This window comes from Melanerpes formicivorus, unplaced genomic scaffold, assembly GCF_026170545.1.
Source record: "Melanerpes formicivorus ecotype bairdi unplaced genomic scaffold, bMelFor1.0.p_v2 SCAF_3, whole genome shotgun sequence".
Taxonomy (NCBI): Eukaryota; Metazoa; Chordata; class Aves; order Piciformes; family Picidae; genus Melanerpes; species Melanerpes formicivorus.
In genome coordinates this window covers 5,951,743-6,095,921 of record NW_027142355.1, presented here as the reverse complement: position 1 = coordinate 6,095,921, position 144,179 = coordinate 5,951,743, and the positions used below count along the sequence as shown (strand labels likewise).

At 38.3% G+C, this 144,179-nt stretch overlaps 1 protein-coding gene across 4 annotated transcripts; it reads left to right on the top strand.

Moving 5' to 3' along the window:
• Positions 1-53,850: 53,850 nt before the first annotated feature.
• POT1 (protection of telomeres 1) lies at positions 53,851-123,513 on the top strand. Of its 4 annotated transcripts, none has more exons than XM_068165586.1 (20): positions 53,851-53,934; positions 56,918-57,042; positions 60,510-60,582; positions 66,338-66,429; positions 72,564-72,674; positions 76,457-76,504; positions 77,682-77,796; positions 85,667-85,797; positions 92,066-92,356; positions 96,344-96,499; positions 101,791-101,951; positions 106,476-106,564; positions 107,422-107,466; positions 107,882-108,038; positions 110,884-111,089; positions 114,200-114,335; positions 116,169-116,263; positions 117,706-117,797; positions 120,613-120,718; positions 121,714-123,513. In XM_068165586.1, exons 2-20 carry the CDS (start codon positions 56,920-56,922, stop codon positions 121,824-121,826), a joined length of 2,340 nt encoding a protein of 779 aa, XP_068021687.1. In that variant the 5' UTR covers positions 53,851-53,934; positions 56,918-56,919; the 3' UTR covers positions 121,827-123,513. The 4 variants fall into 4 exon arrangements, with proteins under 4 accessions (XP_068021687.1, XP_068021679.1, XP_068021704.1 ...); XM_068165578.1 differs by having other exon boundaries at positions 53,869-53,934; positions 56,911-57,042; XM_068165603.1 differs by having other exon boundaries at positions 53,871-53,934; positions 56,941-57,042.
• Positions 123,514-144,179: the final 20,666 nt, after the last annotated feature.

Here is a 144,179-nt window from a genome sequence, read left to right as displayed (position 1 = left end):
CTTGCAAACTGTCAGTCATGCTGCAATGGGCACAGACATCATGAGTCACTCTTCCTTGAGCTCTAATCTCTGCTCATTATGACAAATGGACCTAAAAAATCAATTCAATTCTGACTCATCAAATCTTTTGGGAGTTAAATTTTAGGAAAAAAATTAAATAAGTATGTTGCCTGCTTAGGATACAGAAGAGAGGATGTAAAATTGTGAGTATATTTAAATGAAATGTCAAAGAGATGGCACCTGAATTAAAATGTAGGCTAACTCCCCAAAATTTAGAGCTTTTTATAGGTTAATCTTCTAGACTTCTGGCAGCCGAGCTTGTGTTCTTTGTAAGCTATCACAGGTTGCAAAACAACAGAGTGCATATCTCTTCTACAAGTTAGCAGAAGATACGTATACTATGAATGTCTTGAACTATAGTAAAAGGATCTGCAATCAATGACTTGATGTACAATTCCTTCCCAAAAGTGCTGTTATCTTCCTACATTCACTCTATTATTTTCCAAGATATACTAAAGAAAAATATTAGCTATCTTGTTTAATATCTATATATCTAGCTAGCTAGATACTTCCTTTGTCATTAGGGTTTGGGGCTTTTTTCATGGCAATAAGTAGCTATCTCACTGGTTTTCTTGGTCTGAAGCAGTCTGCTAAGACGGAGTGTATTGGTGAGAAACATTTGAGAGGAATTAATATGCTACATTTTAACAGATTTCTTTGCTTAATATTAGAATTTATTTTTTCTATACATGCCTCTGTTATAGAATAGAATAGAATAGAATAGAATAGAATAGAATAGAATAGAATAGAATAGAATAGAATAGAATAGAATAGAATAGAATAGAATAGACCAGGTTGGAAGAGACCTTCAAGATCATCGTGTCCAACCTGTCATCCAACACCACCTAATCAACTAACCCATGGCACCAAGCACCCCATCAAGTCTCCTCCTGAACACCTCCAATGATGGTGACTCCACCACCTCCCCGGGCAGCCCATTCCAGTGGGCAATCACTCTCTCTATGTAAAACTTCCTCCTGACCTCCAGCCTGAACCTCCCCTGGCGCAGCCTGAGACTGTGTCCTCTTGTTCTGGTGCTGGCTGCCTGGGAGAAGAGACCAGCCTCCGCCTGTCTACAACCTCCCTTCAGGTAGTTGTAGAGGGCAATGAGGTCAACCCTGAGCCTCCTCCTCTCCAGCCTAAACAATCCCAGCTCCCTCAGCCTCTCCTCACAGGGCTGTGCTCAAGGCCTCTCCCCAGCCTTGTTGCACCATACTCTGAAACAATTTCATCCACTTTTCTGGATAATCCACTCTGCTGCACTTTTTCTGTAAATAGGCTAAGGTAATTGTGAATTATATTATTTCCAGTGGAACTCTTTATCTCAACTCAGAGGGTTATTTTTCTGTTACTTTCCCATTTGTGTGCTGGCAGAGGGGTTTGTAAGAGTGGGCTGTGTTAACCTGGGACAGTCACTGATGTACCTGAAGAAAATGTTCTTAATGTGCTTTAAGTCCCTAGCCAAGTTTAATTCTATGTTCAATTTTGCCTTCCCAATCTGTTCTCTGGCTGCTTGGACAGTTTCTCTGTAGTCCTCCCACGTGACCTAGTGGTCCTCCCACATAATCTATGCATGCCTGCATCAGCAATGGGGTTGAACTAAGATGATCTCCTAATGTCCTTTCAAGGCCCTACCACTCTATGATTAAACTAATGAAAAAGCACCAGTTTCCATCCAAAAGTAAAACTGATAGGTCCAGTACCAAAAGCTACTTTTACATTCCCTCCTAATTTGACTAACTTGCGATTGCACTACATTGCTTCAAGCAACCAAAGCAAATGAAGACTCAACTAGTGAAATCTAGCAGCTACAGTGAGTGCAAGGGTGGGGTTTATTTTTATGAGGTAATAGTAGCATTCAGGAAGTGTGAGAGGTGCGTGAGAAGAATGTTATAACCATTGTAATTGCTAGGTGTAGTGCTGCAAACCGTGACAATAACCCCTTTATCTGTTAATCACCCAGCAAGATATTTCTATTTTGAGCAAAGTTAACAGAGTGAGTAGGAAAAAGTTCTACACTGTGTTTGCAATAGGGCTTAAAATATAAGAATTCTCGATTTTAACCTCCTCCGAGAAGGCCCTTCAGAAGATTGCAGGAAAATTTAACTATCTAGCAGAATAAGTTACATGGTTCTGCAATTGTGATAAGATTGATATAACAGTAAGACACTACAAGAGGATGTGTCAGCACAAACATGAAAGCCATAAGTGATAAAAGCCTCAAATAATAATATATGCACTCTCTTTGTCATCATTATACATCATCATTTGTGGATGGACGGCACCTGTATTCCTGCTGAATCCTCTGGCATGTGTCCATTAGGGCCATTTACTGTCAAGTGGGCATTCTCCTTTGTGGTAGATTTGATCCTTTCATTGCTACCCAGCAAAACCTACACAAAGATCCAAAGCCAATGCCAGTTTTGAAAACTGACTGTAAAAACAGTCCTAAAAAGAACGAAAATTTAAATCATGTCTTTGTTCTTTCTAAATTTATTTCAAAATTTGGAATGAAGTGTGGACTTTTTCAAAATGAGATCAGAAGACAGTAGCAATTAGAGCAAAGCTGAAACCCATAATCACAGCACAGCTTCAGGATAGAGGATGCATTTGGAAAATAGACGTGACTGCAGGAGAGTTTCCAGAATCTTTGTCTTGAATTGAGGTGCATAGCCACCTGCAAAATCAATGCAGAGCAAACAGTAGTGAAGCTATTCTTTCAAAGATCTAATTCACAGAGAACTACAGACCTGTCAGTCCGACCTCAGTTCCAGGGAAGGTCATGGAACAAATCATCTTGAGTGCCATTATGCAGCATGTGCAGGGCATCCAATAATCAAACCTGACTTCCTTCTTCAACCAGGTGACCCACTTCGCGAATGAGGGAAAGGTTGTGGATATTGTTTTCCTGGACTTTGGTAAAACCTTTGACACTGTCTTCCACAGCATCCTCATGGAGAAACTGGCTGCTCATGGCTTGGATGGGTGGATGCTTTACTGGATAAACCACTGGCTGGATGGCTGGGGTCAGTTTGAAGCAGAAAGCACAAACAATTAAAAAAAACAGTGCTCATCACTGCTGAGAAGCATTCAGTGTTCAGAGCTGACACAGAGGCTGGGTGAAGATCCAGTGGTCTGTATTGGGATGATGTCAAGGAGAAATGTGGATTTGGGCAAGGTGTGCTCCTGGTCTCTCCTTTTTTTCTGCTTATCGCAGCAGTTAACTTTTCCTCGCAGAAGCTGACTTTTGTGGCAGAAGGCATCAAGACTGCATCATGGAATGTTTGTGCAACTGAAGAGCCACTTAATAATTTGACAACAGTCCCACCCCTACACTGTACACAGTAATAGAAAACTGAAATATAGATGCTAGCCCATCTAGGACCCAACTTATGGATGAGAATTCAACACCAAAGCCCTAGGGACAGATTGAAGGTCTTTGACCTCTTCACCCATCCCAGAGGGTGAGTTGGCAAGTTTGTGGCCTCAGCTATGTCAAGTATATATTTTACCCTGGGTAATTATGCCTGTAATTGCAACTGTATTTTCCTAGAGCTATATAGTGATTTCTGGAGCTTAATGCTTATCACCAGCAATCTTAAGGAATCTTTATACATTGCAAGTTTAAACAAACCATGTTGTTTTTGCATCTGACTGCTCCCTTTGAAGGCAAACAGACCTATAGCAAGACTAGGCTGTTAGTGTGTCTGATGTTGGACCTACAGCAACACATCTCAACTGCCATACCTATTAAGAGATAAGCCCAGCCACACCTAGCCACTCTAATCTCTGAGGACTGACTGGAATACAAGGGGATTCATCTCTTAGTAAATTTACCCTTCACTTCATGAAACATAACCAGTCTTGTTTAGTATCTTTATCACTGACCTGGATGAGGGGATTGAGTGCACCCTAAATAAATTTGCAGAGGCACCAAATTGGGGGGGTGTATTGATATGCTTGAAGGTAGGAAGGCTCTGCAAAGGGATCTCAAGAGGCTGGGGTCAGTTATATGAGGTTTAACAAGGCCACACCAACTGCAGGCAACACATGAATAGAATAGAATAGAATAGAATAGAATAGAATAGAATAGAATAGAATAGAATAGAATAGAATAGAATAGAATAGAATAGAATAGAATAGACCAGACCAGACCAGGTTGGAAAAGACCTTCAAGATCATCGAGTCCAACCCATCACCCAACACCATCTAATCAATTAAACCATGGCACCAAGTGTTTCATCCAGTCTCTTCTTAAACACCTCTAGTGATGGTGACTCCACCACCTCCCTGGGCAGGTCATTCCAATGGCCAATCACTCTCTCAGTGAAGAACTCTTTCCTAACATCCAACCTAAACCTCCCCTGGCACAACACTATAGGATTTGGAATCAGTCACCAGAAAGCTGCCCCCAGAAAAGGATCTGGGGGTGCTGGGTGACAGCCAGCTGAACATGAGCCAGCAATGTGCTCAGGCAGCCAAGGAAGGCAGCTTCATTCTGGCTTGTATCAAGAATATTGTGGCCAGCAGGAGTAAGCACTGGTGAAGCCACAACTCATATATTGTGTTCAGTTTTGTGCCACTCACTTCAAGAAGGACATTGAGTTGCTGGAGTGTGTCCAGAGAAGGGTAACAAAGCTGGTGAATGGTCTAAAGAACAAGTCTTATAAGGAGTGGCTGAAGGAACTGGGGTTGTTTAGTCTGGAGAAGAGGAGGCTGAAAGGACACCTTACTGCTCTCTACAACTACCTGAAAGGAGGTTATAGTGAGGAGGGTGTTGGTCACTTCTCTCTAGTACCAAGTGACAGAACAAGAGGAAATGGCCTCAAACTGTGCCGGGGAGGTTTAGATTGGATGTTAGGAAAAATTTCATTACTGAAAGAGTGGTCAGGCATTGGAATAGCCTGGCCAGGGAGGCAGTGGAGACACCGTTCCTGTAGGTGCTCAAAAAACATTTAGACATAGCATTTAGGGACATGGTTCAATGTCCATGGTGGAGTCAGGTCGATGGTTGGTCTCAAATGAACTTAGAGTCTTCTCCAACTAAAACAGTTCTGTGATTCCTTTCTGAACATGCCCAACTTTAATGTAAGTGCCATTTTTTTCTTGTTCAGTATCTTGAGAGGGAGCAAAGGTACAAATGTATCATATGTGAACTTCCAGCCTGTGCTCCTAATGTATAGTACAGCTGTGAGAATATCTAACAAATTAATTTGGTATTTTGTTAATCTCCACTAAAAGTAAATATTTCTCTGCATCAGGAGAAGAGTGGTAAAGGCACACACACACATGGGATCATGCATGGAGTTTCAGTCTTGAAATTCAAGCCTAAAGTGGCTTTCAGTGCAATCCAGGCTGATTGACAAATTCAGTGAGAGCTATTGACAGACTGAGCACATTAAGCTGATTAATTTTCATACAGACAAAAGATATTTTCTTAAAATAGGGTAAAAAGATGATCCTGTCATACCAAGCAAACTTTGGAGATCTACATTTCTTCAAGCACTGTGTCAGTGTGAGAATTCTTCAACACGCTATTCATCCATCCTCAATAACACAATGATGAACTACATAAAGTAGTATAGTCTGTATTTTATGATTCTTCCATCTGGGCTTGAAAAGTTAATTCAGTTTTAACTGGAAAATTAAGAGAGTGCTGGACACAAAATAATAACATTTTTTTCCCCCAACACTTTCCAAAGAATATAGCTGTCTCCCTAAAATCTGAACTCCATGCTCTGATTCTGTTCCAGTCACAGCTTACACTAAAGGTATGTAAATCAATGATATGCCTAGAGACTTGACCTTTTCTTCATAAACTCTGTTAATAAGATTTCCAGATTCATTCTGCCTAACTTTACCCGTCTTTAAAGTTAGGTGTCCAGTCTAACCTCATTATCTGTCTTTCCTCTGTGGTCAATGCCGCAGCAGAGACAGACATACCTTCACAGGCACATTTATCTCACAATCCACAGTTGCCTGTCTGAGGTGGCTTATGTCAGCAGAAGTGAAGGCCACCTGCTTAGCAGTTGACAGAAATGTCAGTGAAGCACGTTTGGTCTGACAGCCATGCAGCTCTGCAGAGCCCAGTCACACTGCTTTCCGCTCCAGCCTTACACCACCGAAACTGGGAGCACAGAAAAACCGATTTGGAGTCAATTTTTACTTACTTTACAGCTCCATATATCCCAGCTAAATGGTAAGTTCTGGCCTATTCAGGAATGTCTGGAATGTTTAAAAGATGGAGGAAGAGGAGAGTTTAAAATACAAGGTTAAAACTAAGAAAATCTAAAAATACAGTTAATGTATTAAGCTGATTTTCAGATTTACAGCAGCAGACAATAATCTTTACCAAGCCTTAGTAAAGCCCAAATGGAAACAATTTGTAATATTTCTCAAATTTTTCATATGCAATTTTTTTTTTCCAGCATTTCTTTTTTCAATGCCAGCATCATGGTTTATTAAAAGAGCTCCATCTTCTGGCGGCTGATGAAGAACAGATCCTTCATAGACACAGACGGAAGGCTTAAAATCACTTGCAGAATTTAATGAAAAATTGATCCTGAGTAACCAACGTCTGCAGTTGCATTCCGCCGAGACTTTGTGACATTTTTGTTTTAGAGCAATTTGTTACTTGTTAACCTTGATTTCTAACCTTTTGTCAGGAATCTTAGTGCCTATTGAACTAAAATAAAAGGATGACAATTAGAACAATCATGAAGAAGGAAGTAAACAACATGCTTTGTGTCAGGTCAGGCTCGTGGTTGTGGTCTTAAAGAAAAAATAAAGGGGGGGAGGAGGGATGTGCTAGAAAAGTACTAACGATTTTGTTCAGCTTTTGGAAAGAGCAGAATAAATGTGAGAGGTACATTCTTCCATATTTTTTTCTGCTTGCTTTCACAGTATCTCCATATTTTAAAAAGACAGTGAATGCCAAAGAAGAAAGACAACATCCTGCATTTTACCATTTTTAGCATGTCTCACCCTTGATTTTATTACTAAGGTGTTTAGCCTCACTTGTTTTGCTTTTTTTAAGGGGCAGTGTCAGAGGAAATGTAAGTTGCATACCCAGGCTCTTCTCCCATGTTCTGACAATAATGGCACATTTCCTTGGTGTTACAGCATCACAAATCTGAGGAGAAAGAAATTTAGGAAACTCATCAATGATATTTAGCATATTTATAAACAGAATGGTAAGACTCTGCTGTATTAACAGATGAAGGTTTGTCATACTGAAGACTTCACATAAAGAATAACTGAAATGGAGACTAGAATACCAGCTTCCATTTCTTTTAAATTAGCCCTGTGTGAAAAGATCATCTCAAAACAGAAAGAATAATGGTTGCAGAATCAGTTCCTCAGAGACTTCTGAAACACTGATCTTGCATAATGACTTTCAAATGAAAGGTTAAATATTTTAAAGCTTAAAATGTAGTATCAGGGATATGCAAAAGCAAGCAATGAAGTAGGAATGCCTTTTGGTTTATGGACATTTCATCATCAGTAATTAATTACACATTCTGACCAATAGTATGAAAAGTGTATCTCAGTGAAACAGTTATTGAATATTCTCTATGTAATAATATTAGAAAAACATTAAGGGGAAAAATGTAATGTATATAATACATCAAATTTTGTTTAGATTTTCCTTAAATTTATATTAATTTGTCTTTGAAGTTGCACTTACTAGATTTACTTTAAAAAATCAGCAATTTCTCTATGACACCTCTAATATCATATTTATATATATTACTTTATCATAGATAAACTGGCTGTAAACAAAACCAGGATGGAATTCTGAGGAAGGTGTGTTATTGTTTTTTAAATCCAAGCAATAAAGTCCTTGAGTTGGTGCTGTGGTTAAAATATCTCGGTATTCCTAACAGCTTTATGATTATATTTGCAGATGCACATGCAGGTAAAGAAAGTTATTTAAAGTAGTCTTGGTGAAGCTGCATTAGGTTTAGGATAAAGCATACTGCTAAGCAGTGTTCTTCTTCTACACAGTTTGTGTAATATCCATCCAAAGAACTGCGACATCTGAAGGCCCCATAGTTTTTCTGCACAGGTTATCTGTTCATGGCTTGACCCAAAGCATGCATGCAAAATGTGACATGTTATTACTCAAACCTGAAGGAACTGATCATAGTAGATGGCCTGAAAATACAGACTTTTTTTGAATTGTCAATAATCAAGGTACATGCTTGTCACTATTATTATCCTGTATAGAGCTTTACTGAATACATCTATAATATTCATTAAAATCTCCCTAAGATTGAAGGACCTCTCATCATCCTGGATTTAAGTGAGAATATTGGAGAAATCAGAAGCAATACAATTCTGACCTCAATTTGTTTTGAGATTGCGGCTGCCTTCAGAAGACCCCATTTATTCTCATCAGTTATCTTCCCTCAGTGCTCAGTTTAAGTCCATTTCTAGATATAGTGTGTCTTGCAGAAAAGACAAAAAAAAAAAAAAGTGGTAAAGGTGCAATTTATTCATTGTAACATTCTTTAGTATCTAGTTATCCATTCTTCTCACTCTTGGCGCTGAAAGTTTTCTTCTCTTTTCACCCACCAGTGAGCTTCATGAAAATGAATTTGAGTAAAATTGACTTGGTTATTCCTGTGTACATCAAAGATGGAGAGAAAAAAATATGCATTCTTTTGTGTTTTTACAGGCTTTAAGGCAAAATAAGTGTGTTTAAAGGAAAAGTATATTATGTAGGGGTATTTCTGCCAGACACTGGCCATGTTATTTTCCAAAACAAATTTGGATTCGTATCAGGAGGTTTTGAATGTCTGAAAACTGAGTATCAGTGAAGTATGTAATCATCTGGAAAATAGTGGTGTAATGAAGAAAAGACTTATTGTTCTAATAAAACCTTAGGCCTAGTGTACATAACCCACATAAAAAAGATCACATTCAGGAAAACGAGATTCCAGTTTTGTCTCTGTTGGGTGATCACAGGCATATATTTAATTTCCCCTACTTCAGTTTCTCCCCTCTGAAAAATGGTGACAACATACTTTCCCCCTCTAAAGAGAGTTTTGCTTTATGAAAACATGTTAGAATATATCACTGCTTCAATGGAAAACAAAATCTTCAGGAAACACATCAGAGAGTTCATCCTGACTCTGTGACTAGAATATTTTGCAGATCCTCTGAAATCTATCTATCATTCATTACTTGAAGCTCCTCTACTGTAGAATTTCTATCTGATATTCTCCATCCTGTTTTCATTGTCCTGGACAAAGGTGTTCTCTCACATGATTTGAACATGAACATGACTTCAACTATGGAGTCACCGGGTCAGGAGTGGTCTGCTTTGTATTAATTGCAGTTTTTTAAAAAATGGATCACAATAAATAAATATCCCATGAAATTTCAAATCCTATTATTGTATATATGGTTAGAAGAGTGGGGGAGTTCATGTATTTGCATGGCTGAAGATAAGGAAAGATGACATGGCATACCATGTCATACTATGCCAAATGTATGAGGGACCTTGCCTCAGGGAAAATGATGTTGCTGCAACATGAAGAAGAAAGAGATAAAGATACAAAATTTTGTTGTAAATCACATTTCATTGGGTGTGCTTTTAACTATTATTTCAGAGACAGAGGGAACAGCAAGCTCTCAGTCTATTAAATACTTCCATTTTTCACACAAATTATCTCCATAAAATATTGTGCTGTGTCTCAACACCTCATGTCAGTTCTAAATTGTCTTTGCTTCTAAATTTCAAAATTATTGTGGATGAATGTAGTCACCTCATTTTTCCCATAATATAATTGTTTAATCCAATGCCTCCACTGATTTATCTTTATGGAGCTGTTAAGGTCACAGAATCACAGAATGTTAAGGGTTGGAAGGGACCTTGAAAGATCAGCTAGTCCAACACCCCCCCCCCCCCCCCCCCCCAGAGCAGGATAACCTATACCAGATCACACAGGAATGCACTCAGGTGGGTTTTGAATATCTCCAGAGAGGAAGATTCCACAACCCCCCTGGGCAGCCTGTTCCAGAGTTCTGTTATCCTCACAGTGAAAAAAATTTTTATGGAAGTTCCTTAGCCTCAGCTTCCACCAATTGTCTCTTGTGCTGTCATGGGGCATCACTGAGCCAAGCCTTACTCTTGGCACTCACCTTTTTCATATTTATAAATATTAATGAGGTCACCCCTTAGTCTCCTCTTCTCCAAGCTAAAGAGCCCCAGCTCCCTAAGTCTCTCCTTGTAAGGAAGATGTTCCACTCCGTCATTTTTGTGGCTATGCGCTGGACTTTCTCAAGCAGGTCCCTGTCCTTCTTGAACTGAGGAGCCCAGAGCTGGACACAATATCCCAGATGCAGCCTCACCAGGGCAGAGCTATTGCGATGCCAGGATAGAGGAGACCTCTCCTATGGCAGTCAAGTGAAGATGAAGTTCTGCTCCAGTGCTGTGCCTCAGTTAGAACCGGGGAACCACCAGCTCATCATGCACAGTTATTAAGCATCTGAGGTTATGTATCCTTCAGATATTATTAACACGGAATAGAAAATTATCTTATAGAATAAACAGGTTAAATTGGCAAACATAACTGTTTTTTAAAGATTCACACATAACAGGCTTCCCAGATTCTTCTGTGGGCCTTAGGCGTAACTCTGGCTACTTTAAAAGCGGGTATTGATTGTCCTCTGCAGCTGAAAGAAACAGTGGCATGAAGGATTAAAACTTGAGATTTTAGGAAACTACCGTATTTTGTAGAGTTGCAGTACCATGACTTCCTACAGTAGCAGACAACTTCAAATTTGTGTATCTCTTTGATTAAATCTATATGAAATCCTAGAGAGGAATTTATTTGGCCATGTTTTATGCTATTTCTCTGAAGTTTTCTACCATCATGTCATGTGTCCTTTTCTGATGGACTGCCAAGAGGATGTTTAGAGTTCTCAACAGTCAGCAGCAAAGCTGCAATAGAACAAGAAAACGGTAAAAAGGATGGAAAAGTTGCAAGTGAATAACTTGTGCATAGATGGAAGCTCCTCAAACAAATTGCACAATATATAAAACCTGCTCTGAGAAAATCATTCCAGCCAAAAAGAGAAATAAGCCATCAACCTGTATAGTCATTAAAGAGCAACATCTCTATGCACGTCTGGAATCATACATTTTGTTTCAGAAACAATATAACACAGACACCTACTGAAATCCAGCAGCACTTTACTATTATTTTTTTTTCTTCATTTTTATTACAGAAGCAGCACAATAAGGACAAACTAATCATAGAAGCTTCAGGGACTTATTTCACAGTCTATCAAGCAATTATATATTGAAGGTGATGAAATAATAGTATCTTTTATGTAACTTCCCGCCTAGGACCTGCAATAGAAGCCACTAGGACCTAGAAAATAAGAAGAAAATTAGGGAGAAAAATAATTATAAAAGGATAACCAAGACTACATTGCTCTAATGTTTGGGGCTTTTTCTTTACATTCTTAAAAGACTTTAACTTTTTGGAAAAAAGCAACAAAAGACATTCAGAAAGGGGGAATGTAGAGTAGGAGGGTTAGCATTTTTCTTAAACAGGAAAGACTCATAAAGGATTAAATCATATTAAAATATACATGTATCATATAACTTAACACATCCTAGGCTCCCATTCTCTTCCTATCCCTCTGACAGAGCGGCTGTATACTGTAGATAAACTGATTAGAAATACGCAGATGTTGCAAATAAAATATTGCGTATCTGAACAAAACAAACATAAGGCTGATGCCAAGAGAAAATATTAATTTGTCAGTAAATGTGTAATTGTAACTGGCCACAGATCTGGCAAGGACTCAAAATTATATTCACACAGAGGAATTCCATGCCAGCAAATAAAGAACATAAACTGAAGATAAATTGCACCCCATCAACAAGCTGGCCAACTGTGGCATCATCTTGTGCTCTCTGGCTAGCAGGAACTCAGGGCCAGACCGTAGATTTGTTCCATTTTTGACAATGACACATCCCTTGAAGAAGTCAGAAAGCAATCAATGAAACAATAAATAAATAAATGCACGTATCAGAGTTACAGTCAGAAAGCAAAGCTCTGTCATTTTGTTAAAAAGAGTAACTTTGCCCTGGATTTGTAAAATATGCTTAGCAGAAGATAAGACCTGCAGCTGTTTTACTCAGCCTTTACTGATCTTTACAGTGCTTTGAATACCAGTTTCTAGGAAAAAACGATATTACTTTTTCATAATGGTAAAATTGCAGCTACATGGCCTCCCATTGATTTCTGTACACAGGAGGCATAGAAAAGGATGCTACTGATGTCCAAATACTGACTTCTGCTATGGTGTAAGATTTCAAGCCCACAGGGACTGAGGGACCTCCTTTCAAAATCCAGGCATCACCCAGTAGGAACATAGCTGTTACCTTCACCTCAGAGGTCACAGAACAAGAGGCAAGTACATAATCAGCTCTTCTTCTTGAGAACAGAGTTTTGCAGGGAAAATTATATATAACTACAAGGATCGAAAGCTTCTCTTAAGTATAGCTGTTTTCCATTTACTCTCCTTCTCTATGGCTCACAGCAAGGTTAGCCCTAAAACCACACAGGTATTTTCTGCTTTGTTTGTGGCAGTCTAATCTATTTTTACCCATTGATATCTACTCATCTCTTTCTGTATGGGACTAAGATGGGTTTTGAGCCATGCACATCCATACTCATCACTTAACAACACAGAAGATTAACAAAAGAAAAATTAAAAAAAAAACATCAAAAGAGAAAAATCACAACTACCCACAGTAAAATACTGAGCTCTGGCACTATGGGAGTATTGTGTGCATTTCTGGGGGAAATGAAGTGTGATGTGGAGCCCTGCACTCCCTTCTAAATGTCTGTGGAATATTAGACTTAGGAAGACTGTGAAATGCTGAGGCACTCCTTACATAAATCTTACTTTCTCTAGCAGCAGTCTAGGAAGTTAGGGTTGAACTTTCTACCATACACTCTCACTACCAAAAGGAAGCTTCTGGATTTCTTTTTCACAGATAAATCTTCTGAAAGACCAGTAATCAATGTTCTCCCTTTAAAGTCTGATGAGTAATACATAGTACTAGAGTATGAGACACTCTGTTAACCTAGATAAGCAATGTAGTGTTAACCTCCCCTAATACTGTATTAGGAAAGCTATGCAGCAGAGTACCAGAGGACTTACCTCCTGCACTCAGTCTGCCTTGATGCAAACCTGTATTTTGATTAGTGAGAAACCACACTGTTTGAGTCAGATATGGAGAGTCCACTAATCCCCATGTTACTATTTTATCACATACAGTGTTGGTGTAGTTGCAAAACCTCAGGCATTGATGTCATAGCTTACATTTTCACGAGACCTAGCAATCACAACACTGGTCAGAAAATATAAAGTTCTGTGTACAGTATATCAATGCTATTTTTGTTTGGACACCTCTGCATGCATTATTTCTGGTTTGTGACTACACTGGTCACAGCAGAAAAGAGAGAAGCCACTTTGATGTGGCAGGACTCTAATACTTCCTATCAGATACACATACTTCTGTCTACTCTAACACACACTGAACACAGCTGAGCAGGACAGGAGACCTAGATGCTACGAGGAGGTATCAGAAGCCAAATTATCCTCACTCTGTACCAGCAGAGAATGCCCAGATGATTTCTCTACAGGTAAAATTAAAATGAGTCTATATAAATATTTAATACATTTTGCAGCACACTCAGACACAAGAAAAAGCAAATTTACAGTAAGTGTAACATGCCCCATGACAAATATTTGAGCTAAGACAGGTTAGGATTGAATTTGTCAGAAAAAAATATTTGATTACAGAAAAAAAAATAATAAATTCCATGACTGAAGTTGTTAATCCTGAAATTAAATTGTTGCAACTTGCATATTTCATTGTAGAGCTGAGGACAAAGTTGTAATTTACTTTCATGTTGAACTAACTCTAAATTTAGGGAAACATAGAAGATATTATTTCTTTCTTCACCACCAAACATTCAACTACAATACTCCATTAAAAGTAGCACAGCTTTCTGCAGTACCTGGGGGGAAAAAAGAAAGTTTCATGGCTATTATTACTCAACAAAAAGACCACTGTTTTCTTCTTTCTAAGCCCATGCTTAGATGTGCTAGCTTCATAGTGATTGCCATCCTTCAGTTCTTCTTTTCTTTTTTCCCTTCTTCTATTACCACTACATGTTTCAGAAGGCTGTTTTACATCCTGATAAATGAACCCAGTACAAGCAACTGTTCATCAGATTAACTCTTTTCAGTGCAAGGATGCGAAAGAAAATGGAGTAAAGATAGTAAGAATACTTGTTCTTAGCCGGAATTAATATGGAGGGCATCTTTAATGGCCTCCCCTTCCTTTAAGCCCCCTTTTATTACTTGTACTAGTGCTTTTATATTTTACTTTGAGAGAACTTGTATTCCTGGAAATAATCATGCAAAATATACTTACACTGATTTTTATGCATGAATTAGTATATTTATTTCAAATCCTTCTAGTATTCCCAGAGCCCCACCTCTGGATCCTGCAAGCATTCAGGCAGGTCTTGAGCCACAGTATAAAAGAAGGATCAAATTATCCACTGAAAAACGGTCCCTCTCCATAAAAATGAGACAATTTGCCCCAGTGAAGACATTACAACAATCTGCCCATCATACAGACTATAAATACAAGACTTACACTTTGAAAGAAGCAAGCTCCTGTGCCCTTTTTGCAACAGTTTTGCCCAGATACAAGCTTTCAATTCCAACCCTGAGAAGAAGAGGCGGCTTGGCAGATGGGTTGAACAAGGTCATCTTTGATCTCCTGCTAGGCTTGCTTCTATAGTGGCTTCAGAAGATCTGGGCCATTTTTTCCTGTCAGTATGGACAGCATCCTTTTTGTAGCACCTCTTTCCCTTCTGGGATTCATGAGCTGGCTTCTACTCACACCAGCCTGAGACTGTCTGAATATGGCTTGCAATTTTCTATATTTATAATACATGAAAATGTAAAAAGTCTAAGTTCTGTCCCTAAAATATTTTCTAGAAATAAATTTCTCACCCCCAGGCATCTCTGGTGTCCCCTGTTCTTCCTACATAATTCATCAATATCCTAACTTACTCATGTTTAACATATTCATTCATATAACAATCTTCCAATCTTCATTTAGGGTGCAAACAGCAGTTGTTGGTCTCAGTTTTTAAGCAGTCTCTGCTCTAAGCCCTTCTGATAGTTTTCTTTTTTGATATTGCACGGCTATCAGATTGTACAGTGATCCTTTAAAATGTCACAAGTTAATTAGGGTCAAATTTAAATGACAGAATACAGAAGAGCTCAATATTGATAAAATACTGCATGTGTCCAATGTACATTTTTTATTACCAAAATTAAAACTCAAGCAAATCAGATAAAAAACAGATGTAGCAGAAGAAAGGGTAATGTATTTGAACTAGAATAGGAAATGGGGTTTACTGATTTGCAATTAGCTAGAACCTACTGGAGCTTGCAGTCTATTCTACATCAATGTTTCAAACACAGCTGCCATTATTAATTTGATAGTAGTCTGATTTCACTTTTCACTGTGTCAGTCCTCTTGGTGACTGCTACTTTATATGAATTCAGTGCAAAATTGTGTGTCACTCTACTGTCTGTGCATAGCTGCTACATGCCAGTCCAAATACAGTTGTATTTCTGTGGCAGGTGAATAAAACCTATTTACATAAATCTCCATGGCTTTGCAATACCTAACCACTGCTTGAAAAGGTCCCTGAGATCATTGATTTGGAAAAAAAAGCCCTTCAGCAACTCAAGAATCATAATATACAATGTTCCTAATAATATCTTCAATTTAAAAGTCCCGTAGTACATTTTCTCTGAATAGACCTGCAAATAAGAAAATAAATAAGTTCTCATCATGTTTACTTTGTTTTTTAAAACATCTAGATCAGTCAATTCAGCCATCATAGTAAAATATATCAAGCCAACTCTAAACACTTTGTACTACTCCAGAACTCCATTATCTTCCACACAGAGCATTCAATCATCCTCAGAGCACAAATTCAGTTCCACATAATGTCAATCTGTTGCCAAGGTCAAAATAGGTCTTCAATTGGACAACATGTATTCTATATGAAGTCTACATATGGACTGTAGAAGCACTTAAGGATCACTGTATTGTGACTTTTGACAATCTGGAGGCAGGCCTTAATTGTATTTATTTAGTTATTTATATTTTTATTTTGCACTTTGAAACATCTCTGCATCTGGGACACCATAAAGTCCTAAATTATCACAGGTGAAGTACAAAGAAATCCAAGATTAGATTTTAACTTTAAAGCTTTGCTAGTCTCTAATGCTAGATCTCATAGCCCACTGCAATGGTTATGAATTTCTATAAGATTTCTGTAAGATTTCTACTAGGCTGATGGAGAAAGAGTGGAAGGAAAGAAGGGGGTGGGGTGGAATCGCACTTCTTGGGGACTATCAGAATCAGGTGCAGTATCATCAAAAGAAAATAACGCTGTGTACTCATAGAACTCCATGGAAGTAATCTAAGACACCAAGGTGTAATTTTGGCAACATTGTCAATATTGGCATTGTAACAGCTACAGACCAGACTGTGTTGTGGGAATCTTGAGCTGCTCTGCAAAATATTTCTCCAGTGTTTTTTGTTTTTTCCCCATCAAGTCCTCAGCTGCTCTTTCTGGGAAGCATATACAATTTCACCTTATGTTTTTCCAGATTCATCAACAGGATACTCATTTTATGTATTTCAAAAATCATGAACATCTGTCAAGCCATCTTTATTGAAAAAGAAGTTTGTTCCCAAAACTTGCAGTCCTGTGGTTTACTCTAGATGATTATGATTTGTATTTGAATGTCTCACATCATCAGAAACCCAATACAGGCCTTTATTAGCACATCTGTCATTTGTTACTATTTAATATCATAGTCCATGTCTTACTAAAGAAACTGGATATTTATATCCTTTTAAAGAAGCAAGCCATCAATGGAAATTAACTAAGGTTAGCAAGAATGTTTCTGGGAATTATCTTTGTGCTATAGGTGCTATCTGCAAATACAATCATGATTTAAATTATATTTTATTTTATTAAAGCACAATTCCTGTTACTTCTGTAGTCCTATTCTCCTTCCTAACCTTGCTAGTTTCTTCACTTTATTGTTTCTTTAATAGACATCAAATCCATGCTACAGTATTTTGGTCCAGCCAGTGTGCATCATACAATATGCTATTCCACAACTGATAGAATTCTTTTATTGAACTCTACCAGATGAATCAGGTTATTGAGGACACGGGATTGTTTTCATTGGGCAAATTCTCTCTGTGTAGATTTCTTTATGTGTGCCTATGAAAAGTAAATTTGTTGGGAGAAGGAGAAATATTAAGGTCAGATTATACAGTGCAACCACATAGCTCTACGCAGAAGAGGATGACATTCAGCAGTGTGTGTTTATGTTTGTTTACTTCTGGTTTTTTCTTAACTTTAACTTACTGGAATTGAATTACAACTGACCTTTCTCTAAGCTCTTTCTGACACTCCTCAGTATGAAATCCCTTGTATGTGTGTATATATATATATATATATATACAGATACATGTATGCATTTCAATTCTAATAACTAGAAGAAAAGGACAGAATTACAGTTACACAATTCCACTCCATGCGAATCATTTCAGTAATACAAAGAGTATATATCTTTTTCTTTTGCTTCTTCTTTTACGCCACTGGAATATGAAACAAGACTGAGGGAACACATTCCCACACTGCCATCCACTGATTAACTCATTAGGACAGTTATTAGCCAGACTCTATTTGCCACCCTTGTGGCACACTGCTGGGATAGCTGACAACCAAAAGAAGAATGATGGTAAGGGGTCAAATGTTGCTCTGCTACCCAGGAGGAACCCTCAAAATAACTCCACTGACATTGAAATCAAAGAGTAAGCATGTTGCCACAAAATTCCAACATGCAGCAGGACACAATGCAGTAATTGAGAAAAATACTTCTCTTCAGGAGATACATACTTAATGTTTATCCTACAATATTTAAGAAAACACTCTCATTTTCAGTCATTAGTTCTGCTCCAGTGCCTATTGAAGTCCATGACAGGAGTCCTACAAGACGCCAGACTGCATATTCCCTGTCATCTGTTATTGTATTGAAGAATTTCTCTCATTATTTCACGGTACTTCAGTCCTGGTTTTATATTCCCAGTTTTACTATGAAAGCTGAAATACAAACAAAATTGTTGTATAGTTGTTGTATAGAAGAAAGTGGGTCAAAAGAAGAAAGCTGCAGGACAGTCTGGATCAGTTACAGCAACATTGCTCTTAGAACTGATCTTTCCTGAAGTTCCTTCCTCTGTTCATTCATTTTGGGCACCATTTTAAACATGAAGAAATAGACAGGAAAGTTTTCTAAAAATCTTATTTATGGATTTTCTGTGTATATGATTGTGTCTCTACATTTTCTCTCTTCTAATTTTTAATTATTCAGCCTATCTGCTTAAATACATTGGTTTTGAACAGCAGCAAACCATCCCACTATTTTATCTTGCATTTCTAGTAGAGTTTTCTCTTTTTCATCTATAGTCTGTTTTCTTTCTATGCCAAGATTTATCTACAGTACTGCTTTCAGCTCATTACTGTGTGCAAACATCAACATCCCTGTGGGGCAGTGCTGTAATGAGGATCAAGAAATTCCACTTAAAAGATCAGGAAGGGGAGGAAAGCACCACATTTTACTTTTAAAGCTCCTCCTGTGCCAGTCAAAGAAAATCAAGCAATGTTACTTTATGTTCTAAAAATGTATAAAAATTAACCATAAGTAAAGCTTTTTTTTTTTTTTACAAAGGAATACCCAATGGATTTAATTATGAGGAAAGACTGTGACAATTATGGAATAAATATGACACTATGTTCCAAATATTTTGTGTGTTCTTCATTCACTAGAGATTGCTGAGCTGACCCCAATACAGCTGAGGTGTCAGAAAATTGATTTTTAATGTCATAATCACAGCAATTAGTACACAATGTCTGGATTCTGAGGCATCAGGCAGAGGCAGAAGACTCTGCAAAATATAATCCACTGAGGGAATAAAAATGAAACCCAAAACACCACCACGCCCCAGAAAAAATCAACCTAACCCAAACGCCAAAAAACCCAAACTCACCAAAACACAAACCAAACCAGAAAAAAAACCCAAACAACAAACAAAGAAAAAACAACAAACAAAACCCAAACCAATCAACAATTAAAAAAAACAAACCACACAACAACAACAAAAAACCCCAAACTATTCAGATAGAGTTAGAGCAATCCTGCAGACCTGATTCTACACATGCAGATGGATTGGTACCTCCAAGTTGGCTCAGCTTCATGACCTGCAGTGCAATTAGTAAACCCTGGGTGTGAAATCTAGCTTCAGTAAATCTTTGAAGAAGCAGTTGTCTAAATGTTGAATTACTTGATTAAAAACGCAGATTTGGAGGACAACACAAAAACTGTCTGCAGTGTTTCTCTGTGGGAAAACAAGAATCAGAGCAATGACCCAGGGTCCACTGAGCACTCTTCCTTTGGATTTGAGGTGCTAACAGGGGGTAAATGACTTGTTGCTGTCTCTTTGTTTAATCCTTTACTCCACCTGATGAGGTCAAGTTATTTTCAGTTAGAGGAAAAGGCAATTGCAAGACTAAATATAATATTTCCAAAATATCCCTTATTATCTGAATGAGGTAGCAGCTCCTAATGTTCTGAATTATATCATGACTCCTAATCCACATTCTCATTTTGAATAAAAGAACCCGTACACAACCAAGCACGTTTTATATGGGCATTTTAGTGCACTTCAGTTTAAAGGACATTGCAAGAGATGTAGACATACAAGACTATATTCTCTGCTCTATTCCATCTATCTTCTCAGTATCATGCGTATATATATGACTATATATAACCATCTCCTAATTTTTCTGCAGGCTACCTACTTTATGTGGAGAAATGTTGGAAAGCTACAATGCTAATGCAATTTCTGACTGCTTAGCATCTCTTAAGGCCTATTATCAACTAACAGATAATTCCAGATCCAATGTTAAACTATGTCATGCTACATTTGCTACAGAGCAGGCTCAGGAATCAGAGAGAGGAAATTGTATCCTTCAGTCTTCCAGTTTAATCTCCTTCTGTAAACAATGGAGAAAAACTATCAAAAGTTCTGAAACAAAATGGAATGTAATTAGATTTCTTTTCAGTTCTCTCTTTCAAAGCATTGCCACTCTTTCAGCTTCTCACTGGGAAAGGTCTGAGTGACATCATTTTACATCACATGGGGTATATTTTGCTGGCCTTTTTCTCCTGCAGTAGAAAGTGAGGATACAATGATCTCCATGGCTAAAATGTTACCTGCTTTGAAGTTAATGGGAGTGGACTTCATCCCCTGACTATAGTAATAGGAGCAGGCTACCAAGCATGTGCTAGTGCAGAAGTTCTGCATCTCTTCTCCATGATAAATAATTGCAATTTACAGTGGTTGCAGGTCTTACTTTCTATTTAAGACAGAACAGGATTTCATTTTCAGTGGCCAAAATACCCCACATGTTCATAAAATAATTTAAGTAAGGGTGTGTAGGGAACAAATATCTCAGGACAACATATATTTAAAGTAATTTTGGAAGGTCAGCTACTTAAGTTACAATTTCATACTCTCCCTTAGTTTACCCAAATATGAGCTTCAATCATTTAGTGGTATGATTTATTTAATGTAACTATGTGCCTAGTTTGAGCTTGTCATTTTCTTTAACCTGTGGAGAGAAAAGAGCACAAAATGAGAGAAATCAACTCCATTCTTTATTAGAAATTTGGTTTGGGAGGTAATGACCCACACTCTTAAAATACCTCAACTGACTAAAGAGTCATCTAGACAAGTTATGTAGGGTAAACATGCAATTTTCATATAACTAGAGTTAGGTGAAACATATCCTATTAAAGCATCAATGACCTTAGCTTCATAACTATATCCAGGCTAATGGAAAATGGTTATCTAGAAAATTTACATGCACAAACATGGTTTTAGTAAAAGTTTTCACTATCTGTCAAGGAAATATCAGGCTGCCTACTTTAATGCTAGCATCCAATTTGGAAGTGCACAGTCCTTCATCAACAATAGCCATTGCTTTGTGACTGTAGTCAAGTTCTAAAATAAATTCGGCTATAGAGTGAGGAACTCTACTAAACAACATCTCAGCTCTTGAAGGAGGGCAGGTGTCATATTTTATTCTTATAGGTGGACATTAATTATCTTTTTGTACCTTCTTTTTACAGTCATTATGAACAAAGGCTAAAATACTTGCTTCCAGAAATATAAACCAGGCAAAATTGAACTCTTAATTGCCCCTTTAGTTCACTTCAGTATTTGTTGAAGTACAAAGTACAATACAAATCTACTGACTGTCTACTAAAGAAAATTTATTTTTATATTAAGTTCTCCAGGAAATATACAGTAATTTCTAGCTCTAAATAAAATTCAGAGATTACTTTTTCAAGTGTCATATATTTCAGTATGCACGCAGTGGGTAGCAGGAGTTCAAGGTACTTTGTTCTTACTGCCAAACAGAGAACAAGCTTCTTACATTTTCTCTAACCTACTTTTATACAGAATATCCTATTAAATGGGACTAACACTATCTGAAGCATATTTACATTTGTACTAGAAGATTAAAGATGCAATTTGTAATCCAAAATATGGTTTTTTAATTATCTCATTTCCAAAATGATCCCAGAGATCATCATGATGCTATTTTTGTGCTAGTCCCTCTGTAAAATCATTTGCATTGCACTATGAGATTTTCTGCCAGAAAGGAAGGCAGCAGTTACCTCTTTACACATGACAGCCATGTGACAAACCTGCTTATTGGCTAGGAAATATGAAATGCTGTTGGTGGAGATGCCCCAGTCAACACAGTTCTGCAAAGATGATGATACATGATATGAATGTTTTCTTGCTGCCCACGACATAATTTAAGTTAGCTATTACCTTCCATGCCTCATCTACATACCTGTTCCAGCAGACAGGTAAGATCAAGTTATATTGATTCATGATCACAAATCTGGATATGCCCAGTTTGGATTTTAGAGTGTCAGAGTCAAGGCTACAGAATCATAGAATTGTTAGGGTTGCAAGGGACCTCAAGGATCATCTAGTTCCAGCCCCCCTGCAGAGCCCCTGTAGAAACAATAAAGAAAGAGAGGATCAAGAACTGCAGCTTTGAAATTCCTGGGATGAGATTTTGCAAAGAATGATGTTCTTTAATGTTTTGGAACTGCAAAAGAAAACTCCACACTAGTTAGAATGTTATTGTAAACTTTCGTGCCTACTTGCACACCGTGTGTAAAGGGCTTACTGCTGTGAGAGACTACACCAAAGGCTGAAATTATTTTCTTACTCTTTTAACCTGATGTACCTATTCAAATACTTACTGTATTAATTCCAGAAGACTGTAGACTCTCAGAAGAACACTCATGCATATTTCAAGCTTCACACTGTCAAGAGGTACTTCCTGTCTTCTGAAATTGTGTCTGCCCTGAGCTACAAAAGTGCAATTTCCATTTAGTTTGTCTCTGGCATGTCAAAAGGGTATAATACTATGCAGTGCAGACCGAGCATGCACCATATTTCACTTATTATGCCCTTTCATAGAAGTATCACACACAGTAAATGTTTTTCTATTGACTTGAGACACTGGGAGCAAAATAGGCGGCATAAAGACAGACAACAGCATGTGTGCATGCTGCTGAAGCTGAAAGAAGCTCCTTCAATCAGTCCTTTTATTTCCTGCTTATTATGCAAGGAGTAGACACACCAAACCAATGAGCACAGTGTGAATACTTTGTATTAATAGGTTTTCTGTAAAGCATACTTTCAAAAACATTAATTTGCTCAGATTATGTATGCATAGTGTAAATCATTTCACAAACTCAAATCCTGCAGAATATGACTCAAAATCTGTCACAGTTCATATTCACAACCATTTTAAGAGGGATACAACTCACACGAACAAAGTGATACCAACTTGAACTTAAACCTGTTGAGGAAAGAGAGGTCTTAATATGTTTTCTGTGGACACGGGACACCTTTTCATTCACAGTATCACAGTATAACTTAGGTTGGAAAGGACCTCGAGGGTCATTGAGTCCGACCTATCAACACAGACCCCATGGCTAGACCATGGCACCAAGTGCCACATCCAATCTCCTCTTGAACGCCTCCAGGGATGGTGACTCAATCACCTCCCTGGGCAGCCCGTTCCAATGACGAATGACTCGCTCGGTGAAGAACTTCCTCCTCACCTCGAGTCTAAACCTCCCCTGGTGCAGCTTGAGACTGTGTCCCCTTGTTCTGGTGCTGGTTGCCTGGGAGAAGGCCAACCCCTTCCTGGCTACAACTGCCTTTCATGTTAATGTTACCTCCTTGCCCTCTACAACTACCTTTCAGGTAGTTGTAGAGGGCAAGGAGGTAACATTAACATGAACAGAAAGATCTCCCCATGGCAATCCTTCTCTAAACCAGTCAGAGGAGACTCAGCACATTTCCTAAGTCTTTATAACAGCTAAAGTGTCCTGCAATTAGAACAATTCCACCATTTTTAATTGCTTTAGCAGAGGAGACTCTACTTACTATGTTACGGCACTAGAATTTGCTAAAAGCAATCTCTTATTTTTATCCATGTGATGCAGGTACCAATGAGTTTAATACAGATTACAGTTTAAAGGAGAGAAGCACGATTTTTTATTGTGTCTACATGCTGTATAAGTTTTAGTCCACGGACATGATGATTGCCTGAATATGAAAGGGTTTTGTCACTGTATCAGTTCGTGTACATTTGTAATGTGATGTGCACTGCAGTCTTTTGCAGCAAACAGAGAAATTCATCATTGTAAAACAACCTAAAAGAAAAGTTAAAGCTACAGCCTCTGGGGAAACATTGAGATATTTTCACTACGTGTCTTAATGTTAAAATAGATAAATATATTTAAAATAGCATTTATATTGGGTTTCAATAAATTTCTGTAAGCTTCACCTACTTTTTTAATGTAAAGGATAAAACACTATTTAGAACACATGAGTTCAGATGTGGATACAAAATATTATTAATATTTTAAATTATTTTATTATTCATATTATTTGGACATTCCTAAAAGATATTAAAGTGCTTACCAGTGCTACCAGTAAGAACAAGAACTCAGGCTTTGTTCCTTGGAGATCAAAAAAAACCCCACTTCTCATCTGTTTCCTGGTGATTTGTTTGTTCACATCTGACAGTATTGGCGACTTGTTTCACTTGAAGCTTAGGAATTTTGCAGAGGGGGACTATGCCTTGAAAGCCGAGAACATGTACAAACCTTTTGCATTTCACCACAGTTGATTGTAAGCTTGTCATTCCTAAATGACAGTTATTCTCATCTACAGAAAAGGTGAAGAAAAAAAAATTAAGAAAAAAAGGATTTAGGAAAAAAAAAAAAAAGCCACAAAAAAGAGCACTCCATAATGTACAAGAACCAAAAGGATGTCATATTGGACATCTGTGAACAGAAAGAAATCTGGATTGGGAAGAACACTGATACTGACACTTGGCAGAAGCAGATCTATGTGAGTGAAATTTTGTGTTTAAGAAATAATTTTTCAGCCTGATGCTGTAATGTTTCTAAAAGTACTTGCTAGGCGTGGCCAACGATATGCATTGGAGGTGAAGGGAATGAAGAGACCGGTAATTACAACAGGTGTCCTGGTTGTCACTGCAGTGAATGACTGCCAGTACTCCACAGGAAGGATGCATGGAGGATTACCCAGATCTGCAGAAGAGCCTTACACAACTGCAGGATAAAGAGGTCTTTTTTTCCCTAGAGAAATAAGGACAGGATAACGCAAAGGTGGTTTGATCATGTGATAGGTTAGGGATGTCTTAGCACTAGGAGAATTTATTTTAGGATTCACTCTCTCAACTGAAATCTATGTAAGTAGCTGGGAAAATACACAGATAGGTCAAACCTTCAATTGCTAAATTACTGAATAAAGTATTACTAAATTGTGCAGTGTCCATCCCTGATTTCAGTACAAAGGAAAAGGAATATCAGGCAAAGACGCAGGGAAAAGAAGGGCTGCGAGAGGAGGAAAATGGTAATATTTACATGGAAAAGATGCTAGGAGTACAATCACTGATAGAATGAAACCTAATATACTTGGAAAGTTTGGTGAGGGCAGTAAAAATCTCAGAAAGCCTGTGCAGCATTGCAAGCAACAAAACAGAAGAATCTAAATTAATGCCATAGGACATAAAAAACTTATCTTTTACAAGTGCCAGACAGGCAAGGATAATAAAACAGTTTCTGAAAGATATCTATTATTAAAGGTAGCTAGAAATAAAAGTGCTGAGGAAACACTAAGTAAATAATGTTACAGAGAGAAGTGATAGAGCAGATAAATCTCAGTCAAACACTGGAAAATAGTATGGAGAAACTAATTTCAAGGTCCAGAATAAACTTTTCAACTTTGTCTCAAATTAATTTACGTCATGCAGAAGATTGAAATAGTTGCGAGAACTCTTGCTGGAATCCAGATTTCTTATACTGTATTTGAGCACACAATTCTTTCTCATTCCCTTTTTTGGGCATTTGCTGTGCTCAAGGCTCTCCATCCACTGGTTAATCCCGGAATTCTGTCCATGATCTTTTGTGTTGGCTTCCTCAGACTGGAATACTTCTGTACGAAAGTAGAAGTCTAAGTTCACAAACCTGAAGAATTCTGAAGTTCAAAATATTGACATCTGATTAAATGACAAGTTCTGGGGAATGAGCTTTCTTAATTACTCTGTTGTACAATCCAGCAACATGTCCATATTCCATCACAAAACCTCTCCTGGGTACCAAACCAAAGCCTCTGAATTTTACGTGGCTGCAGCATTTTATAAAGAGTTAGTTGAGACGTTCAGTTTCACAAATCTCTTTTGATAACAGCACAGACATTTCTTGTAGGTTTAGGTCATCTTCTCTTCCCAGTAAGTATGAAAAAAGCCAGGATTCATTTTCTTCTCATTTAAACTTCCCTTAAGGCAACCTGCGCTTCTTGTGGAGAGGAAGAGTTGGAGGCAGAAGGAAGACAGAATAAATCAAATAAGTAGTAGCACATTTTATTAGATGGACAAATGCTAATGGAACATTTTATTTACTTTTCAAACCATAGAAAAGGAAGGCATACATCTATGAACATGATGCTCCTTTCTAAATTCATTTACAAGTGTGTCTATACAAATTCACAAATTTGTAAACAACCGCATCTTTACCTGAGGTGAAGCTAATAAATGTTTAATGTATTCTAAAGCAAAATAACCTTTTCAAGCCAGTGCCACAGCTGAGTCTAATGCTTGCTGACAGCTTCTATTTTGGCAATTATTTTTAAAGGTCTGTTTCTCTTCATTTTATTAGTGCATGATAAAGTTGAGCCCTAAGGCATCCAATTTCTGAGTTAAATGATGAAATACAGTAGTTACTGAAAAGAACTAAATTAAAAAGATAGAAATGATATTACGTTTGGGAAAAAAAAATGCAGTGGCTTTTTAGAAACTGGGGCTCTTACAAAGAGTAAGAGTATAAATTAAGTATAAGGTGAGAGTATTTTATTGATAGTCCATGTTTCATAGTCACTTTCTCTGCCTTTCAGTTGTACTATACGGTAAGCTACATGTTGTTACTGAATATAATAGAGAATATTAATCCCTCTGACTTTGTGCTGTTTAGAGTCAGTTCCTAACAGACTCAAAAGAAAAGGTATTGACAAAACTGCTGAGAAAGGCAGCAAACCAGCAACAGCTATGCTGAGGGCAAGAGGATGCAAGCTATCAATTAAAAGTCTTTTAGTTTTGGAGTTGCAGTGGAAACAGAAACATGAATAGAAAAGATGTCTGTCATTTGGAAACACACCTTTTACTCCAACAAAGAAGCAGAAAATATCTAATCTAAGCTCAAAGATGTGTTTCACTAGTTATCCAGACATTTCTAACACCAGGGGAAAGAGATTTAAAGTAGAACACCATTTCATGCTTATTTACATTTTATGGAGAAGCCTTGGGACTGAATGGTGTTTCATAATATAGGGATGTAAACAGAATTTAACCTATGCCTTTTTAGATACATAGACTATATTACAGTGACAATAGCAAACTAGCATTTAGTACACATAAAAATATTTTGAATTGTAGATGTGAGAAAGAGGGCTGGGACAGTGGCAATAACACTAGCTTAGGTAAGCTATTCAAAATAAATAGCATCTAGTAACAGCATTGCAGCCTGTACTATATGGCCCATGAGTCAAATAAAAACTGTGTTTAGGGAAAATAAGTTTATTGATTATCTTGGCCTTTACAGACAAGTATTATTATTTTTTTTTTGTTTTGGTCTACTGGAAATAATCACAAGCATAAGTATCTGACCATATGTAAATTCCTTCGCTGTCTATGGGTAGTCTAGTAATTTAGGCTCCTTTTAAAAAGCGTTGAAAAAATGGGAATTCTAGATTATGGTGTATTAGAGAAGGTATCTTAAAATAAATAAGGTGATTAATTCTTGTGTTTCCCTTTGATGGTAATGGGATACCTGCTGTGCATATGTATATTATAAATTTATCTAAAGAGAATGTGATGAATTCTAACTCCAAATACAACAGAAATTAGTGGTAAGTGCACATACATGTGGGTGAGAAAGCAAGAAATATAAAACATACCTATTTCAGAGAGCATACACTTTCACCACATGAACACTGGTTCCTGCTGAGTGACTGTTTTTCTGCAATTCCATTAGTATTAATGTAATTTTTTTAAACCTTCTGATACTTTGATGTCAATTTCTAACACTTCTTTTTCAAGTAAACAGAGGTTTAGCTTCCAAAATATGTGACTTGAATTAAGCCTTGCATTTTTTCAGTCATTAAAATAATTCAGCCATGGTCTGATATTCTGGTCTGAGCAGTATAAGCTCAGGTGTCTTTGCTACATCCCAGATTCTGCTTTGCAGAACTGAGGAAAATTTACCACTCAGAAACAATGCAGTGCTCTACACATTGTCCAGCAATGAAACTGTCATCAACAAGGACAGACTGCAAATGTACTTTAACAACAGCAACAAAACTGTTTGAAGAAGAAACAAGACTTGGCTTTGCAGTCATAGAATTATAATATAATTCATGTGCAAAAGGACCTTTGGACATCATCTAGTCCAGCCACCTCCTCCAAGCAGGTATGTATGTTCATTAGAAGACTCTAATTGCCCTGACTGCTCTGTGTCATTCTCTTTAATCTCTTTGCCCAAAGATCAGCTGCTTATGTCAAAGTCAGCATAGACATTGAAGTCTGTTACAGACTTCTGTGAAGACAATGAAGTTGTGAAAAAGAGAAGTGAGAAACCTTATCTAGATTTTAACTATGCACTCCATGTGTATTGGCTCCAAAGGTGCATTTAACCTCAAACCGTGCTTTTCCTGCTTCTTACAGCATGCCTTGCACCTTGCTGATCCCACCCTTGGCTTGACTTTCTGGTTTGACCTCAAACATGTTTTGACACAGACCTTTCATGATCACTCAATGAACCTGATTATGATCATTAGATGTAGTCTCCTTTTTTTTTTTCCCATGTGGTTTCTGTGTAACTCAGTCCCCCGACTGCAAGTGAATAATTTGTCTGCAAGAGGCAATTAGTGCACATTGCTTTTCATCCCATCAGTGGGCACCATTGAGAGAAGTCTGTCTGTCTTGTGTTCACTCCCACCAGGTATTTACAGACATTGATGACATTCTTCCTGTGATATCCCTTTTCCAGGCTAGTCCCAACTCTCTCAGCCTTCCCTCACATGAGAGACACTCCGGTTCCTTAACCATCATCACAGCCTTGTGCTGTATTTGTTCCAGTATGTCCATCTCTGCCTTATGCCGAGGAGCCAGAACTATACAGAGTACTCCAGGTGTGGTCTATTTAGTCCTCAGGAGGGAGAAAGGATCATCTCCCTTGTTCTGCTGGCAATAGTCTTCCTATCTGTATTGCATATAAATGCCAAGGTTTGGGGGAGAAGGCGGAGTAGCTGCAGAAAGAAACTGCTGTATATTGACCCAAATCTCCCACAATGCCCATTGCTTCATCAAAGGGACCAAGGGATGTGGAGGCTGGGAAAAGGGAAGGAGAGGTGAGTGGAGTAAAATTGAGCACAGAAAAGAGGGAGAAAACACATTTTCTTTATGTGTTTAAATGTTTGTCTTCTTTGCTTCCAGTACTGGTTGAGCTACTATTTAAAATTGAGTTAAATTTTCCAAGTCAAGTTTGTTTTGGCCATAAAAATAATGGGTGAGTAATTTACCTGTCTTTCCTTCAATTAATGAGTTTTCTTACTCTATTTTTCCCTATTTTCTCCCCTATATCACTCTGTGGGTATGGGAGGAATGAATGACCAACTTGGCTGCTAGCTAGGACTGATTCACTACACTATGTACTCCAGAATGCTGTTTGCCTTCTTTGCTACAAGACTGCACTGCTGGCTCATGGTCAGCTTATTCGCCAAGGCCCCAATGTCTTTCTCTGCAGAGATATATTCCAGTTGGCCAGACTCTGTTTGTACTAGTTGGTACATTAATTTACTCTTCTTCAGATGCAGGTCATTGCACTTGCCTTTGCTGAACTTCATGACAAATCACTCAGCCCAATTCTCCAGCAAGTCCTGGTCCCTCCAACTTGCAAATTCTGTCCCATCATCCAAGTCATTAATGAAGAAGTTAAAAATATTTGCCACAGTATCAGATCCCAAGGCACATCACTAATGACTTTCCTCCAAATGGACTTTGTGCCACTGATCACAACCCTGATGTGACCACAGATTCCCTGGGCCTGGCTGTTCAGCTAGGTTTCAATCCACCTCAGTATCTATGTAACCCATATTTTGACAGATAATTTATAAGGATGTTGTGAGGCAGTGTCAAAAGGCTTACCAAAGTCAAGATAAATAATAACCACTGTTCATCCCTCATCCACCAAGCTAGTCAACTCATTTTATAGAGATATCAGGTTGGTTATGCATGTTTTCCCTTTCATAAATCTATACTGACTACTCCTGATCACCTTTTAATACTTCACATTCTTGTGCTTTTAGTGACTTAGCAGTTGTGGCTGCAACTCATCAGGTGGCACAGATTTCAGTTTGTTTAAGTTCCCCCTGGTCCTCCTTCATCAAAGGTAATTACACCTTCCTCCAGAGTTTACTCCAGTCTCAGGGACACGTGATTCCTGAAGCCTGGTTTTACCAGTAAAGACCAAAGCAAAGAAGGCACTAAGTAAGTACCCTGGTCTTTTCCATGCCCTTTATCAGCAATTCCTCTTTGCTGTTCAGCACTGGAGCCAGGATTTCCCTAGTATTCCTTTAGCTGATGCATAATCCTTTTTATCATTTGTATTCCTTGCTAGATTCAAATCCAGGTCATCCTTGGCTTTCTTAACCCTATTCCTGCACAATCAGACAGCAAATTTAGCACAGCAGCCCACTCATGCTTCTCCCTGGCATTTAACTAACTCCCAAGATCAGAGCAGATTCCTCAGGTATTACCTGGTTGAGATTTTGCAGCCTCTCTGTACAACCTGTTTCAGGGCTTAACTGCTCTCACTCTGAAGACATTTTTGCACATCTCCAAGAAGAGGCTAGCTCCATCATCTCTAAACCCTGTGACAGTAAGGGGAGAGCCCCTTATCCTAAACAAATTCAGCTTTGCAGTTCCTTTACCTAAGTTACATGCTCCAGGCCTATTAAAACCTTAGTTGCTTTTCAGTAGACTCTCTCCAGTTTGTTGATTTTTTCTCTTGTACTAGAGTTCTCAGTGATGCCCAATGACAGGACAAGGGGCAATGGGTGGAAGCTGAGGCACAGGAATGTCCATGGAATCATAAGTAAAATTTTTTTCATTGTGAGGGTGACAACACTGGAACAGGCTGCCCAGGCGGATTGCAGAGTCTCCCTCTCTGGAGATATTCAAAACCTGCCTGGGTATGCATTCCAGTGTGATCTGGTGTAGGTGATCCTGCTCTGGCAATGGGGTTGGACTAGATGACCTTTCGAGATCCCTTCCAGCCCTTAACATTCTGTGATTCTGTGAAACTGGGCAATTACAACTGGTTAATAACAAAACATATAAAATCATGGTAATCTTCAGATTTTTCACTTCTTTGAGTAACTCTTTTAATTAAAGAAAACTTTGGACATTACTAAAGGATAAATTATGGTCACATATAAGAATAAAAAGTAAACATTCTAATTCTTCTAGTTTGCCATCTTCACAGGGCTGGGATGAGACGGATTAGGAAGGATAGTTAAGGGACAAAAGAAACAGGAAACTGAAACAAGAGTTTCAGGAAACTGAAATTTGTTAATTGAATCAGAACAAGGCTGAGATATTCTCCTTGTTCCAATATCCTCTCTCTCTCATTAGATTGAAATTGTTTTGCATTTGTTTCAATTATTCTTTCCAGCAACCAAGACTGCAGTGATTTGACTTTTTTGAGATGCTTCCAGTCAATGCTATGGGGTTGAGAGTCAGAGTTTTTATTTTGTTCAGCAAACCCCCCAATAATCTAGCACAGCCTTCTTTTAACATGATCCCTGTAAAAATCTGGACCAAGAATTTTAGGCTAATTGCTGAAACTCACAGAAAATAATCAGGAACAAATCAAAGGATAAACCCAAAACCTATGTAATTTATTCATATCAAAATGACCAAGAGTATTATCGTTAATGTTCTAAAATGTAAAAATAAAATTAACTTCATAAAAACATAAAAGTGTTATTTAAACATGTTTAAATCTTATGGGCTTTAATGTTTAAATAACATTTAGAGCTTTAGCTAGTCTTCATAAACTTGCTGATAGAAGCTTTAACATATTTTCTTTCTACATGTTACTACTACATTTCCAAATAGGAACTGCAGTATTTTATGGTGTAATAGGCAAAGACTACAATAAAATGGTTAAAGAATGGAGTTTTAAATGCTAATTTTGTATTCTCATGCTTTCTGTGAAGTGGGCCCCTATGTGCAATATGCTTATGATGAGAGAACTTTCTGACAACAAGAAAGATTTGCCTAGTTTTTGAAAGGTAATTAAGAAACAAAGCAACAATCGAACAACATTAGTATCATGCAGCATTTCCAGCTGAGAGTCTGTGGAGAGCTACTTCTCTCAAAATATTAATATTAGTCATGATTAATTACTTGCCCAAAAAGTCTGGGTAGAAGCATTGATTCACTTTAAAACTTATCAGTTTATTGTCTCTAAGGAGGATATTTAAGTCAACAGCAGACAGGAATGATGCTGAGATAGAAGGGATATTGAAGTATTTAAACCAAAAGGACTGAAAGACAAAAATAAAATCAAAGCAAAAGGATGATGTGCAAGATTTACATATTTGTTCTCATATTTCAACAAGGAAATGCAGCATAACATCTGTCTTAAAGTCTGCTTGCTTCTTCCACTAGCTTAGCCTGTTTGATTTTATCTTACAAATAGGTCTGTTGACGGATGATTCCATGCTTAGCTTTTACACTGAACAAATTATTTTCTTTGTCATGCTACAAAAATTGTTGCAGATAGACAATCTAGTTAAAGAATACACATTCTCATTCTCCCTTGTACTTATCCAAGTTCAGATTCTTCAGGTCCAGGGCAGATGTGGTGGTTTGGCCCTGGCCTGTAGGCTAGATGCTCACCAAAGCCGCTCTATCACTCCCCCCTCTTAAGTGAACAGGGGGAGAAGGGAAAAAAACCATAACAGAAGCCAGGAATAAGATAGAAGCAATTTTAATAACACTAATAAACAAAGAGCAATAGATTGCATGGAAGCAAAAAGCAGAGAGAGAGATGTTAGTCTCTACTGCCCATCAGCAGGACAGTGGTCGGTAGGGCTCTCTAAGCTTGGTGGTTACTTGGGAGGATCAATGCCATGGATGAATCCCCACACTTCCTTCTTTCACTTCATTCTTATACCTGAGCTGATGTCATATGGTATGGAATACCTCTTTGGCCAGTCTGAGTCAGCTGGCTGATTAACCATCCAGGCTGGCCATCTGCCCCGGCAGCTCATCTTACGGCACATTGGCACAGCCTGTCCCTGAGCCTTCAACAATTCTTCTTTGAAGTAGGTCCAGCACTCCTGGACCCCTTTATTATTAAGGGCTTTATGCCAAGGAACCCTCTGAATTAGTTCCTTGAGTAACCTGAAGTCTGCCCTCCAGAAGTCCAGAGTGGAGGTCTTCTTGCTACCCCTCTTAGCTTGACCAAAAACCGAGAATTCAATTATCTCGTGGTCACTGGACCCCAAACACCCTCCAACCACCACATTGCCCACCAGCCCTTCCCTGTTGGTGAAGAGGAGGTCAAGCATAGCCTTGCCCCTGGTAGGCTCTCGCAGCACCTGGGATAAGAAGCTGTCCTCCATGCATTCTAAGAACCTCCTAGACTGCCTCCTCTCTGCTGTGTTGAGTTCCCAGCAGATGTCAGGCAGGTTGAAGTTGCCCATGAGAACAAGGTCCGGAGATCTTGAGACAGCCTTAAGCTGCCTATAGAATGCTTCATCAACATCTTCCTCCTGGTTGGGTGGTCTATAACAGACTCCAACCAGGATGTCTGCCCTGCCGGTCTTCCCTCTAATTCTTACCCACAAGCATTCAACCCGATCGTCCCTAATCTCCGTCTCAATGGCATCTAGTGCCTGCCTCATGTACAGGGCCACCCCTCCACCCCTTCTTCCTTGCCTGTCTCTCCTGAAGAGCCCGTTGCCATCAATTGCAGTGCTCCAGTCATGTGAGTAGTCCCACCATGTCTCTGTGATGGCAACTACATCATAACTTTCCTGCTGCACCAAGGCTTCCAGCTCCTCTTGTTTGTTACCCATGCTTCGTGCATTAGTGTACATGCACTTCAGCTGGGCTGCTGGTTTCACCTCCGACTCTAGCTTGTCGCCCCCAGACTCTTGCCTGAGGGGACTAGTTTCAGCCCCTTCCCCCTTCGAAACTAGTTTAAAGCCCTGTCGATGAGACCTGCCAATTCCCTTCCCAGGATCTTTTTACCTTTGGGGAACAGGCCGTTCTCATATACTGTGACCTTTCCCCTTCTCTGGGACAGATGTACTCCATCTGTTGCCAGCTGGCCTGGTGCAGTAGAAAGTTTCCCAATATCAAAAAAACCAAAATTCTTTTGACTGCACCAGCCTTTAAGCCACTTGTTAACTATAGCTGCTGACCTGTTCCTTATGGTATTCCCTCCTGCAACTAAGGGTATTAATGAAAAAATTATTTGTGCACCTGACCCCTCAGCCATGTCTTAAGCCATGGGCTTAAATTGTTCCAGGGAAGGTTTAGATTTGATGTTAGAAAAAAATTCTCTGCTGAAAGAGTGGTGAGGTTTTGGAACAGGCTTCCCAGGGAGACGGTGAAATTGCCATCCCTGGAGGTGTTCGAGGAGTGTGTAGATGTGGCATTTCAGGATATAGTTTAGTAGTCATGATAGTTGGGTTACAGTTCGACTTGATCTTAAAGCTTTAATGATTCTATGAATAACAGGCCATTGGAACAGATTTCAGTAGGGTTTCCATCTTAAAATGAAATGGCAGATTTGGGATTTGGAGATATTCTGGTCTATATCCTTCACCCTGATGCTGTATACTGGGAACCCAGATGCATTAGGGATATGAGCAGATTTTACAGGGTGCTATAAACCACATAACCTGTTAAGTTCAGCTTTGCAAAACTGGAACAGCCGCTGAATTGCCAAAGCTCCCCAAGACTAAGCCACATTCTTTGTCAAAACTATTGCTGGGGAGCAGCAAGAGGCAGGCTGACAAATCACAGTTGAGGTTATGCACAGCATAGGCATCACCACATCCTCTTCATCAGGGTAGAAAACCACCCACAGTATTGGAGCAGGGTGAGCACAGCAGGGATGCCATCACAATGGGTCCCACCCACACTTGAGGCAAACCTGAGGTAAACATCCTGTCTAATAGCAGTCCAAGAAATCTAATGAGCACCTCAGTAAGTGGACAGAGCTGCACAGAGGCAGATGAGGTGAAAACTAGGGACTCAGACTTCAGTTGAAATGTGGCTTGGTGTCATGAACAAGTAGGTGATTGGGGGTCCCAGATGAGTCTTGTTAAGCTGTTTCACAAAGGGACTCAGGAGCCTCACAGGAGAGGGTTTTAGCAAGAGGAAAATGCTCTCAGCAGGGCCTCTAAGCTGTTCTCCTCCTTCTGTAGCAAAACATCCCAGTCTCATTAGAGTTAGAATTACCTTGGGTAACCAACTATGAAGGAAAAGTAAATGACTGTAGATAGACCCATTAAAAAAAAAAATTAAATAGATTCTTGTGGATAAGTACCATTCTAGAAAATAGAGCAGTGGTTGAACCTATTTATTATTTGGTAGACGGTGTTCTGAGTTTAAGGGAAGAATTAAAGCTGCTTATCACTTCTCCCATTTTCAGTACTGATCCTGATACCGTAAAACAAAACTGGTACTTGGATTATGATGCCAGCTGGTTCCTGGGAAGGTAAAAAACACACAAACCATAATTCACATTGTCCATCCTGCCATGATTAGTGTTAGTTAAAGTTAATTAATAAACTCCTAGAACTACAGATTAAAAAAGACCATCTTAGTCTCTGATTCTAACCCCTTGCTTTCTATTTGTCAGAAGCACAAAACAGCTGAAGTACAAAATAATATTATTTATAAATACATTGTGACCACGGCAGGCCCAGGGGCTGAGTGAAGATCATGTGGTTTGCACTGCCATGTCACCAGAAAAGAATGTAGAACCAGCGCAGGCCTGTTCTTCCACTCACCTACTGATCACCCACAAAATCAACTTACCTGTTTGTGCAAGTGGTAATGGCCACAGTCCCACACCCTGCACTCTGCAAGAGATATCAATATGACTGAATTCTTACCTAACGGAGGGATGAGAATTTGATGCCTAACATTAGGGACATATCAGCAGATTTCCCCTTGCTGCCCCCAGAACATTTGCCTTTTGGTAATATTTGCAACTTTGGCTACACCAAATGGGGTTTGTATGCATGTGATTGCAATTGTATTTTAGAGTATAGAATCATAGAATGGTTTGGGTTGGAATGGACCTCCAGAGGTCATCTAGTCCAGCCCCCCTGCAGTGAGCAGGGACATCCTCCACTAGGTCAGGGTACTCTGAGGCTTGTTGAGCTTGACCTTGAATGTCTCCAGGAATGGAGGCTTAACTACCTCCCTGAGCAACCTGTTCCAGTATCCCACCACCCTAACAGTAAGGAACTTGTACCTAACATTCAGTCTAAATCTACTCTTCTTTAATTTCAAACCTGTTCTGCTCTTTAATGTATTTATCACCAGAAATCTTAAAGACTATGTATATGTTGTATGTAAATAAATTACACTATTCATACACCCAGCTACTTCTGTTGAATGTGGCAAGCCCTACAGCAGTCAGGATGTTTGTGCATCAGTGTTAGGCCAATAATCATGCCTATAATTGGCATATTTATTAAGAATACATCCAGCTACCCCCAGCCCCTCTAACCCCTGAGTACTGGCTAGAACACACAGGCATTCATGTCTTACCAAATTTATCCTTCACTAAATCCACACTGTTCTATAGTATCATTAATAAAAGCCTAAGCTTGGTGTTTGAAGTAACTGGTGGTTTTGCTGTCACTGTTTTTTTGGGATTTTTAAGTGTTACTCCATGCTAATTCTTTGCATACTCTATAGTCATGATGTGCAACTGTCAACACTGGCAGGTCTTAAAATCAAGTGTTCCAGTATCAAGTTACTCATTTTATCAACAATAATTATCAATTCTTACTGAATCTGTGAATGGAAGAGTAAAGACTATAACACAACTGATAAATAAACAAGGTCCCAGCCTACAGGGCAGGGACAAAACATCAAATCATAACACTTTTCTCAGATATATCATTGAGCCTCTTTCAGAGGTGTTTATCAAAGAAGTTGAATAAATTATATGATCAAAATTAACAGCTTCACTAGACACCCATAGAGCAGTGAAGTGTTGGAGATAACTGTGGTAGAGGGAATCTCCACAAGACAGTTGAAGCTATATAATGAGATTATTCTGGTTTTCAGTTTTGCTTCTTTTACTTTTCCTTCCCCCAACTTCTCTCCAGTCTGTAAAGGAGCCACGCTAATACTTGTCCAATAATGGCATTAACATTTAAGAGAATGCTCTTTCCTCCAATTCTGACAGTTTTTTTCAACTATCTCACTATTGCCAATCTCTGTTTATCTTATGTTTCATTTATCCTGTGTTTCACTTATCCTTACATTACTGTAGCTACAAATGGTGAAAGAAGGTCATTAGAGCAGCCTCAGTATTGGTAAAACAGTTTGTGTGCTGGAGTAGTGGATTTGCTGTGTAAATTTGGATAACCTCGAGTCGACCTTACACGTACGAAAAGTTGAACTGATTCCTGGCTTACCAGGATCACATACACAGAAATATGTCTTTGAGAATATTTTGCCAAAACTACTGGGCTCGAAGAGCTACTCATTGGTCTTACCTTAGTGTCTGAGTATTATTTAATATAGCTATAGAGACTTTTTAAAAAGCAAACATCCCACAGAGAAGAAGATGAATTCTCTTATATTAAGATCTCTGAATTATTTGTTAGGTGTGCTTTATCTATGGAAATTTTTTAAGTATTATTTTACTTACATGTGATGCTGTTACCAATGTTTGTCCTTAATATCAGTCATTGTGAGGTGTTCTATGGACTTCACAACAATTAGTTATGTTAGTACCATTAAATGCATGTACCTATGACAACATAAGGTTTAAAAGAATGTAATACGTTAATTACTGTATGCCTTTAGGCACTTCTGCAGTTAATTGCATGTGCTTCTTGCATTTTATGATGTTTTGTTGCATATTGCAACAGGAAATTCCATTAACAATTTTTTTCCCCAAAGCTTCAATGTATGGTTTCTGGTGATTCACAAGGGACACAAATATTAAAGACGTAGGCAGTTGCAGAGAAAAGTTCGAACATCTGACATTTAACACTTAGGGCAACTTGAAGCAATACAGGAAACCTTAGGTTATTTTCTTGAGTGATATTTCAGCGACCTTCCTACGTATGAAAGACCCAATAGAGGGCCCAATATGCAGACCAGACCCATTTCATGGAGAGGTCAGCTGCCTCCCTGGTGCCCAAGTAAAAGACATTGTAGATAAAATTCCCAACCTCGTGAGTCCTTCAGACTACTATCCACTTCTGGTCTTCCAGCTGGGTAGTGACGATGTAACAATGAGAGGCTCACAATCTATTAAAAAAGACTTCAGAACCTTAGGGCAGCTGCTAAAGGGATCAGGAGCACAAGTTGTGTTCTCTGCTATCCGTCTAACGTCAGCAATGGATAAGGAAACACTGAGGAAGGGCCAACAGGTCAATTCATGGCTCAGGGGCTGGTGCCATTGACAGGGCTTTGGGTTCGCCAGGGCTTCACCACTCTCATGGTGAAGAACCTCCTCCTCACATCTAGCCTGAATCTCCCCACCTCCAGCTTCATTCCATTCCCCCTAGTCCTATCACTACCTGAGATCCTGAGAAGTCCCTCCCCAGCCTTCCTGTAGGCCCCCTTCAGATACTGGAAGGCCACAATTAGGTCACCTCGGAGACTTCTCTTCTCCAGACTGAACAGCCCCAACTCCTTCAGTCTGTCCTCGTAGGAGAGGTGCTCCAGCCCTCTGATCATCCTCGTGGCCCTTCTCTGGACATGTTCCAGCACCTCCACATCCCTCTTGTCATAGGGGCTCCAGAACTGGATGCAGTACTCCGTTTGGGGCCTGGAATGGGTTGTCCAGGGAGGTGGTCGAGGCCCCATCCCTGGAGGTGTTTAAGACCAGGCTAGATGAGGCTCTGGCCAGCCTGATCTAGTGTGGGGTGTCCCTGCCCATGGCAGGGGGGTTGGAACTAGATGATCCTTGTGGTCCCTTCCAACCCTGACTGATACTATGATATTATGATACTATGACCCAATTTATTTTTTCTGAATGCAGGTTTCAACAACTCTGGATTGTAAGAGACGAGAGGGAATTTTACAGAGATCAAGTGAAAATGAGGGGAAGAGATCAGACACCTGAGAATTATGTTAGTAAATTAAATTTACTAAGGGTATTCCTAGATCTTGAAACCAGCTATCACAGAAAAGCCTGTTTCTATGCTAGTAATTGCTGTTTTCCTGGGAAACAAGGTGGTTGCATGCAAACTATCTATTGGCATAGAAAGCTACTCACTGGAACTTTCCAATTCCAACAGCAAGCCCAGGAATTCTTTGGGTAAGTTGTGGCATGTGAGAAATCATGCCAGAAACACAAGGTAAAATGTTAAAAGCTTACTAGCATAGGCAACTCTCTTCCAAAGCTCAGAAACAGCATTAGGCATTGCATAAAAAGCTAGCAGTTTGTGTTCAGAATTAGGATTGAATGAGATACATACATATATATATATAAATCTAGATAAACACATAAAAAATAAATGCTGTAACAGCCATATAATGTGAACACAGCTCCTATTATACTCTCAAACACTATGTCTATTCACCATGATTCAATTTTACATCATGTCCTTACAGTGGGTTAATCTAATGCTATATTTACTTATTCACTATTGATCTCACACATTGCTCTTCTGCCCCAAGTTACAGCTAGTGGTTCCCTGGTAAGCATCTTCACTGAAACAACCCACAGAGTATAGCACAGTGTTCAAACACTAGATGTTTGAAGTGCATGTGTTCCTTTTGTCGTGTATTTTTTTGACATTGTTTATAGCTCTGCCATTCTCCAAGAAAATCTTCTAACCTGCTGTGTCACAATCACAAAGCACTTTCAAGCTGGTTCAACTGACCCTTCCACAGCACGAACAAGGCTGGAGCAGATGGAACTGATTATTAGTACTATTAATAGTGTTCATATTAAGTGTAATCTGTGATAAATATACAGCAACAGGGAGTATCTCATGTTTGAGTTAAACTCTGTTGGTGTAAAGTTAGCAGAAAAAAATGAATACAAGAAGCATGGCTGACTTAAACAAAACTCTTCCAATGCAGCTCTAACCAAATCCAAACTGTCTTGAACCATGCAGTTGCAGCAACTACTTGCAGCTGGCCTGTTCTATTATATTGTCTCTGTAAGGCATTTTGAGTACACAGATCATGACTTCTTGTAGAAGGCTACCAAAAACTCCTTCTTGGAAACAGAAAAAGAATGAATGCTGCTTCTGTTGACCAAAGCCAGCTATGATCATCTCCTGTAGCTTTTTTTCAGATGATTAACAGAGTGAATGCTGTTTCAAGGCAGAAGAATTTGTTGAAGGCTTTGTGAACTAACTCCTACAAAAATTGCAGGCTGGTACAAACATTGTGGACCCAAAGTCAAAAAATATCCTCCTAGCTCAAAGCATTTTTCATCTCAAGGACAGAACATCAGATTTGGGGAATTTACAAACCTGTCAGGTGAAACACGTCAAATCGATTTCCAGAAGAGTGTTTTCAGCAAGAGCAGTTTGATTTGTCAGATTTGGTAGTTCTCTCAGCTGACATAGAAAATGTCAGGTGTGGTAGCACAAATCAAACCACCTCAAGTAATGTTAGCATGCATGTAACAAGAACCAAAGGGTTTTGTTATTACCCTGGGCTCTCTGACATATAACTGCCACAGCAGAGCCAAGCATGCTGGTAAGTGCTGAGACTGTCAGGCAGAAGCAATTGTATAAAAGATTGAAAGTCACTTTTCTAGTCCTCCAAGGACTCTTGTGATTTTGTGAATATCATTTACATGTCTCTGCCCATACATTCAACTAATCTTGAGCCCGTACTTCTGCCAACAACTCAGAGTCCTGCTGCTTTGGCCAGCACTGAAAAGACCACTTACTGTCCTCTGAAGCAACACCATACATGTTGCTCTGCTAAGCAACAAATCTGCTTTATCTTTGTTCAGAGCCTCCTATTGTTATTTAGAAAAAGCCAAGACAATTTGCAAAAACCTGAGCTAATCTCTCCACTTCATGCAAGGCATTAAGTCAGTACAGAAAACAGTAAAAAACTGAATCAAAATTTCTACATCAAATCATGCAACGTGACTCTAAATAAGCTATGCCATTTGATAAAGTGCAATGATGTGAATGAAGCTTAATTCCAGCTTAGAACTCCATACAGTCAGGATGATTTTATATGTTTACAATTTTACTTTTCCTCTTCACTTTCTTCCCACCTAGTAATTTAAACTGTTATACTTCTTTTAACTTGTGGCATCTGGTAAAATATGGCAAAAGTAAATTTCACTAAAATAAATCACAGGTGTGAAAAGGAAATAGGACAGAGAACTACTAAGATTTACCTTTTCTTGTTTTACTGCCATATGTATTGCAATAGCTTAATGCCCTGCTCTTCTTCGCAATAGAGAAGTAAAAATAGCAAAAACTATTAGGTGAAAAACTTTGCAAACACATCTTCAAAAGGATGGCAATATTTGAGGAATGCAGGATTCAAGCTGTTTATCCAGCCAGTAAAATAAGTGGGCTTTTTGCTCATCCCAGAGACTATTGTTTTTAATTAACACAAAGAGCTTACAAATATGGACAAAATACTTCCTGAATGGAAGCACTAAGTTTTCCTAAACTAGTGAGATTCTGAAATAAATCTTTGCTGCATAGCAAATTCTCACATGTTGTTAGATAATTTTCAATTAAGCCCTCCTGCAACCTTCTGAGCTTTTTTCCCTTGTTGAGATTTAAAAATGTCTTACTGTAGTTCTAAATTAGTCACACTTCTAGCAATCACCAGGGGTTTCCTTGCAGGTCTCTCAGAATTGGTTGCTTCACTGAAATGTTGACTTTATGAACTGTGAAAAGATTGGAGAAACTGACAAATTCGTCAAGCCTGAACTGGAATGTAAAGACAGCTTGTTTGATGCAGTAATTCATGTGAAAGCTATTTCCAAGGAGCCTTTGACAAGCTGTCAGGACATTGGTTGGACAAGCACTGGGTAGCGCTACTCGGAAGTGAAACAGTGACAATGGTGAGGGAACTCGTGTCATTTCAACTCTGTATTCCACTTCTTGAGAACCAGTTGTCATATGATGGAAAATATCCCTCCTGTCAGATTGATTTTATGTGCTAGTGCTCTACAAGATGTCCACTTAAAAGGTGCATTCACAAAGTGCAACCTCTGGCACAAGAGCCTAAGTAAAGCAGGTTCCTCCTTTTCAGATGGTGGTAAGAGACAGGTTCTTCCACAGACTGCTTCAGAGATCACAGGTGAGGCTCCTTTCATGAATTCCCTCTAAAATGGCTTGTCTCCTGGGCTTTTGCCAGCATACTTCTCTGTATCGCTTGACAGGCTAGAGAAGTGGGCTGAGGAGAATATCATGAGATTCAACCCACCTGTATGTATTCATGTAAGGCCTGCTCTAGGTGATCCTGCTTTGGCGGCAGCATCATTGTACCTGATAAGCTCTGGAGGTACTTTCCAAGCCCTAACATTCTGGGATTCTGTAATAATGTAAAGTTCAAGGTCCTGTACCTAGGTCAGCGCAATCCCTGATATCAGTACAGGCTAGGGGATGATGAGATCGAGAGCAGCCCTGCAGAAAAGGACTTGGGGGTACCAGTGGATGAGAAGCTAGACATGAACCAACAATGCACACTTACATCCCAGAAAGCAAATCCCATCCTGGGTTGCCTTAAAAGAAGTGTGGCCAGCTGACTGAGAGGTGATTCTGCCATTCTATTCTGCCCTGATGAGACTTAACCTGGAGTACTGTGTTCTTCCCTGGGACCCCCAATGCAAGAAGGACATGGACTTGCTGGAGCGAGTCCAGAGGAGGGCCAGAGGGCTGGAGCACCTCTCCTGTGAGGACAGGCTGAGAGACTTGGGGCTGTGCAGCCTGGAGAAGAGAAGACTCTGGGGAGATCTTACAGCTTCATTTCAGTATCTCAAGGGGACCTACAGGAAGGCTGGGGAAGGACTGTTTAGAAATGCTTGTAGTGACGGGATGAGAGGCAATGGTTTTAAACTAGAACAAGGTAGATTTAGGAGGAAGTTCTTTACAACAAGAATGGTGAAATACTTGAACGGGTTGACCAGAGATGTGGTTAAGGCACCATCCCTGAAGACATTTAAGGTCAAACCTGATGGGACCCTGAGCAACCTGATGTAGTTGATGTCCCTGGTCACTGCTGGGGGGTTGGACAAGATGACCTTTGAGGGTGCCTTCCAGCCTGATGCATTTTGTTATTCTAATTCTTTGAGGTCTCACTAAAGGAGAGACCTTTACACCAACCATCACACACTCCTCCCAGCTCACCATCATCACCACTGAAAGTGCACTCTGTCCTGTTGTCCAGGCCATTAAGAAAGATGTCGGACCCAGTCTGAACTCCTGGGGCACAGCACTAAAAACTGTCCTCTAGCACAGCTTTGTCCTGATGATTGCAACTCTTTAAACACAACTCTTCAGCCAATCTTTAGTCCACTTCCATGTACACTGTACTTAATCAGCTTGTCTCTAATAGATGGCTTAAATACAAGAAATGGAATTGATTGCATCACTGAAGTTGAGATAAATTGCCCTCTCCTCATACTCCAAGTCCGGTATCTGTCTCAACATAAAGGGTTACTTAGTCTGTGGCTGGGTAGAGATCATGATCATGGGTTCTTAGGATTCCCTACCAGATGACATAGAGGTTTTATTCTATAGATTTCTCTACTTTATTATAATTACCACACGTACCACAAAAAAATAATCACTAGATAGTATACCTATGATTAATAGAGGGGACAAACCCCAACATCGATCAAGCTATTACAAATTATTATCAGCAATCAGTAATAGAGAACCAATCAATGGCATGGTACCATACAATTTCAGTAACCATCAGAAATAGCAACCAATAGTATAGCAACAATCAATACAGTAGCAGCAACCATTAATGGCAAGAACTAAGTAGGTGTATACTGCTACAGATTACCAGACACACCACTGGTGAAGCAAACATATCACCAATATACCTTTCATGTTCACAGATTCATGTTGTACAGATTTTCACTATGTTACAGATATCTGGAAAGACAGTAAGATGTTAAATGTAACTTTTGGGGTTTTTTATAGCCTTCTTTTTTTCTTGTCCTGTCACTTTTTAAATTTGTTTTCCATTTCAGCTCTTCATATTACCTTTCTCTGGTTTATACTGTCTAAATATGCCTATGACCATTAAATAATTCATATAAGGGTTGTTCATGACTTTCCATAAGTATCCATTAATTTCAGCAATGTCACTCTACATTAAGAGTCCACATCAATTCTCAGATGGCTACATGCAACACCACCCGATAAACCTTTTCAAAACAATTGGATTCCTGACAAAAATATAAGAAAGGAAGATTTTTAATATTCTGAGCAGTGTGTGATACTTTGTTTTGCAAGCAGATTTTCATTTCAATTATTATTAAGTTTCAAATGAGATTACACTTGTAAACATGCTGTCAATTAATAAATGTCTTACCAATATCTTGCCTATGAACTTCATGACTGTCATCTCTTTATCTTCCCACTTGGGAGAGGTGTCAAACTACAGCACCACTGCCCTAAGAAAACTGTAGAACCCCCCTCCATGGTGACCAGAGGTGCTGATCCATAGAATACAGAAACCTTCCTCTCCTTATTTTCTTCTTCTGATCCCTAATTTTGCAAAACTACTATGAAGAAGTGTAAAAGGGAAAACAGCACTTAATTGGTAGCAATGGCATTTTCAGAGTTTAAGAGAAGTAATTATCTTTAATCACTACTGCAGTTCTTTTTTTTCCTTTATTTTTTAAAAAAATCACCTCTGCTTGTGATTTTTGCTACTGTCATTTAGCCAAATGCATTAGCTGTTTGGTATTTGAATCCTCACGAATGGTTATTGGATATTTCTCCAATGAAGGTAATGACCTACACTGTTCATTATGATCCTTTTTTTAAAATCTTATCTGCCACGGTTCATGCCTTCTGGGTTTTTTTCCCTTTTGACTTTTTCTCACATGTGGAGACTGGCCGCTCTCAGACTAACAGGAAAATGGACAGATGACCCACTAAGAAATTGGACTGCTGACCTTGCCAATGCCTAATTTGTTGTTGTGCTATATCTATCTCTCATCAGGCTGACCTTACCTCACTAACCTTCCCTTGTCTTCCACTGGTTAAAAGCACTTGTCAGTGACTGTGGTTCCCTTCAGGACAGTCTGGTGTTAGTTTCTGGCAAAGCTCCTCCTTGCCACAGTAATAAAACCAATATATAAGAATAAAATTTGCATACCCTGAGAGAAATTTAGAGCTGGATGTCAATAGAAATGATAAATTATCTTTGTCAATGCATAGCAGTTATCTGTTGACTATCACATCAGACTAATCATTGTAAAATGCACACTTTCTGTATTATATGCTTAAATGAAAGCCATGAGGCAGGTTGAGAAGAAACAATGTACTCTCTACAGCTATAAATTATATGAACATTAATAACTACCTGCAAATAAACTGACCTTCTCCTCTAAGAAAAGATCATTTGTACAAGCAAGAGTTGCAGGCTCTAAATATGCTGTGCTATTATGCTCCTTCATGGTTGATTGCTTTCTTAAAGATAGAGAAATCAGGAACCCTTGTCTATACTCAGTGCAAATGCATCCAATGGCAATTTATCAAAATAATTAGACGCTTGGTTGAGCACCTAGTTTTAGTCAATTCAGTGGAACACACTTGTAATTATGATGTATCAGAAAGCACTGTTTACAACGTTCATTCCTTAGTGCTTCTTGGATTTTTATGAGTTATCTAAATGACAACAATTAGACCAATAACATTAAAACACACAAACCACAAAACTGAACTGAACTGTCGATATTAAAAAAAAAATAGCAAAGAACTAATGCCACATGGAAATTTGGCAATGAACAATCATGCAAGATTGTGTAAAACAAAACTAGATGACAACTTTTAGGCACATGTTAACAACCTCCAATAAAATACAATGAACATATACAAAGCTACAAAAATTCAACAGAATGTAAATATTTATTTCACAGTCTGCATATGAAGTCTTCCACCTCTGGCTAGTGATTACTTTGGACTCATGCAAACAGCTTAGAATAATGACATCTAACTGAGACTAATGCAGCTTTAAGAAGTGAATAAATTTAAAGTAAAAGTTTAATACCAAATTTTATAGAACCATACAAAAATAGAGTTGAAATGACCTTCAGAAGGTATCTTGTTTAGCCATGTGCTCTGAGACAGATAAGGTAGTTAAACAAAATATTAGCCTGATTATCAGAAAAAATCCATTCAGCAATACAGGTTTCAGAAAAAACAGTCCAAGTTTCAACATTATATTTCTTTTTTTTTTTCTTTCTATTGTTCCATTCTAGTAAGAATAATTCATTGCAGAATTTAAGCTTACTTCTACACAGCTACATGAGAAACATACCCTTGACTTTAGACTAAATAACCCAGGTCTTTCCATCCATCTTTGAAGGTTATGTTTCTTAAGCCTTTCATCATTCTTGTCGGTGTCCTTCAGAACCTCTCCAACTGACCTATATTTCTCTTGGAAGTTTTATGACTGAAACTGGACACATTACTTCAGCTTATCAGAGTTCCTGAACAGAAAGGTTATTTTATGTATCTTACAGGTTATTTATGCCATTTGTTCTTGCTCAGAACAGAATGACATGTCTGACTCAAAATCAGCTTGTGATTCATTCCATCTTTTCTCTTCAAAAAATAACATTTAGCCCATTGCTGTATTTATGCAGTTGAATATTTTTGCTTAAGTGCAGTATCCTTTGCTTGTCCCTGTTGACTGCATCTTATTTTAAAAAATAATTTTCTTCAATTTGACAAAATACTTTTGTAGAATAACAAAGAACCAACATTGTAGAACAACAAAGGACCAACATCGTCAGTATCCAATATAAGAGTCTTTCTTTAGATTACAATACCTCCCAGGTCTGCTATATTTTAAAGACAACAAAAACTCTGTTGCCAAGGCTCTAAGAGCCTATCAGCATATTCTCATAATTCTGGAGGACCTGAATATCTGTTATGACACTTTTATGGAAACTGAGCTGATGCAATACTTCTCAAGAGCTCAGCAGTCTGTTAAATAAGGTCTTACATCTTAAGAATCTATGCTGCGTGGATTTAACTCTCATGGAACTCCACAAGAATGTACTCCATCAAATAACCACATGGGGGCACTCAGAAAAATGTGGCCAGTAATAGATCACAAGCTCTCAAGTTAAACAAACTTTAGAAGTAAAGATGAGTGCAGAATCATCACAGAAATCTTTCTGTGCTTTCCTCCTACTCAGTTGCTGATGGAAAGTTCTTTTTCAGTCATGGTCAAAAAAACAAATATTCTGCCTTGGTTTGAATATTTTGGCTGCTTACAATTGTAAAACAAAAATTGTTTATGTTTACTATGTTTTAGAAAATGCTGTTTCTGTTTTTCTGCAATACAGAAGCTAAAGAAAAGTAGTAATCTAGCCCAAGAAAATAAAGAGATGAAAATGTTTGGAAGATTAAAGACAAACATCTACCAAGTTATTAAAGTTTTAAAATAAAGTGGTCTGGCATTCATAGTAGAACAACTTCTGTTCAGTCTTTCACTGAACACTAAAACTAATGAGTTATAGAGCACTGGATTCCCAATCCTTATCTTCAGGGCACTGAAAACCGTTTAGGGCCCTTTGAGTTAAAACCTGAATTAACGACCTCTTAGAAAACATTCAGGGTATCTCAGGACAGGGGGTGAAGTCATTCTATTTAAGTCACATGTATTTCCCCTCCTTTATTTACTTAGTTTTGATTTTCATTTAATTTTTCTACTACTGAAAGCCAAAAGAGATATATACTTTAAAAAAATAAACAAACAAACAAAACCCCCTGTAATGCAAAGTCAAAGAGGTAAACAAATGTAAACAATCAGGAAAGAATATAAATATATTCTGGATACTCCCCGTACAGTCCATGAAGACAGAATTATCAGAACTGAACCCTAAGAGCTAAAGAAGTTTCAAGAAAAAGAACAATTGTTTTTTGTGCTCTGGGGGGTATTTGATATACACCAGAACGTCTGGGGTTTACGCAAGTACCATTCATTTTTCACACTGAAGTTTTCTCCTGGCTTGGAGAATGCAATGACATCTTAGAAACTGGCAATAGTGAAAGCTAAGTAACTAAATAAGAACAGGCTTGCCAGTAATCTCTCTTTCCAAGTCTCCTCTCACTTCCTGACATATATTTTGGTTTCAGAGCAAGTATCTCACTATATTATAAGTTAACTCCAGTTCTAATTGTCTCAGTGTAATTAGAATATAAAAATTCCAGCACAGAAACTGGCTTTTTTGTTTCTTATCACATTGTTAAACATACAAGGATTCCATCTCATGATAGCATCTATAAATTTCCATAGGGATGCTTGTGATAATAACCATACAGGACTCTCATTCCTGAATTTCCCAAATAAACTGGTTCAAAATAATTCTATTTAAAAAGTCAGAAAGGTAATTCTCAGGTTTTATAAATACCATAGAAAAACAATTGCGTCATTTAATGAAGTAAAAGAGCAAGAAACATTTTACTATATTACAAGTAATAATTAGGTCTTATAGAAATAGTTCTATTTATCTGTGCTCACACAACTGCACCCTTTAATAAGTTCTTTTAATGAGTACCTTGAAAATACACTCCTAGGCTCCTGCACATTGCTATCTACAACCCAAGCACACTTAATAAAATTCACAGGATGCAATGAATAGACATACAAACAAGGGCTATTTCATCAGGTACAAGCACCTAAAAGATTAAACATTTCCATGATGTAATTTTGTTTTTAATTACATTGTATATATGTTGTTCTTTTCTTGCAGAAGTATCTTAAGATATTCCTGGTTTTATTCCTGTGTTTGCAACTAAAGATCCAGTTGGGGTTTCTTTTCGTTATCATACTCCCAGGATATGTCACACACATCAATGCCTTGGGAAATTATATAAATTAGATTTAGTTTTGCAGTAGCCTTCTTAGCCAGCATGAGTTTGCAAGTATAAGTCATGGAAGCACAAACTTCTACAGCTAGTCAGACAGCTGAGGTGTTAGAATAAATATTTCAACATTCTTAGAGCTAGAGAGTATTTAATTTACAATATAAACAAAACAAAACAAAACAAAACAAACACCTGCTATGCAAAGGTAACAAATCCATTATTGTTCATTTCTACAGAATACTTTTGTGTAGCTACCTCATCAGAAAACAAAATCCTGTTGTTGAGCAAATTAACTAACAACACAACCATGAACCAAGCATACTGAATGAGTGTAATAAATTTAGAAAAACATCCTTTTTTTAAAAAAGAAGCAAAATTCATACTAGTAAATAGAAATCTTATCTACTTCTCTGTGATGATTCGATGAATAGGACACTTTTGAAACCAATGGGAAGACTAACTTCAAACAATGAACTTTGGGTCAGGTTCCAAAATTTACACTGACAGTAATAATTTTATATTCTATTAACAGCTGTCTTATTAATGTTTAAAACTCCAGTAAGTCTTGAAGTAGCCAGGAGGCTCAAGAAGTATTTCTTTCTGAGTGATCCATGTATTACATATCACTCTTTTTTACAGGAAAATCTGGAGAATTTGACATATTTTAACACTGCTGAAACACTGAATTGCCACAAGCACAGATCTCTACATAATCACAATAGTAGAGACCTTCTTTACTCCCAATTCTTTTCCTTATCCCATAAATATAGAAAATTGTCTCCATCATAGAATCATCCACTACTCCATTAGTGAGTTATTAAAAGCTGGCTTCTTCTGGTCAGGGAGTCAGTCATTAATCTGTTCTGTGAGTGAACTACTTGAAATACCAGACATAGTCTGTGAAAGTTTTCCAATGTTGTCAAGTAACTTGTACAATCTATAACCTATATGAATTAGTCTAATAAAAGCTTTGTCCTCCTCTGCAAATATTGCTTCTTAAATTACCATAATGTACCCATTCAATACTTATTAAATGTATATTCTATTTATTTTTGCATTCAGATAAAACATATCCATGTAAGTGAGCTTCGATTACATACAACATTATTATAGTATAAACAATGAAGAAGTATTTCTTATAGTACTTCATACATAACGATTTCAAAAGACTCTAATTTCATCTTTGTATCTTGGGTTTGCTAGCAGTGATAACAAAACCTCATGGACCTGACTGTCCTTCATAGAAGAAAAATCATTTAAGCACAGGACTTTGCAGTGAGAAGCATGCTATATTAATATTTCTTATTGATTCATTGCACATGAGTTATGCTTATAAAGATGTAATTACTAAAAATGCATTTTTTTTAAATAATCTAGAAATTATTAAACATTTATACTCTCATAATTTTAGCCATTTTAATAAATTTCAATTTTAAACTTCTATTAGCTTATCTACTCTACCAAGCAACACATCATTTCAGATGTACTGCAAAGGATCTCTGCCTCCTGCCTGACTGAATTTGGCCTCTGTGCATAAAAGTCTACTAAAAATCCAAGTGCTGCTCATCAAGGCAAAGTTAGAGGAGTAGGGAAGAGCTGCCTTTAGCTGTGGAGGTATTTGGAAATAGTTTTACAATTGCTCTCCAAATTAAATGAAAGCTTGATCCTTTTTGAGAGATGCCTTATTGTCTGATGCCGAACCTGGAAAACAAGATCCTAATGGAGATAGCCTGCATTCCTACAGGACAATCCTCATGCTATTGGTTACTAAGATAGTGAAGGAAAATCAGGTTGAACAGCTAGAATTTTCAATATTGCTATGCACTTGACTGCTACTGAAACGTCTGTTTATCAAAACCCGTTTGAAAATCTTACCCAGTATTTTCAAATGGCTCCAAAAATTAGAAAGAAACATGAAGTTAAGGCTAGTGTTCCAAGCCCCTATTTAGTTTCCTGTCTCATTAAGAGAACAGGCTTCAGGAACACCTGTGATTAGGTATTTATGTGATTTAAGAGATAAAGCTTCTATTTCTGAGAGGTTTGAGTCAACGTCTTATGTTACATATATTTTTGATGACTAGGGGGATGTTTGGCATTGCTAAAGTGAATGAAAAATTTTCATTATTTGCAATAGGATCAGAACTTCAGTTGCTTTTGGAGCTTTAAATAATTTCTAAGCTGGTTAGGACTATGGGCAACTGTTACTTGTGGACCTTCTTTGAAATTCCTCCATTTCAAAACTGAAATTCAAGAAGTAAAGCTACTATGTTGTTATTTATTTATGTTGTTAATTATTTATGAACTTTCATTTAGTAGTGAAAGCTTTTTACATCGTTTATTGCAAGTCATACAGCAAACTAATGTTAAGACCAGAAGTCTGATTTTGGGGTTTATATTTGGTTTGTTTGAACAGAGAGTACCTCCTCACCAGAACATTATAGAAGGTGTCCTGATGTAATGTAATTCAATACAATGCTCACCTAATTTCTCATATTGAATATAATATAACACTGGCATAAACTGGGCAGTTTCTTAAAGAAAAATTAATAACTAAAGAGGAAAATGACTATCATTTCAAACAAACAAACAAAACCCCCAAAATACAAACAATCAAAAACAGCATTAAAAATTAAAGAAAACAGTATTTCAATCTAAATTTCTGTCAGACACAACAACTATTTTGGCAACACATAAAACTAGGACCTATATTCTTCTATCAAAATTCTCTATAAATACAGCTTTTCCTTTATTTTTCTCCTTCTATTATATATAGGACAGCGCATACAAAACTCAAATTCCTTGAGGTTTGAGATTACTTTATAAAAGAATTTAATAGCAAATTTAGAAAAGGCATCTGGAAACGGAAACAGCAAAGGCTGACAGAAGTAAAATGAGAAGATTAAGTAACCATTTAAATTACTCAAGGAGTGCAACTGCCTGTTTCCAAATTATTTTAATTTATCTATAATGTATAATCTTTCCATTATTTCACTTAATTGTTATTTTAATTGTTAAAATCTTTTATGCAGATGAAAAAAAAAAATACAGAAGAGTAGTACATCAGTGAGCTAAAGCAGAATTCCCTTAGCTTGCACTCTTTTAATTTTTCCATTTTATTTTTTCCACACAATGAAAAGGGCTTAAAAAATATTTCATTCCTTATTGTATCCTTCACCACTTGATTATCAACTCTTTTTGCTGGTAAATTTTCAATTGTGATTAAAACTGTTGTCTCGAAAATGTAGATTATAAAAAAAGAGGTCAAAATAGAGGACAACAATATTACATCACAAATGCTCAACTGACAAAAATTAATAGCCTGAAAATAAGATTGAATTCTGAAAACCTTTCAATGGAAAGGAAGGACATGGACAAGTGACACCAGTCTTCTGTCTACTCTGGTGTTGCCCCTACACATGGCTGTATTGTTAGGCGAGCATATTTAAATTCCCAGCTCCATCTTAACTCTGACTGTGGGCTATTTTTTCATGTCTATGTCCTGATATTTTTGCTTATAACCAAGTATACTACATTGATACCCAATGGGAGGTATAAAGTTTATTGAGAATACCGGGGATCAAAGAAACCTGCTCCAAGAAACGTTGTCAACAATGGAGTACAAAATGTAAATGTCAAGTGAATGTCCCTCCAGAGGTTTCCTGAACATGGATGTCAGTTCAAATTTTCAATTGAATTTTCAGTTTAACTAAAATATTTCAGAGAGTTAACCAAACAGTTAAAAATAGGGAGTAGGCTTTGATGGAAAAGATTTGAAGGCAGGGAAAGGAGAATTTTTTGTCAAGTCACTAGGGATGGGAAACAAGAACTTGAAAGCTGTCCCTGATACCCAGGACTGCACGAGGAAGTGGAAAGGCACAGGCTGGCAGCAGATGTATCTCTGAGGTACTGGAGAAAGCAAGCTGAAATCTCTGCTGGTGAGATGTTGAGCCCTCTGTGCTGTAATTTTGAAATGGCAAGCACTGCCAGTGGGATCATCTGTCAGCTTTCGGCATCCAGCAGGTCCGAGGGGGACCCTGTGTCTCTGGACAACCATGAACACGTTTTCAAAGCCAGGCGTAATGCTTCCTGGCGTTTAAGAACGACAATCACCAGCATGTAGCAGTTTTTCTCCTCTAATATTTTTTTAACTTTTTGCAAGTGGCAGCTTATAAAGGCCCCTGACCAGGGTCATGACACCCACATTTTACCGGCCACCCAACACCGGAGCGGCCCCTGCCAGCACTGGGAATCCCCGTCCATGGCGGCTGGGAGCCGTCGCTAGCTCGGATCTTCAAGTCGCCGGCAGCCCGAAGGCCGGGAGACGGCCGCCCTCAGGGCTGGCACAGCTCCTGTACAGACATGGCCGACAGCAGGCACCGCCAAACCAATGTGCAGCGCAGGGCCAGGCCAGCGGCTCCCGACCGAGGGGACACTCCGTACCCCCAGCCTCTCTCTCCGCCTCCATTGTCCCCTCCGCCAGCAGTGCTCGCTCCCGCCTCTCTCCGGCCTCTGCCTAATTGGCCGGTGGGAGATGAGCCCTCCCCCTACCCCTCTCAGTGCGCATGCTCTCTAGGCCGGCGGAGGCGGCCCCCTCCGCCGGTGCGCCTGCGTAGGCCGCTCGTGGGGCGGCGGGCGCAGCGGGCGAGTGGAAGTGGGGTTGGCCGCGGGTGGTTTTGCATCTCGCTCGGAGACAGGTACCGGCAGGCTTACGGCCCCCCTCCGCGACCTTTTGTACCTTCCCTAGGGTTATGGGGAACGGGCGGGCTGCTTATCTGTGGAAGGCGGGTGTCCAGCAGTCCGGAGATACCGCCGTCTCTGCCTGGCTTCTGGCCTGCCGCCATCCCAGCGGGGCAGGGTCTATCCTGTTGCTTTGTGCCGCCCTGGCACTTTACTAGGCTTTGCTTTCACGGTGAGACCTGCAGTTGCCTTGCACCAACCTTCCCTCCCTGAGGTACCCTGCACACGGTCTCTGGTTGAGTCCCTGCTTTGACAAGCACTGCTTTACGTATTGCAAGGCCTTCTTTCCCCTTTTCTTCTTTTCTTTTCTTTTCCTTTTTTTTTTTTTTTTTTTTTTTTCCCCCCTTTTATCTCCTTTCCTCCTTTCTTCCTGTGTTGGTACCGAATACATTGGGAAAAAAAGAGTTCGTTGTTAATATGCCAATGCATCCAAGCTCTTGGTTTTAAAGATCAGACCATCTTGCAATTGCTGAAGTGACGCTGAAGTTATTAGAGTTCACATCCTGGAAGGATCTGTTTTCTAGCCATATTTTCCCGAGGTCTGTTTTGCAGTAGGTGGCTGTTTCCTAAAACTGAATTATTGTTGAGATAAATAGTAGTGTAGGAATCCTTTTTTTTTTCTGCTACTATTTGATTATAGGCTCTTCTTCATGGTATCAGTCAGGTGCTTCTACCACCCTATTTGGCAGTGTGAAGCTCAAAAACCTTTAAAACTCACATAAAGCCACTGTTTGATTCTATAAGTACATAAGCCTTTGGGTATATACTTTGTCTTGAACACTGAAGTTGCCAGGCTCTTAAGCTTTTATCTAGGGTGTGCTGCACCTAAAAGGAAATGCTAATTGTTTTGTTTTCCATGTCAACTGAATTGTTTTCTGTTGTACTGTAGTTCAAGATGGTTTTTGTGGTTTTGGAACACATGTTAATATTCTGTAGGCAGTTCGGACAGAACTAGTGCATTGTAGTATGTTGTTCCACTGTCAGAAATTTTAGGTCTAGAAAATCAGCAGGTAGAACATCCAGGATAGTATAGAGGAACACATGAAATTTCTGTCCGTAGCCATTCCTCAGTGTTCATATAAAGCAACTGATACATACCACTTTCTCTTCTGAGGTGTTAATTCTGGGTTCTCATACAATGCATGTCCTTTCATATACTTCTTTGCTTGTTAAAATTACATTTTTTGTTCACTTTCTGCCTGTGTTTTTGGCACTTTCTGCTACTGGAAGAAAAGATGTTTCTGTTCACTGCTATTCTACTCTGCATGCATGTTGTGTGTCAGTCCTGTTCCAGGGAATATCTCATGGTCTGCCTACCTTTCTTGCAGCCTCTTGTGGTTGTTTTTTTTTTTAACCACCTATCATTGTGAATAGCTCTGTTTAGCCACTTACAGACTTTTTGAGAATCAGACTGGGTTAAAATGATCCTTGTCAGTGTTACCAAGTCAGCCTTTTGAGAATAACAATGATACTTCCCAAACTTATTTTCACTTTAGCTGCTGCCATTCAGGAGAGCTGTGGACAACAAGGAAGGCACTAAAAATATTTTCATGTTGATTCAGGAATCCAGTGCTGCATCAGTTTGCATTTGAAATTTACGTTTATAGCTTTTAGAGCTGGACACACTCAATTTTTTCTTTAATCACAGAGAACAGGAATGGGGGAGTTTCAGAGGTTAGAATATAAAATACATGACTCTAGTTTATTATTTGCAGAAATTAATATGTGAAAAAAAAAATCTGTTTTCTACTTGAACATTATTTACCTAAGCATCTTCAATTGTAAGAGTATACAATAAGTAAATAATATGGGCAGATTCCACAGCTTCAGATTAAATATGGCTCATTGTTGGAAATTCTCTTGTGTAAATTTGAAGGCACAGGTAAACTGTTGTTCCCATTGAACTAAATGGCAAAGGCTCTCTTTAAATCAAAGCAAGAGAGCTGTAGAGTTTGTAGGTAGGCATCAGAGAGAGATGAGTTTGTAAACCTCAGTTCCTGTCTTTAACAATGATGTTTAAGTTGTAACAAAATGATGTTTAAGTTGTAACAAAATGTATCTTGCTGTTACACATCTTTGCAGGGAAGAAATACCCGGAAAAATCTATTTAATCACACAAGTACCGTAATGGGGGAAAAAAGACAAAAAGTGAATAAGGTGTTAATCCATTATGTTGTACATCTCCCTAGCTCATTGTGCTGCTGGATGAAGATCAATATTGCTGATTAACTATGGAATTGACTATTTGGAGGTGAACTAGGTCACGTTCTCAGTCTGCTAGTGTGAACTGAAAAGCTTTGTAAGACTTCTAGTTGCTCTTTTCACCAGAGGCTTCAAATGCTCTATTGAGGACAGCCCACCACAATGGCACAGATAGAACTCTTGTCCAGTACTTCCTGCATCTCCCACATGAGGTTATGGCTGGACAGAAAATCGTCATAGATGTTGACACTTCACCCTTGATTAATGTGTGTGGCCATTCCTTCTTCCTGCCTCTCTCCCCTCTGGCCCCCCAAAAAAAGGATGCGATTATGTCTTTCTAGCATCTTGTTATGAAGGAGAATGATACTGAAATGCAATCAAATTGTCTTACAAGGAAACAGCTGAATGTAGAAACCCATACTGGGGAAGGAGTCATTCAAAGTCTCTGCTGGGTCTTTTTAGTGTGCATGAAATACTTACATAGTTTACATTACCCATTGCATTTATATATGAAGTAATACACTATTAATGAGCAAATCTTTGTCTCTTCCTGCCATTCTTGTTACTAAGAGATAAGGATAATGCCTCTATGATTTTCAGTATTGTATAAGTAAACTTTCTTATTATGAACTAGATAGATAAATGCTCCACTTCTGAACAAATTGCAATTTCTGTTAACTCTTAATTTGAACAAGATAACTACTTTCAAGAGCCTATAATTTTTTTTGGAGGAAACAGCTATGCCTGTTCTGTTGCTGAAGGTCGTTAATGGAATAGCTGAGACGCCACTGCCAAGCCATATTCAGAGGGAGGATTTGAATAATTTGCGAGAAGGTGTTGATTGTACCAACAAATACTTTCAGGTAACTTATCAATAAAAGAATTTTGGCTTACTTTGAAATAGCTCCTGGTGTAAGAGATTTTCATATTCCAGCACAATTGCTGACTTGATGCATCTGTATTTTTGTGTGCATCTGTTGCATACTTTAAAACAATACAAAATTATGACTCCATTCTACTTTATTACACGTTAATATTGACTTTGTTGGTTAACAGTTCTTAACTTCCTGTTACGTTGTTAGATTTAATTATTACAAGAGATTTTTCTTAGTCTAAAAAGTGTAGACCCACTTAAAAGTACATTAGTATGCAGAAGGCTTTGCTGAAAATGGATGGATTGGGGAAAGTTCAATGGTTATTTTGTTTTTAAAAAATAGTAATATGCACCATCACCCTGTTAAAAGGTCAGATTTCAGACTAACGACTTCTAAAGCAATTTTCCTTTCTTGTATGAAGCAATGCAATATCCAGTTTCATAGAAACAGGACTCTGTAGCAACTGCCTGCATCAAGCTGGAATTAGTTTTTTTATCATTGCCATGTATGCATTTATGTTTTACAGTAGTCCCACATACATTCCAGTTTGGAAGTACAGTTCTAGTGTACTGGCAAAATGCAGAAATATTTTTTTCATCTCTAACACTAGTCTGTAAAATGCAGTGTTAGTTCTTAAGGGTTTTCTAACCTGTTTAATTTTTTGGTGAATTGTTCTGAAAATCCTTTTAATAATCTCTGATGCTTAAGTGGCAAGAAGTCAACATCATCCCATATTTGCCTACAGTCTGATACCAAAAAAAAAAAAGGGGAGGGGAAAAAAAAGGTAAGCTAATTTTGTAGAAAATCGTAGGTGGCTTGAATTCTTAAAAAAAAATGTAAGCTGTACTGGCCTACTGCTTTTCTATATCCAAAAAATATTTTTCTTCCCCAGCTGTGTTCCAGCTGTGGTGCTTAACCGGCTCTCTGATTGAGTCCATTCACGAAAAACAAACTGGCAGAAGACTGTCCGTATTGATGCAAAGAGGGTAGTTTGCTGCTGCTGTCACTCTGGCCTGGTTCATGATGGTGTCAGAAAGAGATTGCCAGGAGTAGTGCAGTTAGGTAAAGTGAAGGAGCAAAACTGCCCCTTTTTTGGAGGTAGGCGGCAGTGGTGTGATAGGAGGTGATTTGATTGGAGTGATGCAGCTTCCCTTAGGTCTTCTAAAAGAACAAATGGAAACATCAATAACCAATGCTGCTAGTAAATCGGGCTTTTATTCCATAGGGTGTAGTTTTCTGTCCCATTCACCTGCAGGGCATATAGGCCTTCCTGCTTTTAAGTCTGTAAGCATCCCACATCACATGGATTTTCCCTTGTTCACAGAAGAAATACTGAAGCATACAAAAAGGGATTATAAATTAGAAAATGTTTCTGCCAAAATAAATGTTTTCATTAGGAAAGCAGAGGAATTATTACCAGACTGATTTAAAGCATACATGCTGTGTTCTTGCTGTTTGCTGAAAGAGTAAGCATGTAGACTCTTTCTCAAGCTTCTGCTTTATGTTAAGAGAACTTCATGCTGTGGCTGACATGGATTAGTAGGTGACTAAAACAGCTTGGCATAAAACCAGTGCAAGTGAAGAGCAGATAAGGCTGGTGTTAATGCACCATTACATATGTAGGAAAATCCAGTTCTGCAGGCTGAGCTTGAAGCAAACCTTAGAATGCACTGATGTTAGGTTATCTTAGGGGTGGCACAGCACATTGTCACTCTAGACCTGCCAAAATGGGGATCAGGTTCTTTGCAGAGAGAGGAAGGGAAGAGGAAGATTTTTATGAAATGTGTTCTGGAAAAAAGCAGCAAATACCATCCAGAATGCTTCTGCTTGGCTTGTGTGCCTCAGTCCTTTCATTCTTCTGAAACTTTTTTGTTTTCTGTCATTCCTCTGAACAATGCAAATTTTAACTTGTAATTGTGGGGATACAGTACAAGTGATGTGCATACATCCTCAGTCATGATGTCCATGAACTGAAATTGATGCCATCTCCCATTAATGAATCATCTTACAAATTTTGCTGTGGAAAGCTGAACTAAATCTGTAAATCTGCCGCCAAATCAGCTTTTGGAGCAGAAGGGAATGAAGCTATGTCATGAAGGAGATGGATTCACTAGAGGAATTGCACAGTGGTTTAGGGTGGGTCTAATGGTATATAAAATGGGGTTTGGAAGAAGTTCATCTATGGGTTCAATAAGCAGTGCAGGATTTGTGGAGGAAGATTGAGGAGGTCTTGCTAAGGCTGGTTTTGTTGAAGTTTGGAGCTGTCATGGATAGAGTCATGCAGTTGTAAGAGAGAAGCAACAATTTATTGATACAAAATAGTGAGTTAACATTGGTTTAACAAGATTTGGTGGCATGTTACACGTGAGTATTTACTGCGTAGAGGGCAGGGTCAGGTGCACCTGTCAGGGAGACCTTCCAATAAGTCATGAGATTCAGAAAGCTTCAATAAGTGTTACTAATATTTAAGTCAAGCTTTGCACTGAATGCAGGTACTGTAAAACTGTTACGATTTACCTGACTAGTCTCTTAATGTTGGTTTTGTGCATTTACGCATAGATTGCCTCTGCTGTCTCTTTAGAAGAAATCTTTTATTTCTTGAGCTGTTTGTGTAGTTCACTTAAGCTAGAGTCTGTTTTCAAATTATTGTGTTTTACATTATAAAAACAATTTCTGTGTTTTTACCCTTGAGATGGATACAGTGCTTTGCCCGTCATACCGTGGAAGAATGCATTTGACTGACATTTTTACTATAGTTGAAGGAGAACTTTTTTGATGAGTTACCGTATTTCTAACAAAACATGTTTGTTCCAAAGAGAAATTAATATAATTGAAGTTGTGGGTCTGTGATTTTTGCGTATTTGTAACTCACAATTCAATATAGAGTATTTTAACATAATTAATAGAACCTTTAAATCTTTTGTGTTGTATTATTGACAAATTAATAGGTCACTACATACTCAAAACTTTGTATTACTGTCCTCCCAGATGTATAGATAATTTTTTTCACAGATTACTATTTATCTTCATGTACATATTTTATCTCTGGACTATGATTTTGTTGTGATATTTATGTTGTAATGCTTTGCCCTTGGAGAAATTACTGTGTCTTTTAAAGATTTTGATCACTCTACCTTTTTAGCTGCTTTTCAGATTTTGTGCTATAACTGTAATTGCAATTGATGAGGTCCTTTCATAGCTACAATTTTGTTATTTAGTCTAAGCATATCATCTAATCACTATCTTCTAAGTGGTGTTGACATATAATATTTACTTCATTATATCCCAAGAATACTGCTTTTCAGTGATGTCTTCAGCAGTTTTTATTTGTTTTAAAGAATTCAGTTCTACCTTTTTTTAATCCTACAGATGTTTTAGATGTTACCAGTGTCTCAGTAACTTAGAGGAGTGTAGTCTTAGCTCACAATACTTAGTTTCTTTTTTTCACTTTCTAGGGAGCAGTTACGCTTTCCTACCCATTAACGAAACTTGCAGATGGGACAGACTTTTTCAAGATTGTTCTTCAAGGTACTACATTTAAGTATATATTTTAACTTTTGTTGTTGCTGTTGAACATCTCGACACTTTTTTTGACAGGCTGTTGTTACGTCACCAATACTTGTCTCTTATTCAAAGTACTCTTTAAAAGTGCACTTGCTCAAGAAAAATTATTTAAAATTTATGCCAGGTAAGTTACACATTACAATCTTACTATTTCAGTAGACTTCTTGTTGCAGAATCCTTCAGAACACAGTCCTGAAAATGTATTAGCTATGTGTCCAGATTTAACAGTGTATTTTTAAACTGCTTACCATAAAGAAGGACTAAGAAAAATATTTAATAGCTACCAGGTAATATACATGGTTTATACTGTGGTAATGGTGGCAGTGTGAGCAATCTGGCAGTGTAGGCCTAGAGCCTGTCATGGTGGTAGGCCGTGTCCAGCATGAGTGCAGAAGTGGCTAGCAGTGTAGCAGAATAGTGCTGTGCCTGTACTGTGTAACCAAAGCAGGACACTGGTAGCTATAAACACAGAGTTATCTTGGAATAACAGGACACACATGTGCATCAACAATCTCATGTGTTATTACTAGTTTAACCAATAATCAATAGCAGTACAGTGTGTGGTCACTCGTGAGGGACCAATGAAGCTATGCCAGCAATGCCCTCCGAGTTTATATAAGTTGTAAAGGTTTTCTTAATATGCACTTCTTCTGTGCACTTCTTACCAGCCTGTCAGCTCTACTGTCCGCTCTGTACTATGCTTGCATTATAATCGAACAACACTGAAGCAATAAAGGAACAATACTAGATCATACTGATCAGCTGTATTGATTCCAATCTCCATCGTCCATATTATACTATGTAAGTGCTCATTTACTGTAGGTCAGTATGTTGATTAGCAGCAAAATATTTGTATTTAACTTTGTTTAAGCAGTTAAAAAATTAAATTTCACATGATTATTCAGATATTTCAACGTGAGTAGACACATTAACACATCAAAAGACTTTAAGTTGTTCATCGTGTAATAAATGATAATAAAAAGTAATATGTCATTTTAAGTGCAAAGCTCATCACCCCCTCCAGCCATGAAGGAGACAGATGTCATTAGTCAGCAGTCTGTTGGATTCAAGGAATTTTCCATTTCTTTCGCTTTCCTTCTAAGCTCCTACCTTGCACTGGTTAGAGAATCATCATTTGTTTGCTTTGAACCTTCCTGATTCTATGATCCAACAGTCAGCTGGGTGATGCAGATCCTACCTGCTGATGCTGCTTGTGACTGGTGTTGGCTGAGATGAACAGAGCTGATGGGACCCAAGTCAGTTTTGCTGTTGGCTTCACAGTTTCCAAAGAGAGATTAAAAACTACCTTGAGCCTTGCTGATTTCACAGCTGTCCAGAGAGGCCTAGAGTTTCTGCTGTTTCTCCACAGCCTCAAAGAATGTTTGTGCAGAACAATATAATTGCTTCCATTCTCCTGGAAGGCAAACACATGTGTCTTAGGATGATAGTTTTACAATATGCTCTATGTTAAAACATAAAATGTGACTGTATAGGATATTGCCTGTACTGCTGTATGCTTAATTATCCAGTTGGAAAACTTTGTCATTTCTGGTTAATGTACACTGATGTAAAACATATGCACATTTTAAATGGACCTCTTAAGACTAATATTCTGCTTGGTATAGTTAGCACATACAAGCAGTTGTGTAAATAGTTGAAAGAATTTTCTGTTTGTAGATTAATTTAGAATGAAAAGTGTTAGACTCTGTAGATCAGCTGGTTTTGGAAATCTCTTTCCATTACAAAGAGAATCATAGAATCATAAAATTGTTTTGGTTGGAAAAGACCTTTAAGGTCATTGACTCTCACTATTATCCAACTCTTCCAAGTCTGGTGTTAAGCCATGTCCTGTAGTACCACATATCCCTGGAGATATTTAGAACACGCATATATTTCTGGTTGGGCTTTGGCCCTTCTATTTTTTTTCTGTGTAGCCTCAGGACAACTTTGTAGTTGTGAGTGGCCTGCTGCACCATCTTTCAAAGATCCCAGACTCCTTTTTTACCCTGAGTTTCATCTAGATCTCTCTATGTAGCTAGCTTGGCCTTCTTGCCTGCCAACTCACCTTTCAGCACACGGGTATGGTCTTTTCCTGCACCTGGACTTCTTGGCTCCTCAGGACTGCCAAGAGACTCTATCAACCAGTGTGGGGGTGGGAGAAGGCCCAGCTCTCCCTCCCCCACAAAGAAACAAACCACGGCTGACTCAGTCGGAGAAGCAAAGGGTAGAGCTGTATTCACAAACAAGATGAAATGCAGGTTGTATATACACAATATATACAGTATTTACAATATATACAGAAATACACAGCAAAGAAAGTAATACAGAACAAAACTCCCTCCTCCGGACAGAAGAGGGTTCCCTGCCTGTACCCTCTCTCCCCCTACCTCCCTTTTTTCCCAAAAAGGGCTAGAGAGAGAGAAAAGGTAATTAGAATAGAATAGAATAAACCAAGTTGGAAGAGACCTTCAAGATCATCACGTCCAGCCTATCACCCAACACCACCCAATCAACTAACCCATGTAACCAAGCACCCTGTCAAGTCTCCTCCTGAACACCTCCAGTGACGGCGACTCCACCACCTCCCCAGGCAGCCCATTCCAATGGGCAATCACTCTCTCCGTGTAAAACTTCCTCCTGAGCTCCAGCCTGAACTTCCCCTGGCGCAGCCTGAGACTGTGTCCTCTTGTTCTGGTGCTGGCTGCCTGGGAGAAGAGACCAACCTCTGCCTGTTTACAACCCCCCTTCAGGTAGTTGTAGAGAGCAATAAGGTCACCCCAAGTCTCCTCCTCTCCAGGCTAAGCAGCCCCAGCTCCCTCAGTCTCTCCTCATAGGGCTTATGTTCCAAGCCCCTCACTAACTTCGTGGCCCTTCTCTGGACTCGTTCCAGCAAGTCAACATCCTTCCTAAACTGAGGGGCCCAGAACTGGACACAGTACTCGAGGTGTGGCCTAACCAGTGCAGTGTACAGGGGCAGAATGACCTCCCTGCTCCTGCCGGCCACACTGTTCTTGATGCAGGCCAGGATGCCATTGGCCCTCTTGGCTGCCTGGGCACACTGCAGGCTCATGTTCAGCCTACCATCAACCAGCACCCCCAGGTCCCTCTCTGCCTGGCTGCTCTCCAGCCACTCTGACCCCAGCCTGTAGCACTGCATGGGGTTGTTGTGGCCAATGTGCAGAACCCGGCACTTGGATGCGTTAAATCTCATGCCGTTGGACTCTGCCCATCTGTCCAGCCTGTTGAGGTCTCTCTGCAAAGCCTCTCTACCCTCTAGCAGATCAGCTCCTGTCCCCAGCTTGGTGTCATCAGCAAATTTACTGATGATAGACTCAATGCCCTCATCCAGATCATCAATAAAGATGTTAAAGAGGATGGGGCCCAGCACTGATCCCTGGGGGACTCCGCTACTGACTGGCTGCCAGCTGGATGTGGCACCATTCACCACCACTCTCTGGGTTCGGCCATCCAGCCAGTTCCTAACCCAGCTCAGAGTGCTGCTGTCCAAGCCATGGGCTGACAGCTTGGCCAGGAGTTTGCTATGGGGGACAGTGTCAAAGGCCTTGCTGAGGTCCAGGTAAACTACATCCACAGGCTTCCCCACATCCACCAGGCGGGTCACCTGATCATAGAAGGAGATCAGGTTGGTCAGGCAGGACCTGCCCTTCCTAAATCCATGTTGGCTGAGCCTGATCCCTTGGCCATCCTCTAAGTGTTGTGTTATTGCACTCAGGATGACCTGTTCCATGATCTTGCCTGGCACTGAGGTCAGGCTGACAGGCCTGTAATTCCCTGGCTCATCCAACCGGCCCTTCTTATGGATGGGCACCACGTTGGCCAGCTTCCAGTCCTCTGGGACCTCGCCAGTGAGCCAGGACTGCTGGAAAATGATGGAGAGCGGCTTGGCCAGCTCCTCTGACAGCTCCCTCAGCACCCTAGGATGGATCCCATCTGGTCCCATGGACTTGTGGGGATCCAGGCGGCTGAGCAGATCACCAACTACCCCATTTTGGAACAGTGGAAAACTATGCTGCTCCCTGGCTCCTTCTGCCAGCTCTGCAGGCCAGCTGTCTGGAAGACATTCTGTCCTGCTAGTAAAAATTGAGGCAAAGAAGGTGTTAAGTATCTCTGCCTTTTCCTCATCCCTTATCACAACGTTCCCCTCCGTGTCCACCAAGGAGTGGAGGTTGTCTCTGCCCTTCCTCTTACTATTAATGTATTTATAGAAGGACTTTTTGTTGTCCTTCACAGCAGAGGCCAGACTAAGCTCCAAATGCGCTTTTGCCTCCCTAATTTTCTTCCTGCAAGACCTAGCAACATCCTTAAATTTTTCACGGGTTGCCTCCCCTCTCTTCCAAAGATGATACACCCTCTTTTTTTCCCTTAGTTCCATTAAAAGTTCTTTAACCATCCAGGCTGGCCGTCTGCCCCGGCGGCTCATCTTCCGGCACATTGGCACAGCCTGTCCCTGAGCCTTCAACAGTTCTTCCTTGAAGTAGGACCAGCTCTCCTGGACCCCTTTGTTTTTAAGGGCTTTATCCCAAGGAACCCTCTGAATTAGTTCCTTGAGTAGCCTGAAGTCCGCCCTCCGGAAATCCAGAGTGGAGGTCTTCTTGCTACCCTTCTTAGCTTGACCAAATACTGAGAATTCAATTATCTCGTGGTCACTGGCCCCTAAGCACCCTCCGACCACCACATCACCCACCATCCCTTCCCTATTGGTGAAGAGGAGGTCAAGCATAGCCTTGCCCCGGTAGGCTCTCGCAGCACCTGGGATAAGAAGCTGTCCTCCATGCATTCTAAGAACCTCCTAGATTGCCTCTTCTCTGCTATGTTAAGATCCCAGCAGATATCAGGCAAGTTGAAGTCACCCATGAGAACAAGGTCAGGCGATCTTGAGACAGCCTTAAGCTGCCTATAGAATGACTCATCAACATCCTCCTCCTGGTTGGGTGGTCTATATTAATAAGGATGAAATTTTGTTAGGCCTCAAAGCACATGCAAGGATTAGTTCTTATCTGTTATCCAAGGTCAACTCCAGCTAGTTCCTCAGAAGCAGACAGGCTGGAAAGGCAGAACAGACTGGACTGAGAAAGATTCCAACTGAACTAAAACTTAAAGTTGCATTCTACCAGTGAAATTCGTTTAGAGTATCTGAATGTTTTCAAAATTTTCAGCCAGAGTGTTCCAGCAAATGTCCCTTTCTTAAAGGCACAGCCTAAAACAGTCACAACCAGTCTTCAAAACAGGCCAAAGTCTGCCTGCTGTAAGTCCAAAGTGACAGTTCTGCTGACCCCTCTCTTCACCAACAACTGAGAGCTCTCTTACCATTTTGTGATCATTCTGCCCAAGATAGTCCCACGTCATTACATCACCCACAAGTCCTTCTCTGTTCACAAACAGCAGGTTCAGCAGGGTACCTTTGCTAGTTGTCTCCTACCACCTGTGTCAGGAAGTTATCCTCCACACACTCCATGTACCCATAGGCCAGCAATCCTGAGACTTCTAGATGCCTAAAGAATATTTTACTGTCTCTTCATTTGGGGTGGGTGGTCTATAACAGACTCCCACCAGACTACCTGCCTTGTTGGCCTTCCTGTTTCTTACCTATGAACACTCATGCCTGTCATCACCATCATTAAGATCAAGACAATGAAAATGCTGTTTTGTTTTGGAGAATTTGTGGTAACTGGAATCACTTTTGATTTTTCCCTTCTAGATTTGAGTAACCCATGTTCACGGATCAACAGCATCAATGTTCTAATGTATGGAAAAATGGCAGAGGATTGTTCAAAAGTTCTAAGCCATGGGGTAACATTTATTTATTTATTCCTATTTTAGATACTGTTTTCCATAAATGTGTGTTTAATTCTTATCATGTCTTTGTATAACTATCACCAGAACTAGAAATACTCTATATGGTGAATTCAAATCTATCAATGAGAACTAGAAAAAAAGTATTTGTTTATGTAAATTCTTTTTTAACAATGATATTGAAATAAGACAATTCATTTTGCCAGTGCTATTTACCTAGCAAGTAAAGGATCATGCATATGGATGATAGAAAAGTCATCCATTTTTGTTTGTAATTTCAGTGTGTATTGCCATTTGATAAGGTATATTTTAAAATTGAAATTATTTAAAAGACATTTATAATATTTTTATTTAAGAAGAAAGAATTATTTCAAAACTACATTTACAATTTTCTGTATTGGTTTTATTCCCTTTATTCTTCAGAGATACAAGGTTGGTTTGGTTAGCTCCACGCTAAAGGACATTGACAAGTCAGTCTGTGATTTTGTGAGGCAGTGTTGCAATTAAAGAAGGAAAACAGCTGAAAAAAACTACATCATCGTAATAATTTTTTATTAGATTCTCTGTCAGATTGCTGACATTTCAACATTAGTCATGTTTAAAATTAATTAGTGTGCTATACATTATTGCCTCAGTTTAGGGCTTTTTCATTTGTAATATAAACTCACACTAAATCAGGCTGGAAAGGACCTTTAAAGATCATCCATTTCCAACTTTCTGCCATGGACAGAGCCATTTTACACTACATCAGCTTGCTCCAAAACCCCATCCAGCCTAACTGAACACTCCCAACTATGGGACATCTACAACTTCTTTGGGCAACATGTACTAATGTCTCATTACCACCCACATAAAGAATTTCTTCCTTGTGTCCACATTATACCTACCCTCTTTCAATTAAAACCATTGCCCCTTGTTCTGTCACTACAGGCCTTGGTAAAAAAATCTCTCTCCAGCAAAAAGATGAAAATTTTAGTGTTGAAGTGTGGCTCCATTCTTATGTTTTTAGAAATACTTGTTATGCACAAAGGTTAAAGGCTTTCTCAAATATGGAGAACCTAAGTTGGATTAGTACAGCTGTACTCTGATGATCTGTATATGTTGAAAAAGGGTAAAACATATAGCAGACCTTAGGACATTAAAATAGTACTTGAAGTCCAAGTTGCTTTGCATTTGTGGGATGTCTTAATTTCAATTCAGAGACATGCGTATTCTTTTTATGCAATTCTGCCCGAGATTAAATAATGACTTCTGATTGGTTCCTGTGTTTTTTTTTAATTTAAAAAAATATTTATTTTTATTTAATCTATTTATATTTCTTAAGAGTCATCTTTCTATTTCATCTTGCTTTGACTTGTATCAGCTTCAGGGATGCATGCATCAGTTCATGAGATATATGGGACCAAAGCTGCTAATTTCAAGAATTACACATAGAGTTGCAGCTGAGGCATTTCTATAATGTATAGTAAACTGTTAAAATTTTTTACAATTGCACACTCATAAATATTCAGATACTCTTTGAATCTGTTTTCAGCACTGTTAATCTGACTATATTAATAAGAATTTGATAAATATGTATAGATGAGAGAAGGAACTGAATGTTTAATTACTGCTTTCATCATGTAGACAGTCCTCAAACAGCAGGTGACATATGCTGCCTGCCTCTTCAGATGAGTATAAAAAAGTATCTTGTTAAAGAATAAAATCCAGTTTGTGGATTGGATATGAAGGAGAAAAAGCCTGGAGGAGGGAAAACTCTCCACTGGTCAGTGAAGACTGGGTCAAGGATCAGTTACATAAATTGAATATTCATAAGTCCATGGGCCCTGATGAGATGCACCCAAGAGTGTTGAGGGAACTGGCTGATGTTGTTGCTCTATCATTTTGGCAAAATCGTGGCAGATAGGAGAGGTGCCTGAGGACTGTAGGAGAGCCAATGTCACTCCAGTCTTCAAAAAGTGCAAGAAGGAGGTTTCAGGAAACTACAGACCAATCAGCCTCACCTCCATCCCTGAAAAATTGGTGGTGTGGCTCATTCTGGAGGTAATCTCTGAGCACTAAATTCTATGGTTACATGGTCCTGCTCTGGCAGGGAAGTTGGATTCAATGATCTTCGGAGGTCCCTACCAACCCCTAACATCCTGGGATCCTGTGATTAGTGGTGTTTTTTTTTGTTGTTTTGGTTTTGTTTTTTTTTAACAGAGATGTAACTGTTTTGAGTTTTGTTTTTTTTTATTACTTTCTAAATTTTAGTTGAAGATCGTTAGAGATTTGGAAGTTACAAAATATGGAGGACAGACTGACAGTGACTAGGCACACATACCTAATTAAATTAGCTCCAGAGAATTTTTTTATATTTAATAAATCACAGTTTTTTAATTAATATAATATTTTATTTATTTCTCCTTATTCATTTTTATAAATCCTAACAGTTATGTGAAGGAACAGTCAGTAAACCTTTTGGTTGTGAATGGAGGATTTCACAGATGAATTTATTCAAATTAGTTTCGCCATAGAGAATAAAATTTATCTAGATCCTTTTAGCAGAATGCAAGTAGAGATTGTGCTGTCAATTTAATCTCAGGTTGACTTATGTCCCTTCTCAGCCCTTTGGTACATGTGACCTTAAGGGAGCAAAATGCAGGGGCTTTGGTCTGGGTGGTAAGTTGCACAGGTCAGAGTATTCAGTTTTACATTGAATTCCACTGTGAATCAAAGCCTTGTTTTAATGGTTGTCATGTGCCATGTTAAAGACAGAAATATGCCTTGAAATCAGAAAAATCAGTTCAGTCCATTTAGGGCAGAAAAATCTTTTACAACTGTCTTATGTATAAAATAAGAAGTGACAGTGGTTATACAGATTCTCCATTCCTTGGAATTTTGGCAGTAAGTACAGGACTGGAAGTTCCTAAAATAATCTGTGAAATACACAAGCTTGCAGAATAATCTTAAATTTAAAGAACAGATATTTTTATTGTCCTAATAATTAGAAGTACAAATCTTGAATGAGGCCATGATCAGTACTGGAATGCTGAGTAGGAAACTACAACCCCCAGGCAACAACCCTTAGACAACCAGAGTGCACTAAACGCAATGCTTATTCTTCTTCTCCCAAAAAAAAAAACTCAAAAGAGGTTTTAATTTTGGGAATACAATTATTTCTGAAACTAGCACAGTTTCAGTTTGGCAGTCACAAAGTAGGTTGAATTTTTTAAATGCCTGATTTGTCACCGTTCGAGAATTACTTAAGAAATGTCCAATACTTTTTGTTTGTGGCTTAAGATTTCAAATTTCAGTTTTGTAGATTTCCACATTCTATTTCCCTTACTGTTACAGCTTTAGGGAATTAGCCTGAAGGGAAAGAGTGAAGAGGCTATTCCCAAAAGTCATTGTTCTGTTACCAGTTGCACAAACACTTCTTAATCTTGATGGCTTGTCAGCAGTCTTTGTGGGTGGGAATGGGACTACATGACCTCCACCTTCACCCCCATTTCTCCCTTGTGCCACAGGAACACAGACCACTGGATCTTCAAAGATGATCCAGAGTCTGGAACACCTCTGCTGTGAGGCTAGGCTGAGGAAGCTGGGGTTGTTCAGCCTAGAGAAGACTATGGGAGGACCTTCCAATACGTGAAGGGATCCTATAAAAAGCTGGAGGGGGACTTTTCATAAAGGTGTCTAGCAACAGGACAAAAGGGAAGGGTTTTAAACTGAGGGAGAGTAGTTTTAGTGTGGATCTTCAGTACAAAGATAGTGGAACCCTGGAATAGGATGCCCAGGGAGGTTGTGGATGCCAGGTTAGATGAGGCCCTGAGCAACCAAGTCTAGTTGACAGGCATCCTTGCAATGGTGGGAAGGTTAGAGGGGATGATCTCTAAGGTCCTTTCCAACCTAAGCCATTCTATGATTCTAGCCTCAGTGTCTGCTTTGATCACTGTGTGTTTATTAGCATTGTTTGTGCTTTCTCACACTTTCTGCCTTTTCCATGGTTTTGTGCTTCCAACAGAGCTTCTGATAATTACCCTTAGCTAAAGGTGAATGGAAACTAATCTGTTTTGAAACCTGATATAGCATTACATCTCAAAGCATTGTGCAAGCCTTATGTAATTCTTTTTAATGTTTAGAAACTGAAACCTATCAAAGATGACTGTAAATTTGTAACAAATCTGAGCATATACCTTTTCTTTCTACCTGTAAAACTAGATTTTGAGATTAGTGTTTTGGTTTTTTCCTTTTTGAAATTTACACAGTCCTTTCACAGGTGTATTCTGAATGTCATGTTATGCATTGCATATTACCTGAGAGTAATCATCAGTGGTTTAATATTATTCATGAAAAATATTTCCATTTGCTGTGAGCCTGTGTAAAGGCTTGAGTCTGTATAAGTTTGAAGTTCCTTCTGACACCGGAGAATGAGACAAGTCAAGTCAGCTGCACAGAGCTCCAATCCTGACTCAGCAACCAAGTCCCAGAATCTTGTGCAGCCAGCATTTTATTAGATTGCAGAAATGGGAATAATATATAGCAAGGCATAGATTTTTAGGTGAAAGTTGTTTCCATTGTTAAAGGAACACCATGTTTAGCATCAGCAACAGTAAAAGAAAAGACACATGCTTACACCTGGTTTCTGCAAAATAGCAAAGTTTCCTGAAGGTTGTGTTTGTATCTGGAAAGAATTAAACAACTTTAATGTATGATAACAGGATGGTGTGTGCCGGGTGCAAGGAATATTGAGTTGTCTAATTATTTGGACTTACATAGCTCTGATATGGCTTACATTTAGGTGACTTAAATATTAGCTTTTAGTCAGAGTATACATTGTACTCCTATTTACAGCACTGCTGAAAATTACCATACCCTAAGTAATTTTGTTGTGTATTAAACTGTCTGATGAAACTTACGTTTTCTGCAGGTGTTTTGTTTGGTTGGTTGGTTTGGGTTTGTTTTTTTCCAATAGATAAATATAGCTAAATATATCACTGTCACTTAAGCTAGCAGCCTTTCTTTTTCTTGCACAAAACATTAAGGTTTTGGATCTAAACTATTTAGAGTAACATTGTTAGATTGCTGAAATGGCAAAAAAGAGCCATTATAGTCCAATATTTGGCTAAATCTGTCAACTTTAATCAGAAAACTCTTGTATTTGTTATAAGCAAATAAACACATGAACAAAAGTAATTTGGTAAATGCTTATGGAAGTGTTTTTGGTAGAAGGTCAAATAGAAATAGGTTTTTGAGTTTAATAGGTTTATTGGAATGGATCACACTGTTGTAGCCCTGCTATACAGTTCTGGTACCAAAGGAGCTGACTCTGAAGGGGCATCCCACCATTACTTTTGTTTGATCAGTTACCTTTCTTATCTCTTACCTTCTAAATGTATTTTCTGTTTCTACTTTTTTAGTTGGTAAGGTTGCTACTAAATACATGAGCTGCTTGCAGGGACTTAAATCATTTACCCCTTATGTCATCCACTTCTTACTCACTTTGTGGTCTCTGAGAAACTCATACCAAAGTGAAAGCACAGTTGCCAATGCTTCCTGTGCCAGAATCTCAAGAGTGATGCCAAGAGAAGTTTTTAATGTCTCTTGTGATACCAGAAACATACCTATTGAATGAACCTACCTATTTGACCCATAAAGAAGAAACTGGAACATGTCAATCAAACCAAACTAGAAAATATCTACAAGGAGAGTCCCTTCAAAGTGCAGCTGTAACTCAATAAGAAAAAAGGTCTGAGAGAGTGTTTTGTCGCTGCTGCTGTGATTTGTAGTTTCTTTTCTAGCTTAGCTAAGCTTACCTGGAAAGGAGTCAATCTTCAGTATATTCAAAAGGGATTGTTTATTTTGCTTTATTCAGTGTGACTCTTTCCTCTGGTCCTTGTCAAAATTAGCACTCAAGTAGCATCAAGAATGTGACAGTTTTATTGGAATTGCTGGCATTGGTTGAAAATTTTCATTCCATGGGTAGAAGAACTAAACACAGAAAATTAAAGGCATTATTTAGAAATTATTCTGAATGTTGGGGTCTCCAATGTCTTGATGCTTTAGAGTGAAATTTCACATCATACGTTCTTAAAATAGAGTATGTGATACAGCTTTGTAATCATCTGTTTATCACCCTGTCCCCACAGGACAACTTTGTAATTGCAGGATTTAAATTGGTAAAATCGCCTACAGCAGCAGAGGATGGTAGACACGATTGCCATCTGGAGGTGTCTGAAGATGCTGGATCAGCTGTTTATGTACGTGGGTACCCAACTCTTTCTTGCCTTCAAAGCAGCATTCACATTCTGCTTTGCAGTAGGAAAATATAAGTAAAATCTCTTAGAACCTGAAGTGCTGCAGGTGATTTGAGCATTTTCATCAGGAAACTATCAGGACATATTTGTGTGTGTGCATACAATTATATAATAACCCAAAGACCCAAATTATTTCAGGACTCCCAGGTAAATTTCTACTTGTTGAGTACAGAAATATGTCCTTAGTTGGCTTTAGATAGATCCCTAGAGCAGTTTAAATCATTGTCAGGCATAACACATGGTAGTGTCAAGGCAGAGGGTGCAAGAGCGATCCTAGGTCTATCATTTGTAGTATTATTCTGTGAGTTTTCACAGCTTTGACTCACATCATTACACTTTGCCTTTGTAATACATGGATTCCTAGGTGCTTAATTTTAAAAAGATAATTACACTTCCTTTTTTGGAGGAAAATACTTGGTTTGTACTGTTTTCACATCAGTTCTATTCATATTGAATGCTTCATCTGTTGAGATGATGAGGGGAGATAGTCTGTTCTGCTGATGCTTGTTTATCTGTAGTAATACATCTGCAATGTTCATTGTGGCCACTGTGTCTTTGCTTCAAGAAACATTTGCTCAGCTTTTTAAGGTTAAGGATGAGTATTGTAAAAGTTACAGGACTTGAAAAAAAAATTACTTAAATACCAAAGGATTTAGGACCTTATTCTATATTTGGAAACCTGTAGGTGGGGAAAGATGGTTCGGGTGTGGAGCAAAACTAAGGTTTCAAAACCTTTGCTGGACACTTCAGTGGGGTATTTCTGGTATTTCTTATGGAAGTTATCCCAATAGTTACGGGCATCTGCTAAGAAAGTGTTGCATTTTTTTATCACAGTAATTGTCTACTTCTGTTAAAGAGAAGGATGTTAGCATTGAATTGAACTCACACTGACAGTGCTACAAACTTCATTCTATAGTCATTGAAAAGGATAAGGCACTTTCACTGGCGAACAATAATGCATTATACTGTATGGTGATTCCTTTGAGCCTCTCCGTCAGGATTAGAAACATTTAGAAATAATTACAAAAACTTAAACACAAAATCACATATAAAAGAGACAGAATAGAATAGACCAAGTTGGACGAGAACTTCAAAATCATCGCCTCCAACCCACCTAAACAACTGAACCATGGCACCATGGGGTGTCCCTGCCCATGGCAGGGGGGTTGGAACTAGATGATCCTTGTGGTCCCTTCCAACCCTGACTGATACTATGATACCAAGCACCCCATCAAGTCTCCTCCTAAACACCTCCAATGATGGTGACTCCACCACCTCCCCGGGCAGACCATTCCAATGGGCAATCACTCTCTTTGTATAGAACTTCTTCCTAACATCCAGCATAATCCTCCCCTGGTGCAGCCTGAGAGTGTGTCCTCTTGTTCTGGTACTGGCTGCCTGGGAGAAGGGACCAACATCCGCCTGTCTACAACCTCCCTTCAGGTAGTTGTAGAGAGTGATAAGGTCACCCCTGAGTCTCCTCCTCTCCAGGCTAAGCAACCCCAGCTCCCTCAGTCTTTCCTCATAGGGCTTGTGTTCCAAACCCCTCACCAACTTTGTTGCCCTTCTCTGGACTCATTCCAGCAAGTCAACATCCTTCCTAAACTGAGGGGCCCAGAACTGGACACAGTACTTGAGGTGCGACCTAACCAGTGCAGTATACAGGAGCAGAATGACCTCCCTGCTCCTGCTGGCCACACTGTTCTTGATGCAGGCCAGGATGCCATTGGCCCTCTTGGCTGCCTGGGCACATTGCAGGCTCATGTTCAGCCTACCATCGACCAGTACCCCCAGGTCCTTCTCTACCTGGCCACTCTCCAGCCACTCTGACCCCAGCCTGTAGCACTGCATGGGGTTGTTGTGGCCAATGTGCAGAACCCGGCACTTGGATGCGTTAAATCTCATGCCGTTGGACTCTGCCCATCTGTCCAGCCTGTCGAGGTCCCTCTGCAGAGCCTCTCTACCCTCCAGCAGATCAACTCCTGGCCCCAGCTTGGTGTCATCTGCAAATTTACTGATGATGGACTCAACGCCCTCATCCAGATCATCAATAAAGATGTTAAAGAGCACAGGGCCCAGCACTGATCCTTGGGGCACACCACTAGTGACTGGCTGCCAGCTGGATGTGGCACCATTCACCACCACTCTCTGGGCTCAGCCCTCCAGCCAGTTCCTAACCCATCGCAGTGTGCTCCCGTCCAAGCCATGGGCTGATAGCTTGGCCAGGAGTTTGCTGTGGGGGACGGTGTCAAAGGCCTTGCTGAAGTCCAGGTAGACTACATCCACAGGCCTCCCCGCATCCACCAGGTGGGTCACCTGCTCATAGAAGGAGATCAGGTTGGTCAGGCAGGACCTGCCCTTCCTAAATGCATGCTGGCTGGACCTGATCCCTTGGCCATCCTGTAAGTGCTGTGTGCCAGTGCCAAGATTTGAACTTTTATCTGTGTAATTGTTGTCCGATAATTTTAAACTTAAGAAAACACTCTGAGGTTTGTTCATTTCAGAAAGGCCTGCTTTTGTTTTTTTTGGCAGAATTGACCTCTATAGATAATTAAAACTTGGCATGCAGCATAATGAGAAACAAAATTAATTACACTTACATTGCAGACTGTTTCATGATGTTATAAACAGGTAATGATATATAGGCAGAAAAAGTGTGTTTGGTGGAGGATAATAGACAGCAAAACTGTGTCCTGAGTATGAGCAAATGTGTTTACACTAAATGCACTTAAATTCTAGGCACTGCAGGAGGCATGCAGTTGAGTTATGGCAGGACCTCATGACACAATGAAATCCCTAGGAAGATGTGCAACACACAATGTCTAGGTTGTGCTGAGGAGGTGCCTGTCTTATCATTGACCACAGAATGGAGCTTCTGGCACTTAATATACTGACATGTTTAAAATTAATAGATACGATGCAAATTTTTTGTGCTTCACTTTCTCAATTGCTCCTGTTGACTTGACTATTTAAAATAAACAAATGGAAGTAATGCTACCTTCAGGTATGCAGTTGAGTATGGAGAGCAAAACCAGATTCCCTAGCAGAGGCAAGGGACAGCTGTGACATAGGACCCTGTGTCTGGTAGACAAGCTACGGTGTTGAATTAGGATGACAGGTGAGCCCTGCCTTTCTCATTATAGCATATGTGCTAGCACTATGTCAAATGACCACATTTAGTTCTTCAACACAGAGGATAGGTCTGGCTTTTAAGTATGGCTCTAACCCCTTAGGAAATCTGGAAATACAATATATCCCATTTTGGTGTGTTTGCCTTGACAAGTTTTTTTTTCCATTTTTCCCTGAAGGAGGGTACCAGGTCACTGAAAGTAGATCTGCATTAAGTATTGCCATGTACAAAGCCTAAACCCATTTAAGTTCTTTGGTAAGGAAGCACAGTTCTGAATTTGTGACCTCCAACTTTCAAATGGTGCTCTGCTGATATGACCTGGCATGTTCAATGATGCATTTTGGCTGTAGAACACGTATCTGTTATTTGCAGTACTTTTTGTCTGTGTGTAATTGGAGTAATTTTTTTATTTTTTTTTTACTTTTTATTTACAATTTTCCTAGTTTCAGAGCTGATTCACATAACAAAAATATCTGTAGTACTCTTTTCTACTTGCATATAGCATTTTATTTGCCTTAGAGTTAACCAAATTTTGTTCTACTTGCAATGCTTTCAATTTTGTAATTGGAGAGTTTGGGTTTTTTTTTCTTCTCAGATTTATGCAAACCCAAAAAGGATTGCTGCTTCAGAAACCTTATCTATGGTGAGTTTTTATTTGGGATATCTTTAAACCATGTGAAACTAACTGCATGTAAATAAGACCACATAAAATTCTTTTTCTTTCCTGTCTATTTTACTGCCATACTATCATCCCAGCAGTCATTTGTTTAGCTTTTAGTTTGTGCCTGGAAAGCAGAATAAAGTATGAAGAAGTAGTACTTTTTCTGTACCTGCAGTACAGCTCTCATTTTGATCTCAAAATAGGCTGTGTGTTGGCTTAGGAAATGTGGACTAGAAAGGTAGCTGCAGTTCTTAAAAAAAAAAAAAGTAGTAGAAATATGAGTCTTCCTTTGTTTTAAAATCAAACTATATACTGGTTGTAAATTTTCTTTTGCTTACCATTTCAATCAAGCCTGTGTATGTCTAGCAAGAAATGGTTTATTAAAGGCATAAAAATTGGTATATGAAATTTTACTGTTCTTTATACTAAGGTTAAAGACTGAGTACTGAGAATGATACAACTTGGCTTCATGTTAATTTTATGAGGAGTTTCACCTTTTGTCCCCCCTAATGCAGTAATTGAAAACCATGGGTTTCAGTCAGTTAGGCAAAACATGTATCCTTGAAAAGAGACTAATTAGTGTATAATGTAACCTTAACATGAAAGGAGAATAGTCCTTCAACAGTAGAAGGAAGTCTGTAATTTCTTTAATTATCCAACAAAGGTACTATTTAAATAGGAACACCTACTCAATGGCTGTGAGAGGTAAAATGCACTTGCCCCCCAAAACAGTGATTCTGTACAGGAACACTGCCAGTAGGAACTACAAAATTATTAACATATGTGCTGTAAAAAGCCTGTTGAATGGGTATGTTAAAATTGATCAGTAAAAAGTTATTTTACGTCATTTTTTATTATAATGACTTTTATTCACCTATTCCATGTATTGAAACTTACTTAAGCTGACTGGGTAGTTTATTGCAAGGAAGATGCAGTCACATAAAGAAATGGAAATAAGTCTTGTGTGCCTTATTCAGTATCCTGTGAACATATATACGTATGGATTCTAGAAAGTCTAAGGTGAGTAAGATAGACAACTTTTTTAATATTAAATAAAAGATATCTAAGAGTGAATGATGTTAAAAGACAATGTTCTGTGTGAATATTTGGATTAATTTTTTCTTCTCCCCTAATTTTTTTTCTTCTGCTCCCTTTCCAGTCTGTTGCACCAAAATATGCATATACTTCACTAAATCAGCTTAAAGATGGAACTATAGTGAATTTGTATGGTGTTGTGAAATTCTTCAAGCCTCCATATGTAAGCAAAGGAACTGGTATGTACTAATATGCAAGAAATTTAAAATTTCCTCCACCAAATAGAACTGTTCTTACTGTGTTTGTTAAAAATCAACCAGACCAACAAATTCAGGTGATTCTTTTACCATGGTTCTGAACTAGCATCAAGGAAACAGGACAACAAATAGGCAAGGGATATCAGAATCAGTTTAGGCAGACTAGTAGAGATACCAAATGAAGAAAGTATTTATCAAGCTAATGCTATCAGTACAAGGAAAAAAGGGTACAAAAGCCCTGCACCTGTTCTAGTGGGAAAGGATTTTTATGTAACTATGTGTAATTCTTCATTGAGATTTTGGCAATAAGTGTTATGATATGCTATAAATGCAGTGTCAGCATATTTGTTACTTGTAGAAGCTATGCAACAGTTGGGTAATTTTTTCTCTGTCAATTGAGCATTTCTTTTCCTAGAAAATGGTACTTGTTTTGCTAGCTGACTGTACCATTTCACTAGGTGCTCAGTAAGCACAGAGGTAGGTTATATCCTTGCTCATTTCATTTACACAATAGAATTTGACTCAGAATTAATCAAATTATTTTCTTCTTACTATACCATGCATTTTAAAGTTGTTGTTTTTTTCCCCTTCTGAATGTATTTCTATTTGAACAAAAAGTAAAATAGATTGTGATGGTGACTCAGCTTGGGGAATCAAAGTAAGGAGAGAAGAGGAGCTGTTATGGACTGACTACAACACCCCACTCTCCACCCTCCCCAGGGAGAATAAGAGGGGAGGTAGAGATGTTGGGAATGAAGAAGCGAAGAGGGCGGTAGGAAAAAGGAGAGGAAAGGAAGTGCGTTTTAGTCTTTGTTGCTCACCATCCTGCCCTATTGCTGTTGGCAACAAATTAATCTTCTCCAGGTTGAGTCTGTTTTGCCTATGATGGTAACTGGTAAGAAGTCTCCTTGTCTTTATCTGAACCCATGAACTTACCTTATTTTCTCTCCTGTCCTCTTGAGAGGAAGTAAGAGAGCACCTGGGTAGGTGCCTCGCAGCCAGCCAAGGTTGACCCAGCACACATGCTGAAACTCTCCAGGTTTTTGAGACTTCCCTGTTCTTTATGTGTAGTAAAATCTTGAAAAGTTTCTTTTGAACATGGGCAAATGAAGAATCTCTAGCTTAAAAAAAAGCCCCAACAATGATAACACCTAGTCTCTGTTTTTTTGAAGGACCAAATTAAAAAGTTTACAAAACACTTCCTTTGGGTGGGTGATCTCATCTGTAAAAGACTTCATTGTAGAGGTGCAAATATAATCTAGACCTGTACAAAATAGAGAAACAGTATTTTGGATTTAGTGTAAAAGCTTGATAAATTATTTCAGTGTTGATTTAATCTATTTGGTCTGCCCAGGCAACCCACGACATCTACCTGTCAATATAGCAAGCTTCTCAAAAATCTTTTTTTTTGTGGTATTGTCTGGTGATTGCTTGTTTATGCTAGACTTGTTCAAATTTTATCAGTCTTACACTATCTGTATAGTATTTAGACACGAGAATACATACGTTTTATTTGAAAAGTTTGGCTTACTGATTTCTCAGCCTGTAATTGCAATAGATTACTAAATTGTGTTTATATGCAACTAAAAAGATAGTTTTATCTGTACTAATTCAGGATATTGACAGTGGTGAATGGAAGTACTTTCCTCTTGAAAAATACAATAGGTTTAAATCTCAGGCTTAAAAGCAAAGAAACAAAACGAACCTCTCAAATCTTTTAAGGGTTTTATTTCCTTTGTTCGTATTGTTGACAACAAAAAGGGTAAGGAGGAAATTAATCAAATACAGAAAGTACTACTTTTATTCTTGAGGAAATCATGGAAGGGCAGTTCTTAAAGGATTACATGGTCTAGATTTGTCATTTACCCAGGTGCTTTAACAAGACTTTGTGACCTGAGGCTTTTGAACATCTTACTTAGGCAAGCACTGATTGATAGGAATTAGTAAGAAAAAACATTACTCTTTTCAGATACGTAAAACCCACAAAATTGCATGCACTGACTTTCAAGGTAATACGTCACTGAAAGAGCAAGGACAGGTTTTTGTAACTTATTTGACAGTTAATCACTTCAGTTTCATAAGTAGTAGAAATTTATTAGGAAAAATTATTGTTTAAATATCCAGTAGTTCTTGCCTATATGTAATGAATACATTCCTAACATATGTTTCCTGTATATTTTCTGTTGGTAATACTAAAAATAGCCAACACAACAATATTAGTGAGGATCAGGGACACAATTTGAAAAGTTTCTTCTTTATGAAGATAGTTGTGATTCACTTCCTACTTTATAATGAAAATCTCTTCAACGGTTTTAATTGATTGGCATTTAGTATAAAACCATTCAATACACAGTTAACTTTTTCAGGTTTGGGTTTGGACTTTTTTTACAGAATCCAGAATTAAAATACTCAGTGATTGCTCTGAATTGCCAGGGTGTGAAATGACTGTCACCAGAGAATTCTGTAGTCACATTAGATCTGTCACAGTCCTAAATGAATACATTCCCTGTCTGACACTGCATTAATAGAACCATATAGCTTTAAGCTCATACATGTTAGAATCTTGAGCCACTGTACTTAATTCAGATTGGTCTTTATTCACTGTACAGATATGTCCCTAGATAGGAGATATTCCTCTTTACATGTATTAAAGGTTAAGGCTGAAGCTTTACAGTATGATATCACTGAAAGCAAGTAGTACCTAATTTAGCCCTGTCAGTTTATGCAACCTTTAATCAAATGTTTGTCATTTTGATTACCATTATTATAGTAGATGAATGTTAAAACACTGATGAATAAAATTAATTTTCATTATTATCATAAATTATTATTTATTCAAGAGAAATTTGTTTTATCTCAGTGTGCATGTAGTTTGGAATGCCTGTAAATGAGAATTTTATATGTTCTGAAAACCATCGAAAAAAGTACTTCATGTCCTGCTTGGTACAACAGTTGTTTCTGTCTGCTGGAAGGTCTGGTGAAGTTGTTCAGTATCACATTCTAGCTTTCAATCAAGAATAATTTAAGAGTCTTAGACATTGTGTATTTTTTAATAAGGTGATTCTGTCCTCTCTCCCCCTCCCTTAAGATCAAAGACATTTTGCCTGAGCAAAATGAGTAAATACAAACAAGTAAAAAGAGCCTGTGCCTTCATAGCATCCAATGACAAAGATTATGTGCTTGACCATGAAACTTTTGGGTCATTACACTGTGATGATACTGCTTCTTCAACTCCCTTTCTTGCAGATATTAGTCAGTGTTTTCTATAATGCAGTGGAGAATTACAGCAAGAAGAATCCTTGCCACTAGTTAACGATGAGTCATACAAATAATGGCCTATTTTCCTGAGGAAACCTCCACCTCATGTATTCTCTTAGATATATACTGTGTATTCATGTGCCCTATGTTGAATTATAATCTCATTTTAGCCTATGTAGACATGCATATGAATGATAACTCTTTTATTGCAAAAAAAATATTTCTGAAGAGTCAACATTAATAAAGGACAGCATTTTCAAAACATACACTTCTAAAAGCCTTGAACAGTTTTATTTTTATTTTATTTATATTTGGCCATGGTGGAAGTTCATGATCATTCTTAGCCCAGAATTTGTTTAAAACTATGTAGCTGAAAAAAAATATTTTCTAGTATGTGAGCAACTTCAACTAATCAGTAAAGGTTAACCAACTTTAGAATGCAAAACAAACCAGTCTGGTAATCTACTTGTAAGGAAGCAGATCTAGAGATAAATCTGCAGTAATTTTGTTCCTTAAAGTATTGTGTCCCTGTTTGGTTTTTTTCCAAATCAAAATATTGAGGATGTATTTAAATTTTGCAGAACAGAAGAGAAACTGTAAACATAGTGATTTTACTTTTGGAGCTAATGATGAGAATAATATTCTTTTCCCTTCTGTTCACAGTGGTTTGTGTGTGTTTGTTTTTCAACTGATTGCTGTTTCCTATCATCTAATATTGAAGATAAATAAAAGTTTAAAAAACTTGTAAAAGGAAATGAAAACTTAAACAGCTGAATAAATAGTTAATATAAAGAAATCTCAAGACGGTTACTTTGATCTACAATTTACAAATGATGGCATTAAAGCATCTGTTTAGCCAGATGCTTCTGGTTACTGAATGTATCTCTTGACTGTATCACCATGTTAGATAGAAATAACAAGCTGTAGTAAGTAAAACATCTTCGTTTGATTCTTCAGAGGTTTTCTGGTGGGCTTCTACAGTATCTGTGTGCATAAATATATGCACAGATAGGATTATATATATATTCATACTATTTTTATTCCTATGTTTTGTTGAACAGTTAGTTGGTTCAACTACTTGCTTTTAGTATAGACACTTAGGTATTGAATGGCTTCAGTAATTCTTGAACACAGTATTAATGTTTGGGAGAATAAATTGCTACAGTAATCTCTTGCTCTTTCTTTGTGTTTATCGAAAGACAAGAAACAGAAGGCAGCCTCTAATTAGAGTCCCTGATTGCCAACAAAATTGCTGAAAACCTTTGTATCTCTTTTTTGGAGGAAGTTACTGATTCTAGGTAGTGGGTTTCCCACTTAAGTGTTAGTCAGGAATACCTGTGTGATTGTCTAAAGGAAGATCAATGCTTTCTACCTTAGAAATGTATGCAAATACATTTTTTAGGAACTGCTAACATCCTGAGGACATGATAGGTAATGATTTCTCTCTTTTAGAAAATAAGTTTATGTTTGAAGATCTCTAATTAGTTTTATTGTAGAAGTGATGTTTTGAGGTGATAGTTGTGAATGGATATCCAAAATCTCAGAGGCAGAGAATTTATATTATGTAGATGGTTTTCTCTGGCTAGATAAAGTAAATACAATATTTCATACTAATTTGAGTAGGATGACTATTAGTCATTTGAGTATGCTAATTGCACAGATAATGGAGGGATGTTGCTAAAGTTCTCTCCCTTAAATAGGCAGCTACACACACACATGACGCTGACAAGGTCGTACAATCACAACATCAAAGAATGACCATAATTTTAATGTGAAATGTTTTTGTTACTTCACTCTTGATTCTCATATTGGACTATCTCAACACACTTTAAAATGTTATCCTGTGTCCTCAGAGGATTGCAAATTTATCCATGTGGTTATTTCTTCTTAATTGCTCATTTTTTGCTCTTAACACTTTGCAGCTGAACTATTAAATTAACCTCTAGATTTCATACCCAAAGAAATACAACAATCTCTCTTCAGATTACAGTTATGTGTCTGTATCATAAAATGCACGATGGAGATTTTATTGACTTTGTTTTTAGCACTATGACACTTTTGTTCAGTTCCCACATATGTAAACTCTGCTTTAGTATCATTGTCATTAACTGCTCTATAGAGTTACATCTGAGAGAAGTTAGAGGGTTTTGTTTGTTTTGAGGTTTTGCTTTTTTGTTTGGGGGGGTTTATTTTTGAGAGTTGAAACATTGTCACAGTTAAACAGATTTGACATAGAGACTTCAATTCATTGTCATTTGACATAAAGATTTAATATCTCGTTCATGTATTGAGAAACAAAGAAGAGAAACATGTAAACACTTTGGGAAAACACCTTTCATCCACCTTTTCCAGTCTCAGCTTTATTCCAGACACCTCTCCTTCCCCCTTCCTAGTCTCTACACCCCATGTTATTGTAGTGGGTTACACCATCTTTTAGGGGGGAAAGGCTTTCCCAATATGGGTTTCTCTGTGGCACTCAGTCCTTTTGTTGGCAGGTCTTTTGCAGCATGGGCTTATCCACAAACCACAGTTGCTTGAACTTCATTTACAGCCTTCCAGTGTTTAATTTTACCATTATAGAAGCTAAGAAAATTCACACTGTCTAACAAGAAACTTCTGGTCAGTCATTTCAAATTTCAGTTTTATATAGCCAGTTTTAGTTTGTTTGAATAGGAACAGTAGAATTCATTAACAAGTTTATTCATTGTGAATTTGTGAATTTTTGCTTCTTTACTGTTGGCTTGTTCCCTGCTGAATTATGATAGTGTCTTTGTGTGTTCCATTGTTCATGATGCAGAATTCTCTGAACAGTGTTCTCATTCTTAGTACCTCAAGAGAATGGATACAAGTCGTCATTCAATTCTGTTTCTAAGAGTTGCAAATTACTTTCTTTTCACGGTGTTGAGATTCTGTTGTTGGCTGTTATCAAACTGCAACATAAAAATTAGCAAAGTACTTTCAGTTGGAACAAGGGTCCACTATAGTAAGATTATAGGAAAAGTAAATGGATTCTGTGCATAGAGGTACTGTTGCTTTTTCTGGACAGTATGTCTGCATTTCTATATGCAGATCAGATGTACGTATAAACTTTTACAATTAAAACTTGCATTCTTAAAGTAGGATTGGAACAGCAAAAACATGAGTTAAAGTTGACAACGTTACAAAACTGGAGAGTTGCCCAAGCATTTTGGGTAGTTCAGTTTATACTGTTTTAGTCAGAATGAGTAATAGCAGAATCATTTCATTCATGATTCCATTCTGAAAGCACTGTGCACGCTGCAAACTTTTTGGATATATTCAGTCTTTTCCAAGTACAGAAAACTGCTAAGAAAAATAGTAAATCAGTGTTATACCAATATGGAAAAGTAGAAACTAATTTTATTTCAAAATTTTTGCCACTCTTAACTAATAGTAGTAGGAATGGTATGTTCAAATGGAAAATCAGTGGCAAGATCATCATTGCAAGAGTCCAGACCTCAGGAAATTTGAATTTTAAATCATGGAATATTGTTAATGCCTAACAATTACACTTTTTGTTTGAGGATATTGTTATCTCTTTATGAAAAACAGAATTTTGTGTATGTAAATGTATCAGGGTTGTCATCAAGGTTAAAAAAAAACAAACAAAAAAAAACCAGGTTATGATGTCTTTGCTCTGTTGATCTGCTGGAAGAGTTGCAATTAGGCCGTGAACTTACTGTAAGTTTCAAAAGATGATGGCATAATAGGTATCCAAAAGAAAAGCACTCTGTTTTCTTGATTAAAAGCAACAAGGACAAGATATGTGGAGGTTTGAGGTTCTAAACATACAGCCAGGTTGACAGTAGGTATTTGAAAAGTTCTGAGGCAGGTTAGCCACCTACCATGCTGCAAAAGAGCAAGTGTACACTATTTTATGTTTGTAAGGTACCCGAGTACACATGCTTCTGTGAGCTGAAGTGGAAACAGGTTTCATTTATCATCTGCAAATACTACTCTATTCTGGGCTGTTTTGCCGTGTCATATTTGTATCTTGTTTTGAGTTGACTTTTTAGGGCCTTAATGGAAGTGAAATTCTATTAATAAAATTTAACTTCAGAAGGGCACATTTAAAATTCTTACTATACTTTCTATCTACTGCTATGCAATTAAACCTTGCAGTATGTGTCTTACCTATTTCATTGGAAAGAGAGGTAATTTAAGTTTTAATACGCTTTTTGAACATGCAGAACTCATTACCTCTTCAGAAGGCAGTGCAAAAAGAAATCTTAGAACCAGATAATGTAAGATTGTGCATACACTCATCATTTTATGGAGGAAGTAATTGAAACCTGAAAAAATAGCATGCGTGTCACAGACAGAAGAAAAAGTTTTGTGTGTTCCTTGTTCACAGACCTATGCTTAGTCACTCATTTGATTTTCAGTTATTTGGGCTAATTATCAGCAAGATAAGCTGCACTTCAGTTCTTGTGCTCCTGCAACTAAATCAACTTTTGAAGAGCTACACAGATCATAGCAGAAAAAAATTGCCATACGGTTAGTCAGCCCAAGTTTAGTATCTATGTATTAATAACTGCATATTGCCTATTCATTCAAACACTTCTGTGTTTTACAGATTATTGCTCAGTTGTTACACTTGTGGACCCATCAAATGCAAAGTTAACGTGCACTCTTTTTAGTGGAAATTTGGATTCCCTACCAAAAATCTACAAAGTTGGAGATGTTGTTCGATTTCATAGAATAAAGGTATGTACTAGGATGTGAGAGGTTTATGTGCTTGCTGGTTTTCCAGTACAAGGACTGTAGGAATGATTTAATTCACCATGTATTGAAATTAGCATGTTGGAGACATTGGATAAAACAGTTGATTTATAAAATAGCTATTGCTATGGTATGGAACAAAACTGGAATTTTCAAGAGGGGGTTGGATGTGGCACTTGGTGCCATGGTCTAGTCATGAGGTCTGTGGTGACAGGTTGCACTTGATGATCTTTGAGGTCTCTTCCAACCTTGGTGATACTATGATACTGTGTGATACCAAATTTTCTAAACAGCTGATCTCTCCCTTAAAAAAAGATGTGGTTATGATAATTCCAATAGAGCATTATTTTTTCATGAGTATTTGTTCAACTAGTGTCAAGGTCCGGAGACATTAGATGTCTCGGTCCGGAGACACAGTTCTTTTAAATATTCCCGTGTTGTGAAATTAAAGGCACAAACGAGGCCAAAGTATCAACAGCTAGACTATTTATTACATAAAGTGGACATAAAGTGGGCATAAGAAAGGAAGAGGGAGAAAATAAAGAGGGAGAGAGAGACAAGAGATAGAAGAGGAAGAGAAGAGGAAAGGAATTATATTACCGCACCCCTCATCCCCCCCAAGACAGTTAAAGTCTGTGGAGGAAAGGTGCTGCAGGAGATGTTGGGTTTGTAGAGAAACCGTGGTGAGGCTTTTGCTGGAGAACAGCTGTGGTCCTCTGGGGAGATGTTGGGTTGATAGAGGAACGATGCTGAGGCTCCTCTGGGCAGCCTGGGTCTGTAGAGAAGGGGTGCTGAGGATTTGGCTGGAGCTGTGGTCCTCCGGGCAGCTTCTTTTCTCCGGAGCAGCATCGTCCCGGCTTTCTCTTCTCAGCGGCCTGGCCCGTCTCCTGTGTTTTCCTTCATCACCGTTTCTCTCCTCTGTTTCTCTCCTCTGTTTCTTTCTACAAACCAGTAGTTGCTCAAGTCTTTTATACAGTTTTTTAGTCCTCAGGCAGGTGTTGGTATGTCAGGTATTCCAGAGGCAAGGAAATCTGTTCCCCCGGAAATCTTTCTGTGTATTGCTGTGTATGTGGGCAAAATTTTTGGATGGAGGCGAGGGGGGAATCTCCGTCTACCCCATCTCCATCCAGACAAGTCCTCCCACATTCCTTTACACAGGTGGTGGAAACCATCGTATCACCCTGCCCAAGGTACTTGATGGGCAGAAACCATCCTGCCCAGAAAGCTTGATGGCTGGGTCCTTGGGTCCATTGTTGTAGTCCCGTGTTATCACGATGCAATCACAAGCTGATTTGCATCCAGGATTGGTGGACAGGATTCTTTCCACCTTCTTTCCAGTGGCTCTGCTATCACTTTATCTTTGTTGACTCACATAGAGAGAGACAAACTTATTAGACTCTCACAACTAGTTGACTAGTTGTCATAATACTTCTAAGTGAATAGAATTTAAGTGACATAAGTGTACAATTTATTCCTCTTTGAATTAACAGCATTGAGGGCTTATTTCTGTTATGGAGCAGTTTAGATCAGTTGGAGAGTTACCCAAGCAGACATAATCCATCTGGGATTGCTAGTGTGCAATATGCTCTAGCTGCTGCTCTTTTTGTTTTCTTTCCTTACCCTGTGTTTACCTGTATCAAAAGCCATGAAGGAAACTGTGTTTGTAGTTTTGGTACTGCTTCTGCTGGATGTTTTTCATGTGCCTGCTACAACTGTGTAGGAAGGAGGAACCACACCTAGAGAGAACAAATGGAAGTCTTGTAATGCTGGACTATACCTAGTCTTAAGTGCAGAGCAGTCCACGTTACATATTAATTTGCACGGTAACCGCACATAATTCTAGCTTTTATTTTTCTTTAAAATAATTAAAAAGAAATTAACAGAAGAATAACAAAAGAGACAAATATCAGTAGTATTTAGTGTGTACCCTTTGATACGCTGTAGCAGGAGAACAAAGTAAAAAAAGCAAATGTGGCAATAAATGCATGAAGTAATGAAATTTATCCAGTAATTGAGATATCATTGATTTGACTTTGGATGGGGAAGTCTGAATCCAGCAGAGTGAATGTTACACAGATACACTAATTTCTGAAAGTCAGTGGTGGTAGGAACATGTAAGTTCCTATTAACAAGTACCTATTTTATAATGTATGTGTGAAAAAGGAGAAAGTAGAATAGAGCCTGATTAAAATAATTGAAAAGTTGAGTATGTGTGACAGGTTAATACTGGATTTTTTTTTTAAGATGTGGAAAATACAGATTAAAACAAAAAGAACACTTATGTATGCACCCTCTGTTATGCAAACATGGTAGTGTCTCAGTTCCACTATTTATCTATAGTATAAACTTATCAAGGAAACCTGTTGATATGGCATATGTAAGAAGCCTCACCATTCTCCTGATTTGGCATAAAATTTTTGAGATCATTCTAAAATACCTGTCAATCGTTATTTCATCATTGTCCTAAGATGATATTTCAACATTTAAAGACAGAGTCTGTTAATTCACTCTCCACATATGCTTTTTTTCCAATCACAACTGAGCTGGTTTGTGTTTTTTCCATCCCTAACTGACTCCCAACTGTTCACAATGCATATCTTCTCATACATTGACATTTTGTTTAATTACTCTCTAAGAATGATCTAGAGTAATGAAGTTGTCTTTTTCTGGGTGGTGAGGTTTTGGCTACTCCAGACTAACAATAACTTTCATCTCTGATCTGAGCAGGTAAACACCTGACTTCTTAGAAACCTGATGCTCACTGCTAGGAGTGAACTGAGCGGAGGGTGACCTTTTCCTCTCTTTCATTTCAACCAGTATACAGAGTATGTGTGATTGCTGTGCACCACAAGTCTCAGTTGAAAAAAGAAATGGCCTAATTAGAGTTCTAATTACACTGTCTGCAATTTCTCCTTTTCTTTCTTCTTTTGTCTTCAGGCCTTAATCACCTTCTCTTAGCTTGCTGAATGAAAGCAATTCAGAGTACCAGAGGCCATACTATGTCAGAACTGTGTGTACTAGTGAGGACAGATAAAGATAGTCCTTCCAGCTTGTATTCATGTTTCCCTTTCTGAGATATGCTTCTGAGAGACTTCAAAAAAGTTGGTATTGATAGGAAACACATTTTAAAAATTACTGCCCCCAGCTGCACTCTCATCTGCTAATGAATAACTTCTCATAGTAACACAGGTGTCAGCAAAGTTCCATGATTCAGAGCTAATAACTTAATGGAGAGGATTTTTTGCAGATTACTGTAGGTAGAGAATAATTTTATTTGCTCAGTATTTGTTGCAGAGAATGAAAATGTTAAGTGTCTCAGTAAAAGACCTGAAAGATTATCCAGTTTTAATTACATTTCTTAATATTCCTTGAAGTACATTTTTGACTTCTTATGATGATTCCTTGTGAATTGTGGTACTCAGTGATTTGCAGTACTGCGTTCAGCCCTTCAACCACAGGCTTTGCAGAGGTGAGGAGGAGGGGGAGTCTCCCAACCCCAACATAAAAGCTAAGTCTATAATCTAATTGTCTGACCACTGTTTTCACGGTTAGAAAGGAGTTATTTTAAGTGGAGTTTTCTCAGAAGTATTTTTTGTGGTTCACTATGAATGCTCTTAATATTTCAGACTTAATGCCTAATGTTTAAGCTGTGGGAGGGTAGAGGCAACCTGATGGTACTGACTAAATATCTAATATTTTATCCTTGCTTGATTTGGGAGCTTGGGTGTGTATTAAGCTGTTCTTTTATTATTCAAGCCCTGCCATGACAATAGAATTGTTAATTTCCTCACTGGCTTTTCTGTAGTATTCCTTATTACCTCAGAGTGATTCACAAACAAGAATTTATTTCCTCTCCCAGCGAAGTGAATTGGTATTTGATTTCCATTTTAATGTTTGATAACTGGAGAAAATGAAGCACATTCTTATTTAGGTGTTCATCTTGTACACCCTACTCTAGTTGTCTGATACAATCACTGTCTAGGAAGTGTTTGGCTGGTTTTTTTCCTGAATACACTGTATTGCAGACCTAACTCATGGAACACGTGGAGAACAAAGACCAAGGGAGTGACGGCTCATAATCTTTATGTGTATGGCTTCCTCAGCATAGTGCAATCTCTGTAGCAATTACAAAATTTTAATTCTCTAGCTTTTTGTCACAATGATATTAATGCTATTTGATTCACTTCCTTTTGTGCCTTAACTTCTTATGAGTTGCAGCAAATGAAGTGGGAGTATTAAACATGAGAAATCCTTGGTTGCACAGCACAAGTTCATCACCGCTGCACTTCTTAACTCATGCATAAAAAGAGAAAAATAGGGTAATGGAATGGGTTATCATCATACAAATTAAAACAAACCATGTTTGCACAGACAACAGTAACTGTGTCATCTAACTTTGGAATAATTATAGTTTATATATTTTATGGTTTATTTAGTGCCATAATGAAACATTTGCCCAGGGATTTTGTACATTTTGTTTATTCTTCATCATTTAGCAATGATTAGTTTTTGAAGGACAAGCCTGGAGAATTTCTGTTGGCTGTCTTCTGTTCTGTGTGTCAGACAGAAGTAATTTTCCAGCTATGAAATAGTTTGTTCTGTAACTCATCCTGTATTTACTTTTCCTGTTTGTTCTGTTGTTCACTTACATGATGTTGAATGCTCTTTACCTCTGAGAGCACTCAGTGGCTTCTCCACATGCCTACACCTAAGGACATTTGGGGTTGTTTCAAGATCATTGATAATTTTCTTATCATGATATTTCAGGATTACCATGTTACTTATTTATATTTTATAAGTGCCTTTTTCTACATAAAGGCTAATTTTAATTCTTCCATATGAGAATACTAGGAGATACTAGTATGTTCAAGCACAGCCTCATGAATGCTCAAAAAATGCCATAAAGGATTTGGGAAATTTGGAAAGTAGTGATAAGTAGGCTAGAGGTCTAGGATATAATTCTTAGTAAGAAAGAATTAAGATACTTTGATGATTATTTAAAAGAATTAGCAAAGAAATAACTAGGGAATTTTCCTCCCCTCTGGATGTTACCTGTTTTGAAAACCTATGGAATATGATGCCAGTGGCAGAAACTAAAGTAGATCTATGTATTTATGTTAGATAATATCTTAATGTTACCATGGAACATTTTTTTCCAGATGATGTGTAATGGGAAGAAACTGATTATAAAGCTAAGTATTTTCCTGAATTTGTTACTGGCTTTTCCTTCATTTTCAATGTTTAAACCTAATGGTTAAAAAAATAAGGGTTTTCAGTGTTAGAGTAAATAAAAACTACATCACGAATTAATGTGCTCCATTGGTCAGATCTGGAGAGTATTTAAGTAAATGGAAGGTTGAACTGTTTTTTTTAATGAATTTCCAAAGAATAATTTGGTGCTTTTAAAATTCCAGTGTTTTTATAGACATAAATCTTACAGCAGTGTTTTGGTAAAAAAATGTTGCTGTTTGGAACTTTTTTCCTTTTCTTTTTTCAGATTCTGCACCTTTAAATCAGTATAATATTCTACCAGTTGAAAATTGAGCACTGGTACCCTAAACTAAATTGTCTCACAAATGCTATATATTTAGAAGTCTTGTTGCTTTTTTGATAAGCAAATTTTAATTAAAAAGGGATGGATCAAAACAGCTGTTTTGACATTTCTGGATAATGACTTGTGCAGTGCTTTACTGTATATATAAAGTGCAGGGAACAGTAAGACCTCACTAGATCCATGAAGGAATGTTTCAGAGTTTGAACGCTGTTTTATGTGGTAACAGATGCACAGCTAAATCAGCAAGATAGAGCAGATCTGCCATATGCAGGGCAGTAGACATAAGAGTAGTTGTGAAAGCTGTATTCATAATTCAAGGGATGAAAGCTGGTCACCATTTGCTTTATGGAATGAAAAGGAAAAAAAGGAAAAAAAAAATCTTCTAGAACTGATGCTTTTTGTTTCTGTTCCATACTGCCAGGAAGCAGGGCTATTGTGAGAGACAGAAAACATGTATCCATAATGACTTTGCTCTGCCATAACCTTGGTGATTCTGTGTGATTCTGTGATAACTTTGTGTGTGACCCCTAAAATTTAATTTTTCTGACACCTCAGGATTTTTCCTTTTGACTCTGTTCTCCTATTAACACCAGGAACAAAAATGATCAATGGTCCCTTCTTCATGCACATGATGAAACAGAAAGGTATGAACATTTCAAACCACTGCAGCCACTTACATTTTTTCATATTTTATTACAGATCAGGGAATACAATGGACAGATGCAGGGAATTACCAGTGGGGGATTTGCATCCTTGACATTTGATGGAACTGTAGGAACACCAATAGTTCCTCGAACCTCTAGCAAAGTATACACTTTCACGGAAGAAGAAATTAAAACAGTTAAAGAATTGCGTGCTTGGGCAGCCAGTAATCTTTCCATATCTGGACCTGCAGCAAAATTGTCTGGTGTTCAGCCAATGCTGTTCTTTGATCTCACTTGCCAGCTGGTAGGAAAAGCAAAAGTGGATGGATCTTCTTTTCTTCTAAAGGTAGATTATTTTTTTTTTCTTTTAATAATTTGTTAGATTTATTATTAAGACATCCTGGTTCTGCTTTCAAACAAGGAGACATATTCATTGGTTTGAATAATGTTATGTAGATGAATATTTTGAGGTTGAGCAAATTTATGATCCTTGACCATTTTATTTCTATTAAAACTATACAAAATTCCCAGTTCTCTTTAAAACTGTTAATATGATTTATTTTTTTAGAGAGGCTTTCTAGGATGGCAAGCACTTATAGGTAAATATTGCAAGAGTTCTTGAAGTTGAAAAATACTGGTTTAGATTTTTACCTTGTGTTTTAGTTAGATCTACTGGATATAATTAATTCAGTAAGTATCACTATCTAGAAAATTTGTATGTTCTTTATCTGGATGGATTGTAGATTGTTTCTTTTAGCTATAGGCAAGCACTTCGCAGATCAGTGCTCACCAAATGTACAAAATGCAAACTGCCAGCAAGGGCGATCCATAACATCACCTGTCTGAAAAGGTCTGCATAATTTTCTTGGGTTTGTCTCTAGATGTGTGTCTAATGCTATTAGGAAACTCCTTTATTTTTTTTTTTCCTTTTACAAGTAAGTGATGAATAGCTTGTTATTTTCTGGTTTATGACTTCATAAAATTAGTTACTGGTTCTACTGTATTAATCTGTATTGTTACATTTTTAGAAACAACACACTACATTATTTCTTAATTAAAGCAGTAAAGATTTTTCTTGTGCAGAACAATGCATGCTCTGCACAGAAACAAACCTTAATTGTCATCCTATACTATGCTTTGCAGCTGTTACAATTTTTTCCATTTAATTATCCCTTCTGAAATAGATGTCAGATGAGACCATCAAATTTCAGAACTTTGTGGACTGTAAGTTGTTCATGAATGAGAGTATGTTCAGCATTGAAGAACCTTTTCAAGGACAGAGACAAGTGCTTTCTTAAATTATTAGTATTTCTACTCTCATCTGTTGTAAGATCTGACGTGGATTTTGTCAGTTTTGTGTAGTAAAGATAATGATTTGGAGGGAGAAACTTAGGATAGGTTTAGGAAGGTAAAAGTTTGAAATCAAATAAGAGATCATTTTTTCAGATTTCTAATTCCTATCACATCTTTTTAGTAGCATAATTATGACTGGTATGCTGTAGCTAATTTTCTTCTTTTTAAAGCATGGCAAAATGCCTTTTTTAAAAATTGTAGACTGATCTCTGATTATTTTGTTGATTCGCTAACCAAAACAACAACAAAAAAGGACACAAGCAAAAAACCTAACCAGCCAACCAAAAACCAAAGAAAAAAAAAAACCACAAAACAAATTCAATACCACTGCAAATAGAATAGAATAAACCAGGTTGGAAGAGACCTTCAAGATCATTGCATCCAACCTATCAATCCAACACCACCTAATCAACTAAACCATGCAACCAAGCACCCTGTCAAGTCTCCTCCTGAACACTTCCAATGATGGTAACTCCACCACCTCCCCAGGCAGTCCATTCCAATGGGCAATCACTCTCCCTGTGTAGAATTTCTTCCTAACCTCCAGCCTAATCATTAAACATTATACCATTATTTTGATTATATATTTTGTAATAACTATTTCAATTTATCATGTCATTCCAAGTATATCAGTTATATTAATAGTTAATTATACTACAAAGTGTAACAATTATTTTGAGCACTAAGCTTATATAACTAGTGGAGTTTGCTTCAAGGACAACTAAAACAAATTTCAGTGATTTTGTGCATCACCCATAGCACAGCTTTAATATTAGACATGGTTAATTGGAATATGCACAGCACCTGCGGCTCCTATGATGTAAAGACAGTATCACTACTTGTTGGTGCTTACGTTTCTCTGAGAATTTTCTTATTTGAACTGACAAGGACTAAAAATGTACACTAGAAATTATTTAGTCTTTTATGCCTTCCACATGTATTTTACTTTTATTCTGTCCTTCTGTGTGTCAGTTAAAATGTCTACATTCAGCTATGTCATACAATTAGTATACTGAAAAGAGAAACAGGCTTCATTGTGTCTCTCCCATTTCAGTGTTTTGTTGACCAAAGGTTGTAACTAACCATTCCTTAGAAATTCCTCCCAAAGGTGCCCTGATGCTAGCCCCATTAGTTCCTCTGGCAGAGGACATTTTAAGGCTAAGCAGTTGTTCTTGTATCTGACAGGGAGCATTCAGGATTTTAAAATACATTTGTCAGATCCATCTTCTACATGTAGAACTCCAAAGTGTCCCAAGGCAGCCAGTACCAGAACAAGAGGACACAGTCTCAGGCTGCGCCAGGGGAGGTTCAGGTTGGATGTTAGGAAGAAGTTCTATACAGAAAGAGTGATTGCGCTATGGAATGGGTTGCCCGGGGAGGTGGTGGAGTCGCCGTCATTGAAGGTGTTCAGGAGGAGACTTGATGGGATGCTTGGTGCCATGGGTTAGCTGTTTGGGTGGGTTGGATTGGTTGATGGGTTGGACACGATGATCTTGAAGGTCTCTTCCAACCTGGTTTGGTTTATTCTAATAAAGGTTTATTCTAATAAAGTTGAGTGCCAGCTGAATCATAAAACTTGACAAATTTCAGGTTCTTTATTTTGTCAATGTGATTTATATTCATAATATGTATGTATTAAATCTGTTTCATTAGCTGAGTTCTGGAAAAGGCTTGGTAATTCAAGCAATGGGCAACCTCTCAGAGGTGGTTTTAAGTATTTTATGGTACAGGATCAGGAGATAATAGGCTTTTTGTGTGTGTGTGTGTAATCTGTGGCAGCATGTATCACCTCATTATCTTGGTCTTTCAGAATACAGTCTTATTTCGGAACATTAATCCAATGTTGTGGGTCATTTTTACTGTGAATAGTTTTTCCTTTTATCTCTTGATTTGGGATGAGTATTTCAATCATGAGTTATTCTCGATGTATTTACACATGGCTTTGTTGATTCTTAGATCTTTTCCTGTGGGTCCTTTGATCCATAGCAGTTAAGCATAAAGAGTAGAAACCCTTTAAAAATTAAGCTTTGCTGTCATCTCTTCCCCCGCTGCAGTGCCTAACTCACAGGACAAAATTTCTTGGTATCACACGCTGTCTGAAAATTAGCTCCTGTCAAACCTGTATGCATGAAATCCTATGAAATGCAGGATTTCAGTCTTGTAATCCAAATGCCTCTAGATTTTTCTTTTTCTATGCCAGTATTTCAGACCATTATTTCTGCTATCTTTGACAAGAGTGTATCTTCAGGAACTCGGGAAACTATAGTTCACAGACTATGTTGTAAGCGGCAATCACGGAAACGTCAATGTTTGGTTTAAGTAGTAAGATTCTGGTTCCAAAGAGATAAGTCTATTGTTAATGGTACTTTTTCACAGTAACTTTGATAGCTCAAAAATAACTCTGTTGATATTTCAATACTTAAATGTATCAAGAACTTAGCTTTTGGGAAAAAAAATTGGAATCCCTGTTATTAAGTATATGTTGAATACTGATGCTTGTCTAATACATTCTGAATAATTAGCAGCATATACTGATGTAGGAGAACATTAGTAATTAGGGGAATATATACTGTGTGCTAAGTCTTCACATACTGTAGCTGGAGTGGTTAAAAAAACCCTTGTAGCAGAATTAGAACATTACATCTAAACAGTTCTGCATATGACAAATTATATTAGTTATAACTGCTGGATAAACAGTTGAGGTCTTGCTACTGCTGATTTTGGGTTTCTGTTTAAAATATTAGTAAATCTCAAGTCAACATTTAATCATATTCTCTACAGAATGATTTATTACTCTGTAATGAATAACAATTTTTTAAATTCTGTAAAATCTAATTTAAGGACTTCGAAGAGTTCTATTAAGGTTTCTTATTGTTATCAATTTTTAATCAAACAGCAAATTTATTAAAATATTAAAAGTTATTTAAAATCTTATTCTAAAGTTCTCTAAGTATATTGAAATAGTTCATTTTCATTGCAGGTATGGGATGGCACAAAATGTCCCTACCCAACTTGGAAAGTGTCTGTGGAAGAAAGAGACCTGGAAGGAGAAAAAGGTCGTCTTTATCAGCTGCAAAATCTAACGGCAGACGTTCTAGTCTATGATAACCACATGCAACTGGCAAAATCACTTAAGGTAATGCACAGTTTGGTATTTCTCACTCTCATTTTTGTGGCCTATTTTCTGCTTAGAATTCACTTAAGGTATCAATTCAGTTCCTTTGTTAATTAGTTTCAAATGCTCCTCTTTATCTTTTGCTGTATTTCCCATGCCTTTTATTTGAATGCAAAACTCTTCAACATCCGTAAAACAGCCTCATTACCCTAAAACTGCCATGAAAAAGATTCTTCCAATTAAGCAGTTCTTCCCAGACACTGTAATATCATGCATAATCCTGTGAAAATAATACACTCAAAAAATGTGTTCTATGCTTTAGAATTTTTTTTTTTAATTATATAAAGTGGGGTTAAACTTGCAGTCTCATTAAAAGCCTGTAATTCCAAAGTCAATAGAAGATTTTCATTTATATGAACTTCTGCAGTTTGCAGTGCAGTCTTCATTTAGTGGGTCAGTAATGTTGATTATGCTTAGACAGAGGAAACAACAACATAATTAAACATTTCATCTTCAGCAATACTGCCATCTTGCTTCTAAATACAGTAAATTAGCAAAGAATACATCTTCCATTTTATGCCTTGCTCTCTATGCCCAAGCATCATTTTTAAGATAGTGTTTACTAGAAAATAAAGATAAGTGATAGCCATTCTGTGAGAGACTAAATCTTGTCTGTCTTGATGTGACTCAACAAAGATAAAATCACCTTTGCTGCTTACCCAGACAATAGCTGATGTGTATTGGGCAGGCGCCACTGGATAACGACTCTCTGAAATGTGCTGGGGCTATCAGCAGACACGTAATCAACTTGATATATTAATACCCACTCATAAGTAGATGACAGCAAAATGACTTGCCTTTGTGTAAGAATTCGTAACAAAACTTACTCACAGAAGTACTTCATTACTTAGAAGTTCTCTTTCAGAATTTTTCTTTTGCTACCTGGTGTGACTGCTGATGTTCCAGTAAAGCAGTACAGTTTTAAAATCGAGGCAAAAACTACTTTCATATTAATGAAACATAGGTTCTTGAATAGCTGATGATACTCACTTTATTACTTCTTTACATTTATATTCAGGAATTCCTGCTGAATATGTGGGATGTCTTCATCGGGTCTCAATACTTTTTCCTTTCTGTAAACCATTTTTTCCTTAGCTTTAGAGCATCTGTGCCTTTGCTATATACCACAGTGTTTAGCAGAAGCTCTAATGTCAAAGGAAACTGTTATGAAACCTACTTTAACCTACTGAGCCACACAGGCTGGTTTTCCTCTGTCTATGTCCAAAGTTGCAGTAGTTTAACTCATTCAAACTATAGAAGTTTTGAATTAGACCATTTTTGAACAATCCTTTTAGGGGAGTTCAATTGAAGAAAAAGTGCTGATATCCTAACAGTTAAAACTCTGGAAAGATTTTTATGCTCAGGTAGCAATACCTGCAGTCTTATTTCACAGAATAATCTAGAGATAATAAAATTTGGGGGGACTCTTCCTAAAATGGAAGATTTAATAAAAGGTTTGTTTTTAAATGCTAATCATGTCACAGTGTAAGAAAGTATAACTGAAATAGTCTATATGAATCTGTATAATATTTCATTTAGTTTAGAGTCAGTCTTGTTATGGAAATTATTTTTTCTTTAATAATTTATATTAAAGCATAAAACTGGAGAGCATTTACTGTGTGCAACTGCACCTTGCCTAATGTGAACATGAGAACAGCGTGGACAGAAACTGTACTAGATATTTTGCTAGCTTACAGTTTCATAGACAATAAAAGTGCCATCTCTTCTGCAGAGAAAAGTATCTTAGAATTGCCTTTTTTAATGTAAATTGTTATGGAATTGTTATGTTACACTCTCCGTGTTGTCATGTGCTATTTGCAATGACAGGTGCAGCTCTAAAGTTGATGGTTTCTGTAGGAACAATCTGGTCTATGCAGTCTTGATGTCAAGAAGAGCAGATTGGGAAAAAAAAGAAATATTTCTTCTGATTTTAAGAATTGTATCTGTAGGCATGTGTTCAGACAAGGAATCACTGACTAAACCCTAAAGTCTAGAGAAAGTGGGTAATACAGTAAATTTTTAGAAAATCCCAGAGTACAGCATCAGGTGTATTACTGCAAATGTTTGTTGAAAGTTCCTTGTTTGGATTGTCTGTCCTGAGAACGCTAAACATATGAACGTTTTGTCTTATTTCCCAAGCCAGTCAAATAACATTTTCAATGGAGAGAACCTTAATAATATTGAAAGTATGCTACAGTTCATGCTATAAGTAGACTTTTTGTCACTTATATTTTCATGTTTATTCATGAATATCCTTCTTTCTCTGGCTGCCTGGGATGCATAAGTCTTTCTTGTTACTGTAGGAACCCCAGCTAACTCTCCATAGAATTGCTCAGTTCATTACTCTTCAGTCATTCTTACTCCAGTAGTTCCACAGGTTCTCAAGGTTTCATCAGACCTTGGCATAAAATTTAGGAATAGGTTGGTGACAAGGGTTTTTTCATCTGAGTCATTTTGCTAGACAGTAGAAATCAAGCCAAGTCAGCATCAGTGCAGTCACTACACAGGTGAACTCCAGCTGTCCACAACTAATGGAAGATTTCCTATATGCTGTCCTTCGTTGAATACATGGTATTGTACATGCCTCTTATGCATGGTCATAACGAGTTTTGTGTTTCCATGCATTTTCTGGATAGTACAATTAAAACAATTAACCCATGCATACAAATTCTAGTCTGTAGTTTCACAGTATTTGCTCTGTGTTATGTGTCTTCAGATGTTCCTCCCACTGTATACTATGTTACATCTTTTTAGCTGAGAAGTCTTGCTTGCTTTTCTAGTGCTTAAGCCACATTTCCAGCCCACAATTTGAGTTACATGTCTGTAAAACATAGCTTCATACTTTCCAGGCCTGGGTAGCATTCCCTTGACCTGTCAGTGTTGCTTTCCCCACTTTTTTCTACTATTCAAAAGGAAGAAAAGGCAAACCACACCACCTTCCCCTTCTCACACCCAAGTACTCCAAACCCTGTAATTGATTTAAATTGGGTTGTTTGGTTTTTTTTATTGCAGAGGACCACACCCAAATGCTGTGTATATGCTTCCTCTTACTTGCCCAAAGTTATGCACAATTTGCCCAGTAAAATTAATCTGTTGAAATATTAGAATTATTAAACCCCTATGTGTTTTGAAGTAATGATGAGAATTTATTATGCTTAGAAGTTTGTTTAGTTGGCTAGTTACAAAGAACTGTCTATGTGATGTCACACTGTAGTTCTTAGCATTAAGGTGTACTTTTAAAGTAGTCATTAGCATTTGACTGCAACTGGGATATTAGTATATTTATACATGGCAAGAAATGTGTTCTTAGTGCTTTAATTTCAAACAGACTTGCTCTGAACGAGGTAGGTAGTTCATGCACAGAACAGCTGTGAGTTGGTTTTGTACTAGATTTTAGTGATGGTTCTTTACATCATGGTGTTTATTTTAATGTAGATGATAATTCCTTCACAGTCAAGTGTATAAAGTGTGCTCAGTCTGGTGGCATTCTGTAAACAACAGCAATACAGTAATGTTCCTAACCGCAACACCCACGTTTGCCATCTCTTGCTAACAGAAGGCAATGCTGCCTTCTAAAGGAGCTCGGGGAAGCTGCACGCTCAGGTCTGGTCAGTGTTGACATTCACAGCCTTCCCAAGGCTTTTCAGTATTTGACAATGATGATTGTCATTCAGCTTCTTCTAAATTATGTTAAGATATAAAAAAAAAATAACCTTTTCAGAAAAGTGATCTAATAAAATGCAAGGTCATATATTTTGGGAAGTTGAGTGTTGCACTTAAACATGTAATTCAGTTTACTTTTGCATGAATTTCAGCATACAAGTTTAACAGGCAAAACTGGCATTTTGTATTTTTGGCTTCTGGGCTTTTCTCTCCTATGTTTAATCTTTTATGCTTGTACACATAGTAAATACTTAGGGGATTCATACATTGCTTTTGAAAGAAATAAAGCAATTGTTCAATTATAATTGATACTTTCCTCCTTGTGTACAAACTACTCTGGGGAAAGAAAGGATTTTGGCACTATTATAGTGGCATAAAGTTATTTGGTAAGTGGAACCTAATTAAGAACTTAAAAAAAACTTTCTCCAAAAGCATTGGTTGTAGTCATTAAATTGGTTTTATAATGTGACTGTCCCTTGAAGTTTGGGATATTCAACATAATTAGGTGAAATTTAGCATCTATAAAGAAAAAATAAAAATAAAAAAAAAGGCTCCAGATGAGTCTCTTAACTTCTGTCTAAATGCACAAGCTGTCTCCTTGATATGCTTTGAATGAACAAAATGAGCAACACCCTAATAGTGCAGATCAGTTAAAACTTGGGTAAGAGCTCCATGCCAGAAGCAAAATAAGTACAGCCTGAAGTGCACTTTTCATGTTCCTGGTGCCTGAGTTTGAAAATACACTGCCTTTTTCATGAATTATTATTATTTATCAGAGCAGTTTAATACCAACATTATATAGTCATAGCCTGTTCCTTGTTATAGAGGAGGATTCCAGAATCAGGATGCTGCTTTGTCTGCTTTTATATGTATGTATATATGTTTATAAGTATCATACTAAGACCTGGACAGTCCAGTCTGTTTAGGTTTCTACTGGTTAAAGCAGAAGCTAGAGCTGAAATAAGACTGGCTGCTGTAATAGTAATGTTAATTGAAACTAATTTATAATTTCTATAGGACTCTTTAAAAGATACTTAGAGTGGACATAAATCAAAGTTATTGAATGTGTGTATCTTGCCAACTATCAGCTGGATCTTAGGTTATAATTTTAAACTTATATTTGGAGGCTGGTGAATTTGATTCAAAGGCTTTTAAAACACATTAAAGGGACATAATCTATACAATTAAGTCTCCAGATTATCTACCTTTAGAAACTTGGGTTTGTCTCTGTTTTGTTGTTTCTTTGGGGTTTTTTTGAAGGGGAGGTGATATTTTTTGAAGGCAAGTGATATTTTAAAATAAAGGGTTTTGAATTAAAGAGTTACAAAGATATGTTCAATGGTACCCAGAGAGGTTTTGGAGTCTCTATCTTTGAAAATATTCAAAACCTAGCTGCAGATAACCCTAATAAACGTGTTCTAGTTGATTCTGCTTTGGGCACAGGGGTTGGAATAGGAAATCTCAAGAGGTCCTTGACAACTTCAGATAGTTTGTGATTCACTGAAAACAGGGAAGAGGCTTCATGAGACCTAGAATTTTCCAAGTAAATAACTAACTTTGTTTTACCAATTTTTTTCTTCTTCTTTAAGATTGGAAGCTTTCTGAGAATTTACAGTGTTCATGCAAAACAAGGAAGTGCTGACAATGAAGATGGATCACACATAGAATTTCATCTCCATGGTGGCACCTGTTACGGTCGAGGAATAGGAGTCTTACCTGAAAGTAACCCAGAAGTTAAGGAACTAAAAGAGTAAGTTCTGTATGTAAGTTTTCTTCCCTACATTATTCTGGAAAACTCCAGGCTAATGTAACAGCTGTACAGTTCAGAATCATAAATGTATATAAGAACTGGCAACACTAGAACAGGAAGTATTTAGCACCACTAAGATGGAGAGTAACCAAGAGTTCTCTGCTGAGACCTCATCTGGAGTACTGCATCCAGGTCTGGAGCCTTCAATATAGGGAGAACATAGACCTGATGGACCAGGTCCAGAGGAGGACCCCAAAAATCATCAGGGGGTTGGAGCACTTCTGCTATGAAGACAGGCTGAGTGAGCTGGGGTTGTTCAGCCTGGAGAAGAGGAGGCTCCAGGCAGACCTAATAGCAGCCTTCCAGTACCTGAAGCGGGCCTAGAAGGATGGAGAGAGACTGTTTACATAGGCCTGTAGTGATAGGATGGGGGGGCAATGGCTTCAAACTAGAGAAGAGCAGATTTAGATTGGATGTTAGGGAAAGGTTCTTTACCATGAGGGTAGTGGAACACTGGGACAGATTTCCTGGGGAGGTGGTTGCAGCCCTGTCCCTGGACTTTTTCAAGGGGAGGCTCAACAGGGTTGTGGGCAACCTGATCTGGTTGAGGATGCCCCTGCTTACTGCAGATAGGTTTGGACTAGATGACCTTTGGAGGTCCCTTCCAACCCAGACCATTCTGTGATTCCATTTTAGGAGATAGGTAAATAAAGGTTAATTTTTCAAATGTAAAATATAGTAGGGCTGTAATAATAAGGCCTGGACATGTTAATTTACTTAATCTGGTTTATAGTGGCATATAATATTTTACAGATTAAAAAAAACTATGGTTATGCAAATAAATTGAGCACATTTTAAGCATGTGTATATGTGTTACTTGGAAATGAGACTTAGATGTGCAAAATGAAGCATATAATGTAAATACTAAACTCCATTGTATACATAATGAACTGTAGAGTCATTTAGGATGAAAAGCACCTTTAAGATCAACAAGTCCACCTATCAATCTACCATCAAGTCCACTACTAAACCATGTCACTGAGCACCACATCTATACATCATATAAATAATCTCTAGGGATGGTAGGTATTGACCATGGTAGGTGTTTCCGGTATGACTCCTGGCAGCATGTTCCATTACTAAATAAACCTTTCCGTGAAAAATCTTTTCCTAATGTCCAGTCTAGACCTTTCTTGCCACAACTTGAAGCCATTTCTTTTGTCCTGTTATTTATTACTAGGGAGATGAGACCAAACTCCTTGCTACAACCTCCTTGCAGGTAGTTGTAGAATGATAAGGTCTCTCTGAAGCCTTCTTTTCTTCAGACTAAATAATCCCAGACTTGTTCTCTAGACCCTTCACCATCTTTGTTGTCCTTTCTAGGACACACTCCAGCATTTTAATGACTTTTCTGTAGTGAGGCTCAAAACTGAGCACAATGTTTGAGGTATAGCCTCACCAGCACTGAGTAATGACACACAGTCACTCCCCTAGTCCTGCTGGCCACTGTACACACTACTTCTGATACAAGCCGTTGTGGTACTTGGCATCTTGGCCATCTGGGCAAATTTGGCACATCTGGGGTCATATTCAGCTTGGCTGTCAACCAACATCCGAAAGGTCTTTTTGCACTAGGTAGCTTTCCATCCACTCTCCCTCAAGCCTGTAGCACTGTGTAGGCTTGTTACCCAAGTGTGAGACCCAGCACTTGGCCTTGTCAAATCTTATACACTTGACCTTGGCCCAGCCAGCCTGTCCAGATCTCTTTGCAGAACCTTCCTACCTTCAGGCAGATCAACACTCTCACAAAACGTGGTCACTTCTGCAAACTTACCAAGGGCACAGTCAGTACCCTCATCCAGAACAAAGCTGGTGAGGCATCTGGAGCATAAGCCCTATGTTGAACGGCTGAGGGAGCTGGAGTTTTTCAGCCTGGAGGAGAGGAGGCTCAGGGGAGACCTTATTGCTCTCTACAACTACCTGTAGGGTGGTCATAGCCAGGTGGGGATTAGTCTCTTCTCCCAGGCAACCAGCAACAGAACAAGAGGACGTGGTCTGAAACTGTGCAGGCTTGAACTTAGAAAGAAGGTCTACACAGAAAGAGAGATTGCCCATTTGAATGGGCTACCCAGAGAGGTGGTGGGGTTGACATCCCTGGAGGTGTTTAAGAAAAGACTGGATGAGGCACTTAGTGCCATGGTGTAGTTGATTAGTTAGGGTTGGGTAATCGGTTGGACTTGATGATCTTGGAGGTCTCTTCCAACCTGGTTGATTCTGTGTGGTTCTGCAATCATTGATAAAGATATAAAGGGAACAGGCCTCAATATTGAGCCATGGTGAACACTAGTTTTTCTGGCCACCAACTGGATTTAACTCCATTCACCACAACCTTTTAAGCCTGGCCATCTAGCCAGGTTTTAACCCAGTGAAGAGTGTGCCCATCTAAGCCAAGAACAGCCAGTTTCTGCAGGAGGATGCGGTCAGAGATGGTGCCAAAGGCTTTACTAAAGCCTAAATAAACCAAGTTCACAGCCTTTCCCTCACCCAGTAAGTGGGTCACCTTGTTATAGAAGGACATATGGTTATTCGAGCAGGACCTGCCTTTCATAAACCCTAGCTCATTTGACCTGATCACCTGGCTGTTCTGTATGCCATGTGATGGCATGCACAATGATCTGCTCCATAACCTTCCCTGTCACTGTGGTTGGGCTGACAGGCCTGTATTTTCCTGAATCCTCCCTCTGGCCCTTCACAGCATGAAAGAATGATAGGGGTTGGAAGGGACCCCTGGAGATCATCTAGTCCAATGCTCCCATCAGAGTAAGTTCACCTAGAGCAGGTTGTACAGAATAGTATCCAGGTAGCTTTTGAATGTCTCCTGGGCAGCCAGTTCCTGTGCTTTACCACCATCAACTTCCTTTGCTTAAGTTCGTACCTGTTATTTCTTGTCCTGTCACTGAGCACCACTGGAAAAAGACTGATCCTATCCCCCTGACACCCACCCTTTAAGTATTTAGAAGCATTAATAAGATCCCCCTATAGCCTTCTCTAGGCTAAAAAATACAAGTCCCTCCACTTTTCTTTATAAGAGAGGCTATTCCCCTGTTCTAGTGCCCTAATCATCTTCGTAGCCCTTTGCTGTACCCTCTCAAGCAGTTCATTGTCCTTGAATCAGGGAGCCCAGTGTCACGGTCCGGAGACATTAGATGTCTCGGTCCGGAGACACAGTTATTTTAAATATTCCCATGTTGTGAAATTAAAGGCACAAACGAGGCCAAAGTATCAACAGCTAGACTATTTAATAAATAAAGTGGACATAAGAAGGGAGAGGGAGAAAAGAGAGAGAGAGAGAGAGGGTCGAGAGATAGAAGAGGAAAGGAATTATATTACCACACCCCTCATCCCCCCCAAGACAGTTAAAGTCTGTGTAGGAAAGGTGCTGCAGGAGATGTTGGGTTTGTAGAGACACCATGGTGAGGCTTTTGCTGGAGAACAGCTGTGGTACTCTGGGGAGATGTTGGGTTGATACAGGAACGGTGCTGAGGCTCCTCTGGGCAGCTTGGGTCTGTAGAGAAGGGGTGCTGAGGATTTGGCTGGAGCTGTGGTCCTCCGGGCAGCTTCTTTTCTCCGGAGCAGCATCGTCCCGGCTTTCTCTTCTCAGCGGCCTGGCCCGTCTCCTGTGTTTTCCTTCATCTCCGTTTTTCTCCCCGTTTCTCTCCTCCGTTTCTCTCCTCTGTTTCTCTCTACAAACCAGTAGTTGCTCAAGTCTTTTATACAGTTTTTTAGTCCTTAGGTATGTAGTCAAATATTGTCCCTCAGGAATTCCAGTGGCAGGAAATCTGTGTGTTTGGGCAAGACCCTGGCTGGAGGAGGGGGGAATCTCCGTCTACCCCGTCTCCATCCAGACAAGGCTCAGGAAACAGGTGGTGATTATCTTGCCCTAAAGGTGTGATGGCTGGGTCCTTGGGTCCTATTGTTGTAGTCCCGTGTTATCACGATGCAATCACAAGCTGATTTGCATCCAGGATTGGTGGACAGGATTCTTTCCACCTTCTTTCCAGTGGCTCTGCTATCACTTTATCTTTGTTGACTCACAGAGAGAGAGACAAACTTATTAGACTCTCACACCCAGTACTGGACACAATACTCCAGATGAGGGGGAGAACTTGACCTGCTTGCCACACTCTTTTTCATGCACCCCACGATGCCCTCTTGGCCACAACAGCACATTGGTAGCTCATGGTCATCCGGTTGTCCACCAGGACTCCCAGGTCTTTTTCCACAGAACTGCTTTCCAGCTGGTCAGCCCCTGACCTGTACTGCAATTTCTGAGTCAACTTAAGTTTTATGTTCTTCCTGGAAAGTGTATGTGTGAACATTATACTTGTGTATTGGTAAACAAGAGATTTCATCTAAGTGTATGTATAGTAACGTATGTGTGTGTGCATATATGTGTGTGTATGTATATATATATGTATGTATATAAAATACTTTTCTAGGTTATGATATATTTGTTTATCTTAGATTCTTAGAATCTGTGGATCTGGAAGACAACCAAGAGATGGAATCCATGTCTTCACTGGAATTAGAGGGCACTTCTAACAATGTTGCAGGTAAGAGCAATTGAAACCTAATTTGCTCTATGTTTTAAGGTATATATGGTCAAGATAAGGTCACTGTTACTGCTTCTGTAGGTGGTTACTGTCATAAAGCAAGCCTTATTAGATTCTTCTGGGTTATTAGACTAGAAACTGATATTACCCTAACCTTCTGTCTCACAGCAGAGACCTTTGATATACATGGAAAAATGCTTTCATAGGAGGTAGTGAATAAATTATTAAACATACATGATATGCTTAATCATATTGTATTAGATTGTAAGAATTACTAAAAAGGAATTAGACTGTAAAGTTGGTTGGGCACAGCCTGCATCTTTGCTTCTAGCTTTCAAAAACCTATGTTGATTAGCCATTACTAACATACTGTGACGGGCTATGTCTTTAAGGGTTCAAAAGTCAAGAATAAATAAACAATTAATGTCTAGACTGCAAATTCAGAAAGAATTTTGCACATATTTACTGCACTGTGTGTAGCAGAGGTTATTCAGCAGAGGGAGCAGACAGTCCATATTGTTCTTAGAATAATGTTTTTATTTTCATGTCCATAAAGACTGCTGAGGGATGAATACAGTCTATGTCAGCACTGTCATTTATAGCGTACATTTGAAATGTCTTCATTTGGTGAGCATTTCTATTTAACACATACACTAATTCCTCCTCAGATGTATTAACAATTGATATCTATTGCTTGGATCCTGCTTACTTCCATTTTTCCTTTGCTACGTTTTCCATTTTCCCTTGCTCAGCTTTTGTTTTTGTGTGTGTATCTGTCTGCCTGTCTCTCTGGCTTTTTGTGTCCACATGATAAAGAAAAGAAAGGTATACAATTAGGAAATTGTTCTTGATTTTAGATCCTGAATCACACCTGCAGAGATGTCAGCAGTTACCTGTTACAGGTAAGACACATTTTGACCTCAAGATTCATTTTATTTTTGCTAAAGAACAAAAATATTTTTGAGGAATCAGCTCAAGGGTTTAAATATATCTTATTTGTTATAAGAATAGCTATTATAAGACTTTAAGTTAATGAATACTACATTAGTTTTATTCCATTTTTAAAGCAGTAGTGTATGTTTATATATTCTGATTTCTTGTATTTTTTTCTGTGTGTTGAATTCCTATACCCAGAAGTACTCCACACTCCCACAGGCTGTTGTGATTTATCTTAAAGACTGTAGTAATGTGTTATATTGATAAAACTGAGGCTGGAAATGGGAATTGGAAAAAAAAAAACAAAAAAACACTACAAATCAAGGGAAAATACATACCTGCAATGACTATTTCCCACATTTTGATGTTGCTATTTTGCAGTATTAACAGATCATCAGGATTTGAAGAACACAGACCTGAAAACCATTCTAAACAGCGCAGCCCCTCAACAGTATCGCATTAGAGCAAAGCTGAGAACTTACCAACCCCAGAAGCTCTATCAGTCTGTTAAACTTCATTGTTCCAAATGCAACTCTTTGTAAGTCTTTCACAAAACAAAAGTAATTAGGAGTTGTTCTGTTTGTTCTGGCATGCCTAGATTTTTATTGTATTTTCATCCTCATTTTTATGGAAAATGAGCTGAACATAAATGGATTTAATTTGGGGCAAAAATTTGAAACTCACTGGTAATAGGAAAGGTATAAGTCATCAGGTGAATTCCATTTACATAATTCTTTGAGTGTTTTCAAAAGAATAGTTTTCCTTTGTTTCCAAATTCAGCAGTACATTTTTTTCCAGCACCAGAGTTGCATTTAAGTACCTGTTTCCGTACTGCAGTTTTTAAATAGGATATGCAAAAGTGCATGACAATTTCTAAATGAATGAGTAAAATATCTTTGATTAATGTGTATCTTTCAGCAAACAGCATATTTTCTGGATCAAAAAGTAGCAAGGACACGCCATTCACTTTAGTATTTTTGTCTTTCTGACCCAGGTCAGCTCACTGACCATTTTATCATTGCTATCTCCCCTTTAATGCCACTCATCATTATATCAAATACTCTTCAAATAATCCCCACTTTTGCTACATATTTATCTTAAAGAATAAAGAAGGTTTGTTTGAAATTGCCTGATTTTTGATTAAACTACTGAGTGACGTGCATTACAGTACTATGCATTGTCATCTGAATCCTGTATCACTTTTGCCTAGCGTCAGTCCCAAGCAAACGTCTTCATTACTACTGAGGTAAACTATTGCTTTCTTTAAAGGATGGCACGTTAACATTCTCTTATCCATTTAATTTTTTTTCCCAATCCATATATATTTATTAGATACAAGTATCACCAAGTCAAGAAAATGCCCCTATGATCCTTCTCCTGCAGCTTTTGGATACAAAGTAGCATACTTTTGGCTTTAACAGTATTGATCCTTATCAGATGTTGTTTTAACATTGCTTTGGTTGCTAATGTAAGAGGAAGTGGTTCATCTTCTTCATAACTTAAAAGTACATGGTCTTTGTTGCCAAGTGAAAAAGGAGATAACTGCCAGCTTTTTGATATATTTCCCAACTCTATATAGTAGTAAGCAGATACAATTGATAGAATTTTGTTTCCTTCTTCTGAACATAGGCATTATCCCACAATTTTCCATTACTACCATAACCTTTTTATATATTCTTGACTTGATAACATCCTCATTTCTGTTTGTCTGCATTTCCTACTGGTTTGCATACTGCTTGCTAGCTTCTCTCTCTTTGCCACAGAATTAGGGCAGACTTTTAACCAGAAAGATTTGTGAGGCTTAGCATATTTACTACTACTCAACTGTGCACACGGAAGGAATCAGTGAAATGTAGTGGACCTGTACTGCAGCCTGGATTGGGTGAGTTAAGAGGCCCAGGAAGGAAACATGGTTTAGCAGCATCCTTCTCCTCCTACATGTTCTGTTACAGAAGAAGTTGTTTAATATTTTAGCATATACCAAAGAACCTGACTGGACAAACATCAATACAAGTTTGATCCTTTAACACATTTTGCAGCAAGATTCATATAATACTGGGAGTATCAAATCCTTGTGAGAGGGTTTTGTTTTTTTTTTTTTGGACTTCAGCTGGAAACTTCTTTGTAAATAGCAAAATATTAATATACGTGGATGTAGTGTTATTCATGTATGCACATAGAGAAGTTTCAGCCCTCATGTAGAGCTTAGTTGAAAAACAATTTATTCCAGCCCTGCCTCAGCAGGAAATCAACAGGCAGCCTGTGGAGGCTGGAGGAGTTTAATAGGTGTATCTGAAAAGATGAGTTTTTATGTTAGGTCCATTGCTTTTGCATTTAAAATAGTAATCCAGGAACAAAAGAGGAAAGAGTTCATGTGAACGGCACTGTGTTCATGAAGTGAAAATTCAGCTTCAGGAAGACTTCTTGTGTGCCAGTTTTACTGTCATAGACGAATATTAAAGTTTGATTTCATAGGCAGGAATTGTTCTATTCACTGGTGGAAGCTGCTGCTCTTGGATTTGAAAGTGAAATCATCAGAATGATCTGCAGGACTTGATGGTATTTTTTCTTTAACTCCAGTATGAAGCTTGGCACTGACTGACTTTGTGATTTATGAAAACACCCAAACATTGGCCCTTTTTTTTCATTGTCCTGTTTGTCACAGTTCATATTTCACATAAAGCCAGCAGGTCTGTCTTGCTTAGGAGAAAACATTCTAATGCATTTCTCATTTTCTGTGCTGCCACTGGCTTTTTGCCTGTTGTTGGTAATACCAGTAGGTATAATTTGAATAACCTGCATTGATTGTCTGTAGGTGGCTATTGGAAATGCATGAATGGTGCCCCCTAGCAGGACGAAAAAGAAACTGGTGCAGAGTTGTAGCTTTCTCATTTGCAGCACATACTATACTGTAAAGAAGCTATTCTTCTCCTTCCCTATTTTTTCACCATAAAATATGCAAAGTAAAATAGACTAGAACATAGAACATGAAATTATATGAGCTAATATGGTCTTTTCACTCCACTGAAGTGTTATGCAGCTGTGTGTCCCTTTTAAGGCACAAGTGAAATCACATAAAGCTAATATATTTGGTTTTACATGGATTTATGTGTGTGTGGATGAAGCTACTAGGCTGCCTCTGGTCCTAGGTAAGATGATATTATTTAGTATGGATATTAACATGGCAGTAAATTATCTTGTTATAATTCACCTGATAATTCTAAATGTTTAAACTGATAAAACAACAAAAGTTTTTTTTCTGTATATACTTTTGCTCTCATAAATACATTTTAATATTTCTTGAGAGTACTCTCACCCTCGTTGATAGATGACCTAAGGAGAAGCTATTAGACTTAACTTACTCATTTTGGAAATCATTTTAGGCAAGAAGTCCCAGCTGGAGATGACTTTGACTTTAACTTACAAGGCTCTGCCATTACTGCCCCAAACACAGAATTACACAGTATGTCCTGGTATGATTCTATAATGTGGACTACACAAGACCAGAAGCAAAGGAAAATAGTTATCCATTTTGTAAAGCATGATGAGCTGCTTCAGCATCCTAAAGATACTTTAGTTATGATAGAAGGTAAGATAAATTGCAAATACACCACTTCTTATGGCACAGTGTTGACTTTTGAGTATTTATGAAGTTAAGATATGTTAAAATTGCATTCAGTGTAAGTAGTAATGATCATAAAGGCATCTTCAAATAAAAGAATAACTCAGCAGGAACTTTAAGTTATTGTTGTGCAAACAGGAAAAAGTCCTCTCTGAAGGTCTTATAAGATCTATTTTAAAACTCTACCAACAAGGTTATTGTTAGTTCTGCTAACGTTAGCGTATGACTGCAGAATCGTAAAATTGTCAGGGTTGGAAGGTACCTCAAAGATCATCATAGGCTCACAGGATGTTGGGGCTTGGAAGGGACCTCTGGAGATCATCAAGTTCAACAGCCCTGCCAGAGCAGGATCGCATAACCACACAATCTAGAGCAGGTCACACAGGAACGCATCCAGACGGGTCTTGAAAGTCTCCAGAGAAGAAGTCTCTACAATCTCTGTGGGGAGCCTGTTCCAATGCTCCATGACCTTTACAGTGAAACAAGTTCCTTCTCACGCTGAGGTGGAACTTCTTGTGCATGCAGTTCTGACCCCTCCACCATGGACAGGGTTACCTCACACTAGATAGGTTGCTCAGATCCCCATCCAGCCTGGCCTTAAGAACTTCCAGATACGGGGCTTCCACCTTTTTTTCAGATGTGTCTACTGATTTTTTTCAGTTCTGATTTGAAAACTCACTGAGTCTTCAGAAAAAAAAACCACCACTTCTATTACTGATGTGGGAAAGTTTTGGAAAGCTTTTGATATACAAGCCTACAATTAACTTTGTCAGCCTCTGGATGTCAGTGTTGTTTCATGTTAATAGGGCTTCTTGCAGTGTGAGGTTTATTTGGTCTTGTTTGTTTGTTATATCACATTTCCTCAGAGAAGATAAATAGTCACTGAACATTAAACAAAGTAATTTATCAAGAATACTAATAAGGAATGTTTTCCATACAAGTAGTAAATAATTGCATAATAGTACCATTCCAAGTGTAAAATAAAACCTTCAGTTGTTCTCAAGTAGTTATGTGAATAAGCAAATGTAAGTCAGGTGGGTCTTTGTGTAAGAGTCAATTAGAAAACCACTTGTTTTCTGCTTTGGTGTATGTTCATTGAGTTCTCATAGCTGCTCTATTTCTGACATCTACCAACCTGATTTTTTTTTTTTATCTAATTATATCTTTTTGAAAACAAAAGAAAAAATACTCTGCTTCTACTCTGTTTTTCTTACGTAACTGAACAATATAACTTTATATTTTTCTCAGATGTAAGTGCCAGGAGTTAAGTATGTTAGTATGCGGCTACATGTGCTTCATGTTGGAGCACAAGGAAAAGGCATAATTGGAGTTTTAGCACTTTTTTCCCAGAACATTGATCTTGAATCTTGCCAAAGCTACATGCTTTTTTTTTTTTATTGTTAAGATTTTTGGAAGTGGAGATTTTGAAGTATCCCTAGAAATCTTCTCAGCACCTTTCCAGGTGCAGACAACCCTCAAAGGTTAAACACATTATGACATTTATAGACAGGCATGGTCAAGATTTGATTCCTTTGTTAAACACAAGCAATTTGTACTTCTGCAGCACAAAACTATTCTTTTCATAATCATTATGCTGAAGCAAGTGTTTGGCATCAGTTAGGCTGGAATTGAGGAAATAGTCAGATGATGGACAGAATTTTGCATGACCCTCCACAGGGAAGAGGTGGAATCCATAGCCATTGCTGCATACTAGTTGAACTGAAGAGTGAAATGTTATGGTTATCAAGTAGATTAACACCCCTCACATATCCTTATTATTTGTACACGAAATCACCGTGATTCATACCATTGTCAACCTCTGGTAATTCTCTGTCTTTTATGCCGGTCTCTTTGAGGCCTTAACACATTTGCTCAGTGTAACAGCCACGCTGATAATCTGCCGACCTTTTAGCAATGTCAGTTAAAAGTACCCTGAATTTTGTATGTTAATCCCTTGAATGAGAGTTCAAATGTATATGAGATGCTTTATCTGTGTCTCTGTACTTAAAGGATCTCTGTTTTCTAACATTTTCAAATATCTATGCCTTTGTTTTCTTTATTTTCTTCAGTAGAAATTAACTTTATTGAAGACCTTTCATGTTGTGCATTTTTTCATCAGGAGTAATAATGCAGTTTTACTGATTTTATTTTCCTCTCTGCAATACAAGTAATCTATATGCAATCAATATTCTATAATTAAGTGTCATAATTACATGTTATAGTCAGTGGTAAACAACACTGCTGTAGAATATGTTTATTTTAAAACACATTGCTCAGTTTTTCTAATCAACAGCTGTTAAAATGTATTTTTATTGAACTATTTCCAAATAGCTGTTCTCTATCTATTAAATTAATAAATGTACCATTCTTTCACTGAAAGGATGGCATGTCAGGAAGATTCAAAAATCTGTTCTGTAATCCATACTACAGAGACTGAAGATAAAATTTTCCTGTGATTTGTAATAAATTTGAAAGAACTTTTCCTGCCACTGGAATTGGAAAATCTCAGAGTTCAGTTGTATGACCTATGAGTAGCAGCTGAGGGAGTTGAGGTTGTTTAGCCTGGAGAAGAGGCGGCTCAGGGGAGACCTTACTGCTGTCTGCAACTACCTGAAGGGTGGTCCTAACTAGGTGGGGTTGGTCTCTTCTCCCAGGCAACCAGCAGCAGAACAAGAGGGGACAGTCTCAAGCTATGCAGGGGGAAGTTTAGGCTTGATCTCAGAAAGAAGTTCTTCACAGAAAGAGAGATTACCCATTGAATGGGCTGCCCAGGGAGGTGGTGGGGTCAACGTCCCTGGAGGTATTTAAGAAAAGACTGGATGAGGCACTTTATGCCATGGTGTAGTTGATTTGTTAGGGTTGGGTGATCAGTTGGACATGATCTTGGAGGTCTCTTCCAACCTGGTTGATTCTGTGTGATTCGGTAATATATTAAATTTATGCTGTGCTCCTAGCATGGCTTCAATTAGTCGCATGAAGTTTGGTGGACTTTCCACCTCGTGTCAGTTAAGACGTAGTTGAATAGCTACTGTTTTCGTAAGCTGCTGATAAAACTCCCACTTCTTTGTTTTTAATAGGTGGAACATTAAAAGAAATGTGGAAGCTTACAAAAAGATTTAAATGCGTTATTCCTGTGAGATCCACAGAGGATGGTCTGCAATTATTAGATCTTTCATCTCCTTTTCTTTTACAAGGGAATGTAACATATTATGGGTAAGTCAAAATTATTTGTTGATATTTTAGTAGGTGCAGTAATGGATAGATATCATCTTCTATCACAGTATACTGTGATATCTTCTGAAGTAATTCAAACTGCAGTGCTCTGGGGATAACTTAGCTAAAGATTCTTTGATGCCATACTACTACCTCATATCAAATGGCTCAACCGTAGTTGAGCTTTATCTTGCTTTATAAATCTGACACCTTTAATAACACAGCACCCTTAGTTCAGTCTTGCATGTGTTGTGTGCGTAGGGCAGCATACTACACAGACAGAAATGCAGAGGCAAGTCTCTGAAGGCCACAAGTTGCCTATGTCTTTCTCATTTAGTCCAGACCTTACATTTTCTGGTCTTACTTAGTAGGCTGAAGTCAAGAAACTGTATGCTGGTATTTTTTTATATATTTATAATATTTAAATACAGCCTCAGAAAACATTTTCAGGCAGTCAATCCATGTTTCCTCCTGTATTGTAAAAGCTTGGGTTTTGGAAGAAATAAGGGATTTTGGACAGGCTTTCCTTACCACTTACTATTTGTGGTTTTCAGTCACTGTAGAAAAGACGTCAATGGGTTTCTGAATTCCACAGTTCCAAAACCATGGGAATACAGTACAGACATCTAGGTCTGGTATCTGTGCTATACCATGCCATTCCATGTTTATTCTCAATGAGAGCAGCAGTATTTTCTCCCAGTACTACACAGCAGTGTGCAGTTTCCAAGTGCCAAAACAGCAATCCACTTCATGCAAGCTGTTGAATCCCCACTCTCAGCAATCCTAATAAGTCTAAGCAGAGCCCTGTGTTGCATTGCTTCAGTCCTGTAGGCAATAAAATAATTTCTGTGCAGAAATATTGCAAGTTTCATGTGAACTCTTGAAGTTTTCCATATGGACCTGATAAAATGAATACAGATAATTATTTGTCTTTGTCACATGCTGTTTTGACTTTTCCAGATATGGCTGTCCAGAGCTCTTCTAAATAAAAGCAGTATATGAGTATTCCTACTGGGACTGCAGTACAGAATATTTCTCCATGCTCTTTCATAATCCATATATTTCTCCAGCTATGCACAACTCACCTCCAGATGTTGTTCTCTGTTTAAATGGCTCCATTGTTAAAAGCAGATGCTAAGATGTCCCATGATTGTTCATAGGATATTTAGGGAAGGAACCTCACAAGGATGTTGGCATTTCAGAATTTTGTAGCAATGTAGCGACTGTAAAATCACAGAATGCTTTGAACTGTAAGAGCCCTTTAAAAATCAGGTTGCTCAAAGTCCCATCTTAGCCTGACTTTGAACACTTCCAGGGATGGGGCATCCCCAACTTCTCTGAGCAACCCATTTCAATGTCTTGCCACCCTCTTCATAAGGGATTTCTTCCTTCCATATGCAATCCAAATCTAACCTCTTAGATTTTAAAACTGTTGCCCCTTATCATGTCACTACAGACCTTTGTAAAAAGTCTTTCTTAGAATCCTCTTTTATATATCGAAGGGCCACAATACGTTCTCCCTGGAGCCTTCTCTTCCCCAGACTGATCAATTCAAACTCACACAGCCTTGATGTACAGCTTTCCTCCTTTCTGTTTACTGAGGTGGTCTTTTCTACACCAAAATGATTTATTTCTCCTCCTCAAAAACAGTGTCAAGAGTTTTGATGTGCTCTGAAGTTTTGATGTGTTCTAAAGCTTGTGTGTCTGGTAAAATAGTTATTTTAAACAGCAATAGAAATTTGGACTCCCACTGAGTAAGGACATCAGAATTTTTTTATTATTTTTTTTCTGTGCAGAAAGCTTCTAGTCTCAGTATCTTGTTTTAAATGCTAGGTGCAAGCAGTGTTCAACTCCAAAGCCTATCAACAGTCTAAGTCCCCTTGCAGCAGAACAACAACCATCATGGGAACCAACTGAAATAGCAGAAGGTCAGCTGACGTGATACTGTGCTGAAATAATTTTGTGCCTTGATTCTGAAGTTTTCATATTAAATAGTGTGATTTCTGTATAAAACTGTAACATTTATTCACCTTTTTACTAGTTGAAATAACATACTTAATTTTGAAACCATTACCGCTAAAGGATTTTGTATGTTGAAGAGTTGCTGCTACTGCAAGTGTCTCTAGTAACACCTATTGTAGTACAGATGTAATTAATACAGATGTAATGAATTTTTGGTTGCATCTGCCATTTTTAAACTGTGTACATGCTTGCAGTCCTGCAAGTTAGTTTTGCTTTTTCTTCAGAATATACAGTTTTTCTGATCTGAACTAAAGACAGTCTTATTTAATGACTAGTACAAATTAGACTTTTCTCTTCTGTAAGCCTCATCCAAGCTAAGCATACTCCAGACAGCCTGCAAGAAATAATATTCAAATGAAATTGATTATACTGTATCACATGTGTGTTTCATGCTTTGTTTGTTTTTTGTGTTCTTTTATGTACTCAACATCTTCAAATTATGGAGGTAAAATAGAACATAAAATTTACAACACATGAAGGATTAAGAATATTTTCATGTATATCAGTTCATTTTCTAACCTATTAAGTTGGAATATCTAGCAGTATCTAAGCATGGTAAAGACTTTATGAAAGGAAAACAAAATATTTGAGCAATACAATGCTTCCCTGAAACAAGCTGTCATAATGATATTTTATTAAATAAATATAATTGACATTTATTGCTTTCTGGCATTTAAACTATTCTTACATAATTTGATTTTTCAGGTTAAATGATAACCTGCAAGTATATCACATCAGTTGAACACAAAGTGCTTAGCCAGTTTAAGTAGATGTCCCCAGAAAATACTGATGCAAAGATGCAGTATCTTTGTATGTTGAAAAAATTTTGTGTTTGCAGCATAAAAGTTACTGCTGCCAGGGACAGAATGGCTGTAGTCTAGCTGCAGCTAGAATATTTCAGAACTGCCAGCAAAATTTCTCTGAATAAGACTTTGGCTGGTAGCTTTTACTATACCATGTGAAACATACTTGTTTTTACTCAAAAGGTATTTTTCCAGGTGGGATAGTATCTTCTTATCACTGAATTAAGAGCAAATCTCCTTTCATCTTCCATGGATAAAAGGAGTAGGAAGATCCTACAAATGTAGAATCTGAGATCTAAGTAAATATTAGCATTTATTTTACTTGGATGAGTAAATACTTAAAAATTTTTCTACATTTTTATCTGAAAATAGAAAACATAGCTTGTTATTCAGGGCCTCAGGTTTTGGGCCTGTCAATTTTTAATTCTAATGACAGTAGTTAAAGTCAATTACTATTGAATGATGGATATTGTCAGCTTGAGTTGTTATGGTTTATCTTGCATGATCACTCTACAAAGCAGATCAATATTGTTTTTTTCCTTCAGTTTTAGGTATTGAGCCACTCCAGTATGTTTTTGTTATGAAGTTTACACTCATTGATGGAACAGCACCACTAAATGCATACCTTTTTGATTACGTGAGTAAATCTAGGTAAAAGTAGACTCTACAGATTATACAAGTTTGCATTGGATTTGTGTTTAGAACAGCGTGGTGGGTTTGAGGCAGATCCTCCCTTGCCTCCCAGCGGGGCAGAAAAAAAGGAGACTCAAACAAATGGATTGCAGGAGTGATGGAAAGTTTAAATGGGAAATCAGTGAGTGTTTTACAGAAAGGTACAAGCACAGTGACAAAAGAGATCCCAAAGCACATCCAGAAGCCTCCCAGCACTCCCCTCTCCCCACCTGAGGTTACACCCAAAACCCCCAGGGCTCTTTCTTTCCCCCCCTCCACTGTTAGGCTAATCTTAGCTGGCCAGATCTGAGATTGCCCTTCCCCCTTCTCCTCTTGGCATTAGGCCTAGCCAGGCCCAAGAGGCCTTGAGATAACTCCTCTTCCATTACCAGATAGGGAATATCTCTTATGGGTGCAGCAAGGGAAGAAAGAGGAAGTGTAAGACCTTGCATATGGATTTATAGGGAGCAGGACATTATGGGAATGAAATACGCAGCTTCCTGTGTCCACCCACTGGGCTGGACACCTGGGGCACCAAAGGTGTATTTTGTGTGGTAATAGCAGAAGGCACCAAGCCTAAACTATCACAAACAGCAAATGTATGTATACTTGTTCTATGTTATCTGCAGTGTTTTGCAGGGATGGTTATGAGCACTGTAATGTCATTAATACTCTCCATCACTGAAGGTGCACAGAATGCAATTTTTCAATAAAATATTAGAGTGTAGAACATCAAAGCATAGCTACAAGACTGAGGCTGGTAGATTATTTGGTACTTCCATAGACTTTTCTGCATTTCCATGTCTGAATTTCTCTTTTATTAGCAGTTAAATTGTGGAGCCTGAATGCTGGTAGTCCAAAATCTTTATTAGAATAGAATAAACCTTTATTAGAATAAACCAAACCAGGTTGGAAGAGACCTTCAAGATCATCGTGTCCAACCCATCAACCAATCCAACCCACCCAAACAGCTAACCCGTGGCACCAAGTACCCCATCAAGTCTCCTCCTGAACACCTCCAATGACGGTGACTCCACCACCTCCCTAGGCAGCCCATTCCAGTGGGCAATCACTCTCTCTGTATAGAACTTCTTCCTAACATCTAACCTGAACCTCCCCTGGCGCAGCCTGAGACTGTGTCCTCTTGTTCTGGTACTGGCTGCCTGAGAGAAGAGACCATCATCCGCCTGTCTACAACCTCCCTTCAGGTAGTTGTAGAGAGTGATAAGGTCACCCCTGAGTCTCCTCTTCTGCAGGCTGAGCAACCCCAGCTCCCTCAGTCTTTCCTCATAGGGCTTGTGTTCCAAACCCCTCACCAACTTTGTTGCTCTTCTCTGGACTCGTTCCAGCAAGTCAACATCCCTCCTAAACTGAGGGCCCAGAACTGGACACAGTACTCGAGGTGTGGCCTAACCAGTGCAGTGTACAGGGGCAGAATGACCTCCCTGCTCCTGCTGGCCACACTGTTCCTGATGCAGGCCAGGATGCTATTGGCCCTCTTGGCTGCCTGGGCACATTGCAGGCTCATGTTCAGCCTACCATCGACCAGTACCCCCAGGTTCCTCTCTGCCTGGCTGCTCTCCAGCCACTCTGACCCCAGCCTGTAGCACTGCATGGGGTTGTTGTGGCCAATGTGCAGAACCCGGCACTTGGATGTGTTAAATCTCATGCTGTTGGATTCTGCCCATCTGTCCAGCCTGTCGAGGTCCCTCTGCAGAGCCTCTCTACCCTCCAGCAGATCAACTCCTGCCCCCAGCTTGGTGTTGTCAGCAAATTTACTGATGAAAATTTGATGAAAATTTACTGATGAAAATTTACTGATCTCATTACCTCTTTTTTTTGACTCCAAGTAGAATCTATCCATTCAATAATTCTTGATTTTTGTTTCATATGGCCATGAGGTAGAAAAGACCTTTCTTGCCCTGAACTTAGGCAGGACTCAGCTATAGCTATACAGATATTTCTCTTTGATTTCAGAAGCAGCTGATTCAATTACTTTTCTAACCTTAGAATTAACCTATCTTCAATTTTTTCTGAAGCAACTTAAGACTATTCCTGCTACATGAGATACTGAAGATTGGATGTTTTTCCTGACATTACAAACTGTATGATTCTAACTTCTGAAGGCTAAAAACCAACATTCCTCCTGTCTTCTTCCATATAACAGGTTTTTTTTCATATCAGAGATTTTTAAATCCGTGTCAGAGTTCTTCAAATACTTTGACCATCCTCACTGTTCTTCGGGATTCTTCCTGGTGATACTTCAAAGCCAATACAACACCTGGTTTATTTGACGTTTCAGTGTTCCATTCTTTTTTTTACTACTCTATTCAGAAATGCATTCCATAGTGGAAGCCTTTTTCCATTGTTTCTAAAACTCAAACTAAGGGTGTTTTATAAATCCATGTTGCAGTTCCTTCTTGTTTTCAGCTGATTTTGTTCCTCTCAAAATTTCTTCTGGCTGCGTGAAGGGCCTGTTGGAAAGGACTGATCATCCTCTCCAGCCATAACATTGCCTTGTTATGGAGGCAGTTATGTATACAGATATATATTTTCTGGGTGGCTGTTGCCCCTGAATACTTAGGGGTACATAAATACAGACTATTAATTTTTTCAGACAGTCTGGGTTTTTTTCCTGTATCTGAACAGTTTTGTAAATAATGTTGTCCTATCTGTATGATTTTTACTTCCTCAATTGATAAAAGAACATGCAGTCAGGATTCTGGCTAAGGATTTCTTACCCCTCTTGCAACACTTCATACTTTCCTGTTCTCTTTCAGGAAAAGTTTTTCCAAATTCCTGCCTCTGAAATCTTAACCAGCAATTATCTTCAGCAAAAGATGGAGATGACCATGAATACTCTCTGTCCTCCAGGAAGAAAATTAGGTCAGCTTGCTGTTATTTTTAAGGGGGGGTGGAAAGGGAAAGGGTCTTCCGATTGCATTTGCATAGGTGATGTCTTAGAATCCAACTTACTTATGGACAAAACTCAGCAGAGAAATGAAGGAGTCTGTAAGGACAGTTCCAATTAATTTGTTTTGATGTTTCTGTAATACTAGAACTCATATTAAAGAAAGAAAAGTAACAGTTCAATCAATTCTCATGTTGCATTCAGTGATGTGTGAATACAGTCATGTCTGTGCCAGCACCAACACATTGTTTGTATTCATCTAGAATTAACTAAAACACCCCTGTATTGAATGTCACAACATATTAGGGAAAACTGAAAGAGAAATCAGTGTATGGCACATGTTTTGGGTGATACTCTGCTTCTGAATGCACATTCTGATTTGGAACATCCCTTGCTACAGGAAACATCCATGGAAATTGAGCAAAACTTTAATCCAAATCCAGTCATAGAGTTTTTCATGCAGTATTTCTGTTACAGTAGAAAGAGGCTCTGTCTAAAATACACAGGTCCAAGGCAACTCTGTCTCTGCCACAGCTCCAGCCCCCAGAGCATACTCCCTACTCATACTTGGCAGTTAGTGACTACCACAGTCACACTGAAGTCTTTACCATACTCATAAAAAGTGGCCCTATTGTAAAGGCTATAAATGATAGTCTCTTACAGATGAATGAAATTGATTCATTGAGACACATGAAGATGAGTCTTTATATGTGATACACTGCCAGTACTGAGTATTTCAGGATGATGCTGGGGTGGGAAGGGTGAGACTTGGAAGATTATCACTGAAGACCATTTTAGATGGTGCTGGAAATGTTAAGATGCATATTGGAATTTCAAAATCAGTAATTCACTTTTGTTCCTATTAACTGTTGTATACAGTTAGATATCCTGGTTAACATCTTGCTTGTTATACTTCTCTCTGCTAAAGTTAGAAATTAGTATTAAACAATAATTTGGGTTTTGTTTGTAGATGACTTGCCATGGCTGGAATGCTTCATCAAGTCCTATAATGTCAAAGATGAGAAGAAACATCAAGTTTATTACCAAATTTTTGACACTACAGTTGCTGAAGATGTTGTATAGTGAGTGATGTGTTGCTAGTAGGAAGTAATCCAGTAAGAATACAATTTTTTTGAGGAGGAGATCAGGAATTGTGGTAAAAAAACTGCTTTAAGAATTCAATCGGTATGTATGAAATTCTAGTTTGGATATTAATGTGATCAGGAATTATTCTTTGATATATTTACTACTTTCCTGGCATAGAGCCTTATAATCTGTATGCAAGTAGAGGTGGTAAGCTTTTTCACTGGAGCTTGCTTGGCTCAGACTGACGGAAGCAATCTAGTATCCATCTGTCCTTCAAAAAAGGCAGTGATGAGGTTATTCTAAACTGATGAGTTTTACTCAGAAGATACAGTGGGAATGATGCTGCTTTGTTTATTTCTGTATTTCTTTGGTAAGCTTTCTCTCAGACTACTTGGTGCAAGCATATGTTACTGTTCTCAGACAGTTTGATAGGGAGGTTGTCTCCTTTTAGAGAATTCCTTAATTTTGGATTGACAGATCCATGTAGACAGAACTCTTCCTTTTAATCATACTAAGGTAACTATGTTCCGGTAATTATAGATTCTGATGGAGTTAAGAGTGTGACCCTGTAATGAAATTAAAGTCAAGCCATGAAAGAAAGTAAGGTAGTATGAAACTGTAAAATTAATATTGACGTTGGCTAGAATCTAATGGTTTTTAAGGTGGCCCTGTTTGGCACTAGAAGTGTTGGTATGCTTATTAGCTGGATCTGTGTTTTCAAAGACTCTCAAATATCTGGATAAATTTACTGTCAGATTGCACTGCCCAAATCTGCTGCTTCTGTCTTACATAATCAGATTGTATGTCTAAATTTAGAGATACAGAACTGATTGGTGATATGCCTTGAAAATATTTTGGACTAGAAAAATTACTCAGTGGTTTCACTTTGCATTCAGAAGTCTGGAGGACCAATTCAGGACATGTTTCCCCAAGGATAATTAATGTAGAAATCCCTGTCAAAACGAATGCTTTCCATCAGATAAAGTTACTTAATATTTACAGCAGACATTTTACAAGGAAGTTCAGAAGCAAGATGGAATACTTGCAATTAGATTATTATTTTGATAGTAGATGACATTTTATTTTCTCATTTTTCAGGTCTGTTAGGTTGAGTATGCAATTTGTAAATTAAATTTTCATCTAAATATCTTCAGATAATTTTCTGGTACTCTAAAAATTGTCATAAACCAGGAGTTTGTTCTTACTGATGGATATATAGGAAGAACCAATATAACAAGTTGTTAGTGGATAATTCCTTTAAAAAGTATGGAAAAAAAAAAAGCCAACTTCAGAATGGAACAAGCAGTTTACCAAAGAGCAGTACTACCTTATGAAAGCTTTCCTGAGTCTGTGAATAAATGCATAAATGAAAAATAGCTATCTCAAGTTATTACATTAATATTCTAAAACTTTAGACACTGGCTGTATCCAGATTCTTTCAGAAGTTAGGGCTTAAGTTGAAGGGAATCTTTTTTGGTTCTCTTGTATATAGTGTATGAAAACAGTGGAAGGGAATGTTTTTATTTTTAGATTTTGAAGAACTCTCTAGTTTCTGATGTTGTTAGATTATTCTAAATAAGTCTTTGTAAAGTAATAAATAAGTATCTGGTTTGGTTTGGTTTGGTTTGTTTTCACTGTTGGTTGTTGTAATAAAATGTTCAATAAAGGTTTTTCCAAATATGGAGATTTTCTTGCACTTGACTTTTAGTTCCTAGTTCATAAGACTGTGAAAACTGTCATCAAGTAACATTCATCCAACAATATGCTCCAAATGAATATTTGTGTAGTTTGTTTTATTGAAATGTACATGTTTAATTCTCTTTTTGTATGTAATCTATAGAAATAATTTTAATTAGTAAGCAGAAATAATGTATTTGGCAATGCTACAGATCACTGTATAGAAATGAAGTAGTGCACAGACAGTTGAACATGTCTTTGTCTCCTTGGTAGCCTTTATATGGAGCAAGGTAAGCCACAGAAATGGGAATTAGACCTTTTGCTGCTAATTATCCTCATCACTGCTGAGGCCTGTGAATAGCTAACTGATAGGTGGAAATCTTGAGATGGCTGTGCCCTGATCTTGCAGCACCGGCAGACTCCAGTTTGTGAAAGCTAAACATCTCAGACAGCAATGACTTTTAGCTCTTATTGGCAACCTCCTTAATAGAAATAAAAGTTGTTTCCCTTGGTCAGTTTATTGAACAGGTATGTGATTTCAGTTTATAAAACATTAATAAAAGGTTAGATGCTTATTTTGATGGTTAAAGAATTATGGAAATAGATCATAATGTATTTAAAGCCACTCAAACATTGAACTAAGAGTAGATGAGGTTAACATTGGTACATTCAGATCCAATGAAAACTCCAGGCATGTCTTCCTGGTGTCTCATCTTCCTACATTCTCATACAGGGTAACTGCATCAAAACATCAGCTTCTGACTAGAAATGTGGGGTTATGTGACTAATATGCATGGAATGTGAAGTGTATAGCACATAGCCACATCACCACAGCCAAGAGAGAAGAGTATCTAATCGTAAAGGTGGAGCTGTGAAAGAAACTATAAAAGAGCAATGACAAACCTATCCCTGCCCCCCTCACCCCTAATTATAAAGGTAAGTGCATAACAGTGTTAAAATTTGAATTTAAAAAGTTTATAAAGAAAACAAAGCCACAAAAAAAATAAAACAACAACAGAAAAATAAAAGCAAACAGAAAACAAGTTAACTGGGTAATACTGTTTTCAGGGGTGCCTGTATGATTAGGCTCCTTGAAGTCACTTTTAAGGGTATTTGAAAACTTAAGATTGAAAATCTCTCCAAAGTCAGTTGAACTTAAGTTCATGCTCTCTTATATTGCAGAAAGAAGGAGCTATTTCTGATAGGTGTCCTGCTGTGCAGTGGTGATTGAACTTTCTCATCAGTGTTTGCAGTTACGGGATCCAGAGATTTACAGACAAGACTTTGAAAGGCTTTGCTTAATACTAATACTTCAGCTGCTGAGCAGCAGGAAGTGGGATTGCAAAGTAGGCAGAGCCTGCAGGCTAACAAGCTGAGGTTTGCAGCGGAAGGAAGAGAGTTTATTGTGTTGATAGGAATGAGTGCTTAGCTCTTAAATACCACCATGTTTTACATCAGAAGAATTTATTCTTGTTAGGTCACCTTTTGGCCACAGTATTAATATGTGAAAGTGGGGCATGGCTATAAGGAGAAAAGCCAAATGCCAAAATGGAGTTGTGAAAAAAATTTAGCAAATATATATGTTCAAGTTCTTCAGATGGACTCAGAGCACTACAGAAAATTTTATTCATTAAAAAGAAAAAAAAATGTTTTAAGTCAAATAAGAATTTACTTCAGACAAGCATTATTTCAAGTGTACTGAACCTTGAATATTAAGAATTAGAAACAAGGACGTTCAACAGTAGAAGCGGAGAGAAGGAAAGACCAGTTTTGAACAATAGTAGCAAAGGCAAGAAGTGATATTACAGTCTGTGAGCCAGTTTGTTGCAGTTCCTGTTTGCAGCATTTCCTATACACAAAGTTCCTGGTAAGAAATAAGGGGTTTGGAAACATCAACCTGATGAAGGATTGCCAGATCTGAAATGCTGAAAAATTTATAGTAGGATTGTGCCATAACTAATGAGTTCATATTTGTAAACCTGTGGATGGACTTCACCCCAGAACACTGCTACAATGTGATTTTCCTCATTTTGTTCTACAAACAACTCCCAGTATTGCATACAGAGATAACTGTAAAATTGCTGGTGTTACCATTTGTCTGCACAAACTGAGCATATTGAAAGGCTAGGAATACATCTACATTTAACAGGAAATCATAAACAGAAGGAGCCAGTAGATCAATGCCTGGCTCCAAGCCTGGTGTTTCCAGCAGGACTTTTGTTTTTTTCAATCATGTGTTGATTTACAGGGCACCAGGCCTGCTGGCAACAGATGGGATATGCCTGTCTCAGAAGGGCCCATAAGAACTAGCAGGGCTCATTGAAAGAGCTTCAAACTAGATTTGAAGGTTTAAGAGCACAAAACCAGGGCTGAGGCAGCCCTGAGGGCAGTACACCAATGTTTGAATGGTGGTGTGCTAGCAAGGTCTTTCAGTCTGCTGTATCAGTGAAGGCAGGAAATGGAGACCTATGTGATGCCTGTGATTAGATAGTGTTGGATGATAGGTTGGACTTGATATCTCAAAGATCTCTTCCAACCTGATTAATTCTATTCTATTCTACCAAAGATACTAGAGTTACTGATAAATCTAGAGTTACTGATGTTCTCAGGAACACCTGAGAACAGCCAGGTAGGAATTAGGATTTCTCTGTGCAAAAAGGTGGCAAGACCTTTAGCCCAACTGTGGTAAATCTACACTACTGCACACAGCATGGGAAACAAACAGGAGGAGCTTGAAGCCACTGTGTATCAGGAAAACAATCTTGTAGTGGCCATCACAGAAATGTAGTGCCATGTCTCAGGACTGGAGTGCCACAATGGCTGCAAACTCTTTAGAAGAGACAAGCAAAGGAGAAGCTGTGGCCTAGCCCTGTTACGTCAGGGAGTGTTTTGATTATATTGAGGGTAACACCATGGTGGTGTTAGGTTGATGTTTGGACTTGATGATATTAAAGGTCTTTTCTATCTGAAACATTTCTGTGAGTCCTTGATTCTATTATTTAGTAGGCACTTGTCTGAATTTCAGTTTTTGCAGGTAAACAAGGGGAAAATGTGTTTGATGTGGAAATATGCCAGAAATTATGGGGAGGTTTTGTCTCATAACTGTTCTATTACATGCATTGATTTGAGCGTAAATCTATTTTTATCTTCTTCTGCGTGTATACAGGTTGTGGACTACCACTGTTAAAAAAATACAGTTTTGCAAAGTACAAGGTTCATCTTTATAATGGAGTCCTTATTTAACTGTAATTTTGAGGACTGGCTATCAGGTAGCTTTGGATTATGGAGGTGTTACTTGGCTGAAAGGAAATCCCTGAATGATGGCAGTTTTAAAATTATGCTTGAATTTCATGATCAAAAGAGTGGCAGAACTGAACACTGAAATCTGCTGATCAGACAGGTTAAAGCACAGACTTTATTTCTTTCTTCTTGTGTCCACAGATGATGCCTTTAGGAACGCAGAGCCCCTCTGAAGCAATGTTTCAAATGGCAAATATGATCACTCACAGGCAGGATGTGTATTACCAAAGGGGACTTTTATTTTTAACAGCGAGGTGGGTAAGGGGCTTACACCAAACAGCAGTGTTAATGCTGTTACTCTACCATGCATTCAAATGATAGTCCATCTTGAAAAATGCTCTTTTCCTATCACCATTTGCTATGCTAAAGGTGCAAAATTCCACTGCACTTGCAGTGATTGAGTTAGACATAAACCCACAGTATAAAGAGACATTAAAGATCTTGACATGCTGCCCCTTGGTTTCTTAGTGTGCATAGGTACCCTGGTACATACAGTGATGGGCATGAGGTCTCACTGCTTGTAAAGCTAGTTATCTTAAAGGGTGATAACTGCTTTATGCTTCCACTATTTGCTGTGTTCTGTCAAGGGGAGAAAGGTGAAGATTTGCTTCTCCCATACAGATCAGTCAATGCATTTGTTAGCAGCATGGTGCAGCTTGGATCCTTCTAGCAAGAAAAAAAAATAATATTGAAAATCTTGTGAAGGGATGGGGAAGGTCTAAAGTTACACACAAAAGGACAGTTAGGAATGTCAAGAGTTCCTTAAATACCTAACAGTGTCCTCCTAAAAATCAGATACTGTATCTTGACAATCTCAATGAAGATCTGTTAACTGTCACAATCTGTATGATTTGATAATGAATGACCTTTTGAATGCTATTGCAATATGTATATACGTGAGTAACTAGACTACTAACTCACAATTATGTGCCTAAACGAGTTTAACTCTGCTGTTTCCAGACACTGGAGGTTGTTCATATCTGACCCGAGAAAGGTCAGATTATGTTTTTCTTTTAAAAATGAATGCATTAAAAAAAGAACTTGACAAAATTATAATATTGATCATTAGCTAGATGCATTCTTGCACTTCATCAAGTGTCAGGCCCTGCTCACATTAGATTTATTTCACTTTTTTTTATCAAAGACTATATATTACACAGTAGTACCTCGTAAGTATACCTTTTCACAGCAAGCTTACCAAGGCATTTTAAAAATAGCAATAGTTTTGAAAGCTCATTTAGCCATTCTGTAAGGCCTGCAGAAATGTGAATGTCTTTGGCCTACTTTTCAATCTAGGTAAAGGGATGGCTGATCTGATGTGATGGGGCAGGGAATTCTTAACTCATTTTGTATTGGCTATGGCAAAGGTATACAAGCCTCATTTTAAATATTGAGGTCATTGGCTAATATGTGTCAGGAAAGCACAGAGCTGTACCAAATACTCCTGTCAAGAGCACATGCAACAAAGCAATTCAGATCTGGAAATCAATTCTAATCAAAACTGACACAAGGAAAAATGTGACAGAGATGTATTCTACTTTTGCCTGGACTACCTTTTTCCCCTCCTTTTTTTCACCTTGATGCCCACAGGACTAATGTTTCTGCTTTTTTTCCTCACTCCTTATTGCCATGCATGGTTTTGCCCTTTCTTAACTTTGTTTTTCCAGACATCATCACCTTGGCTGAGCAACTCAGCTGTGCCCTGTGATGGATCAGTGGGATGTGGCTAGAATTGGCTGTGTCTGGCATGGGGCAGCTCCTGGTCTCTCCTCACAGAGACCACCCAGCAGCCTCCACTGCCAGCACTTGGGCATGGACACAAAACACAGTCTCTGACACACTGTCGGCATAGGTTCATACACACCGAGACATTGGTGGCTGAGATGTCCTGATTTTATTTAAAGAGAACAGCGTGAAAGTTGACAGCATAATAAATAACCTGGAAAGTGGTTATTCCAGAAATTGTAGCCTGTTCACTGATGGAGCACAGCCAGGCTCTCGATGAGATGTGGGGGTTTCGTAAACACAAATATGTTTGGTTACAGTCCATAACCAGATAAATTCCCAAATGAAGAGTTGAAATAACATAGAACAGACATGTGCAGTGTTCTACCCTTCTTTCTCTAGCTAACTGGAAGACACATTATTAAACACAAGGCTGTATTTTTCCTATACTAGATGCACACAACCTGAATGCTAGTTGGCTGTATTTTTCCTATACTAGATGCACACAACCTAAATGCTAGTTGGCAACAGAGGGGTTGGGCATTTTAATCAAGAGAAGAACTTAACACTTAAGGCCTAATTGTACAATTAACCCATCTGTCTTGTACAATGCAGAACCAGAGTGATATTTTCAGTGTTAACCCCTTAGAAATTAAACAATCTGTTGCCACATCTACCCAGCTGTACTTCAGGCAGTGGCACTATTATCCATTACCTCATCTAGAATTTGTGACATGACAGTGAAAGGAAAGGGCTTCAAATAATTGAACAGCTTATTACCACATCTTTTAATTGCACTGGAATTACTTCATCTCCAAAGATGTATGTCCTCACTGAAAGAAAATGTTTCATTTATAAATGTGCAAAAGAAGGAGTTGGAAAACTTCTTCTTAATAGGGAGTTTATTATTATTTGCAGACATTATATAGTAAGTGCTTTTCATGTAAATAAGATCTTCATGACAAACCCTCTAGCATGAGTCTTTTCATTCTGTAATAAGGATTTTTTGGCATATATCTGGAGGATGTCTTAGCTTTTTTGTTTACCCTTACTGTTCTGCTTGCATCAAGATGCTTTCAAAGAGAAACTGACTTCAAAGATGCATAAATTTCCAATGATGACTAAAAGTTGGCTCTAGAGAATAGAAATGACCATAAATACAATTCTAGTAAGCCTTTTGTGCATCCTTCTGCAGTACTGTCTATCAAGACTATGACTTTTTCTTTTTTGTGTGTGTTTTGCCATAGGCTCATTCATTTGGCTAGCCATGTGTCCACTTGGGTAAAACCCAAATGCAAAACCTACACAGTATTTCTTAAGGCAGTGGCCATCATCTGGGCAGTCCACTCCATTTATTCAGCTATTATCCTTTGCAGCCACTTGAGATACAAAGAGGTTTGTGAACCTGAACAAAAAGCTTTAAGGTATACCAGTACATTCAGGTATTCATTCAAGATGGATGAATGTAACAAGTAATCAGGTGAAACTATTCCTCAGTATCTGGAGGAAATGCCAATATGTGAATTAAATAGTAACAGCTGTGATTGAAAAATGTGCTAGATATAATACTATTTAGGGAGTAAGATTTTTGTATTTCCTTTTTTTTTTTTTTTTAAAAGCAGCATCAACAGAGCAATAGAGGAGCATTTTAATTCATTGTGGTCATACTTCAAATTTAGCTGAGAACATCAAGTGAGATTTAAACACAGAATGGGAATGAGAAAATAAATTCTGACAGAACAAGCTGAAAGGGAACAAGAATTAGTCAGAAAAATTTGCTTTTGACAATCACAGTAGCAACCACATTTCATTGCAATTTACGTAAAAGTGTAAGACCTCAGCCTGAGCAGTCATATTATCTTGTTAGAAGTGCATCTGAACTATTTGCCATTTGATCTTCATGGACAGAAAACATGTGACTAATACTCATTTTTAAGCCAGCCAAGTCAGGGACCACAGCCAGAGCTGGGATCAGGTGTTATGCCCCTCACAGACAGTCATGGAGGCAGGTCTTGTCATATATTGTGCAAGTCTATGATCAGATGCAATACGTAAGTAAAACTGATTAATGCGGTATGTGAAAGAAAGGATGTCACTGTAATAGTATCATAGAATCACAGAATGCTATGTGTTGGAACAGACCTCCAAAGATTGTAAAGTCCAACTCTGCCTGCAAAGAAGGACCACTTAGGGCTTATCACATAGGAATGCCTCCAGGCAGGTTTTGAAGATTTCTAGTGCTAAAGGTTCTTCGGACACCCTGATCCTGAATCTCAGAGAAAACATTTCTATTCAATTGCTGACCTGCAGACAGAAACACAAATATTTTACAGCTAAGTTCAATAGGGAGTTTAGTGTTATACATGCATACATATTGAACAACTGTTATATAAAAACCAGAAACAGTCCAGAGACCAGAGATTAGGACCCTTGTGGTCCACTAGAAAAGCAGGAGGCCACATATAACTTGGTTATCAGCTGGCTATAAGCACTGCACTCTCCAGGAGTAATTTTGAGTTGAGACTGGGAGAAGGCAAGAGTTTATAGAGAGCTAATCCTGAGGGGCTGAAGTTCTTTACTGACCCTTGTCCTTAGCTTTTGATGTCTAGCTTCTTCATATTGAATCTCCTTGCTACCTCTTCCTCTTTTCTGATTTGCTGGATAATGAAGGGCAAAATAGCACTTAGATCTGTGCACTTTCCCTAATTTTTTAATGGCAGATATAACTTTTTTTTTCCCCCTTAGTACTCTTATTTAGTAAGGTTGTCTTGGCTTCATCTTTAATAAGTCTTTGGTTCATTTATCAGCAGAACCTGCTGGATTTTTTGTTTTTACTTCCAGAAGCCTTGGAGAGCCTTGAAGCTATTCCTTACTGTCCCGTTCTGCAAACTAGTTCTGGATTTTGAGAATTTCCTCAACAACACCTAATAAAATAAATCTTAACTGAGAACTAATAGTCTGGAATATTGTGTCCAGTTCTGGGCCCCCCAGTTCAAGAACGACCTCAGGAAACTGCTTGAAAGAGTTCAATGAGGAGCCACAAAAATGATTAAGGGAGTGGAACATCTCCTGTATGAGGAAAGGCTGAGGGCGCTGGGTTTCTCTAGCTTGGAGAAGAGAAGGCTCAGGGGAGACCTTGTTGCTGTCTACAACTACCTGAAGGAAGGTTGTAGCCAGGAGGGGATTGGTGTCTTCTCCCAGGCAATCAGCAGCAGAACAAGAGGACACAGTCTCAAACTGTGCTAGAGGAGGTTTAGGCTCAAGGTGAAGAGAAAGTTCTTTACAGGGAGAGTTGTTAGCCATTGGAATGTGCTGCCCAGGGAAGTGGTGGAGTCACATCCCTGAGGTGTTAAGAGGGGATTGGTTGTGGCACTTGGTGCCATGGTTTAGTAGTCATGGGGTGTTGGGTGACAGGTTGGACTTAATTATCTTTGAGATCTTTTCCAACCTTATTGATTCTATGAATGTTTATAAATATGTGAAGGGTGAGGGTCAGGAGGACAGAGCCAGGCTCTTCTCAGTGATGTGCAATGAGAGGAAAAGGGGTAATGGGTGCAAGCTGAAGCATAAGAGGTTCCACATGAACATAAGGAAAAACTTCTTCACTGTGAGTGACAGAACACTGGAACACGCTGCCCAGAGAGGTTGCAGAGTCTCCTTCTCTGGAGCCATTCACAACCTGCCTGGATGCATTCCTGTATGACCTACTCTAGGTGATCCTGCTGTGGCAGCCCCATTGGACTAGATGATCTTTCAAGGTCCTTTCCAATTCCTAACAATTTTTGTGATTCTGCAATATCCTATTTTTAAATTACAGTGAATTACTAGCTAGGGGGAAGCAGCATTCTTGCAACACAAACTTATTTTATTGGCAGCATATCCATTTCCATATTCGTATTGGTACCCAGCTGTATTATCCTACATCTCCTGTGGTGGGTTGAAGTTTCTTTTAGCCAGTAACTTTTAGCCAGACCAACTCAGTTAGAAGCAAATGAAGCTGTATTTACAAGCAAAAACTGCACTCTACAATGGAATGAAACGAATATGTACAAAACATATAGTATTTACAGTATTATACAGTATTTACAGTATTATACAGTATTTACAGTATTATACAGTATTTACAATATTATACAGATATTTACAATTAGTAAAAAACATGAAACCCCCCCTGGTCAAAAAGACCAAGGAAAGCCATTCCACTGCCTCCCCAAACCCCCAGAGAGAGAGAGGAGCGGAGAGAGAAGCAGTGGGTTAGACTTACCCAAGGCCAGCCAGAAGCACATTATATCTCCTAAGAGGAGCAAAACAGCCAGAGATCAGAAGAGAAGAGAAAAAAGAATGGAAATAATTGTTATGGTACAGCTGCTCTTATCCCAGACATTTATCCAATGAATTAGTTTAGAATAATCTTTTGTTTTTCCTTTTTACACCCAATAGTGATCTATTTATATTTTTCTACTTTTCTGCTTGAAATCTGCAGCTAAATTTTAAAGGCATCGCCTAAACCCACCACAATCTCCTTACCAAAGGTTTATCATCTTCTCTAGCATGTCAACTCTCCAAATAATTTTTAAAAGGCTTGGCTAAAAAAAAAAAAATCTTAAAAAAAAAGAAAAAAGTTAAAAAATGATCACTTCAGTCTGCATTATTCCACAGGTGCATCTGTGGGAACAGTCACAGAAAAAGTCAGGTTACCAGAACTAAGAAGGAGTGAGAATAAGTAACAGAAATGGTGGAGGTGGCTTAGAATCCTAGAATCATAGAATGCATTGGATTGGAAGACATCTTTAAGGGTCATCTAGTCCAACCCTCCCACAGTTATCAAAGACATCCCCAACTAGATCAGGTTGCTCAGCCCACTCATCAAGCCTGGCCTTCAGTGTTTCCATGGATGAGGCCTCCACCATTTCCCTGAGCAACCTGTTCCAGTGTTCCACCACCTTCATAGTAAAGAACTTCTTACTAATGTCCAATCTAAATCTGCCCTGCTCTGGTTTAACCATTGTCTGTTGTCCTACTGTTACATGCCTTTGTAAACACTCCCTATAACTTCTTAAACTGAATTTGCTGATGAGCATATAGTGAAAGATCAAGCAGACAATGTAAGCCTTGGGTAGTGTACCACCAATTGTTTGTACTGATTTTCTGGTTTAACTCCTGGTAAATTCTTAAAATCTGTTGTACTGCAGGACGTTTGGAGATTTGTTCAATTTTCAACTTGTTAATTTCTGAGTGGTTTTCAAAAAGAATATTCAGAAAGAATGGTCAAAAAAGAAAAAACAATGTTTCACAGTGTTTACAGGCAATACAGCACCCCTACTCTGAGGTGGTCAAAAGCCACAGGAACAGGTAGGACAGTGAATGATCAGGCCAAGCTCAGAACTGTACTAACCATGCCAATATGGATTACATTCAGCTCAGAGCACTGGCAGCACACATTTGTGTTTTCCTTATGTTTAAATACACCAAGTGAAAGACTGATTATTCTGCTGAATGATTACAGCACTTGGTGCATCATCCTTTTTAGATGTGGGTAGCCCGCCCTGGAAAAAGACCCTTGTTGCATTGAACTCTAAAGTAGGAGCAGGCAAAGTGAGATTTCATCCAGATGAATCCATGTAAGTGAGGTATAAGAACATAACCAAGGAAGAACATAACCAAGCAACTTTCTTAAGGATCAGCTGTGTCCTAGGATAATCCAGTATGACTGTATTGGCTAAAACTCAAAAGAAGCTCACTGAAGTATACAATGATAGAGTCACTGGATTTGTTGATTTTGTTGCATTTTTTAGTTGTTCAGAAGAGTTTCTAGCAAATTTCTGGTACTTGGTTGTCAAGTGAGTTGGGTTTGACTATGTTCTTTCATGTTTTCAAATTAAAATATCTGCATTTTCCTCAAGTAACTTGAACCATTTTCCACATCACAAGTTTTAGTTGTGTCTGAACTGTAAAGTCCTCATGATTGCATGTTTGCTTTTAGGGAAATTACCTACTTCCTAACAGAGATAGATAACTTCTGAACATGGAGATGCACAAATGAGGTGAGTTCCATCCCAAACACTTTACAACCAGTTAAAAAAAATGTATTTGCAGTGGCTTCAAATTTCATGCAGCATAGCTCTTACTCAAAGAGTACTTCTGACTGTTTTCTGAAACATATAGACACATTTAAGAATGAGAGGGTGGACCACTGCTTTCCAGGTAGCTCCTTATTCCCATAGAGACAGAAATCCTCGGAAGTGCTGTTCTGGGTTGTCGACCCATCACTAATACAGGCTGTGATGTAGCAAAAGTAGGCTAAAAATCACCCAGTAAAATGGAAAATGCCAACTCATATATTTCAGAAACACACCCTATTCAAACCCTTCTGCTGGAACATAGACAATGCTTAACTGGAGTCTTGCCAGCTGCCTGGCAGCACCAGATGCTGAAGACTCTTGTTTTTCAGGGTCTATTGCTCTGAGGCTGCATCACTGTGTGGATAACTCTGGGCCTCCAGGGCTCCCAGATTGCCTGCTTCCCATCACAGAGTCTGGAAGTGAAGACAACATTGACCTGAGATGAATGTCTAAAGGACAAGCTTCTCACTCTGCATCATACACAGCATCCGCATTAGGATGTACTTCAGCATTTCTTTCTGGTTTTAAGTCACTGTTTTGGAATTATTAGCACATCCGAAAATTTCATTTACTCAAATATATACTTGCATAGTATCTAGTGAAAAAACATATTTTAAAAGGTCATCTAGTCCTTCTCCCATCCTCAGGAAGAACTAGCTATGTCTAGACCTTTCCTACAAACATTTTCTTAGGCCAGCTGTAACTGACCTTACTTCCCATGGCAAAGTCAAGAAAAGGACTTGGACAATGAATACCATGAAGTTATGTTCTGCAGCACAGCAACGGTTAGCATGTACAACAGTGTTGTGGAAAGCACAGCATATGCAGCATTTCTTGAAGTCTATACCACTGCATAGGCAGGATAATCTACATCTAATCAACACAACTTCTTATTTCTGTCAGAAAAGACTGGGTGAGTCACCTCGCAATGCATATATGCCCATGAAATCTGCAGCATGGGTTTAAGTTTGTAACAGAGATAATCCATTCTGAATTTTATGTAAGTAATCAGTAATAAGCAATAATTACCTAATAAAAAAATGTTGGGAGAAGGAGGTAAACAAGGAAATGGAAAGCACATCATGAAAACTGAAGTGCGGAATAACAACATCATAATCAGTGAATATTGCATGTCTTCTTAATAATCCAGAAGGAACTTATACATAAATTTCATTAATGTGTTCTAAAACTTGGCATATTGAAAGAAGTTGTTTACAGAGAAAAAAACAGTCTTAATATCTCTCACAATCTGTCACTAACAAAACAAACAAACAAAAAAAAGCTGTATCACTAAACAGAGCTCTTGCTTGGGGACCTTTGCTGTGTATCAAACCAACAACATCCATGATTGCCTCATGTCTGATTAATTGGACACGTTCTTTGTGAGACCAAAACTACACATTTGGAAGTGAAAATACGAAAAATATGCTTGTTAACAATTTGTGCAGACCCTGATTTCAGAGAACATGGTGCAAAATTTGTCATCTATCATAAGAAAAATAGCAGAGGAACTGAAGTGGATATTTTCCAGAAGCGTAAAATAGAAAAGCAGGAAGCTAGAATCTTACCAGCCATTTGTATTTGCTTTAACCATGTCAAATCTTCAGTCAAGTTAGCAATAAACACACATCATTAAACAGCTTAACTGAATTTGAGTGACATCTGCTTTTTTTAACAATTAGATGGCACAGCATATTTTCATAATGAAAGAATTGATTTAATTTCCCTCTTCTCTCACTGAAAGTGTTTATTAAGTAGTTCACCCATTAAAGTGTGGTTTTTTTTTTTTATTAGTGAAGCCCAGATGGCAAACCACTGTAAGTGTAAAGCTGAGCCATGTCAGACCTTAATTAATTGATGGCAAATTAGAGCACAGCACTAACAGCACAGCAGCTGAAATGAAACTTTTCTAACATTAAAATTTCATAATGATTTGTAGGGAGGAAACAAAAAACCACCAAAATCTAAATATGACATTCACAAAGCAAGTGTAACCACAACATGAGGAAAATGTGAGACATCCCTGTTGTTACCTCTGTACTGAAGCTCTGTCACTGCTTCTGTTGAACTTGCCATCCCTGAATATTCTTTCTTACATGCATTTGCAAGGTTCCACCTTAGCATTTTTTTTTCTGTCCCCAGATACCTTCTTTGTAGAGTGTAGAAAAAGGATTTGTGATTTAGTCTGTAGTGGATTTGCATTTCCTGATTTTTCTCAGGTCAGTGTTCTGCCTACTTCGCACAAATCTGGTGGAAAAGACAGGCAAAGACCAAGTTTATTAGCAAAGAATCATGGCCAAATTAAGCCCTTTATAAATACAGATTTATGTGTTGGGATGTGTTTTTCAGCAGCCAGGTTTTTCTGTGGCTCAGCTTCTGTTTTCATTGCTGGTTTCTAAGCTGAATTACTGAGGCAAAACTATCACTGCTTAAATAACGAAAGCAAGTTTTGTTTAATGTTTAAAGTTCCCTGGTAAGTTCATCTCTTAGAATCACAAGAAGAGTTTCCATAACAAAATGTAATTCTAACCCAAGATGGGAACCATTACAGCCTAAGCATTCAATACTGTTATTTAAATTACTTCAGATGCTAATTAAAACCACTGTCCAGGCTAGCAGTAAACCACTGAAAATCAATTTAAGCTTAATGTTGCACATAACTCTTCCTAGTGTAAAGACTGAAAATCTATAACAAACTTCACTTTTCCTTTAAACATTGAGGGACTTTCTAGGTATTGTCATTAACAAAACAACTATGAGACAACAACAGTCATGATACAAACTCATCAATCCTCTTATTCCCAGCACAGTCTATGCAGTGTCATACAAGGCTTTCTCAGGCAATGAAGGGGAGGTGACATCCTCAAGTTCACACTATTCTTTTTTGTTTCAAAATTTCTCAGTTCCAGTGAGAATGAAGATTGTTTCACAGTCAAGGCTGCTGTTACACCCCTGCAACTACATCATATCACTGCAGGACATATTAGATGACTATAGTCATGGTTTTAGGCTATCAGTTGAAACTCACAACATTTTGTTCTTGTGAACTAAAAGCTGCTGGTCAGACTACCTTTCTAGCATGAAGTAGAAGGTGAATTTCACACTGGATTTATTAAAGATGCAGATGCCAGCCAGATAAGGATATTATTATACAAAGAGATTAGGACATTAGGAGCAGTCAACAGGGTTTTACAAAAGGGAAGTCACATTTGACCGACCTGATAGCCTTTTATGAGGACATAAGTGGTGGATAAATGATGTGGATGTGGTTTATCTTTATTTCAGTAAAGCATTTGACACTGTCTCCCACAGCATCCTTGCAGCTAAACTGAGGTAGTGTGGTCTGGATATTCAGGTAGTGAGGTGGATTGAGAACTGGTTGAAGAAAAGAAGTCAGAGAGTTGTGGTCAGTGGGATGGAGTCTAGTTGGAGGCCTGTTTCTAGTAGAGTCACTCAGGGGTCAGTATTAGGACCAGCACTATTCAACATATTCATCAACAACCTGGATGAGGAAACAGAGAGCACTGTCAGCAAGTTTGCTGATGACACAAAATTGGGTGGAGTGGCTGACACACCAGAGGGCTGTGTTTCCATTCAGTGAGACTTATACTGGAGAGCTGGGCAGGGAGAAATTTAATGAAGTTCAACAAGGGCAACTGTAGAGTCTTGCACCTGGGAAAGAACAACCCCATGTACCAGTATAGATTGAGAATTGAAACGTTGGAGAGCAGGGAAGGGGAAAAGAACCACGGGGTCCTGGTGGATGGAAGGTTGACCATGAACCAGCAATGTCCTCTTTTGGCCAGGAAGGCCAATGCCATTCTGGGGTGTATTAGAAAGGGTGTGGTTAGTAGTTTGAGAGAGGTTCTCCTCCCACTCTACTCAGCCCTCGTGAGGCTGCATCTGGAATGTTGTGTCCAATTCTGGGCCCCTCAGTTCAAGAACTCAGCTCAAGAACTGCCTGAAAGAGTCCAGTGCAGAGCCATAAAAATATTTAAGGGAGTGGAACATCTTCCTTACAAGGAGAGACTGAGGGAGCTGGGGCTGTTTTGTCTGGAGAGGAGGAGAGTGAGGAGTGATGTCATTAATGTTTATAAATATGTAAAGGGTGAGTGCCAAGAGGATAGATCCAGGCTCTTCTTGGCCATGCCTAATGGCATGACAAGCGGCAATGGGTGGAAGCTGAGGCATAGGAAATTCCATGGAAAGATGAGGAAATTTTTTTTTCCTTTGAGGGTGACAGAACACTGAAACAGGCTGCCATGGGAGGTTGTGGAGTCTCCCTCTCCGGAGATATTCAAGACCTGCCTGGATGTGCTCCAGTGTGACCTGTAATAAGTGATCCTGCTCTGGCAGAAGGGTTTGACTAGATGATATTTTGAGGTCACTTCCAGCCCCTAATATTCTGTGATTCTGTGAGACTGCAGACAAAATGACTGACAAACATGTAAACTTAGTCAAAGCAATGCTGATGCTGCTGAAATGAATAGGTGTTTAGATTTCAGTTGGAGAAAGAAGTGGATTTCACCAAAAGCATGCCTGTGCTTAGCTCCATATGGAATTTATGCCCATAGTTAATTGCTTAACAGTTTCAACTTCCAGGCTATTCTTAACTAATTAGAAATATGAACACTTTGGCACAGCACATCCGTAAACCACTAATGCACATCAAAGGACATTATCCATCAGCTGTATTTCTTATACTCTGCCTCAGCTTTTGTCAGATGGGAGAGACTGGGCTAAATCTTACTAGATTTTTGCAGTTAATTGACTTGAAATTTTCATGCAATTATGTTTAGAGGAAAACTGGGAAAGTTTGAGAGTTTATAGTTCCAGCTGCTCCTTTAGCTCACATTGCTTACAATCATGGAATAGTGCAAGCTGAAAAGGACCTGCAAGGATCATTGATCCAACTCCCTGCTCTTTATAAGACTACCTAAAACTAAACCATATGACTAAGAGCATCTTCCAGGCACTTCCGGAACTCTGACAGGCTTGTTACTGTAGCCAAGTTCCTAGGGAGCCTTTTTCAGTGCCAAATCACTTTTGTGAAAAACCTTTTCCTAACATCCAGTCTGAACTTCCTCTGATGCACTTTCATTCCATTTTCTTGAGTACTGTTGTTGGTCACCAGGGAGAAGAGATCAGCACCTCTCCCTCTGCTGCCTGTCTTGAGGAAATGGTAGACTGTGATCAGGTCACCCCTCAACCTTGTCTTCTCCAAGCTAACCAAACAAGGTGACCCCCTCTGCTCCTCCTAAGTCACAGCATATTCCACCGTAGTTTACCCTTGGCTCTTAATATACAAAAGAAGATAATACTCTTAATGTGATGATACTGTTCTCCCTTTTCAGGACTACAGTGTATTTTTTTTAACAGTTAACAAAATAAATAACCATCCATCTATTCAATCTTCTTTAAAAAGTCCTCCTTTGTATTAAAAAATGGGTTTGGCTCATCATGTCAATAATTATTCCAACCATGTTGTCTTTCCTAAAGGGATATCTTTGAAAGATCAGATATGCAGCACTGCAAGACATTACTAAAATTATTTATATTGTTTTTTTGCATACTGTCCTCATCAATGGGCCAGCATGTCATTTGAAAGAAACTGGAGCAGCTTAATCCATCTCAGTGAGGTTATGCCTTTATTGTGGCTGACAAATCAGACTCCAGAATATGACGAGCAACCCACCAAAATAGTATCAACAATACCAAAAAGAAATTGTGGGTTTAAAAATATTTGCTGGAGGGGAAAAACAAAACAAAACAAAAAACCCAGAGAAAATGTATCAAGAACTCTGTTACTAATTCTGCCAGGTTTGCTTCCCTTATTGCAGTAATAATTTGGTAAGACTATGATCCAGTCTTGATTCCTATTGTACATTTTTCATATGGGAAGGCTCATCAGAAGTAAAGAAAAGTCACAGAAAGTTACATGTAGGCATGCAGAGGTGGAGATATGAAGTGTTTTATATACTGCACCCTGCCTAGTAGCCAGCTCTCATGAAATAGAAATAGAGATGAAACCTGTTAGCTCATCACTATCTTTTTATTGTTCTTAAAATACTCAGTTTCCTTCTGCCAACTTCTCCATCAATGGGTATGCTTTGCCAGTTGCAAGAGTGAAGATTTCACAATGACTCTTGTGCCGTATATCATGGTTAAAACCAAGAAGCTTAGTGAACTTGGGTGTGCTCTAAACATGCCTTGGTATTTTGCAGATGAGATGCTGGAAAATTATTAACATTCATATTTGACAGACAGTTTTAATGGCTTCTCATTAAATTAGCATATGTCTGGATTGTGAGGATTCTGTTTAGAAAATCAAGCAAAAAAGTCTAAACCTGACAATTATTAACTGTTTTCAATAAATCAGACCAAATTCCCACTTGTGAAACTTTATGGAGAATGTTTTGAGAGCCAGGTAAGGAAATGGGTATTTTTTGTAACCATACCTTCAGAAGCAAGATAAACATTAGCACATGGGAGTGCCCTTGTGGCCAAGAAGGCCAATGGTGTGTTAGAGTCCATTAAGAAGAATGTGGCCAGCAGATGGAGGAAAGCTCTCCCTTCCCTCTGCCTTAATGAGTCCACTTCTGGAGTACTGTCTCCGTTTCTTGGCTCCCTAGTTCAAGAAGGACAGGGAAATACTTACTATAAAGAGTCCAACAGATGTCTCAGAGGGTGATTAAGGAACTGGAACATCTGTTTTATGAGGAACAGATGAGAGATCTGGGGCTGTTTAATCAGGAGAAGACTAAGATGGGGTTTTACTAATGTTTACAAATACCTAAAGGGTGGGTGACAAGAAGAAGGGGCCATTCTCTTTTCAGTGGTGCCCTGGGGTAGGATGAGAAGTAATGGACATAGTGGAACACAGGAAGTTTCACCAAAACATGAGGAAAAGCTTCTTTACTGTGAGTATGATGGAGCACTGGAACAGGCTGCCAAGAGAAGTTGTGGAGTCTCCTCCAGACACTTCCAAAACCTGCCTGGATGTGTTCCTGTGTGGCCTGCCCTAAGTGGTCCTGTTTTGGCAGGGGGTTCAGACTCAATGATCTCCAGGGGTCCCTTCCAACCCCTACCATGATTATGTGATTCTCTGACTCCTCAGTAGGTGCTATTTTTACAAGGTTAATAGTCTGTTCTACAGCTGCAGAACTACAAAATACATAGAATCTGGCAAACATACAGTATCATATTAATTTCTAAATAATGTCAACATATAAACTTATTCAGTTTTAAAATCCAAGTGTTTCACTTCTTCTGCCCGCTCTGCACCAGAAGAGAACCATTTTGATTCCAGTTTCATGCCACACAGCTGGACCTACTTATTTACACCAGGGCTCTGGCTATTTAGGTTCTTAATCCTGGGGTTATTTGAAGCTAACAAAAAACTTCCCCACATGTTAGTGGGGTATGCTGAAGATTATATTCTTCTCAATATTGTAATTCTGAGAAGTTCTCTGATATGAGAATACAAATGAAGTAGAATCGGTTTAGGTGATTAGCTAATACCTTGCAAATTCTTTCTTCACCCCCCCAGACCACATGCTGCAGACCTGAATTTGGGCTACTTACAGTGCAATCAATGCATGTGGGAGGAGAAATGATCTATGTTTATTAACATCAGCAGCAATCCAAGATCAGATGCATCTTATTAAAACAGATGTGGAAACATATTATGACCTAAGGGACATACAGACCAAGAATTCCCATATTCTGACCAGCAAAACTCTGGAAATAGCCTCTTCTCAGCTGCTGGGCTGAATCTGCCTTGGCATCTATTGCTGAGCATTAAAATACTGTTACATATTTAATGGACAATAACACAGAATTTCACTACTGTAGATATTATTTATTTCTTTTTTTAAATCCTTTCTAGTGTTTTTTTTGCAATTTCATTGTTCTAATCTTAGCACTAGGGGAAGAGGGAGACTTTAATCAATACTCACATTATATTTATTGTTTGTATTGCTTGTGCACCCGGGGTCCCAATTAGTATGGATTTTTCCAAGTACTAGTTAAGCAGAAAACATTACCTAAAACACTTCTCATCTTTGGTAAACCCATTGATTTATTTCTTAGGTCATGCCTCTTACAAAGCATTCATAATCTGTCACAACTACTTCATAATATCTTTTTTTGCAAGCACATGATGTATTAGAGTTAATGAAAATTAAAGCATTGAGCCCTGACCTTGCAGGAAAGTGGGAGGTTTGGGGCTCTGGGTTTGTGGGGATTTTTAGGAAAAGACTGATCTCTTTCTATGTTCATCTTATGCAGTTTTCCAAGCATTGGACATCAAATACTTTTTGAGACAAGATATTATGATTGATAGACGGACTCAGCATCTGCAGGTCTTGTAATATTTGTATTCTTACACTGTTATGCTATGTGATGACTATGAAACAAATGCTTCTTTTAACTTCTTTTTATTGGAGGAATATATAAGCCTTCCTATCAGAGAAAAGAAGTCTAACAGATGCAAAGTTTGTTTATTCTAAGAGAAGAATTTCCTTAATGATCTGCTTCTATTGTGTTTCTTAAAGACTCTTATTTGTAAATAAATGTACAGTCTAGGTGTCTGACTGTATAATTCACAAATTGCATTCTCTAAATACAGGAAAGACTGTGCAAAATGGATCAGCAAGTGCAATTTACCACTGCAATCCAACTAAACAGGCTGATTTTCCCTTTAACACTTAAGAAATATGTATGCAATTGGTCCTTTATGGCTTGCAGCAATACTTTCTATTTTGCAGGGGAGGGAGCTGTTCCCTACATGTTTTAGGATGTGGATGTGTAAAATCTTTCAGTGTGCTAAAGAGAAATATGCTGGATAGGGAAGGGCTGCCTGTGAAACATACCTTGTTTTGCTCTGTCTCCAAGATGAAAATAGACAAAAAGAGATACTAAAAACAGAGGAAATGCTCTTTCCCATGGACTTTGAGTTTGACAGCATGTGCCATCTACTTGCTTTGCCCTTACATCCTAGGAAAGAACCTTCTGATCTGTTTATAGGTGTGTCTGCACATATTTGATGCTGATAATGCCATAGTATTTTTCTGCTAATATAAGTGAAATAGAACATAATTACAATATCATTCCTCAACTAAACTCTGGCTATTACCAGCATCTGTCAAAAGGTTTCTGTCTCAGCTTTGTACCCTCAGCAGGTCTGTCCCCAAAGGAAGGCTGCACTAAGGGCTCATAGACTAGATGTGGCCAAGCTGGAAAGTGTCCAGAGAAGAGCCACAAGAGTGATCAGGGGACTGGAAGTCCTGCCATATGAGGAAAGACTGAGAGAACTAGGTTCATTCAGCCTTGAGTAGAGAAGGCTTAGGGTAGACCTTATTACCATCTACCAATACGTAAAGGGTGGCTTCCAGGAGGATGGATACTCACTTTTTACAGGGAGTTGAAAAGACAAAGGGCAATGGGTACAAGTTACTCCTGTGGAGATTTCTATTGGACTCCAGAAAAAAATCTTTCACCATGAGAAGACTTAGACACTGCAATA

Excerpts from the sequence above, each read along its gene's own strand:
- POT1 (XM_068165586.1), top strand. The coding sequence starts at position 56,920 with ATGCCTGTTCTGTTGCTGAAGGTCGTTAATGGAATAGCTGAGACGCCA. Across the intron at positions 57,043-60,509 it reads GTACCAACAAATACTTTCAG|GGAGCAGTTACGCTTTCCTA; the intron begins GTAACTTATCAA and ends TTCACTTTCTAG. Across the intron at positions 101,952-106,475 it reads GAAGTTAAGGAACTAAAAGA|ATTCTTAGAATCTGTGGATC; the intron begins GTAAGTTCTGTA and ends TGTTTATCTTAG.